The 139,927-nt window shown below is 45.5% G+C and overlaps 9 protein-coding genes, 2 long non-coding RNA genes and 3 pseudogenes across 26 annotated transcripts; 7 read left to right on the forward strand and 7 right to left on the reverse strand.

Moving 5' to 3' along the window:
- The first annotated feature begins 1,503 nt into the window (after positions 1–1,503).
- LOC133931373 (cadmium/zinc-transporting ATPase HMA2-like) lies at positions 1,504–9,336 on the forward strand. Of its 3 annotated transcripts, none has more exons than XM_062378241.1 (10): positions 1,504–1,744; positions 1,839–2,134; positions 3,189–3,452; positions 4,940–5,037; positions 5,584–5,839; positions 5,941–6,078; positions 6,224–6,551; positions 6,639–6,841; positions 7,185–7,381; positions 7,459–9,336. In XM_062378241.1, exons 2-10 carry the CDS (start codon positions 1,933–1,935, stop codon positions 9,037–9,039), a joined length of 3,267 nt encoding a protein of 1,088 aa, XP_062234225.1. In that variant the 5' UTR covers positions 1,504–1,744; positions 1,839–1,932; the 3' UTR covers positions 9,040–9,336. The 3 variants fall into 3 exon arrangements, with proteins under 3 accessions (XP_062234225.1, XP_062234224.1, XP_062234226.1); XM_062378240.1 differs by having other exon boundaries at positions 1,504–1,726; XM_062378242.1 differs by having other exon boundaries at positions 1,504–1,714.
- A 1,356-nt stretch (positions 9,337–10,692) lies between these two features.
- LOC133883347 (glycosyltransferase BC10-like) lies at positions 10,693–15,823 on the forward strand. Of its 7 annotated transcripts, none has more exons than XM_062322648.1 (12): positions 10,696–11,157; positions 12,359–12,435; positions 12,545–12,795; positions 13,138–13,236; positions 13,554–13,654; positions 13,729–13,800; positions 13,958–14,048; positions 14,274–14,354; positions 14,736–14,795; positions 14,902–15,024; positions 15,111–15,149; positions 15,373–15,823. In XM_062322648.1, the coding sequence occupies exons 3-12, from the start codon at positions 12,682–12,684 to the stop codon at positions 15,499–15,501; spliced, it is 909 nt and encodes a 302-aa protein (XP_062178632.1). In that variant the 5' UTR covers positions 10,696–11,157; positions 12,359–12,435; positions 12,545–12,681; the 3' UTR covers positions 15,502–15,823. The 7 variants fall into 7 exon arrangements, with proteins under 7 accessions (XP_062178631.1, XP_062178630.1, XP_062178628.1 ...); XM_062322649.1 differs by having other exon boundaries at positions 12,548–12,795; XM_062322646.1 differs by lacking the exon at positions 12,359–12,435 and having other exon boundaries at positions 10,694–11,157; positions 12,465–12,795.
- An 18,011-nt stretch (positions 15,824–33,834) lies between these two features.
- Positions 33,835–34,854, forward strand: LOC133931145 (uncharacterized). The gene has a single exon (XM_062377950.1). The coding sequence runs from the start codon at positions 33,977–33,979 to the stop codon at positions 34,526–34,528; it is 552 nt and encodes a 183-aa protein (XP_062233934.1). The 5' UTR covers positions 33,835–33,976; the 3' UTR covers positions 34,529–34,854.
- A 793-nt stretch (positions 34,855–35,647) lies between these two features.
- Positions 35,648–39,015, reverse strand: LOC133931377 (pentatricopeptide repeat-containing protein At4g14820-like). Of its 3 annotated transcripts, XM_062378248.1 has the most exons (4): positions 37,422–39,015; positions 36,334–36,618; positions 36,115–36,204; positions 35,648–36,028 (listed from the first exon to the last, which is right to left on the reverse strand). In XM_062378248.1, exon 1 carries the CDS (start codon positions 38,834–38,836, stop codon positions 37,457–37,459), a length of 1,380 nt encoding a protein of 459 aa, XP_062234232.1. In that variant the 5' UTR covers positions 38,837–39,015; the 3' UTR covers positions 35,648–36,028; positions 36,115–36,204; positions 36,334–36,618; positions 37,422–37,456. The 3 variants fall into 3 exon arrangements, with proteins under 3 accessions (XP_062234232.1, XP_062234231.1, XP_062234233.1); XM_062378247.1 differs by having other exon boundaries at positions 36,334–39,015; XM_062378249.1 differs by lacking the exon at positions 36,115–36,204 and having other exon boundaries at positions 36,334–39,015.
- Positions 39,016–39,693: 678 nt separating this feature from the next.
- Positions 39,694–52,480, reverse strand: LOC133931376 (subtilisin-like protease SBT2.6). 2 transcript variants are annotated; one of them, XM_062378245.1, is made up of 11 exons: positions 52,177–52,480; positions 51,454–51,679; positions 50,925–51,069; positions 50,429–50,823; positions 50,117–50,212; positions 49,776–49,848; positions 48,887–49,172; positions 41,646–41,971; positions 40,933–41,200; positions 40,515–40,796; positions 39,694–40,366 (listed from the first exon to the last, which is right to left on the reverse strand). In XM_062378245.1, the coding sequence occupies exons 2-11, from the start codon at positions 51,663–51,665 to the stop codon at positions 39,954–39,956; spliced, it is 2,496 nt and encodes an 831-aa protein (XP_062234229.1). In that variant the 5' UTR covers positions 51,666–51,679; positions 52,177–52,480; the 3' UTR covers positions 39,694–39,953. The 2 variants fall into 2 exon arrangements, with proteins under 2 accessions (XP_062234229.1, XP_062234230.1); XM_062378246.1 differs by having other exon boundaries at positions 51,454–51,691.
- A 782-nt stretch (positions 52,481–53,262) lies between these two features.
- On the forward strand, positions 53,263–60,838 carry LOC133931097 (26S proteasome non-ATPase regulatory subunit 2 homolog A-like; annotated as a pseudogene).
- Positions 60,839–61,441: 603 nt separating this feature from the next.
- Positions 61,442–70,093, reverse strand: LOC133931379 (probable aminodeoxychorismate synthase, chloroplastic). Its single transcript, XM_062378250.1, has 13 exons — positions 69,603–70,093; positions 69,358–69,489; positions 69,197–69,264; positions 69,004–69,068; positions 68,830–68,896; positions 68,435–68,722; positions 68,250–68,357; positions 67,876–68,139; positions 67,412–67,491; positions 67,212–67,305; positions 64,048–64,130; positions 63,106–63,756; positions 61,442–62,517 (listed from the first exon to the last, which is right to left on the reverse strand). The coding sequence occupies exons 1-13, from the start codon at positions 70,003–70,005 to the stop codon at positions 61,986–61,988; spliced, it is 2,835 nt and encodes a 944-aa protein (XP_062234234.1). The 5' UTR covers positions 70,006–70,093; the 3' UTR covers positions 61,442–61,985.
- Positions 70,094–72,067: 1,974 nt separating this feature from the next.
- LOC133931380 (protein CHLOROPLAST IMPORT APPARATUS 2-like) lies at positions 72,068–76,466 on the reverse strand. 3 transcript variants are annotated; one of them, XM_062378251.1, is made up of 3 exons: positions 74,420–76,465; positions 72,566–72,712; positions 72,068–72,452 (listed from the first exon to the last, which is right to left on the reverse strand). In XM_062378251.1, the coding sequence occupies exons 1-3, from the start codon at positions 75,554–75,556 to the stop codon at positions 72,396–72,398; spliced, it is 1,341 nt and encodes a 446-aa protein (XP_062234235.1). In that variant the 5' UTR covers positions 75,557–76,465; the 3' UTR covers positions 72,068–72,395. The 3 variants fall into 3 exon arrangements, 2 of the variants coding, with proteins under 2 accessions (XP_062234235.1, XP_062234237.1); XR_009911888.1 differs by lacking the exons at positions 72,068–72,452; positions 72,566–72,712 and adding exons at positions 73,091–73,618; positions 73,721–73,869 and having other exon boundaries at positions 74,420–76,466; XM_062378253.1 differs by lacking the exons at positions 72,068–72,452; positions 72,566–72,712 and adding an exon at positions 73,090–73,869 and having other exon boundaries at positions 74,420–76,466.
- A 4,999-nt stretch (positions 76,467–81,465) lies between these two features.
- On the reverse strand, positions 81,466–85,824 carry LOC133931381 (mitogen-activated protein kinase 4-like). Of its 2 annotated transcripts, none has more exons than XM_062378255.1 (4): positions 85,501–85,824; positions 85,313–85,394; positions 83,963–84,388; positions 81,466–82,443 (listed from the first exon to the last, which is right to left on the reverse strand). In XM_062378255.1, the coding sequence occupies exons 3-4, from the start codon at positions 84,383–84,385 to the stop codon at positions 81,757–81,759; spliced, it is 1,110 nt and encodes a 369-aa protein (XP_062234239.1). In that variant the 5' UTR covers positions 84,386–84,388; positions 85,313–85,394; positions 85,501–85,824; the 3' UTR covers positions 81,466–81,756. The 2 variants fall into 2 exon arrangements, with proteins under 2 accessions (XP_062234239.1, XP_062234238.1); XM_062378254.1 differs by having other exon boundaries at positions 85,306–85,394.
- An 8,757-nt stretch (positions 85,825–94,581) lies between these two features.
- LOC133883562 (ubiquitin-conjugating enzyme E2 11-like) lies at positions 94,582–95,904 on the reverse strand (annotated as a pseudogene).
- Positions 95,905–96,440: 536 nt separating this feature from the next.
- Positions 96,441–99,689, reverse strand: LOC133883563 (uncharacterized). Its single transcript, XR_009902914.1, has 4 exons — positions 99,038–99,689; positions 98,884–98,950; positions 98,747–98,804; positions 96,441–96,823 (listed from the first exon to the last, which is right to left on the reverse strand). It is a non-coding gene; the product is annotated as an uncharacterized LOC133883563 (long non-coding RNA).
- A 38-nt stretch (positions 99,690–99,727) lies between these two features.
- Positions 99,728–106,789, forward strand: LOC133931382 (ATP-dependent RNA helicase DEAH13-like). 2 transcript variants are annotated; one of them, XR_009911889.1, is made up of 13 exons: positions 99,728–100,110; positions 100,177–100,249; positions 100,346–100,420; positions 100,512–100,561; positions 100,663–100,723; positions 100,811–101,191; positions 101,363–101,575; positions 101,699–101,929; positions 102,359–102,472; positions 102,545–103,753; positions 103,851–105,330; positions 106,520–106,573; positions 106,718–106,789. XR_009911889.1 is itself a non-coding variant. In XM_062378256.1 (12 exons), exons 2-11 carry the CDS (start codon positions 100,184–100,186, stop codon positions 105,288–105,290), a joined length of 3,840 nt encoding a protein of 1,279 aa, XP_062234240.1. In that variant the 5' UTR covers positions 99,728–100,110; positions 100,177–100,183; the 3' UTR covers positions 105,291–105,330; positions 106,021–106,172. The 2 variants fall into 2 exon arrangements, 1 of the variants encoding a protein (XP_062234240.1); XM_062378256.1 differs by lacking the exons at positions 106,520–106,573; positions 106,718–106,789 and adding an exon at positions 106,021–106,172.
- LOC133931383 (fructose-bisphosphate aldolase-lysine N-methyltransferase, chloroplastic-like) lies at positions 105,296–109,625 on the forward strand (annotated as a pseudogene).
- Positions 109,626–132,182: 22,557 nt separating this feature from the next.
- Positions 132,183–132,920, forward strand: LOC133883333 (uncharacterized). The gene is made up of 3 exons (XR_009902856.1): positions 132,183–132,291; positions 132,383–132,534; positions 132,616–132,920. It is a non-coding gene; the product is annotated as an uncharacterized LOC133883333 (long non-coding RNA).
- Positions 132,921–139,927: the final 7,007 nt, after the last annotated feature.

Here is a 139,927-nt window from a genome sequence, read left to right on the forward strand (position 1 = left end):
ATCCTATATCATTTACAAATATATGAACTCATGAATTAGTTATTATAACATGCATGATTGTGTAATGTGTTGCGACTAGATTAATTCATAACTGACCCATCACACCTCAAAAATTAGTGAAACCACTTTCATTAGCTTATTTATATTATGATTTACGTAGAAAAAATAATAGTAGACATGAAAAAGTTAATTACAGTGCTGTTTCTTAACATATTCACTTTATGCTTATGAACTTTGTAAAAATCATAGAGAATTTAATAAAACTCTAAATAAAGTGAAATCAATTTTAAAGATTCTCTTAAAATACGTTTTATACAAGAAAAATATGTGTTTGCATGTTACACTTTTTCTTAACGTGAGTTAATAATTGAGCCGCACGCTTCAATTTTTTTCAAACCTTCTCCTTATAGAATATGATGCAAACGATATTATTTTTGAAAAACAAAATTCACATAAGGCCTTAGAATTGTGTCTAGTTTTTTAAAGAATTTTTTTGAATTTTTTTTGAATTTTTTTGAATTTTTTTATTTTTTCAAATTTTTTTAAATTCAAATTTCGGTTACCGTTCGGTTTCTGAAACCGGACCGGACCGAAAAGGTCGGTAACCGCGATTTTTAAACGGTTACCGACGGTTTTTTAACCCTGGCTGGACCACGGCGGTGCATGGCCGACAGGTGCAGTGCAGCCTGGGCATCGCTCGCGTACGTGGACGATCGATCGGATCGGATTACTGAAAAAGCAATGCAGCTTCGAGTTGGCCATTGAAACGTACCTACGCGTCCTGACTCCTGAAGATGCAGCTCCAAATTCTTCTCTGCCATTCCGCTAGCACACGAGAGGAATGCCGCAGGAACAGACACTGCATGCTCCTCCATGCAAAAGAAAAGTCGATGCAAAAAGAAAAAAAGATACCGCATGCTCCTCCATGCAAAAGAAAAGTCCATGAAGAAAAAAGATACATTGTGTCTGTTCTTTTGTATTGTTAGGATGTGTGTGAATCCTATCTCTTCTGCTTTTGATCGATCACCTTTTGTATTTGCCAAGGAAACACGTATCTCTCTCCCTCCCTCCCTCTACCATTCCAAGCTTTTCCTCTCGATCTAGCATTTATCACTCCTGAGACCATCTCAAGCGATTTTTTTTTACCAGAATCTTTTCATGAAGATATTCTTATTTTTTTTTAGCGTTTCAACAATTTCTTTTTACAATTCATGTCTATTCTCAAAATCATTCTCTTTAGAGTGGAATTTTCTTTTTTTTTTCCTTTACTAACCTCTTTAAAGAGAAGTTGTTAGAGATAAAAAATAAAAAAATAAAATAAAAAGAAATATGGTTAAAAATGGTATGAGGCGTGGCATGTAGTGCCATGTATTGCTCCCAAACTCCAACCCGAATTCCGGGGAGGGGCCAGCCGCCGTCCTTCGCGTCAGCATCCACTGTCCCGCGCACGACCAGTGTTCGCTACTGATCGAGTCCATAAATACTCGCTGCCTCCTCCTCCAGTTCTCCCCCCACTCCGCTGGGATGACAAACATCTTCTCTCTCTTCCCTTCCCCCCCTCTCTCTCTCCCCTGATTGCCTTTCCCCTCGCCTCTGTCCGCGAAAACCGCTTCCACCCGCCCATCTCTCTCCAGTTGTGTTTCTTGGACTCTAGTTCCTGGTGATTGCTGCTGCCGTCTCGTGCTGTATCCTTCTGGATTGATCGGGTCGCGAGGTAGGCGACGGGGCAAGTCGCTGGCTGCAGGCTAGTTTAATCCGTCACCCACCACCAAAACCCCGCGCCCGCCGGCACGCCAAGATTGCTGCTCTGTTCACCACTTGCCATATCGTACACGCAGGTTTGGTTTCGTCTCCACTCGCTAGAGTGAGAGAGAAAGAGGAGGGCACGCAAAGAGAGAGAGGCTGCTGCTGCTGCTGGGAGGAGGAGGAGAAATGGGGGAGGCGGCGGTGGCGGCGCCCGGCAAGTGCCAAAAGAGCTACTTCGACGTGCTGGGGATTTGCTGCCCGTCGGAGGTGCCCCTGGTCGAGAAGCTCCTGCAGCCACTGCCGGGGATCCAGAAGGTGACGGTGATCGTGCCATCCCGGACCGTCATCGTCGTCCACGACACCGACACCACCTCCCCATCTCAAATCGGTAACGAAATTGAACTGGTCCATTTGTTTTCTGATTGATGATTCATCCGGTATTCCGGTGCCTTTCCCCTCCTCCCCCATCTTGCTTTCCCCGCAGAATTCTTCACCTGTTGCTTATCAGAAGAAAAAAGTTTCGAGAAATCTCTCTTTTTTTCTACATCCTCTTGCTGGGAAGATTTGATCCGCTTGTGCGGGTTTAGTGAATGGCCGGCCGCTCGTGAGTGAGTCGTGTTTGTATTGAATTCAACTGGACGGGGACTGTGACTAGACCGGACCGGAGTCCCAACCGCCCCTGGGGGAAATAAAAAACCCATCTTTGGATAGCAACGTGCGGTCATTACCTTATTAAATTTTGACGCCGCCGTGAACCAAACACACAATCTTTCGTACTGCCTGTATATTTGGGTTTTCTCCTAAAATAAGACTCTTTGTTCACGCGTCTCAGCAGCCGTGGAATAATCACGCAAATTTCATTTCTTCCTTTCGTGTTCTTGTTCTTTCCGAACATTTTCAACTTCCCTTCGAACGAACTTTTGGAATTCTGGTGGGCTGACAATCAAAAGTGGAGTTTTTTGTTATTTGATTCTGAGGACCACTAATTGTGTCAGGAAGAGTTGTGAATTCCGGCCTGCAACGGAACTGTTTGGCGTGAGCATAGTGACAAGAGGACTGTCCTGATCTTACCATGCTATGACGCACAATCCGTATCTATTACGATTGTGATATGTGATGATTGAATATCTGAAATCCTGCAACAATACAAAAAAGTTAGGTGGCCCTGACCTCACTTCCCAAAAACCGTAGGTTGGTGGGTTATTTCATTATTTATCTGTTGATTTTCCACTATGATTTTCTGGGCTTCGAGTCCCGTGACTCGTAGATTGTGAGCCTTAAGTTGATTATGCTAGACAATTGTCCCCACTCTATGAAAATAGGTACTATATAAGAATATTTGTTCACTTAAACTGCCAATATTTTCCGCATTTCTTTCAGCAGTCATCGTACTTGTAAGATTAACAACTGTGGAACCTTGATTTAATCTTTGCTGTTTTCAGTTAAGGTTCTGAACCAGGCGAGGCTCGAGGCATCTGTTCGAGCTTATGGTAGTGGCGCAGAGAAGATCACGAACAAATGGCCGAGTCCGTATGTTCTTATCTGTGGGGTTTTTCTGGTCGTGTCGCTGTTCGAGCATTTCTGGCACCCCCTGAAGTGGTCCGCACTGGTAGCAGCAGCTACTGGCTTGCCACCGATCATTCTGAGAAGCATTGCAGCTGCTCGGAGGCTCACTCTGGATGTCAACATACTCATGCTGATTGCAGGTAAAAAACTCCAACTGATGCACAGGTTGACACTAATGATATTTCCTCTGATTGAACTGGTCTTTTTTCAAAGATAAATATATAACACTAGATTCACAAGCATTTAGTGATATCAATTGATAATAGACAAACATGTAGTCCAGGCATATCCTTCACTTGTACCGTGTTAAGATAATAATATATGTCGGTGATGAACCTAGTGAAATCGATCATATTTGTTGTGTCATAATCCTCTGTTGCTCATATAAACCACGACACATTAGCAGCACTTTGGGGTAAATAATGCTGCTGTTAACTGTTCTGCCTGTGTGACAAACGGGTTGTGCTAAAAAGGGGCCATGACAAGTTGTTTTGCCAGGACCAATGTGGTGGCTCCTTAGTGCCAGAACAGAACCGATCCAGCACCTAAAAGTTTATGTCTCATTTGCCCAACCTTTCCCTTCAATTTTTTTTTTTGGAGGAACCTTCACTTTTCATGCCATTAAAGATATATACGGCGAGGCTATTCTGCGCCTATGCGCGCTATTTGCACTGCGCATATCCTTCAGTTACAACCCGAAACACTATGAGTTACAACTTGTTAGATAGATCAGTTACAATTTTACGTTCAGAAATGCATAATTGCAACACGAGAAGCTAACACTATGAGTTACAACTTGTTATTCGCACTGCACACATCTCCTAGTTACAACTCGAAACACTGTGAATTACGACTTGTTAGGTAGACCAGTTACAACTTCACATCTATAAATACATAATTACAACACGAGAAGCTAACACTGTGAGTTACAACTTGTTATTCATACTACGCATATCCCTCAGTTACAACTCGAAACACTGTGAGTTATAACTTGTGGGGTGTGCGCAGACATGAACTACAATGAGCATACCTGCAGAATATACGTACAGTATATATATATACTGTGTGTGTATATATATATATATATATGTGCGCTACATAAATAGAACTCTGCTTGTCTTCAATGCGGTGATGTGACCTCAACAGGGAGTTATATTCCGTCTGGGAGAAGCAACGTATTGTTCGAATCATACTTTCTAGAGATTTCGTTTGTGGTGTCAAGATAACTATATTTCAATACGCATACGCGAATGAAGGAATCAGCGTATGAGACAAAGTGGAAAAATGCATTGCGCTTTGATGTCTCAATCTCCAAGTTTTCTTATTTTCCCGTTCCAAGGGACGGGAATAGCAGTAGGTATATTGTTTAGTTACACGGACATAGGAAGTTGTATCTATGTTTTTTCAGTCTAGATATAAACTCATCAAAACATTTCCTTGTTGGCACTACCTGTTAATCTAGGATGGTCCGTGCAATTGTGTCATCATCGTATTGTTTTACCTGTCATCATATTTACAGCCCTTTATTTTTAGGTTCTTCCATGGCATGCAATCTTGGCAATTTTGGTATGTGATGGATGACATCCCAAAGACAAGAGTTCACATGTTATATTTGGTTTCCTTGCAGTTTCTGGGGCAATTGCTCTTAAGGACTATTCTGAGGCTGGGTTCATCGTCTTCCTCTTCACTACAGCTGAATGGCTTGAAACCAGGGCGAGCCGCAAGGTGTGCATGTCTCTTTCAGCTATTTTATTTGCCTAAGAAATAGGAGTAGACGTAAGATTGAGGCCACACATGGACCCACTAAACAGTAAAGGATCTAATTCTTCTTGACGTGTCAAATTTGTGAGCACATGTTCATACTAACGCAACAATGCATGGCGTATGGATTTGGATGCGCATTAGCCCCCTGATGGACTGATAAGTAGACTTTTGGTCTGCCATTTGGGACATGGATTGGGCCAGCGTCAGCCCCACATCACTGATTGTACCACCATTTTAGCAGGCTGATGAGGTCATGATGTTGACACCCACCCTGAAATTCTCAAGGGACTACAGCTATAATTGTCTAGATGACTCAAACATGCTTGCACACTCATACATGTGTAAATAGTGATTATGAAACCTAAATAAGCAACAACCAGAAGCAATCTCTTCTTAAAAAAATAGCAGTACCAATCCAGACTTATGCACTATATTATGGGCTTTAGTTGCATTTGTTTTGTTACTTAGTCATGCAAAAATCTAACTAAATACTGGTTTGACATGTAGGCGACTGCTGGGATGTCATCACTACTGAGTATGACACCACAAAAGGCTGTTCTAGCTGAGACTGGTCAAGTGGTTGCGGCCCAGGACGTGAATGTCAATACAGTAATAGCTGTCAAGGCGGGTGAAATAGTTCCAATTGATGGTGTTGTTGTCGATGGAAGGAGTGAGGTTGATGAGAGTACCCTCACTGGGGAGTCCTTCCCAGTGGCCAAGCAGCCAGAGTCCCAGGTCTGGGCTGGCACACTCAACATAGATGGTAATAATAATATACGGTGCACCACCATTTGAGTTGGCATATCTGAAATGCCTAGAATGAGCTGCTGATCTTGTGGTGATTCTGTATTGGTGATGTGGCAGGTTACATTGCTGTGAGGACAACTGCAATGTCCGATAACTCTGCAGTGGCTAAAATGGCAAGGCTAGTTGAAGAAGCGCAAAACAGTAGATCCAATACACAGAGGCTTATTGATACATGCGCCAAGTACTACACACCTGGTAAGCTAGATAGATATAGGAGACTAATCCTGCTACGATTTTCTTTTTGAGACGCCTACTCCAAATAATTACCTTACAAAAATTTAGACATTCTTAAAGTTGGATTAAATGGTTTTCTTACTGTTATCTTGGATTGCACTTGCAGCTGTTGTTGTCATGGCTGCGGCAGTAGCAGTGATCCCTGTGGCTGTCAGAGCACACAACCTCAAACACTGGTTCCAATTGGCCCTAGTCCTTCTAGTGAGCGCTTGCCCATGTGCTCTAGTGCTGTCGACTCCGGTTGCCACCTTTTGTGCTCTACTGAGGGCTGCGAGGACAGGGCTCCTCATCAAAGGAGGGGATGTCCTAGAATCCCTGGCCAAGATCAAAGTTGCTGCTTTTGATAAAACCGGTACAATTACTAGAGGGGAGTTCTGTGTCGAGGAATTCCAGGCAGTTGGCAGACGTGTCCCCATGCAACAACTTCTTTACTGGTGAGCGCTGTTTCCTTGTAAATTGCACTGCACAAAGTTTCTTTGGGTGTATAGATATACATATACTGAATTTCATGGCTATTGCAGGGTTTCAAGCATTGAAAGCAGATCAAGCCACCCAATGGCATCTGTGCTTGTTGACTATGCTCAATCAAAGTCAGTGGAACCAAAATCTGATAATGTTACTGAGTTTCAAATCTACCCTGGAGAGGGGATTTACGGTGAAATCGACAGGGAAGGTGTATATATTGGAAACAAAAGAATTCTTTCAAGGGCCTCATGTGAAGCAGGTCAGTAAACTTGTTGTTGACTATATTTTGTTGCTAGTTGCCTGGTTACTATTGAACTTCCTGTTAAATAAGTTAGAGAGCCTAAATATTATGCGCGAAGTCACTTTCACTGTAAACAGAAAAGGTTTTAGCTTAAGTAACAATAGTCATTTTAAAACGAAGTCTTTGTTCATTCTTCATTGTCTGAATAAAACACAGTTTAATTGATCATTTTAAAAAGTTTGTTTTGTGTTTTAATATTATCTAAACAGAACACTGTTTCTATCGAAATATTTTTTGCAATAAATATTATCGTTTTCTTATTGAGCCCTGAACAATTATTCACCCTTTCTTTTGGTTCTAGTTCCGGACATGAAAGACATGAAAGGAGTTACCATTGTATATGTTGCCTGCAAAAAGGAATTGATCGGAGTATTTACTCTATCGGATTCCTGCCGGACTGGATCAGCTGAAGCTATCAAGGAGCTGAGTTCACTGGGCATCAAGTCAGTGATGCTTACTGGGGATAGCGCTGCGGCAGCTGCATATGCACAGAACCAGGTAAAAGTTTTTCTTTAGAGAATATGTTGGTGTTGATATTGTGCTGTCCTAATTTTGCTTCTCCTGTCCTTTGCCAGCTTGGGAACATCCTAGAGGAGGTTCATTCTGAACTTCTTCCAGAGGAAAAAATGAGAATTGTTGATGAACTCAAGGCAAAACATGGCCCTACACTGATGATTGGCGATGGCATGAATGATGCCCCAGCATTGGCAAAGGCTGATGTTGGAGTCTCCATGGGTGTATCTGGTTCAGCTGTTGCGATGGAGACGAGCCACATTACTCTGATGTCCAATGACATCCGCAGGATCCCAAAGGCTGTACAGCTGGCGCGGAGGACACACCGGACTATAATTGTGAACATCATTTTCTCAGTAATTACCAAGCTTGCAATTGTTGGACTTGCACTAGCTGGACATCCGCTTATTTGGGCAGCCGTCCTTGCAGATGTTGGTACATGCTTGCTCGTGATCATGTACAGCATGTTGCTATTGAGAGAGAAAGACGGTCGAAAGGCAAAGAAATGTTGTGCTTCTTCACAGCATGGATCGCACACAAAGAAGCATTGTGTTTCCCGCCACTGCTCAGATGGTCCGTGCATGTCAACAGGCGGTTGCAAAAAATCATGCAGTCCACACTCAGCTGCTGGTAAGCACGCTAGTGATGATCATGGTCATAGCCATAACCGCTGCAAAGAGCCGAGCAACCAGCAGCTAACTGAAAAGCATGCTTGCCATGATCACGGGCATAGCCTTAACCACTGCAAAGAGCCCAGCAACCAGATGCTTACAGAAAAGCATGCTTGCCATGATCATGGCCATACCCATAGCCATTGCAAAGAGCAAGGCAACCAGCTGCTTATAGAGAACCATGCTTGCCACGATCACTGCAAAGAGCTGAGCAGCCCGCGCTTCACCAACAAACATGATTGCCATGACCATGAGCATAACCACTGCAAAGAACCAAACACTTCACATTCTGGCAGTGAGGGAGCGTGCCATGACCATGAGCATAGCCACTGCGAAGAACACAACCATTCACATCCTGCAGGTGAGCATGCTTTCCATGGGCATGAACATAGCCACTGCAAAGAACCGATTGCTTTGCATTCTACTGGTGAGCATGCTTGCCATGACCATGATCATGAGCATCACTGCCATGCTGAACAGCAAACTTTGCACACTGCGTATACGCACCACTGCCATGACCATGACCATGACCACGACCATGTGGAGATTGAGGAATCAAGGAAGGACTGCCATGCTGAGCTACAGCACCACCACAGCCATTGCTGCCATGAACCTCATGATCATGAGAACAGTGCAGCTGCCTCAGTTCAACAACACTCGATATCAATCGATGCTCCATCTGAAGATCACGAACAGCATAGCCACCACGCTGAAGAGCACAAAGAGGAAGACTGTGGGAGCCATCTGAAGGTGAAAGACTGCGCTCCTTCCACTGACTGCGTCAGCAAAACCTGTTGCAGCATAACCAGCAGCAAGGGGTGTGGAAGCAAAGACAAAGACATCTGTTCAAGCTGGCAGGTTGTCTGTGCCAGGGAGGCCAGCCGGTGCTGCAGGAGCTACGTGAAGTGCCCCAGTACGAGCAGCTGCTGCAGCCACAGCATACTGAAACTGCCGGAGATCGTAGTAGAGTAATATAGACGAAGTGCACACACATCTCAGCTACTAAGTTAACTCATCGGCGGAAGCTAGATTGCCGGTGCGAGGTGTTGGATCTGGTTATATAGCACTGCTGAAGAAACATGGTGTAGAGGTCGTCTGAATTTTGACGAAGGGACTCTGCTTGGTTGTTTTTCTTGCTCCGTATGCATCTTCTGTAATGATTCGAGGAGGTGCGATGGAGACTAGTATGTGATGAGGTGCAGTGGAGATTAGTTCACCGTAGTGCTTATACTTAAAGGTGGTGCAATGGAAATCAGTTTTATCTGTGCATTTCTTCTCTTTTCACTGCTTTTTTATATCGTAGTAGATTGCTTCTGCAAGGGGACGAGGATCCTCTGCCTCAGAGAGAACAGTGCCCGCTGCTACAGTAAAGTCACGGCACAGTAGCACGCCTCGCAGATTGCTGTTTCCTCTCTACCTTTACCCTGGAACCGGATCCCTGTAAGGGAGCCCTAGGAAGTTTTAAAGGTTGTCTTCTCAGAGTTTTAGTTCGCCCAGGGAGGATGGCACATGGTGGGATGCTATAAAGTCTGAACTCGAAACTAGCTCCACAGAAGAGCAGTGCTATATTTTTGATAAATTTTGCAGGCCAATATTCAAGTTAATAAATTATGGCTAAACGGCCCAAACTTTGTGTATATAACCCACCCAAGTATTTTTCCTGATAATTTAAAAGAGAAATCTTCGGTGTAAATAAATCATTCAATGCAATGCAAAGTTGCAAACCTTTATTTCCGTCCGTCCAATCATAATCTGAATGCACCTATTCCTTCCACCATCCATAGTTATGGAGGTTATTTTATAAAAAACTAAATGTGTGATTCTATCAAAAATCAATACAGATTAGGTAGGATGGTGGAAGGAAAGTTGTCTTTATATCATAATCGAACAGACAGAAATTAATATTTGCGTCTTTGTATTGAATGACTTGTTTGCACCGAATATTTCCCTAATTTAAAGATCCTTTAAAAGAAAAAACAAAATATAACATTTCACATAAAACGAGACAAATCGTACGCGAATTTCCCGCTTTCCGAACATGGCGTAGACAAAGAAGTAGGACAAGGTTCCAAATGTTCCCGGACACTCACATATAAAAAGGCAATGTCCCCGCACGCTCTAACGAGGGTCGGAGTGTATATACGCACAAACAACTGTCTGGTGTCACAATGCAAAACGCCGAAACCTGTTTGCATAATGGCATAGCCTATGTCCGCACACATGCACGAAAAGATTTTCAAAAGAAAAATTTTAGTGCAAAAATTAAAACAAATAAGCACAAAATATTTTTAAAAAAGAAATCACCTCATTCATTTAAGACTTATTTTACCTCCACCTTATAATATAAATTATAACATCTAATAATATAACTCAACACACACCATCTTGCACGCACCTAATTCACATCTCTAAAACATACTTAAAACTACCCCTATGTACACATATATGTCTAAAAAAGATTCATAAAACCTAAAACTTAAAAAAAACGCTAGAGATCGACCTAAAATTAAACTGAAAACAAATCCCGATGAGACATCCGAGAAACGATCCTGAGAACGAATCCGGGCAGGCAGCGTGCCTCACAGGCACCGCTATGCGCCCGTTCTCATCACCTCATCCATTTAGCCACTCAGATAAAAGAGGACATAAAATTAAGGGATCTCCCAGCATCTAGCACGAGAGTCTCCTCTTTCTTGCGTGTAAAACCTCCTGAGCCTTGCTGATATAGAAAGTCGGACAGCGCTTAAGTGTATAACCTCTCCACTTGAGCCTTGCTAATTGCAAAGTCTCTTGTAGTGTTGTCCCACTCCCGCCCAGCTTTCCACCCAGTCCTTGCTCCCAAGATTCTTCCGTACTTTCTCCCCCCTTGCACATCGTCTGGATCTCTCCGATTCCTCTCCCTGTCTACCGGAGCAATCGCTTCGCTTGTTCTCTCTCCCTGTCCTACCGCCGCCGCCGCAGGTTGCTGTGCCAGCCTCGTCGTCGGCGACCTCCTCTTCCCCGGTCTCTGCTGGTAGCCTGGTACTGGACTGGTGTGGACTGGAGTGGAGGTCCATCCATCCGGACTCGGATCGATCTCTTCTTTCGTTGGTAAGTGACTCGAGCTTTACTTGAAGGGACTGTTCTTGGAGCTCGTTTGTTCTTGAGGATCTTCTCTTCTCCTCTTTGCTGTGGCTACGAGCAGCCAAGTTCGAATCTTTCTTTCTGGCTTGGCTTGTGTGCTGCGTGGTGCCTCTTATCCAAGGTGCCGGTGCAGTTTATTTTTGGTTCAACGCCTCACGCTAAGTCCGCCCCTGCCATTTTTTAGCTCGTCTGGTGGTAATTGGTGGGGTTTGGGGAGGGTTTCTTGTGATGTACGAAGGGAAACGACGAGTCACCGTCTGAACACATGGAAGTAGCGTGAAGAGAATTTACTGGGTGGTAAAAGGTCATGGGAACCAATAAGGAACAAAGCAAAATTGTTGAAGGTAGGGTAAACAGCAGAAGCAGAAAGGACATCATATAAGCTCCAACATGTAGCTACATCCCGTAGATTTCTTAACAAACCTGCAACTATCTCGGGAACATTGTATCAGTAAAATGTTGTTCGTCTCCAAATGCAAGGACCAACTCCTCCATTGATATCGGTCTCTCCTACTCTTAAAGATTATTAGTGTTTGCAAAACCAATGTGAACTGTCTGAGAAACTGGAACTAGCTAGGTTCCAAGTTTCCAACACCCGGTCTGTAAGGGACGGCAGCATCACTCCCTAAACCTCCTCATCTCTTATCTTCGACTATACCAAGATTCATAGAGAACTTGTATTTTATATCCCTAACTTCAAGTATTTTTGTGGACAGAAACTGGCCATTTCCCTGGTGAAAACCTGAACTGGCCAGGTTCTGATTTGTAGCCACAAAACAGTCCGTAGAACCTCCTACCATGTCAACCAGAAGATTAATATATTAGAAATGTATACCATTTTGAATTTTAGGAAGTGTACATTTTCGTCCATTTTGATCTACAAGCACTGACATCAGTATTTTTATTTTGTATTTGTTTTCCTATGATCTATTCTTTAGCATAAGCATATCCTGTTGATTTAAAACTAGTGCAATATTGGGCACTGGGCAGTTTCTGAACTGTTGTACTGCTTAGAAATGGTTTCATCTTCTGTACATGTCCTCTGTTATACAGTCTAGATTGTCATTCAAGATATTTTAACTGTTTTGTACAAAAAAAGATGATATGTCTGTTGACTGAAAGCCTGAAGGCGTTAAACTGAAAACTTCCTTTTCCCCATGTTTTCCAGGTTTTTGGATGTTGGTCAATTTTATCAGAAGAGTGATTTTGGATGATTGCATAGTTGTAGCTTGCTAAATGTAGATTGTGAGGCCCTTCTTTTCCTTCTTATACAGCTACATCATGGCACCACGCAGTAGGTCTTCATCTAGAAGGCCCCTCTGGATCATCGTCTTGATTGCTTTTATCTGTGCAGTAGTCATTGGAGCCTATCTTTATAATCCTCGGCATTACACAGCTTGTTACCTGGTATCATCAGATGCCTGTAGTTCTCAGCCTCCTCCAGAACCTGCTAGGGTATACACTGATGATGAGATTGCTGCCCGTGCTATCATGAGAGACGTTATTCGGGCACGGCCGGTGCAGTCAAAGAATCCAAAAATTGCTTTCATGTTCTTGACACCCAGTTCATTGCCTTTTGAGAAACTTTGGGAAAAGTTCTTCATGGTATGTTTTCTTGTGGAATTTGCAAACTATAGTGAATGCATCTCTTGGCAGTCGACGAGTCTTAGTGGAAAATACCTCAATGATTGAGTTTCATTATGTTTTTTTAACTCCCTACTTCAACTAGTTTGTAGAGTAAGACCCAGATCTAATAATAGTTTCATTATGTGACGCTAATATTTTCTCCTATTAGGAAAATAAATTATTAACTATTATGCATATTTTAATTGGTAAACGAACTTAAAGTTGACATACTATCTCATGAAAGATAGTATATGTTCACTGTTCACTTGCTTAGCTGGGTGTGCATGAGTACCAAATGTAGCCACTTGGGTGTACTTTCAGGGACATGAAGACAGATACACCATATATGTACATGCATCACGAGATAGGCCAATTCATACAAGTCCAATATTCACTGGCAGGGATATTCGAAGTGAAAAGGTATACAACTAGGGATATTCGAAGTGTAAAGCTTTATTCTTTTTTTTAGTCCTTTAGTTGATTTATGCAGAAAAGGTTTGCTAAGTTTCTCTATAATGCATTTGGTACTCATAGGGCCATGTCTATTGATTTTATAACTCGCTACCTCAACTAGTTTGTAGAGTTAGACCCAGATCTAATAACATTGTTGAACCATCTCTTATACGCGTCATGCCCTGTAATATTGGCTTACAGGCTGATAAACATAATCAGATCCAAGATTATTCACAGTTTCCATTATAATTCTTGTAGAATCTAATTGTTCAAATTGCTTGTAGGTGATCTGGGGTACAATTTCTATGGTTGATGCTGAAAAGAGGCTCTTGGCTCATGCACTACATGATTCTGAAAACCAGCATTTTGTCTTGCTTTCTGAAAGGTTAATAATTTTTATTTGTCCCCATCTAAATTTGAGTGCTAGATCCCTATCCTAATACTTTATTCTCATTACAGTTGCGTACCACTGCATAACTTTGATTATATATATAGTTATCTCATGGAAACAAACGTCAGCTTTGTTGACTGGTAAGTGAACATACTGAATGTTGTATAAGGCAACACATTAATTTTATTTCCTATTCATAGTTGAACGGATATTTGATTTAAAATCTGTTTTTTCCTCAAATTTATGATGGATAATAAGCATAATAGTTTCGTCATTGGCATGCCAAATTATTTTCAGTTTTGACGATCCTGGTCCACATGGAGCAGGTAGATATTCTGAACATATGTTACCTGAAATCGTGAAGAGAGATTGGAGAAAAGGTGCACAGGTGACAATTGCATATGCCTGATCTCCCTAGAAAGTGGAATTTTTATAGTTACAGCATATTGCTTTGGGTTCTACTTGTCTTTTGACTTCATTTTGTATAGTAATTTCTATGGCTTCATACAACCCTCTTACAACCCTATATCGTCTAAGTCAAGTAAATATTTAACAGTTGCTGTGGCTTCCCATAGTTTAACCTCCAACACTCTGATGCATTCTTTTCTTACAGTGGTTCACGGTGAAACGGCAGCATGCAGTTCTTATTCTCGCTGACGCCCTTTACTATGGAAAGTTCAAGCACTACTGTAAGGTGATCCCTTTCTCCCCACCTCACACCCCAAGAAAAGAAAGAACTTTCTAGGCCACCTTGTCTTAGCAGCAGTGAGCCATAACACCTCATCAGGAGTTTTCCTCTACTAGGAGTTAGCAAAAGCACTATTGAATTATTTTTCATGTGTAATAGCATTAGATGCAGGGATTCCAATATCCTCAAACAACAGGTAGAGTAGCAATTATGTGCCTTTTCTTTGAGAATCAGCTTTGGTCAGCCTAGATATTTGTGTAACGTGTTAGACCTTAGCGCACACATAGCATTTTGTGTGTTAACAATAGTACATCACATAAATTAGGTACATTGCCCCCTTTTCTTGATGTATATGTCATCACTGTTACTGTGATTGCCACTTTACAGCCAGGAAATGAATGGCATAACTGCTACTCTGATGAGCACTATTTGCCAACTCTCTTTAATGTAAGTACTCAAACTGAATGAAGAGATTTTGTTCTCTTTGACTACCCAATAACATTTTATCTAAATAAACTACACAATAACATTGCATTTGTATTTGTGGCTGCAGATGGCTGATCCAACTGGAATTGCAAATTGGTCGGTGACACATGTAGATTGGTCTGAAGGGAAATGGCATCCTAAAGCCTATAGGGCTGTTGATACAAGTTTTGAGCTGCTCAAGAATATATCAGTAAGCTCTTTGTTGTGTTCCTTTGCTTATGCAGGCAAAAAAATCATAGGTTTGGGATTTATCTAACAAATTCCAAATTCACGCAGTCCATTGACGAGATCATTCACGTTACCAGCAACGCAAAGGTATAGCTATCTGATCCTTTGCTCTATTTGATCTATCGCCAGTCAAGCTTAACTTGAACAGATGAGGTGTCCCTTGTCATTTTAGCTCCACTATGGGCTCCCAAGTGAACCATTAAACCATATTATTTGATATCAATTTCACATTTATCATAACCACCAAAGGTGAAGCTTTATGGCCCCCTTTCCGGATAGGATCAGGATCTAATATGCCATCATCTTGCAGCATGTTGTGATGAGAAGGCCTTGCATGTGGAACGGCATGAAGCGGCCCTGCTACCTGTTTGCTCGGAAGTTTTACCCCGAGGCACTCGACAACCTGATGAACATATTCTCCAACTTCACAATCATCTGAGAAACGGAATGGAAACGCCAGCAGTTTGCCGCGCCACCTGGAACCCGGTGAGCAGTGCAGGGTTTGTAGTTGGTGATGGAATTCAGTAGCTTCAGGACGCATAAAAACAGGGACGCAGAGGACTCGCTCACCTCTGTCAGATGCCACCTGCTGCTGCTCTCCTGTAGATTACTGATGATGAGTAGGTTATTTGCCTGCCCTTGAGGGGCAAATTTTGCTTGTGTAAACATTGGCCAGATGCCATGTATGAACTGCTGTTGTTGATGATGGTGATAGAGTTGTATGACATCTTTTCAGCAGACAAGTTCAGTTAATCAGGACATTTGTCTCACTGCTCCTGCTACTGGATCCGTCGCCGCATCGCCCCTGCCCCTACTCTCCGCGGTGGCGCCCTACCCACCGCCTAGCCAGTCCAATATCGGGGGGAAACCCCTAACCTTAATGTGCCGGAGAAAATAAAATATTGTTTTATTCTTTTCTTCAGTGTCCAGCTCGAACAATAAATACTAGGTGGATTGACGCGACAACCTTGCGCCTCTTTTTTCGCACAGAACATGACAAAAGAAAACATGAAAAATTAGGTTCACCTATTTTGGACATCTCAATATTTATTTATGAATTTATTAATATTTAACACATTCATTTAATTATGAAAAAAATAGTATTATTTTTATGCATACACATAATTTTAATATGTAGATGACAATAATACGAACCTAACAAAATTTGTTTTGTATTTTTTTTAGTTTTAGATATTTTTTGTGTATTTTAGATTATTTTAGCTGATTTATCAATATAACTATTATACATTTTGCTATTTTTTGAAATTTTTCAAAAAAATTATATTATATGTGTAAATATATGGATATATATATATACATACACGTAATATATATAGAGATATATAGGACCACATAAATAGTAGCTACAGTGATCTCCGGAATCGCTCCCGTTCATAGAGTTTTAATATATAGTATTGATTGATACCCATATCGTATACAATGATGTCTTCTGTTGACTTTACATATATCTAGGAACCCTCTACCTTCATGGCGCACTTGCGAGCCCGGAGGAGAAGGAGAAAGAGCAGCCGAGCCTTTTTTGGCCCACGCTTTCTTTTTCCTGGCCCAGGCCGAACTGCCCCTTCCTTTTCTTTTCTCCTCCTCCTTCTTTGCTTCGGCCCAAACCGTCCCAGGCCTCCTTCCCCCTCTCTCTGTTTTTCGGCCCATGTGGCAAGGCTGCGCCAACCCGAGCTGGCCCAGGGCGCCCCTTGTCTTCTCCGAGTTTTTTTTATATATTTTTTTGAGTTTAAATTTAAATAAATAGATTTCCGGCGAAAAGATTTATAAAAGTAGACGTCCACCGCCCTCTCAGATGGCTGCAGCCCTCTCAGAGGGCGGGTACGGGTGCTAACCGCCCCCTGAGAGGGCGGTAGGCCTTCCCGCCCGGGCCCCCCTGCTTACCGCCCCCTCAGGGGGTGGGTAGAGGTCCTTACCACCCCCTGAGAGGGCGGTAAGAGCTCCTCCCGTCTGCCGCCCCGCGCCGGCCCCCCTGCGCCCTGAGTCTATAAAAACCCCGAAAATTAGAGAAAAAACCAGAAAATTCGGAAAAAAAAAGAAAAGTTGAGAAGAGAGAGGAGAAGAGAGGAGAGGAGAGGGGAGGAAGAGAGATCGGCGAAGCCCTGCTGTATTTGGGCTGCGGATTTGGAAAAAAAATTTCAGGTCAATTTTTTATCCTTTTTATTGTTGTTAATTAGTGCAGTAGTAGTATATGACATAGATTTTAGATAGTTAGATCTAGGGTTTAGAAAATTGTAAAATTTAGTTAGAAAATTGCACGATAATAGTTGAATATAGAATATTATTTTTAGTACATTATTTTCAATTTGTTACCTGTAGTATATTATTTGTAGTATATTATTTTCAGTATGTTGTTTGTAGTATATAGTTTATAGTATATTACTTGTACATGCAGACGTATGAGTCAACAGTAGATGATAATTTGCGAACCTAGGGTAGCATTTAAAAACTATTTTATCCGATAATCAGAAATATAGTTTGTTGTCTTAACATGTGTTATGTTTGCGGGTGTTTCCAGGAATGGGAGATAAATTAATTTTTCAAATATATTATGGTGAGGGTGAAATTATGTACGGTCCCAACGGTGTAGATCTCTCTGGATTTCGCCATGTTATGAAGGGGCTTAGTAAGGCTAATGAGAGGACTATTGTGGGGGTGTGCAAATGGCTCATGCGGTTTTTCCAACTGGATCTGCAGCAATATGAGCTGAAGTTGAAAGGTGTTCTGAGCCGTGCTAGTCATGGATACTTTGGTGAGCTGGTTCCCATCGAAGCCACATCAACTTGGAGGCAGTATGTAGATATATGCTGTGAACGTGGCATGCCGCTTGTTTTATTAGCTGCGGCGTACCTGAAAGATCAAAATGAGGTGAACTCTGAAGAAGCAGTAGCAGGACCAAGTGAGGCAGTGGAAGATGAGTCAGAGGCGGCTAATGTAGGGTCCAGAGAGGAGGTTGGTGATGCTCCAGACCTGGAGCCGATGGGTGTAGCTGATGAAGGGGAGCACATCCCTAGCATCATTGAAGATATGGATTTGGAGGATGAAGAGTTGGAGGAAGGCCTTGCCGATGGGGATTCTTCTGATGAGGAGGGTAATGCTGCAGTTCCTGCGGAGTGGCGGGATCAAGAATTTTCGAAGTTGGTGGTTAGCGAGGCTGACCAGACACCGTGGCCATACTATGAGAATGAGGTGTCACAGGGTGCTATGTACCCTACAAAAGAGGCAGTTATTGATGCTGTGAAATTCTGGTCGTTGTCTCTCCGTAGGCAATTCAAGGTTGTTAAATCAAGTAAAAGAGAGTACGATGTGAAGTGCTTGGTTCCTGAGTGCCCTTGGCGGGTGCACGCATTTAGAGGGAAATAGGCAGACTACTAGCAATGCTCAATAGTTAAGGAACATAATTGTCATATTGAGGAAATAGAGTTCGCCCATCGAAACCTGTCTTCTGCTTTCATTGCAAATGTTATGTACGGAGAGATTGTGGACAACCTAAGGTATGAGCCACGATCAATAATCCGTGCTATTGAGCAAAGGTTCCAGTACACAATAAATTATGCGAAGGCATGGAGGGCGAAACAAAAGGCTATTGAAATTAGGTTCGGTACATATGAAGATTCGTATCACAATCTACCTCGTCAATTAGCCACAATTTGTGCAAGAAATCCAGGCAGCTACTATGATATCAAGCATTACCCCTCTACTGATGTGGAGTACAACGGAAAAAGAGTGTTGCAGCGTGCTTTCTTTGCATTCGGTGCAACTATCAAAGCATTTAGATATTGCCGACCCATCATATGCCTAGATGGAATATTCCTAACTGGGAAGTACAAAGGGCAGATATTGTCTGCAATAGGGGTCGATGTTAACAACCAAGTGCTGCCACTAGGGTTTGCGTTCGTGGAAAGTGAGAATGGGGACAACTGGTATTGGTTCCTAGAGCGGGTGAAGCATACAATTGTTCTTGACCGACCAGATATGTGTCTCATTCATGATAGACATACAAGATTGTTGCAGGCTTTGCTGGATATGCAACACGGTAGCGTGCGACGGGGTGTACCAGTACAGTGGCCAGATCTCAAAAGCAGGTGGTGCATGCGCCATATGGGTGCGAACTTCTACAGACAGTTTAAAAACAAAGAGTTAATGAAGCTCTTTAAGAAGTTGTGCAGTCAGAACCAACAACGTAAGTTCAATGCATTATGGGCAAGACTTGATGAACTGACTCTTAAACAAACTGCGGAGGCCGCACCTAACCGTGAGGAACCAATAGCTCTCGGTCGGCTCCCAACCGATACTCCGCAGATTGTACGGAGATCTGGCTCATCTATTAGGAGCTTTTCACAGTGGATACGCAATGAGCCCAATGAAAAATGGGCTTTGCTGTACGATAGTGGTGGTGCCAGGTATGGAGTAATGACTACAAACCTTGCAGAGGTTTATAACTGGGTCATGCGAGGAATGAGGTCCCTACCACTAGTTGGAATTGTAGAAGGCATTTTGCATGGCACCTGCAAGTACTTCATTGATCGGTTTGCAGCTGCTAAGGTTGTAATGGAGGACAATCGTATGCTTTATGGCCGGATGCTATGTGAGTACATGGAGAAGGCAAATACGAAGGCCCACATGCATCGCGCAAATCAAGAGGGCACAGCAGAGCACAGGTTCAGTGTCCTGTGTCGGGATAAGGGTCGGAGGGGGGTAGACGTGAGCGACATGTTCAAGAGTGTGTGCTAAGGAGTGGGACATGCATATGTAGTTGTCAGAAGCCATAATTACTCCACAAACCTTGTACACATATCATAGCTGCGTGCGCGGAGCACCATATGCTTCCAAGGCAATATGTGTCACAATATTTCATGAAAGATCAAGTACTGAACACCTGGAACCAGGAGCTGTATGGTTACGGCATTGTTGACACATTTACAAGTAACCCAGGGCCTTCAAGAATATATGTGCCTGATTTGGGAAAGATGAAGAACGCACCGGGCCGAAGACAATCTCGGCGGATTCGTAACGATATGGATGAATCCGAGGCTGGCCCTAGGATGCAGCGATGCAGTCAGTGCAATGAAGTAGGTCACACTTACAAATATTGTCCCAAAAGTGCAGGCGGTGATGCACCTGTTGTCTAGGTCAGCTAGTTTTGTACTTTGAATTAATATGTGTTAATTTCGCGTACGGTTAATTTGCATTCGAAGTTTGTTGTTCTTGTATTTATTTCTCAATGCACTAATGTACATGTCTTTCAAATGCAGAGATGGCTCAGCCTTCGACCCCAGAGCTTTTGGACCCTGCCGTGGATAAGAAGCATCGCAGCTTCTTATCCGCCGAGCACCAGACGGACCTAGGAGTGTTTCGCCCACGAGGCCCTAGAGAGCTGCTGACGGAAGACGAGCGCTGGACCCACAGGTACTTAGAAAAGCTGATGGTGTTACATATCATTTCGCTGCTGTTGTTACATATTATTGATGTACTGCAATACATATAGGTTGGGAGCGACCGGACTCCTACCGCTTTGCCGGTTGGTCGAGGCCCGAACGACGGAGGACCCCGAGGTTGCGGCCCGTCGTTTCTACTTCGATCGGTCGCTGATAGCAGCACTGGTCGACCGTTGGAGGCCGGAGACACATACGTTCCACCTACCGTGCGGAGAGATGACCCCGACCTTGCAGGACGTCTCCTACCTCTTAGGCCTTCCTCGCGCGGGAGCTGCGATTGGGGTGATCGATATGCAGGCTGACTGGATGAACGACATGCATCAGCGATTTGGGCCGATGGAGCGAAAGGCGGATGCACCTCCGTACGTGCCTGAGTTCTTAGCCGATGCACGAGGGCCAACGAAGAAGTGGATCCTACAGTTCCAGGTATGGTAACATGCAACCTATCGATTTCTAACAAATTATGTCGTAATGATTATTTCTGACACCAGTCATATATGCAGCCGACGTACATCCACCCACAAGCCAACACATACGCGGTCTCGAGACATTTGGAGGCCTACCTCCTTTGGTTGTTTGGGTGGGTGATGTTCACTAGTGGCCAGGGTCACCTGGTTACGAGGACCCTTGTGCCGTACGTCCGGTCGATAGCTGACGCGCATGCAGAGGATGTACCGCAGTTCAGCTGGGCATCAGCTGTTCTTGCTGCGACGTATCGGGCGCTCTGCGACGCATGCATGAAGAAGGAGGCGCTAGCCACTTTTGCCGGGTGTCCACTTCTTCTTCAGCTATGGTCGTACGAGTATTTCGCCATAGGTAGGCCGGTGGTGGATCGCTCCCCGTTCCCAGAGGAGTGGTACGGCGAGATGGAAGAGGACGCGCCGACAATGGCCTCGCTGTGGTGTCGTCGACGGGTACGTAATTTACATTAACAGTTTCGTTCATACTATGTTACTCTCTATATATCTGTATTGATGTTTGTCACTCAGCCACACTGGGCCCACGAGCAGCCTCGCAGCGCGTACGAGCATTTTCGTACCCAGTTTGACAGGCTACGTCCTAACGATGTGGTATGGGAGTCATACAACGTTCGGGCCGTTCATACACGTGCAGGGTCGGGATTGTCACCCTTGTGCACCCGTGACGAGGAGTACTGGCTTACCAAGGCGCCCCTTGTCTTCGACATCTACATCGAAGAGTATTCACCGCAGCGCGTCATGCGGCAGTTTGGTCGTCACCAGACATTCCCGCTCGTCCCCATCCGTACAATCCCCTTGCACGTCCACAGGTACATTTGATAATTTTTAGTTTGAGCAATCTTCGTTTTAGTTTGCCTTACATTTACCGTGGTTTCAATGCAGGTACACGCGGAAAGGCCAGCCAGCTGGCCACCTCTGGGCGGACCGCTTGGCCCCTTACGTGGCAACATGGGCCCAAGCGCTACAGGACGTCGTTGATGAGGCGCGTCCCCACACCGAGGGAAACTTTAGGGAGTACCTACGGTGGTACGTACCTCGTACGCGGACTCGTGTCACCTACACCCCTGATGATGTCCGGGGCCACGTCGCATCGACAACGGAGACATACCCGGTGCATTGGGACAAGGACGCCGCTTTAGCAGTAAGTCATTTTTTGAAGTCTGTACTACATATTGAATGAACATAAACGTATACTTTAATTGTTCACTATTGTTCGTATCCGCAGACAGATATCATTTATGATGTAAATAGGGATGCAGCTGCTACCATGGACCGCGTCCGGCAAGGGCATCACCTAAGTGCGTCTGATGTTGCGAGCTTCATTAGACGGGTTTTCGACAAGACGACGCGCGCCCTGAAAATCACCTCCTGCCGATCTACCACAGATGTAGCAGGGCCACCTCCCAGGACGAGTGGTGCACACGCCGAGTCGTCTCGGCCGTCAGACGTGCACCGCCGATCTTCAGTGTCGGCACCCACACGACCCCTTCTATCACGTCTTGGAGGGTCCGAGCAACATGGTACGAATTATACTTTTGAAAATTATTGATCAATATCCTTTACATATTGTTATTAAACATTCATTAGGTCCGTCTGCACAAGTCCCGACGCAGCCTCGCAGATTGAGCCCTGTACGTCCACAGTCAGGTACTCCGGGAACCCTTCTTCCTAATTTCTAGTACTTTCAGCAAAATAAGTTACAACTTTGCTCAGATTACTTCGGTGACGAGGCCGGTCCGTCTTCGGCGGCCCCACACCCTACCCCCCCCCCCGGCAACGTACTACGGCACGTCAGCGTGGCCTTCTTCTGCTGCACCGTCGTACCACGCAGGTACAATTATACATTTTTTACTACTACTTTCAATACTATATTGTTCGTATCTAACGTGATTATTTGTTCACAGGCCCCTCCAGCCAGTACACATGGACGCCTGCCGAGCCTTCACAGTCCTCCTACCCTAGTCAGGAGGATGAGGCTGGCCCCGACACCGCATACGACATCGTCCGTGACTTCTTCAGGGGCACACCTGACTACGACATCCTTCAGCGGTCCCAGGTTTCCAGTGCACCGCTTTGGACCCAGCCCACGCATGACGAGCCATCGACACCGGTGGTCCCTACTAGGCCTAGCAGACACGTCGGCCCACCTGACCCCCTCACCTACTCCAGGGGTCACGTGAGGGTTAACCAGCGGCATCGGGATCACGATGGGGCGCATGGACGACGGCAACGAGGGAGGCATGAGTAGCATTTTACATTTTTTGTAACTAACATATGCGTATTCGCTTTGTGATGTCCTCATATGTATTAAGACACGTTCACTTTGTATAGTCGACTTACCATTTCGTAAATGCATTTCATATTCAGACACGTTCAATGAACAAGTAACCACACCACTAAACTTTAACCATGACTTGACAACACATGCCTCCTGCCGCAGGCTTTAAACAAGATGTGATAACACTACCCAGCTTTTTCAAATCAGTAAATGACAACACGGGTACCAATAAACGTGGAATCTCTGACCATGGGCAACGACAAAACTGTCCTATTCTTCAATATGGAATCCGATGCTCCTCCCGCCAGCTACGCCCATGCCCTAATTCCTTTCTTTAAGAGCGAATCCAATGCTCCTGCCTCCCCCAACTATAAGTAGCCAAACCTCCTTACGGAGAAGCATCGCTCATTTCTCAAATATCTCAAGTGCAATGTCTTCCTCAGCTCCATCAAGCCCACCAAAGAAACATTGGGGGACTACCGTACCTGAAGGTCTCGAACCACCAATGTGCTTCTGTGGTGACCTTTGTAAGCTCCGCGAGTCGCAGGACATCTCATACACCTATGGACTACGCTTCTTCATGTGTGCCAACTACGAGTATGACAAGCCTCGCAATGCAACAACTGGTTATCGACCGGTACGGTAACAGATGTCCGCCTCATCTCTTCCGATTACGCACCCTCTTTTACTAATCGCTCATCTTGTTCCATTTGTTCAGTCCCCTCCACCGCTCTGTGATTTTATTCAGTGGCTCGACAATAAGCAAAATGACTCACAGAAGCTGTGGGTCGACATGAACATGAGGTAGAGAAGGGAAGCGTACGCACGTCGGGAGTACGAGCAACAGCAAGAGGAACTTCGTCTCAAGCGGGAGGAAGAAGAGCGCATGAGGAAGGTGGCGCACGACCGTACCGTGGCTCAGGCTCGAGAGGCTGAGAGGGAAAGGAAGCGGGAGAGAGCCCGCCGTGCTAAGGCGGCAGGTCTCGATGCCCTCCGAAAGGGAAAGTATCCTAGATGCACGCAGTAGAGAGTACCTAATGTAACCCGACATATTGTCCTTCCCTAAGGCATGTTATGATTAGGATCGGCGCACTAATAAGGTATTAGTGCGAACCGTACATGCCACCTTTGTTTTCTCATCGTGTCGTCGCGGTTACAGTGTATTGTAATGTTTTCACCATGTGTTCAATACTATGTTTGTCCTCGTTCGCACTCCATACCCACGTAAAATGCTGCAACTACTAATTACTGATTTTTCCTCCCGTTATTACATAACCTACTCCAAATTTAATTTCTTAATTTCCTTACACCCTTTCTTTTTTTTCCTTCAATTAAAAAATAATACATTTTTATAGGATAAAATGGAAAAAAATTAATTTTACATGAAAAAAGCCCCTAACCGCTCTCTCAGAGGGCGGCCAGGGCCTAACCGCCCCTCCAGGGCCTAACCGCCCCCTGAGAGGGCGGTTAGCCCCTCTTCGCCGTCTGAGAGGGCGATAGGTGCCTACTTTTGCAAATCTTTTCGTCGAGAATCTATTTATTTAAATTTAAACTCGAAAAAATATTAAAAAAAAACTCTATCTTCTCCTACCTCCAGCCCAACAGCAGAGAGGAGACGCACCTCTATTTCTCCCGAGCATCTCCCCAGCCGATGCTCTATCTCCTCTGCTGCACGCGATGGAGCCCCCAGCTGCACGCGCCGTGTCCTGCTGCGCCGCGCCTAGTCCTGCTGCCGTGCGCACCCGCCAGTCCTGCTGCCACCCGTCGGAACCCCCTTCGCCGTGCCCAGTCCTGCTGCCACCCGCTGGAGAGGAGGGCAAGGCCCTTGCTGCCCACGACGCGTATAGGCCGAAGGCCTTCCCTGCTGCGCCCTTGCTGCCTACAACGGAAAAACTGGAAGCCCTTCCTGCTACCACCCGCGCGCAGAGAGTGGCGTGGGCTTGCCGCTGCCTCTGCCGTGTCATCTTTCTTGTCGCGCCGGCCCTGCTGTCCCTGCGGCCGCGTCGCCTTGCTGTTCCATGCCGCCGAGGCCCTGCCGTGGTTCGTCCCGAGGTGCAGCTACACTTTGCCGGAGGCCCTGCCGTGGTTCGTCCCGGGCACAGCTACACTTTGCCGCCGAGGCCCTGCCGTTGTTCGTCCCGGGCGCAGCTACACTTTGCCGCTGAGGCCCTGCCGTGGTTCGTCTCGGGGCGCAGATGGGAAGCATGGGCTGAGACCCTGCTGCCGCTTCTATCAGACAGAAGAGAGCGGGCGTAGTCCCCTGCCGACAGTGGCGGATCCAGTGTAAGAGCGCTGGGAGGTACCGATTAGGTTTTTTTTTTATTTTAATGAATGTAGGTTAGATCATATACTAAATTAAATTTGGATTAGATCTCAGAGTAGTCTCAGACCCACCTGAACTACCATCTGGGTCCGCCACTGGCTGCTGAGCCTCTGCCGTGCTCGGTCCCTGCGCCGCCCCTGTGTCGTTGCTTCTGTGCTCCAACCTGAGCCTGAGCCCAAATTGAGTCCGGCCGCCCTCTCTTTCTTTCGGCACACGTCGTTGTTCTTGAGCCTGAGCCAAGCCGCCCTCTCTCGCTTTCAGCGTGTGCCGTTGTGCTCAGCTTGATCCTGATTAAACCTGTCCAAATGGACCTACCTACTGGGCCAGCTAGAGATCTATTACTGTTGAAACGATCCGGACACGACATAACCCAAGCATAAGCAGGTTGAGCTAGCATGGTATTATGTGATGGGCCGTGCCTGAGCCAAGAGGGCGGCACGCCAGGCCGGCACAAGTACGATATAGCATGAGCTGACACGGCACGCTAGCAGCCTGTGTGGCACCCCTGGCCTAGCCCAACACGGCACGACACGCTTAACGCTAGCCATTAGGAGCGTGGGGCCGGCATAGCTAGAGCACGGGTGGCACGGTCGGTACACAAAAGCACGTGGGGCACAGCCGGTTAACGGGTTAAATGGGCTATGTTCGGCCTGTTAACCTGATTTTTTTTAATTTTGTAGTTGTTTTTGTCATCATTTGAGCTTTGAAAATTTCAAAAAAATTACAAAAATCAACATTTTCACCTATGAGTAGAGCAACACCCTACCATTTCATTCCACACCAGCAACATCATTTGTTTTTTTGTTTCCTCCTCTCATTCTTGTTTCAAAGTTCTTGCGAATTTACGAAATTTTGCACAATTAGGTTGAATTGTTGCTAAAAATTTGAGAAATTTCAACAATGTCATCATATTGTCTTGAAGAAATCTTGATTATTTTTTTGCATCGTTGTTCTTTGTTGTTTCTTCCAAATTCCAATCTTTATTTTATTATTTGATTATTTCTAACTCTGAATATTTGAATTATTTATAGTGCTATTCGATATTGATTATGGACGCTGGTGATCATGATGATACGTCCATCAATCATAATTTTTTTTCTTCAAGGACTATGAGGGGACTATAGCAACTTTGATACTAGTGAAGAAGGACTGAACTTTCAACTGGTTCACATATAGCAGCACCTCCATCGTGAGGCTCTACAAATACACACATATCAGTAAGTACTGGCTCCAAAAGATCAAGAGCCACTACTTCGAAAGTTTTGCAAGACTTTGAAAAAATCTACAGATAGGAAGATGGGGTAAGTGTCAGGTATGCTAAGTATTATATTTATAAACATGAATTATCTGTAAACCCTCAGGTGGAACAAGACACTTGAAGAGGCACGTCACAATTTGCAAACAAAATAGTGGAGTAGCTATGAAGCAAATGGTGCTGTAGTACAACCACGACAGCTCTGTTCGTCATTGTGAGTATGACTCCGCCAATGCTCAAAAAGAACTTTACCGCTTTATTGCAAGAGCGGATCTATTACTCAACATCAATTAGTTTGCTGCATTAGAAGATTATATTAAGCAAGCTCATAATTATAGGTTCACTTGTGTTTCTAGACAGACAACTACTACAGATATGATAAAATACTATAGTGCGTGTCGTAGCAAGTTTAAAAAAATGTTATAAGCATGTACATTTTTAGTTGCCTTGACCTCGGACATATGGGCAAATAGGACTAGAGAGTATTATCTTAGTGTGATTGCTCATTTTATTAATAATGATTGAGAATTAGAAAACAGAATAATAGGTGATTGTCAATACGCATACCGGGAAAATTTTTGCTAAAAAATATCTCAAATAGTTGAAGACTTTAGGCTCACAAATAAAATATTTTCTATCACTTTAGATAATACCGGTGCAAACTCTAGAGTAATAGATATTCTTACGTCATTATTTAGTACATATGTTGAATCTTTCTTGTTATATCAACGTTGTGCTTGTCATATTATCAATCTTATAGTAAAATCTGGTTTGAAGAGGTTGGAGCAATACTTAAACGATTTTTGTACTGTAATATCTTTTATGAACTCCTCTAACCAATGAATTGCAACATATAAGCAGTATTTTGTTGCAATAGATGTGCGTTCACGTAAGTTGTTGTGGACATGCTGGTAAGGTGGAGCTTTACTTTCTTGATGCTAAAAAATATTCTACCATATAAAAATACATTTTGCATGTTTATTCATACACACTATCATCAGCATGGGGTCAGACTTTACTGACAGAAGTGCATTGGTATGATGCTAAAAGGATACTTGAGTTTTTAAAAAAAATTATGATGCTGAAAGTGCATCTAGCCCCTATGTGTGGTTTTGGTAATTAATGACAATACATATGGACTAACAATGTTGTTGAGATTGTTAGTAGGTTGTTCAATAGGTGATGCATAGAGAAGAGACATGCATGAACTTTAAGTGAATGGGGAGAATGAAAATGCATCAAGATGAATGAGCTCAAAGTGATGCTCGGGTAAGTGATGACAATGCTTATGGACTAACAATCATATTGAGAATTGATATTAGGTTATTCCATAGGAGATGCATAAATGATGAAGCATGGATTCTTTAAGAAATGCCATGAGTTCAAATAATTGCATCAAAAGTCATTGAGATTTTAGTGATGCTCATAAGAAGAAAAAGAAGCTCAATAAGATTAGCAATAAGCTTGGAAGCTAAGTTACTTGTGGAGATCAAGTAACTAAAGGTATGCTTGTCAATAGAGTTTTATAGACTAACCCGTGTGCTATGTGTTTAAGAATGAGTGGGGTTAGGTTCTATATGAAGATTGACAATATGCATGAAGGCTAATAAGTTACTTGTGGAGATCAAGTAACTTAAGGTATAAATGTTGTCATTTAGGTTTTATGGACTAACCCATGTGCTTTGTGCTTGAGAGTGAGTTGGGGTTAGGATCCATAAGAAGGCATAAGTTGAATTGAAATCATATATGCCAAGAGTGAAGAACAAGAATGGACTCCATATTTGATAAAATGAATTCCTTGAAGATGTCGAATACAAAATGGTTTTCTATGGCAAGACGGTGAAGGGAAAGCAAGACTCGGCTGCGATGGACCATCCGTGGTGAAGGGCAAGCAAATGGCTTGGCGCCGAAGGACCAAGGCGGTGGTGAAGAGCGAGTGAAGGCTTTGCGCCGATGGACCGTGCGAGGCTATGGGAAGCTATAGATGATTCACATCAATCATATGAAGAATCAAGAAGAGATGGAGTGAAGAATATATGGAAGTTGGTAACCCTCAAGGTTTGAAAGAAAAAGAAGCGGTACTTGAAAGTTTTCAAATGCTCAAAGTGGTTCAAACGAGTTTTATCTTTGAATTTGAGTATAGGTATGCCGCACTATTAAGAGGGATGCAACGTGAGCTAATTGTCGCGTCTCAGTGCTCAAGAGTTCCCAACCAAACCCAAAGTGAGAGTTGTTGTTAAGAGTCTGGAGCGGAAAGTGCGGAAGTGTCCAAAATGGGTTTTAGAGTGTTCCTAATTTGATCCTATGTGTTTTAGGTCATGAATTCAGTTGGTATGTGTAGCCCTCTGAATAAGCTTTCCATAGAGTCCAAAATCGTCGAAATCGGACTCCGGAATCAAAAGTTATCGCCGTTTTTCGGAGGTCAGCTGTGCTGTACTCGGAGACTCCGGTGAAGACCGGATTCTCCGGTACCTGGAGTGGCCGGAGACTCCGGTGTAGGCCGGATTTTCCGGTAAAGTCCAGAAAAGAGCGTAACGGCTAGTTCTGACACATTCTGTGACCGTTCTGACGCCGTATTTGGATTTAGGGCCGGATACTCCGGTGTTCACCGGATACTCCGGTCAGTTCTGTCAAAAACAGTAACGGCTAGTTGTTTGGAGTGGGCTATTTATACCCCACTCACCCCATCCTTTGGGGCTGCTGGAAGGGCACGAAAAGAACACATTTCTAGAGCCAAAAGAACCTCTCCCACTCCATTCTAGTGTGTGATTTGAGAAGAAAAGAGAGTTGGGTTGAGAGATTGGAAGATTGAGTGCAAGTGAGCAAAATCCAATCTTGAGCACTTGAGTTCTCGGCAAGAAGTTCGTTGTCGTGTTTGTTACTCTTGGAGGTGAAACCTCCTAGGCGGCTAGGCGTCGCCGACGAGCACCCAAGGTTGTGGGTTGCCGCGGAAGTTTGTGGCTCGATTTCGCCTCCGCAAGGGAAGAAATCAAGAGTGGATCGAGGAAAGCGGTTGAAAGAGACCCGGCTCGTTGGAGCTTCCTCAACGGAGACGTAGGATTCACGGTGGTGAATCTGAACTTCGGGAAACAAATCTTTGTGTCTCCTCTCTTGTTTTCTTACTTTTAAGTTCTTGCTCAAATCTTTGTGCATATTGCTCGATCTACTTATTTGTGTGTATTTGAGTGTAGGTTCTTCGTGGATCTACTTGGAATCATCTCCGGGAACACACGACATCACTTAGTTTGAGCTAAAACTCTCTACACATCCATTTCATTCAGTTTCGGGCTCTGTTTTGTACAGAACCCGGAGAATCCGGCCTTTACCGGAGTTTCCGGACCTGTACACACCGGAGTATCCGGAGTACACCGGAGTCTCCGGTGAACAGTAATTTCAGGCATATGAACAGTATTTTCAGCCTTTTTCAATTTAAGTTTTATTGCATATCTCTTGCTAGAATTGAGTAATTTTTGTCACCTTAGGATTGTAATTTCCACACTTATATAGGGTGATTGTGCACTAGTTGAGCCTAGCATATTTAGGTTTTTCTCTTGTGAAAAACTCGTTAGTTTATATTCCGCTGCAAGTTTAGGCCAACGGTAGAAAGGGTTGAATTTTTGTAAAAACGCCTATTCACCCCCCCCCCCCTCTATGCGACACCATTGTCCTTTCAGATGCAACTGTTAGTTTATCAGGAGTTTATTATCCAACATCTTGTTTATTAGTGCATAATATTATTAAAATTGCTACTCATTTAAACAACTATAAAAATGATAATCTTCTAAGAGATTATGTAGTTCCTATGAAATCTAAAATTTTAAAATATTGGAAAGAAATTCTTTTATTATATGTATTTGCCTTATTTTAGATCATAGAGAAAAATTGCAGGTTTCTATAGAGTTCTCATAATTCTAGGTGATACTTTTGACCATAATTATTCTACTTATTATACTAATGTTTGTTCTAAGTTATTCGATGATTTTATTAAATATGAAACAATGTATACCAGAGTTGTCCAGCAAGGACTATGAGGGGACCCACAGCAAGAAGACAACAACGTAGGAAAAAATATTTAGAGAAGATTCTTCATCAAGAAGTTCAAACTGTTCATCACGATCGTCTACGAGGGCCAGAATTCTAGCATCTGGAGGGGAGCTAATAACCTTAATCGACAGCGACGTTATCAGTCATGAACAAGAAAATTTCAATATACTGCAATGCAGTTATGAGCACAAGATAAATTATCTAGTGTTTTCATAGTTAGCACGAGATTTATTAAGGGTCTTCGTATCTACAGTTTCTTCAAGGCTGCCTTCGGTCTTACAGGAAGGATAATTAAAGATAAAAGAACAAGTCTCACGAATGAGATGGTGAAAATACTCATCATAGTAAAAGGCTAAAAACAAGCTAAAGCGCGAATGCAACACACCGCAGAGAACATTGAGCTTGGAGATTCATTCAAAAATTTGTATCTAGAAGTTGATGAGAACGTGTAATTTTTTATTTTTTGAGCTAGGTTATACTCTTTTTTCCTTTGCTACAAAGTTTTCTAATAAGACAACTTATCAGTAAAGCTTATTTTTAAATTTAATTATGTGTCCCTAAAATTTATTATTTCTTTATTTTTTGGAAAGCGACCCGCAACCACTCACAGACTCACCTCTCTGGTTCTCTCCCTATTATTTCTAATTTCTTTTATTTTTTCGAAAGTGACCCGTCACCACTCACCTCTCATCTTAGCCTATAAATAGCGTCCATCCTAATTCCTAAAGTTTCAGAGTTCGAGTGATCACATCGGCCACGCATATCTCTTTTTCTACTTTTTAGCTAAAGACACTTGCCCACTTTAACAAATCAATTCCATATTTTCATTCATAGATCAAGACTTCGAAAACTTGTGTGCATGGTCATTTGTGTGGTAACATTTTGAAAAGGTCTTTAAAAAAATTAACGGGGAACCGATAAGATTTATAAGTGTAATATATGCAACAATGAAATAGGTGCCAGGTCTACACATGGAACAGGACACTTGAGTAGACATATTACATATTGCAAGTAAAATTCTAGGGTTTCTAATGAAACCATATAATTTTCGAAGCATAGATTGTACTCTTTTTTTCTTATAATAGAAATATTTTTAATGAGGCAACCAATCAATAAAGCTCTTTTTTATCTATTTTCACTCCACTCGCGACCCCTCCATCGTGCCCGTGCCTGGCTTCTTGCCTCCACCCGTGACCCCTCTATTGTGCTCGGGCCAGCCATGCCGCGTCGTGCCGTCGGGCCACGTCATGCCTCCTGGCCGCACCATGTCGGCGGGCCTCGCGTGCCTCCAGGACGACTGTGCCATTGGGCCACAATCATGACTAGTTTGATCTGGCACGACACGATGGCTAACGGGTTGTGTCATGGGTCAAGGGTGTGGCACGTGGCCCGATACGACACGACCCATCACACTAACTAGGCCTGTCGGCCTGAGCCATGCCTAGACGGGACCATGCCGGACCGACCCGATAGACCCATTTGGACAGCATTAATCCCGACAGCCATCTCCTGCTTTTGGCGCGTGCCATTGTGCTCGAGTTTGAGCCCGATCGCCCTCTCACTTTCGGCACGTGTCGTTGTGCTCCAAATTGAGCCTGATCGCCCCCTCTCTCTTTCGACATGTGCTGTTGTGCTCGAGCCTGAGCATGGGTGCCCTCTCTCGCTTTCAGCGCGTGCTATCATGCTCGAGCCTAAGCCCAGCCACCATCTCTCGCTTTCAGCGCGCGCTGCCATGCTCAAGCTTGAGCCCAACCACCCTCTCTCGCTTTCAATGCGTGCTATTGTGCTCGAGCCTAAGCTCAGCCACCCTCCCTCGCTTTCAGCACATGCTGTCGTGCAAGAGCCTTAGCCCAGTCGCCCTCTCTCACTTTCGGCGTGTGCCGTTGTGCTCAAGCTTGAGCCCAACCGTCCTCTCTCTCTCTCTCTCTTTAGGCACCGGTTATTGTGCTCGTGAGCCCTTTATTGTTTGTTGCATTTGATTAGCAGTCGATGATGCGATTCTAAGCCTGTTTTTATTCATAACATATTACCAGTTTGCTTGTCTTTTTGTTTGTGCTTTCAACCTTGCGGACTCAGTGACGAACTCGAGAGGACGACCACCAGAACAACTTAATTAGATGTAGCATGAGGACAGGTGTAATTAATCATAGTCGCTTCATAAAGTCCTATGAACCAAGACAAAGCAATCGACAGATTAGTGACAATCAGATTAGCGTGTGCATTGTATGAAGTAGCACGTTGTAATAAGAGAAATGTACTTTATGAATTCTACATAAACAAATAAAGTTCAAACATTTCCATTACATCGTTCTACTATCTTTTGTATACTTCACGTATACTGACACGCCCACATTTTGTTTATTCAAAGTTATATGCATATTCGACACAAGTTTCAAATGAGCGAAATATCAAGTTCTATCTATCCAAACAAACAAAAAATTAAATTACCTTAATCATACTACCAAATAATAAATTAAATCGTTTAACAAAATATGAATGATTATATCCCATTCAACCTTCTGATCTAATCAAACGCATGTAGCCTCTGCTTTTCGGCTGTAGATCGATCGGTTTTGATTGGATATGCATGACCTTTATCTATGGCTCGCGCCCTCTATTCACGTGCTTTTCAGGATTTCAGAACATAACACCCAAATTAACGTGCTTTTCAGGATTTGATTCTAACTGTCATTGTGATCTTTAGTCGAGCATGTGAATTGGATGTTATATTCTGAAATTACTACTACCACCCCGCGCACGTACGCCTCCCTGCCCTGCACGGCCCCGCCGGACCCGGCCCACTCCACCGGTCCACTCCACCGGTCCAGTTGAATTGAGTGGAGTCGACCCCAGCACCATCACCCACGCGCCACGCAGGAGGAGACTCGGACGCCTCACCCACCCGCCTCGCCTCTTCCGTTCATCGATGGATTTATAACCGCCCCACCCGGAGCCACGCCCGAGACTTCTTCTCCTCTGCTCCTCCTCCTCCTCCTCCTTCCAAGCGATCGAGCTCCAGCTCCAGAGTCCATCAGCCTCGATCTCCGCCGTATCTAGGCTTCCGACTGGCCTTGAGTGGATGGGGTGCGGCTTCTCGACCTCGTCGTCGGGGGCGCTGCGCCCGTGCGCGGGGGTGCGCGTCATCCACGCCAACGGCTACGTCGAGGACTTCCACGGCCCCGGCGTCGTCACCGTCGCCCACGTCACCGGCTGCAGCGACAAGGACGAGTCGTCCCCACCGCGCTACGTCCTCTGCTCCTCCGCGCACCTCCTGCAGCCCGGGCGCGGCCCCTTCCGCCCCGACGACCCGCTCCAGCCGGGCACCGTCTACTTCCTCCTCCCGCACTCCATCTTCCAGTCCGAGTCCTCCGCCGTCGACCTCGCCTGCATCATGAACCGCCTCACCGCGCTCGCGCGCAAGGGCTGCGCGGCCTCCGCACCCGGCCCCGGCCCCGTCGAGGCGCTCTTTGCCGCCGCCCAGGTCACCGACCACCGGCAGCAGCAGCCGATGGCGGCCGTGGCGAAGGCAAAGGAGCCCGCCGCGCGGCCGGCGCCGTGGAGGCCGCGGCTGGATCGGATCGACGAGTCCATCGGCCGCGCGTCCAGCCGCAGCACCTGCAGCGAGGCCTGATCCGCTGGCTTGCTTCTTAGCTTCCTTTTTTTTTGGAATTTTCGTGTTGGTTTTGTGTTAATAGCATGCTAGCATCAGATCAAACCGATGGTGTAAAAATAGTTCTGGCGAATTGCTGTACTAGTGCACTCTTCCGTTGGATTGGATTTTTTTGAAGGAAATGTTGGATTGGATTCACCTCCTGCTGCTCTGAGTTGCTAGATTCACTGTATGTCCTGAGGCTCTGACCCCCTTCTCTATCTTCTCTATCGTAACAGGGCAGCAAGTGTGCTTGCTTCCAAGTCGTCTGCCTTCGGATCAGTTTTGCGTGGATTTCACTGAACACACTTCAGTTTTTGCAGGAAAAATCCCCGTGTGTCTGACTGTCTGAGACAGTGCTTACTGCCATCAACCACTTTTATCGATCCCAATATCACAATAACAGTGCTGGTAGGATTTTAGCGCAAGCATAATTTGATCAACGGAAACAATAGGGAGGAACTTCTGTAATCATATCTTGAGAACTTAGACAAGTTAACTGAACCTTGTTAAAAATATCGCATCATCTTATATGTTGATCTTGAATTTAGATTGTTGATGCTGATAATGTTTTCGCTAAAATACTAACATAGGCCTATTTGAAACCGGGGATTTTAAAATACTAACATGACGAGAAACATTTGAATTCACTAAAACAGCTGAAAACAACTCAAACATGGCCTCGATTTGCGAAGGGAAAAGAGGCAGTGAATGGCGTGGAAGCGGTTTGAGACTGAGAGTGGATTTACACTGATGACTGGGTTTCGTCTGACCGCTAGCAATCCGATATATCAAGGGTCTCCATCATGCTAGTCTTGTGTCTACATGTGTTTTAGACCTTACCACCAAGTGGAGCCCAATTGTGTTGACTGTTTTGCACAGGTATCTTTTGGATATTTTACGAACAAGATCATCGGTGTTAAAAAAAAATCTCATACTCTCATCCATTTGTTAAACAGCCTAATTTGGGACCTAAAACGCCAAATCCACGGCCTAGAAAATTCACAAGAAACATCATAATTCCCTTGGAGTCCTTCGAAGTTCCCAACGTCCAAACGGGTCACTAGAAGTCGCAACATGTAAAAAAAGGAACAAAAAAAATGCACCAAAGGTTTTGTTTATTGGTTTCGTTTGAGCATTGCACAATCCATACCCATCTCCAGGTCAACATGATGATGTTCAGCCGGTCTGAACTGAACCATGCTAAATGCCGCACGCCTGCACCATCTACGGCACAGTACCCTGCAAGTGGTGCAAGTGCATACTATATAGTACACTCGTCGGCGTCGCATCTCTGCCTTCTCAATACGGCACCAAACGGTGTGGAACCAGCGACCGACACGCCAAGATTCAGGGCCCTTCGAAGATTATTGATACTGATCAATCGGGTCGGATGGGTGGCCTCTTTCTGTCAGTACCTGCAGCTGTTTATGCAGATATCTGTTCCAAACGCCCACAAGTGGGTTCTTTCAGCACGGGCATCTGTTTTTTTGAGTGAAAAGTAGGATGTCACATACTGGTTATATATTAATAATTATAAAAAAAGAGAGCACAATAACAACAGGCACCTATTTTGAGCCCAGTCCCTGTTCACGGGACCGAGCTTGTTCAGTTGGTAGAGATTGCCGTGGAGCAGCACCTCATCCGTCCAGGCTCATCTATATTGATTTTTTTAATTTTAATATATTATTTTTTTATTTTAATACATTGATATTTAAAGCGAACCAGTCAAATGTTTCAAGATAATTTGGAAGTAAGTACTAGTGCACGGCATGTTTCTTCCATACCTGGTAAGCTACGCGTTCACAGTTCTCCTTGCCATCGTTGTTAGTCGACTGGCCCACAGCCCTGGACTCACGGCGCCTCCGGCGACTAACTTCGGATTTGGCCACCGGTTGCAGCGAACCTTTGAATCTTTCAAACAACTGCAACTAGTTAAGTGAGCGATATCTTTAACTAGAGCATCAGCGTCCAGCCTACACAAATCTTTGTCAAGCAGGGAAGAGCATCATCTGCCATTTGGACCGTGCTGCATCACTTGTCAGTCAGTAGTCACCACCAGTTTACGCAGCCTGCATCATCAGACTCGGCAACGGCATTTGTCATGGCAGAGCTCCCGGTGAATCTATCAGTAGACCCACCCCTAAATCTCGAAGAATCTAAATGTACAATGCCAAGTTTTTTTGTTCGATTCCATCATTCGGTTTGGACACCCAATTTTGATTTCTGGGGCTACAAATGCTGCGGCTGAAGAAAAAGCTAAAGATTCTAGGACCTTTCAGGCACAGTGATGCCTTTTTTTTACTGTTTTCCCCAGCTACAAGTCACCAGATGAACTTATCGAAGAAGCATTTAGACAAAGGTCGTAAAGATAGGAACTAATACTGATTCTTAATTTGTCTGCTAGAAAAATGAGCCTATGTAACCAATATTCACACATAATGTCCACGTACAAAACAAGCATCACTCAGACTACTAAGTAGTAACCATCTGTATGATAGATACGGATACCAAGATGATATTTTTATTTTTTGGAAAATATTCGCATGACATGGCGTTGACACATAACTGACAGAAAGGCTTATCCAGGGTGATTAAAAAATATATCTTTTAAATACAGTGCAAGGATATCCAATTTTACTATATATGAAACTAGTAATACCCAGTTTTGCTGACAACATATTTTCGAAAAGGGTTTTCCTGACAACATATCAGATTACATTTAATCTTCGTCTTACACAAAAGGATAGAGACATGGAATTCAATTGTTTTAGCAGGTTCTTCTGGGAATGTATAAAATATAAACAAATGTACATGCTAATAAACAAATGTACGTGGCAGTGTGTATCTCAAAGTAGTGGAGTTGGAAAAGTACCGGTGATGTGTACGAGAAGACAAGCTTTATGCATTTTATTCATCATTGACTTCAACGTAAGACACAGCACTAGAGCATCTTGAAGCCCTTTTCCTCACTCCCATGTCCAACCTTACATCTACAACACGCCTCCAATCCTCATCCAGAGCATACAAGTTTGACGCTAGCACGTAATTCCCCTCATGGTCAGGCTCCATGTTAATCACATGATCAATCACCTTCCTTGCCAAGCTTGCATTCCCATGATCCCGACAAGCTCGGGCCAGTACACGCCATATTACAGGATCAGGTTTAACAGGCATAGCGAGGACGAACTCAAATGCCTCGTCCAACACCCCGGCTTTGCACAGCAGGTCAACCATGCTTCCATAGTGCTCCATCCATGGTGTGATGTGATACTCCTCGACCATGGACTTGAACAATTGGCGCCCCTCGCTCACTAGCCTGGAGTGACAACAGGCATTGATCACGCTCAAGAAGATAACCTCATCAGGCTGGAACCCTTGTCGGAGCATCTGCGAGAACCGGACAACAGCAGCCACCCCATGTCCATCCATGGCGAGTGCTTGTATCACGGCCGTCCACGAGACCACAGTCCTCACACTCATCGAGTCAAATATCTCACATGACCTCCTCACCCTCCCCATCTTACCATGAATATGTATGAGTGCATTGGCGACACGGGTGTTCTGGAAGAACCCGTTCTCAAAGGCGCGCTCCTCCATCCAGTCCCCTAAACCCGACGCGCAGTCCAGCCTTGTGCACGCCGAGATGACAGCAAGCAGGGTGACCTCGTCGACTTCGACACCAGCAAGCCTCATCTCCTCGAACACTTGGAATGCCTCGGCTGGGAGACCATTATCGGAGCAAGCATTGATCATGGACGTCCAAGAAACAGCATTCTTCATGCCCCCCATGCCAACAAATACCGTCCTCGCGTCCGCCAGCCGCTCGCACTTTCCGTACATGGTCACCAATGCATTGAGCATAGGCAAGTCAGGAACGGGGACGTTCCTCACCGCGTACCCGTGGAGCTCTCTCCCGTGCACCGGACTCCTCATCTGCGCGCACGCGGACAGGAGGCTCGTGACGGACACGCCATTCGGCCGGGACCCCGCCCGCGCCATGGCGGATACGGCTTGCACGGCCTGATGGGGATGGCCGGAGCGCGTGTAGGCGGAGACCAGGGCGTTCCATAGCGGGACGTCCCGGTGGGGAATTTCGTCGAACAGCTGGCGCGCGGCGGCGACGCGGCCAGAGGCTGCGTAGGACTTGAGCAACGCCGAGCAGAGGTGGAGACAGGAGGGGAAGACGCCGAGCTTCAGGGCATGAGCGTGGAGGTGGTCGGCGGGGGCGGGAGCGGCGGAGAGCGCGCGGAGGATGGCCGCGCCGGTGCGCAAGGTGGTGGCGCTCATGGGTCATGGCGGCGGCGTCCGCGGCACGGCGCGGCTTTAGGAGACCCAGCGTTTCGGGGAAGCGGGTCCCACATGAGACCTGCGACCCGCCGCAAACGGGTCGGCGATTATTCTCCACGATCCACCCGAAACAGGTCGCGATGGATCCAAATCTGCAACTGGAACGCGGGCTTCAAACAACCTAGATTATTTCTGGGTCCAGATTGAAGGCCGTTTAATGGGCCTCTACCTGGAATGGGCTTGCTGATAAACTGATGGCATGCACCGTTTTTTTAATAATTTTCTGTGTGCTACGGAATGTTAAAAAAAAATCTTATTTTCCACTGAAAAAATTATAGTACATTATATGTCATCAATTTAGTGTTTTTATTTCCTAAGTGTTATTACTGTTATAACAGAGGTAACGGTAGTGGCACATAGGGGATGAAAAAATTGTATACTACTGTCATCACTCTATTATGGCACGGAAAGGAAAAATTAAAGTAATAACATGGAAAAGATTATAATTTTTTCAGTGGTAAATTGAGAATTTCATTAATATTCAGTGTCACACAAAAAAATTGTCTTTTTTCTGTTATTGTTAATTGCGCCATTTTGAAAATAATTTTTTACATATTTTCTTTTCAATTCTTAGGTTTGAAACATTTTACATTTAAGAGTCCGGCTTAATGTAGGAGTAAAGTTGCTACGTTAAGCCGTCGCAAAAGATATTTTTAACTCGAAAAAAATGTTAGGAGGTCCAGTTCAGTCAGCAGAAAGCCCAATTCGCTTAGGCCGTGCCTCGGTGCCTGCTCTACCATCTTCAGCATATCAACATTCTATCTGTGAGCACTAAACAGTCTCAAGAAACAAGAAAGTAAGATGAGATTCCCTTGCATTAGAATTAGAACAAGGCTGGATACAAGAGGTCCCCTGGTCATGTCCCATAGGCTGAAATACCCCCATATATATTTCACAACCTGGAGGACATGCGTAATACAAAAGTACAGCATTGTGCTAACTCTTATTCTCCCTACAAGCTACAAAAAATTACAACATTCCTCATCAGCTCGAAGCTTCCGACTTCGGAGGCATAACTCGCCCTTCCTATTATCTAGCACCTGTCTCGGATGTCTATCTATTTGAATCCCATAGCTACCACTGGGATTCTGACGAGGTGACCTCGGTCACCTTTCATTGTGATCTCGCCGAAACTGTAGGTGCCTGTCACGGACCTTGTTGTCAAGATCGCTGTTATCTCTCTTGATGCTCCGGGGAGCACCGTGACTGCCGGAGGCGTCACCTCCAGTGCAATCTCTGGTGGCATTCTTGTCATGATGGTGTAGGTTTCGGTCTCATCGACCACGCTTGTGACAGTCCGCTTCACTGTCTGCGTGCCTCTAAGTTGTGATATGGTGATGGAGGGAATGTTGAGATCATAAGGGCGTTGTCCCTTGGAGCTGGAGCTGCAAGCTGAACCAGTTATGTTTGACACTTCACTGTGATCGACATCCGGGGTTGAGCACAGAAATGTGATGTAGTCTTCATGGGCTGCCAACACAAAAGGCAAAATTAGACATGGAATGTGGCATTGCCATCTGAACAAATTGGGATGGCTTATATTACAGAAAGACTAGCATGTGAAAAAGGCAAAACAGCAATTCACAAAAAGACTTGAACCTAAAAAAGTTGAACTTACTTGCATCAAGAACAAGGCCAGGATCAAGGGCAGCTTTAGGGTTAACCGCGCCACTACCACAATCAAATGGTGTGGCCCGTGAAAGTGTCATCATTTCTGATGCAGAGTATTGCTGCGCTCTAAGAGGATGGCTCCCTTTGTCCAGTGTATTGGCAGTAGTCATCAAGGCAGACTTTATTGCTGAGGGGCTCCATTTGGGGTTCTTCTGTTTTATTAGTGCCGCAATGCCAGAGATATGTGGTGCAGCCATGCTAGTTCCAGAAACCATTGCGAATCCTTCTCCTGGGAAACCACAAGACAAATTTGAGTTAGCCCACACACGTCGATCAATGTCCTTATGAATCATTAATCCACAAGAAATACACAGGGAAGACATGCGTGCTTCATTGAGGGAAAAAGATCTACAGCCAAAGCTTACCAGCATAGTTGGCTTCATCTGTTCCATTAGGCGCCCATGCAGCCCATATAAGATTGCCAGGAGCGAGTATATCTGGCTTAAGAACATCAGCATCTTGAAAGCTAAAATCTTTTACATCAGGCCCTCGAGAAGAGAACAATGCAACCTGGGGAGCTGAATTGTATAGCGTCGGTGCCAAACCATCTGCAATACTTGCTGTTGCTTTGAATACTGTAGCCCTTCCAGCCCAGTCTCTTATTGTGGAAGAGTTGTAGTAGTCTATAAGATCCTACAAAGCCAAAATTAATGTCATCTTGCTACACTAGAAAATTTATTATTGGAACCAAACGTGCATGGTTTTTTTAACCCACTTTTCTCTTGTCATGCCACATCCTACAATAGCAGCAGCCATACACAATTCATGTCACTGCTCTGGAAGTATCAACTAGTCAGTTTGTTGAGAACATTTCTATCGCATGTAATTTTGTTTGATTTCTGACTTCTAAGAGCAACGTATGAACATAGATGCCAAAACAAGATTTATGATTGTAGAAGGATCCACAAGAACATCTCCCCCCTTCAATTTTCAGTACATAATTAGGTTGATCTATTTCATGTTTGTGTCAGAGGTTGCACCTTGTCTTTTCCATACTTTTACAGAAGGTTTTATTCGAGGGATGTATGGATATATATCTGCACGGTAAGTCGGTAAGGCTCTATTTGGGATACAATACCTGTGTTTTGCTGACATCTGTAATGAGAATCCCAGGGATACTGACAGGTACAGGATCAAATTTTGTTCCTGGGTAACTATTCTCCACAGCAACAACAAATCCAGCTGCACCAAGACTCCTGGCAGTCTGAGACACTTTCTTGATTGAAGCTGTCCCAGAAATATAATTGAAAGAATAGCCACACAAAAGAATTTTGCCCTGAACTTTCCTCTTACTCAAGAGTTCTGGCCTCTGACAGTCTAAAGCACTGTACTTGGTTTCAGACGAACCCAGTAGAGCATCAGCTGCAGAAATCAGGTCGAATGACTTATTCCCATGTGTCGCCGCTGTATTCAGATGAGAAAATTGTCAACTAACCACAAGCAGAAACTTCCAAGTAATGTCAGAATACCAGGACCACTCAAACATCCCATATCACCTTCAGAGTACTATGAAATAACATCTTTTGACAGTAATTGTAAGCCAAACATAAAAAAATATAAAGCTACAAAAGGACCACCAACGAAGACCTTATAGAACTACAAAGGAAGACAAACTCCGAATATCTCATCCAAGCTAACCGTTGCCAAACAACAACGACAAAACATTTGTCCCAAGCAAGTTAGGATAGGCTAGAGATGAAACTCATAAGATCCAACTAAAAAGATTATGAGAAAATAATAATGATAATAAATGTACTAGTAATAGTAAAAAAATAAAGTAATAACGATACAAGAAGACTAAAGTATAAGTTATGGTTCTGGCATGTGGATTGCTAACTTTCACGCGTTTCTAACGTCGATAGTTCTTTGGGGATATTCTATTCTTTCAAGTCTCTCTTTACAGACTCCTCACATATTAGTTTTGGTCGGCCCCTGTCTCTCTTCACATTATCAGCGTCTTAGTATCCCGCTATGCATAGGTGACTCTAAAGGCTTCCGTTGGATATATCCAAATCATCTCAACGATGTTGGATAAGATTTTATTCAATTGACGCTACCCCTACCATATCACATATATTATCATTTCGGATCATATCCTTTCTTGTATGGCCACAATTCCATCGCAACATACGCATCTCTGCTACACTTAATTGTTGGATATGTCGTCTTTAGGTTGGCTAACATTCAGCGCCATGCAACATCACGGATCGAATCGCTATCCTATAGAACTTACCTTTCATCTTTTGTGACACCCTCTACTCTTGTCACAAAGGATGTCAGAAGCTTGGTGCCATCTCATCCATCCGGCTTTGATTCTATGAGTAACATCTTCATCGATATCACCATCTCTCTGTAGTATCGATCCCAAATATCGAAAGGTATCCTTCTTGGGAACCACCTCTTCACCGAGACTAACACCTTATCCCTCATGCATAGTATCACCAAAATCGCACTTCATATACTCGGTTTTGATCCTACCAAGTCTAAAACCTTTCGATTCTAAAGCCACTACTGTAATACAAGAAGGATTCTAAACCGTTGCCAAAATGATGTAGAAAAGGATGTAATACAAAACTTATCTGCGCTGTATAAATTTTTAAGTTCAGATTTAACCATTACTGTTGTATCATTTCTAGTTTTCTACCCTACACACCAACAACATTTGGTAGCATGTTAGGGTGAAAATTTGGGGTTGTTAGATATATATATATATATATATATATATATATATATACTTGTGTTGTAGTTTCTTGTTTGTATAGGGGTGTTTCTGCATATATACTCGGTTTTGGCCCTACTAAGTCTAAAACCTCTCGATTCTAAAATCACTACTGTAATACAAGAAGGATTCTAAATCATTGCCAAAATGATGTAAAAAAGAAGGATGTAATGCAAAACTTATCTACACTGTATAAGTTTTTAAGTCCGGATTCAGCCATTACTGTTGTATCATTTCTAGTTTTCTACCCTACACACCAACAATATTTGGTAGCATGTTGGGGTGAAAATTTGGGGTTGTTAGAGATATATATACCTGTGTTGTAGTTTCTTGTTTGTATAGGGGTGTTTCTGCATATGTACCACACCAACTCATGTACACTTTGCCCCCTTTGGGCTACAGAATACATGAGCTCATTCTTCTAACATGGTATCCGAGCCTTAGGTTCTTGATCCTTCCATAGTCACCATTGCCATGTCACTGACGAGCTCCCGGTGAACCTTCACCGGCCGCCGGCAAGCAGCTCCCCTTTCTCCTCTTTTCCTTCACACACTCCACCCGGCGCCTCTCCACTCGGCAACGCCACTCAAGTCCCTCTTCCTCGGCGCCTCCCTCCCACTCCACCCACACCGCCAGCCGCTGGTCCTCTCCAGTCCGAGCGAAGGCAGCACTGGTTCGCGCGGCCCGCTTCCCACCGGATACACCTCGGGCTGCTCCTCCCGTCGTCACGCATCTCCAGCTGCCTCTCCACCGACCACCCTAGATCCGTCCCGCTGGGCCGCAATCTTTTGCTCGGCCGACTAAGGGATCGTTGTAGTCGCGGCAGCCACCGTCGTGGGCCTTGAGCTTGAGCCTGCCTCTGTCACTGGGGGCAGTAACACCGATGCGTAGCTCGCCACGGGAGCTTTAATTCGTCTACTTGGTTGAGGTAACGCTCCTAGCATTCATTTTGGTCAGATTTGAAGAGAAAAGGGATGGCTACTTCTCTGTCTCTATAGACCATGTCCATTGTCAAGTTAGATGAGACTAACTATCAAGAATGAGCGGCACATATGAATATCATCCTTAACAGTCACTATCTGTTGGGGCATATCACGAGTGCGAAGCCCTATCCTCCAACTCCCGTTCCTCTTGCTCTTTCACTGCCTCCTCCGGCTATTGTGGGGGCTGATGAGCCTACCACACAGGTAGCCAATGACACCCTTGTTGCTGCCATTGAGGAGGCTCAGGAGGCATATCAGTGCGCGCTTGACGCACTTAAGAGGTGGCGTGCTGATGAGGCTCGTGTCATCGCCATGCCTGTTCAGAGTGTGAGCCGCGACATCGCCATGGAGATTATCAAGCTACCGAGTTCGTGTGAGATATGGACGTATCTCGAAGAGCACTACCAGCAGGGTGGTGAGGCTCTCTACTAATTGTTGTAGCAGCTCGGGAGTTTGCAACAGGGCGACTCCACCGTGGACGCCTTCTACTGGCAGTTCACCTGCCTCTGGCGTCAGCTAGACGAGTTGGATCCTCCACTCTGCTCGACCTGTCAGAGTTGCTCTGATTGTCGACGGACTCAGTGAGCTCAGCGTGACAAGCATCGCCTGTACGACTTTGACATGCGTCTTCGCCCTGAGTTCGAGCCTGTTCCTGCTCACCTCTTGAGCAGGCATGTGACTATTGTAGAGGCCCTCACCGCTCTCTGAGCTGAGAAGACTCAATTTCGCAATCTGCCAGAGCAGTCATCACCTACTGTCCTGGCAGCACCTATGGCTTCAACGACTTCCATTACATCGACTCGAGCCCCTGCTTCTACTCCAGCAGCAGCTCCTGCGCTTACAGATGTTCAGTGCTCCTACTGCGAGAGATGGGGCCATGATATCTCCGAGTGCTTGCGCCTGAAGAAGAAGGCGCTCCAGGCTCACAACAATGCATCCTCAAAGGGGGAGGGGTCCTCTGGTGACTCTTCCTTGAGAGGGGGCGACACACTGACACCAAAGTGACATGGCTCAGCTTGTCACCATTCTCCAAGGCCTCACTTGTCGGGATTTGCTAGTATTGCTCAGTGTTCTCCAGGTACTTGGATTCTTGATTCTAGTGTCTCATTTCATATGACACCAGATTCTACGTCTCTTATCTCCGAGGGACCCCTTGCTCTTCCTATCTCTATTCAGATAGTTGATGGCACGATCATGCCAGTTAGTTGTCAAGGCACTCTTTCAACTCCACAGTTTACAGTTCCTAATGTGTCTCATGTTCCTAAGCTTTCTATGTAGCTTCTCTCTATTGGCCAACTCACTGATCAAGCTATCGTGTTGGTTTTGACACTTCTTCCTGTTTTGTTCAGGATTGTCAGACCAAGGCGATAGTTGGGACTGGCCACCACCGTAGAGATCATCAGGGCATGTACATCCTTGATCGTCTTCATATTCCAACCACTGCTTCACCTTCATCTTTGTTGATGTCGTTCGCCATTGCTTCCGCTAGAACTTCATCGTCTAGTTTTGCTAGATGGCATCATCGTTTAGGTCATCTGTGTCGATCTAGCTTGTCATCTTTAGTGACTCAAGGTGCTCTTGGTCATGTTGTTGTCGACACTTCTATGGTATGTAAGGGTTGTAAGCTTGGCAAGCAGATACAACTCCCCTATAGTTCTAATGAGTCTATTTCTGTTCGCCCTTTTGATCTAGTTCATTCTGATATATGGGGTCTGCTCCCTTTCGTTCAAAGGGTGGTCATTACTATTATGTGATCTTTATTGATGACTACTCTCGTTTCACTTGGATCTATTTTGTCTCATCGTGAGAAGTTTCTTTCTATTTATCGCTCTTTTGCTGCCATGGTTCACACTCAATTTGATTCTCCGATTCGGGTTTTTCGTTGTGACTCTGCTGGGGAGTATCGATTTCTTGCCTTTCGCCATCTCCTTTCTAAGCAGGGTACTCTTTTACAGTACTCTTGTGCTGGCGCCCATGCTCAAAATGGAGTGGCAGAGCGCAAGCATCATCATTTGATTGAGACTGCTCGTACTCTTTTGATTGCCTCGCATGTTCCACCTTAGTTTTGGGCTAAGGCTGCTTCCACGGCTGCTAATCTTGTGAACTTGAAGCCTTCTTCCGCTCTACAGGGTGTCACTCCCTACAAGCGTCTCTACTCTAAGGTTCCCCAGTATCATTATCTTCGTGTCTTTGGGTGCACCTGCTATATTCTTTTACATCCTAGAGAACGCACTAAACTGACATCTCAGTTAGTGGAGTGTGTCTTTCTTGCCTATGACCCTGAGCATAAGGGCTATCGCTGCTATGATTCTTCTGCTCAAAAGATTCGGGTGTCCCGTGATGTTTCTTTTGATGAGTTCCGACCTTCTATTATACCACCTCCTCGCGCCCTACTACCTTTGTCGACGACATTGCTTTTTCACCATTCCATCATCATCCCCCTTGCCTCACCGTCTCCACCACGACATCATCATCATCATCCCCATCACCATCCTCACCTTCGCCGTCTCCACCACCACCTTCCGTTCCATCGAGGATGCATCCCCCCATTCGTTTTCACTATTCTCATCATCCTCGTGCTCCTTTGGATCTTGCATCTGGCCAGCCTTCTCTTTTGCCCACACCTCCACTTGTGCCGAACTCTTCTCCAGTGCCTCACGTGGAGTCTTCCATTTCGGGTCATACTGACTTTTCTCCGCCCCTGCGCTATCACTTTTGTGATCGTGCCTCTAGGGCCTGTCAGCCTCCCAATCGTCTTGGTTTTTCCCATCCTCGGCAGCCTCCTCGTCTTCGAGCTGATCCTCCCTCTTTGGATCCTGAGCCGCTTGCTCAAGCTCTCCTTGCAGTAGAGCCTACCTCGTATCGTGAGGGTACTTCTCATCCTGAGTGACAGGTTGCTATGGCCAAGGAACTTGACGCTCTCCAACGTATCGGCACTTGGGATCTTGTCCCCTTGCCTCCTCATGCTCGAGCTATCACTTGCAAGTGGGTTTAGAAGATCAAGACTCGGTCCAATGGCACCGTTGAGCGATACAAGGTTCGCCTTGTCGCTCGTGGTTTCCAGCAGGAGCACGATCGTGATTACAATGAGACTTTTGCTCTCATCGCTCACATGACCAATGTTTGCACCCTCATTGTTGTTGCTTCCGTCCGTCAGTGCTTTATCTCCTAACTTGATGTCAAGAATGCCTTCCTCAATGGGGATCTACTTGAGGAGGTCTATATGCAGCCCCCTCCAGGGTATTCTGCTCCAACTGGTCATGTGTGTCGCCTTCGTCGTGCTCTCTATGGTCTCAAACAAACACCTCGTGTTTGGTTTGAGCGTTTTGGGTTCTCTATTAGTGCTCACGATCCGGCCCTTTTCGTCCACACTTCCTCTCATGGCCAGACGCTTCTTCTCTATGTTGATGACATGCTTATCACTAGCGATGATCCCGAGCACATTGTCTTTGTGAAGAAGCATCTTAGTGAGCAGTTCCTGATGTCTGACATTGGTCCTCTTCGCTACTTCTTGGGGATTGAGGTTTCCTCTACTCCTAATGGCTACTACCTCTTCCAGCAGAAGTACATACAAGATCTTTTGGATCGTTCCGGTCTCACTTGCTGAGACTCCTATGGAGCTTAATCTCCAACTATGTGCTTCGGATGGTGAGCCTCTTCCTGATCCCACTCGTTATCGTCATCTTGTTGGTAGTGTTGTCTACCTTGGTATCACTCGTCCTGACATTTTTCATGTTGTTCACATTCTCAGCCAATGTGTGTGTTCTCCCACCCAGATTCACTACAGTCTTCTTTGTGTCCTTCCCTATTTGCGAGGCACCATCTCCTGTCGCCTCTTTTTTCCTCTCTCTAATTAACTGCAGCTTCAGGCGAATTCTGATACAACCTGGGCTAGTGATCCCTTTGATTGTCGATCTCTTTCTGCCTATTGTGTCTTCCTTGGTTCCTCTCTCATTGCCTGAAAGACTAAAAAGCAGATTGCAGTATCCCGATCGAGTGCCGAGGGTGAATTATGGCGTCAGTGACAGCTGAGATCACTTGGCTGAGGTAGCTCCTTGCTGATTTTGGTGTTTCTGATATGAGTCCTACTTCTGTGTTGTCGGATAGCACATGTGCTATTAGCATTGCCCGTGATCCGGTGAAGCATGAGCTCACCAAGCACATTGGCGTGGATGCTTCATACACATACTCTCAAGTGCAAGAGCGTGTTATCACGCTTCAATATGTTCCTTCTGATCTGCAGCTTGCTGATTTCTTCACCAAGCCGCAAACTCGAGCTCGCCATATGTTTTGTCTCTCCAAACTCAGTTTGTGTGGTCCACCTTGAGTTTGAGGGGGGGGGGGGGGGGGTTAGAGATATATATACATGTGTTGTAGTTTCTTGTTTGTATAGGGGTGTTTCTGCATATGTACCACACCAACTCCTGTATACTATGCCCCCTTTGGGCTACAGAATACATGAGCTCATTCTTCTAACAGGGGTAGCCTCCTAGAATAGCTCACTCTATTTCATTTTGCACTATTCTGTAACCCATGATTGGCATACTGAAAACAATACTGAGTTACTGACAAGTCAACATCTTTTTTGCGCTAAAGATATGTACCAAAAGAACTTACGTGATACACCAAGTCCGGGAAGAAGTTTTCCATTTCCCAGTGTCAAATGATTTTTGTATCTGCGGTCATCAACTCCAGCAGCAACAGTAGTTATCCATGGGCTGAAAGACACCAGTGTTTTTGGAAATGGTCCTCCATTTCCTGCAGCTTGGGCAACAAACACCCCAGCTTTCACAGCAGAAAGAAGCGCTGCATCAAAAGGATTCATAAACGTAGTTCGCGTAGCTGTTGGTGGGCTATTTGGTCCAACAGAAAGGTTGAGAATGTCAACCCCATCCTGAACAGCCTACAGATAACCATCCGCGCATTAGCTTCCACACATTTGAGGTTTACAATGATGACAGTGACATGTGCTACAGTTATGTGGCAGGTACTCTTTATTCATTGTACATACAGATTAAGAAGAAAAGAATACAAAAGTAGTAGGTCCTAGAACTAGTGCTCGAGTCCGTGTTATCAGATATTTCTTTTTACTTCTGGCACAGAAATGAACTATTATATTCTACCTCATGCTAATTGATGCACAATACTGTTATACTTGAGAGTATACAAGGGACAAAACATGATAGCTTCCATCGTTATTTCGAAGAATTTGAAAGAATGGTAAAATTCATATCCGTGTCACTTTAATGATATCTGCAACCAAATACTAAGTGATTTATTTTGTTCGAATAACCATGCCTTTCATGTTGCTATGTATCCATCAACTTTAAGCAAACATTGTCAAGCACTTTTATGCAATGTTGCATATGCAGAACAATCACAAACTTCCCTAAGTATACACTTAATATCAAGCACAGTGAAAATTGCTAGTTGTTGAAAGTAACTGTACTCAAATAGAGAAAATTGTAATAGTGAGAAATTCAGGTAAACTGCTCATTTGTCATACCTGATCAATGGCTGCCACAACATCAGATACATAACCACCGAAAAGTCTGTAAAGAACCTTGTACACAGCTATCCTAACAAGCACAACTCAAGAAAGTGAGACACTGAGAAGTATGCAAAAGCAAAATGGCTTTCTCTAAGTATCTACTAAATGATACTGAATTACCGATCATTGATAAGTGCTTATATGCTATTCCTAAATAAATTACACATACCATCATTTTGAATTTTTTGGGTAAGGAAAGAAAAGCACTCATCAAGAGAGATAGGAGGAAGCAAACCCACTAGTTCACGTTCTTTGAGGCTATTTATGCATTGCTCTTGGTTGTTTAAGGAACTTACCTAGCACGTGGAGCCATGCCACTTGCTTTGCCAAATTCATGGCCATGCATCCGCACCGGAATTCCATTGTTTCCAGCAGCAATTGCTGCTGTATGACTGTTGAAGAGGAAAAAAAAAGGTACAAGTCTTATACTGGTACATCAAAGATGAAAATCATGCAAAGCAACTAATTACAGGCCAATCATTATGATATCAAGATGATGCACACAGGTTTGAAAGATATAAACAAGCATACAATTTTCGCATAAAGCTTTAGTGAGCGATCAGAGCAACACATATACTAAAAGCTAAGAGAATTGTTAGGAGCATGACCTTCCATGACCATCACCATCTAACGGAGATGCAAAGTCGACATCGGGATTAAATGCTCCAGAAGCAATTGCAGCTTTAGCAAAATGCTGGGCCCCAACTATCTTCCCATTACAGAAGCTTCTTCGTGTTACTGGATCCATCTCGCATTTTCCTTTATAATGAGGAACAGGTTCATAAGGATCAGTTTTGTGTGCAGAGAAGCTTGGGTGTTGGGGATAAATTCCAGAATCCACAAAGCCGATCACAACGCCTTCACCGGCTCTATCAAATCCACCTCCTGTGGACCATACCCCTGTTGGCAATCCAAGAAACTGCGGAGTGTGTATAGTCAATTTCTGTATCTTCATATCTCTTTCGACATGCTTAACTCCTGGGGCTTTCCTCAAGAATTCAGCCTATCACAGGGAAACATTAAGGTGTTCAGCCAAGATAAAAACCAAAAACTGGAAAGAAGAAAAGCATATGTGCCTCCCAGCAAAATTGGGGTGCCAAATACCTGCAAGGATGACATGTGGACTGCAAAACCATTGATAAGATGATGGTAACTATAAAGCTTCTCGTAAGTTCCTTCTACAAAAAGTGAGTCCAGGAGCTTGTCATGGTGCCTTCGGAGGTGGAGCGAGTATGATGTGACAGCCTCACTGCAAATTGTAAGTTCGAAGTGAAGACAAATTATCAAGTTCACACCATAAGCAGAAGCAGGCTGCAATGCAAATTGTATAGACTAAATTTCAAGATTGATACCAAGGAGCCTAAAGGTAAAAATATTAACCGGCGAGCATACTCTTTAAGGCTTCCAAATTAGACAATCTGAAAATGTGTTATTCAGTGAGTCTGGGCATACAGCTCAGAACCCATCCATTAAATCTATCATAAGATGTATACTAGTAGGAGAAAGGGAACCAAGCTCCTTTGTCAAGGAGCTAGCTTCCTCAATTGCAAGTGCAAACTGGAAAGGAACTTGAACAACAATCGGTCCTATGCTCAGGAGCGTGCTGAAAAAAGCAACAACATGAATACAATACCTGGTAACTTCCATCTCATCGTCCACATCCACCGCAGTCACAGGGAATCCTTCAACGCCACCTCTGTAGCTCACAACTGGATCGCCTTCCATAGTCACAATGTACACGTCATGTGTTCCAAGGACCACTTGTTGCACAAAGATAAGAAGCAAGCAGGCAAGCCCAATCCCCTTCATCTTCACCAATGCCCGAACAGCACCACCGCAGAACATTCCAAAGAGAGAAACTGAGAAACAACCTTCCGAAGAGAGAAACTGAAACTATCAGGTTATGGACTCAACACAGACTAAAACATATGCAGTCCTCGCCTTCTCATGCCAGGCATTAGTCAAATTGAGGACTTAGCAGTGCGGTGACTACATGCCTACACTGACTGCTCCTTCAGTAAAACACACTATCATAGTGACACCACTCCACTGGTCCCGTCCATACCGGCGGTGCCAGAGTTTGCGCACCTCACAGGTCTCCCATGGAGTGTGCGTTTATGGAACCTCTTAAATTAGGCTGCTCGGTGATATTAAATGGCTCAAATGATGCTAGTAGTAACATGAACGGCTACCTTCAATGCATGCATTTCTCCCTCTTGAGAACAGATTAATCTTTAGATGAACTAACATATTTTGTTACTTCACTTGGGGATGAAGAGAAAGAAAGATTTCTATTGGAGAACAAAACTAAATGCAGGCTTCGAACAATCCATCGGAACAACCTCGGATTACTCACTTGCAAAAGAAGAAACCAGTCCTCTATGTTCGGACGGATCCCCACTCCAGTACTCCACCCCAGTGGACACCGAGAGAGGAGCGGCGGCGGACTGAAGGAGCGACTCCGGAAGGCAGGCGGATCAGTCGACCTCGACCGCGCTGCCAAATGGCGGCATGCCTGGGAGCGGCGGCACCGGCTAGGAGATCGCGGGGGGTTAGGGTTTGGGAAAGCGGGAGTGGGGAGGGAGTGGCCGAGCAGTGAGGCGAGGAGGAGGAGGAGGCAAAGCTGCGTTGCCTTTTTTGGCTGCTTTGTCTTTAATGGAGGGAGGGAACACGCAAGCAATCTCAAATCCTTCGCTCTTTTTCTTCCCTCCCATTTGCCACGTCTCCTCCCACTCCCAGACTGGTCTCGTGGGCCCTGCCATGTCAGTGAAACAAGCGTGACGGAGGCGATGTACGGAAATGTTTTACCAGCGACGACGCGTACTTGTTTAAAAATAATCTTTAATATATAAAACATGATTTGGTCTCATGTTTTTTTCTTACTCTTCACTTATTTAATATAAAAGTTTTGAATAACTTATCTACTTTTGTTATTCGATGTTCCTATCTTTTAGATTCCATTTAAAATAAAATTAGGTTCCGACGTATTCATTTGACAACGTTCTAATAGCAGATTCATATTTTTATACTTGGATTTGTATTTAAATATTTTATTATAAAGTATGGGCACTTCCATAGTACTATTATTTAAAAAAAGTTCGTCCATGGGCCGGGAGAGCGAGTGCAGCCCCCCGCGCGCGCACCAGGTCTTGCGGATTCTCTCAGTGCGAGCCCACCAGTCAGTAGGTTCTGGTGTATGGACCGAGTCTTCCGTAGCTCGTTTCTGCAGGTGAATTGGAGGGGGTGTTCTCCTCGTGTGCGCTAGTGACTGACTGCCCAGACGCGGCCGTGGGTCCCCGCGACGGAGCGGCCGCTCCGCTGCGTGCGCCTGGTCGTTGCAGTCCAAGCTCGCGGGCCCCGGATGTCAGTGAATTGGATCCATGGACCCCGTCCAGCAACCGACTGGTCGTGTCGACCTGATCACACGACATGCCGTCCCAACATGTCTCTGGCTGATCACAGCTCGCAGGTACAAAACGGCATGGTGGATTGTATCAGCGGCGCGTGAGGCGATGAAGAGTTCAACATGCGCTAATTTTAATTGAAAATAACACAATGTTCAAATCAGCACCCAATTTAGGAGATACATGTTTTTTAAGAACTAAGATATGCTTTTAAAGTTTGAAATATGAAAACCATTCCTTCCACCCTATTCCAACCAATAAATCTTTTATTTTTATATTTTTAAATAAAAAATTGCAAAAGTAAATATTTATTTTGAAAATTCGTACATCTAAACTATTGTCGACCATTAGAAATCCACCGTTCATTCACCCTAAATTGTACAGTAAGTTGAATTTTTTCAGAGCTAGATTATAACACCGTCTACACCATATTTTTTTGAGTTTTTTATAATTATTTCGATAGTATTGAATTTCAAGAGCATTGAAACGTTGTATTTTTTAACTTGGAAGGGCCGACAGGCATAATGGGTGACAATAGTCTAGATATGCGATTTTTGAATTTCAAAGCATTGAAATGTTGTATCTTTTTACTTAGAAGGGCGGCAGTATAACGGGTGGCAATAGTGTAGATATGCGATTTTTTGAAATGAGCGTTTATTTTTGCTACTTTTCTATTTAAGTTGCTATTTTTTTAGGTTCATCTGATTGATGGCCGTGGTGCTACAAGCTCCAATCTTGATTCTGCAAGACAGAATTTGGCCGCGACATTTGTTAATGCATTTGTGAATGCTGGATTTGGCCAGTTTTGTTTTAATAAATATTCTCACCATTTATGACGAAAGGCAGATACTGAAGATGATCATATTTTTATTGCAGGACAAACTCATGGCTGCCCCGCCAGGTTCTTCTGGTAGTGGTTCTTCTGGAAACTGGCTATTCAAGAACAAGGAACACGGAAAAGCTAGTGCAGCTGCTAGTCTGTTACTGCAACAGTTTGGGTTTTATGTCTAGAAACACAGCCTTCGAATTATCAGGTGATCGTAGTGGTAACAAAGTCATCTTTTTTCTAGGAACGGTTCTTCTGTAGGATTCTGATTCAGGACTTGCCCAACTTGACAAGTACGTGCACAGTAATGATACTCATATTGTCGCTGGAGCTTTGATAGGTATTGGAATTGTCTCTTGTGGTGTGAAGAATGATTGTGATCCTGTAAGTACCAGTCTAACCATATTTCATCTTCTCGCAGTTGTAACTGTCTAAGTTTTCCATTCTAATAACTTGGTATCTTTTCCAGACACTTGCTCTTATTTCTGAGTATATCAGCAAGGATGGGTCAATTATACGAATCGGCGCGATCTTGGGTCTTGGTATTGCTTATGCTGGCTCCCAGAAAGACGAGGTCTAATTACATGCTCTCATTCCTTACCAAACCCAAAACATACCATTATTCTTTTTTCATTAACATAGTTTCTTAATTTTTCAGCTTAGAGCGTTTCTCTCAGCTATATTAGTTGAGTCACAAACTCCTCTGGAGCTTTTAGTCTTCTCCGCCATCTCCTTGGGATTGGTATTTGTCGGTTCCTGCAATAAAGATATTGCAAAATCAATCATATTTGTTTTGATGGATCGTAGTGAAGCAGAACTTGCAGAGCTCATTATACGCCTGCTACCTGTTGCACTTGGCCTTTTATATCTTGGAAAACAGGTATGTTCATTCCCTTCATGACTTGCCCGTCTCCTACAACAATAACAATAACGACAAAACCTTTGTCTAGATATGCTAGGATAAAACTCACAAGATCCGACTAAAAAGATGATAAAAAAATAATAATGATAATAATTGTACTAGTAATATTAAAAAATAAAGTAATAACAATACGATGAGATTGAAGTATAAGTTATATTTCTGGCATGTGGATTACTAACTTACGCGCGCTTCTATCTATGGATAGTTTTTTTGATAATCTATTCCTTCAAACCTCTCTTTATAGACTCCTCCTATGTTAGGTTTGGTTGTCTCTCTTCGCATTATCAGCGTCTTAGTATTCTGCTATCCATACGTGACTCTGGAGACTTTCGTTGGATATGTCCAAACCATCTCAACCAATGTTGGATAAGCTTTTATTCAATTGGTGCTACCCCTATTCTATCACATATATTATCATTTCGGATTCGATCCTTTCTTATATGGCCACAAATATATCACAATATACGCATCTCTGCTACACTTAACTGCTAGGCATGTCGTATTTTAGTTGACCAATATTCGGCACCATATAATATCACAGGTCGAATCGTCGTCCTCTAGAACTTACCTTCAGCTTTTGTTGCACTCTCTTGTCAAAAAGAGGCCAGAAGCTTGGCACTATTTTATTCATCCGACTTTGATTCTATGACTAACATTTTCATCGATATCACCATCCCTCTATAGCATTATCCCAAATATCAAAAAATATCCTTCTTATGAACCACCTCTCCACCGAGACTAACACCTTCTCCTCCATGCCTAATATCACTGAAATCACACTTCATATACTCGGTTTTTATCCTACTAAGCCTAAAACCTTTCAATTCTAAAGTATATCTCCACAACTCCAATTTACTATTAATCTCTATCATTCTCTCGTCAACTAGCATCACAGTCAGCAAATGGCATACACCAAGGGATATCTCCATGAATGACCCTTGTGACCTCATCCATCATCAAAGCAAATAAATAAGGGCTCAAAACTGATCCTTGATGTAGTTCTATTTTAAACAGAAAGTCATCAGTAACACCTTCACTTGTCCAAACACTTGTCACAACATTATTGTATATATCCTTGACGAGAGTAATGTACTTTGTTGGGACTTTGTGTTTCTCCCAAGCCCACCACATAACATTTCTCGATATTTTGTTGTAAGAAGTCAATGACTATCATGTGCAAGTTCTATTTTTGTTCTCAATATCTCTCCATAAGTTACCTTATCAAGAAAATCGCTTCCATGGTCGACCTCCCAGGCATGAAACCAAATTGGTTTTTGGTAATGCACCTCATTCTTCGTAGGCGATGCTCAATAACTCTCTCTCGTAGCTTCCTTGTATGAGTCATCAACTTAATTCCACAATAATTAGTACAACTTTGAATATATCCCTTATTCTTGAAGATTGGTACTAATATACTTCTCTATTTTTCGGGTATCTTGTTTGACCGAAAAATTAGGTTGAAGAGCTTAGTTAGCCATGATATCGCTATGTCTCCAAAAGATCTCCACATGTCAATGGGGATACTATCAAGGCCTATCGTCTTGCCTCCTTTCATCCTTTATAAAGTTTCTTTGACCTTAGCTTCATGAATCTTTCGTACAAATCTCTTGTTGGTATCATCAAAAGATTCGTCTAGCTTAATAGTAGAGCTCTCACTCTCCTCGTTGAACAGTTCGTCGAAGTATTCTCGTATCTAGTCTTGATCTCATCATCTCTCACTGGAAGTCAATCGGTCCCATCCTTGATGCATTTGACTTGGTTGACGTCCCTTGTCTCCTTTCACGGATCTTGGTCATCTTGTAGATATCTTTTTCTCCTCATTTTGTGCCCAACCACTAATAAAGGTCCTTATAAACCTGACCCCTTGCTTCGCTCATAGCTCGCTTTGCGGTCTTCTTTGTCACTTTATACTTCTCTATGTTGTCCGCACTCCTATCAAAGTATAAGCGTCTGAAACATTCTTTCTTCTTGATAACCTTCTGAGCATTCTCGTTCTACCACTAAGTGTCTTTAGTTTTGCACCTGCTTCCTTTGGTCACCCCAAACACCTATGAAGCCACCTTCCTAATGCAAGTTGCTATCTTCTTCCACATGTCATTTCCATTATCTCCTTCCTTCCAAGAGCCCTCGTTAATAACCCTCTCCTTAAAGTTCTGTGCCGCCTCTCCTTTGAGCTTCCACTACTTCATTCTTGCTATTTTAGCACCCTTGTCCCGTCGAACACGTATGCAAATGCGAAAGTCAGCCACCACAAGATTATATTGAGGGACAACACACGGGTTGTCTCTTTCTACAGAAGGTGTTAACTATTATTAGATCATAGGCCACAACAAAAAGTTCAAGATATCCTCTCCCTCTTGGTTCCTACGGCCAAACCCAAAGCCCCCGTGCACTCCTTAACCCTGCATTAGATGTACCTACATGGTCATTAAGGTCTCCTCCTATGAAGAGCTTCTCGCTAATAGGCACATTACTAACCATGTCATTCAGGTCTTCCAGAATTGCCTCTTGATGTCTCATTGTGACTACTTGAGGAGCATATGCGCTAATAATGTTCACAACCAAATCCCCAACAACTAGCTTAACAAGGATAATCCTATCTATGTGCCTCATGATGTCCACCACTCCGTTCTTTAGGCTCTTGTCGATCAAGATGCCAACTCCATCTCTACTCGCAGTCCCCGTGTACCATAGCTTAAAGCCGGTATTCTCCACTTCCTTCGCCTTATGTCCCTTCCATTTAGTTTCCTGGACGTATAAAATATTTACATGTGTCCTAACTGCTGTATCAACTAACTCTCGCAACTTACCTGTCAGAGACCCCACGTTCTAACTACCTAAACGGATCCTACTTGGCTCGACTAGCTTCTTTATCCTTCGCACCTATCGAGACAAATGCGAAGACCCGTGCTCATTTTTCACTACACCAGACCCCGATGTAGCACGCTACTAAGGATGTGACAACCCGATCCTTGCCCACTTATCACCATATCCGGATCAAAATACAACGCGTCACCAAGGGGGTGATGGCCCGGCCCTTGCCTATTTAACACCACATCCGGATTCAGATATAACGCGCCACTAAGAGGGTTACACCCTAATAGATTTCTTTTAGATTTCATCTCTATAAAAATGACTGGATTTTTTTATGTTGGCTAGTCAAACCTATCACAACCCTCCTTCTTAATCCGGACTGCCCATCTCCTAGGTTTGTACTTTGTTGTGGAGGGTCAGAGTAACTATAGCACGTCACTGTAATTTCTCGTATAATTTTGTGGGTATCCATTTATGATCATTCGTCACACCCAAGCTCATGTAGGTTTATCTCCGTTATTTTGTCTTCAATCAGTGGAACTATGCACAGATATGATTTATGTTAACATCTGTCTTGTTTGTGCTCGCTGTGCTTGTGTTTTGCCTAGTCCAGTTTTTTTTTCTTATCTTAACAGCATCATTGATGTTTTTGGTTTTGATCATTGCTATATTTTGTTGATTGTCTACCATTAAGTGTGACCATTTCTTGATCCACCGTTATGTTTTTTTTTTCCTTTACTCATTAGTATTGGGTGCCATTGTTTCAGGAGAGTGTTGAGGCTACTGCAGAGGTTTGTAAAACATTTGATGAAAAGATAAGGAAGTATTGTGACGTGACTCTTATGTCACTGGCATACGCTGGAACAGGGAATGTTCTTAAGGTACCTTGCCTTAGAAATATATAGCAGTTAAAGGCTGGAGTAGGGATACAAATTTACAGTGCATGGTTTGTTTTGACGAACTTTCCCATTTTTTGTTTTGCATGTTCAGAAACTCTTTGGTATTTGCTCACATCTCGAGAAAGGTGAAACCCACCAAGGGCCAGCAGTCCTTGGGATTGCTCCCATTGCTCTGGCCGAAGAATTAGGAGCTGAAATGGCAGTACGCTCCCTTGAGCGTCTTTTACAGTATGGGGAGCAGAATATTAGACGAGCAGTCCCTCTTGCTCCTGGCGTGCTTGCATATCCAACCCAAAGGTATGTTTGTGTAAGTTTTTACCTTATGTATCATGTTTTTTCTGAAGCAATAAATAGGTATAAATCTAGTCTAAGCTATATTCGGTGTCTTTGAAATGCACCATTAAATGAAGGGAAACATTTCTTGGGTTGTCTGATGGGACAGCAGATGGAGCATTTGACATCTTTGCACTGCTGGACAAAGTATGCACACATACATGCAAAATATTGATTGCTGTCAATGAACTAGACAGTTAACTTGCCACTAGATAAAAAATATGTCAAAATATGTCACAATGGTTAGTCTTTGGCTCAATTTCATCTCCAATCTCACTTTAACACTCTTGAAGAACATGCTTTGTTTGACGGTAGTTTGGTCTTACCTGGTTCTTGCGGACAAGTAATATGCTTCTGCTTTCTTATTTGATTCTAGCTCACATGTGTGTTAGCGAGCCATGTATAGTTAAAATAAGTAGATATTAGCTCATATGTGTGTTAGCGAGCCATGTATAGTTACAAATGTAAGTCGTTTTAGCTTTCCTAACTATTCTCTAAATATAAATCATTTTCGAATTTCTATGTATTTTTTTTTTCTCTTTTGTTCTCGTCTTATTCTTGTTTAATAAATACTACCACTCTCACAATTGAATGTGTTATCTTTTACGATGCAGAATAAATAAAAGGTAATAAAGTCATTTGATCTATTTTCTTAATCTTTGTATACAAGTCTAAAACGATCTATATTTGCGAGAAAGTATGTGCTGTGTTGCTACAGAGTTCAATCATCTAGTTTTCTGATTTGGTTATCTCCCTGTCATTTAGGTCAATGTTATGGACACACTGAGCAGACTGAGCCATGACGCGGATGCTGAAGTGTCAATGGTACGCAACTTTACCTTTCAGAACCTAGCATATTGCCACTTGTGAGCATAAATTAACATTTCATCAAACTGGTACCTGCAGGCTGCAATCATCTCTCTAGGCTTGATAGGTGCTGGTACAAACAACGCTCGTATAGCTGGGATGCTTCGTAATCTCTCAAGCTATTATTACAAAGAAGCTGGGCATCTGTTCTCTGTACGTAGAATTATGAAATATGCATTGGCTATATTTTTTTTAAGATAATGGAAACAAGTTTCGGTCTTTTTCATCTTTCAATGCATACAACCTAAATTTATTATTACATCGTTACAAAATGATGAAAACAAAAGAGACAGATTATAGAACATTAAACACGTAGTCTATAATTATACGGCCACCCATTTATGACCACCGCCTCCAAGTAGTGACAAGCCTTCAGAATATCCTCTTTTTTTTATTCCTTTTGCAGCAGTCTACATAAGCCCTCTCTGATTCCTTTTACAGCAGTCTCCACAAGTGCATTCAAAAAGTACCTCTAAAAATTTTCTACTGTAAGGTGGTTGGTGTAGCAGGCCAAAAAGTTGATCTTTGCCCGAAATTAGGAACAGACATTGGGTGTAACAACTGCATAGCATAGCCTAAAACGTTGCTTTTTTGTGGACTTTTTGACCCGCTAGACCAGAATGTAAACGACCGAGATCATTGTCACGTGTATATCCTTCTGTGCCTTACTGTCATGATACTCGGTTGTCTGGTGGTGGTGGGTTACAGTTCATGGTTGTTTTGACTTAATCAGTGACTATTGGTTTCTGTAGCTCCGTGCAGGCACCCTGGATGCAGAAGAATTTTGGCTAGGAAAATATCAGAACGCAATCAACGTTTTGAAGACACCGTTTCATGAGGAACACACAGATGCGTTTCAACTTTCAACTATCCAGCGTCAGAGTTTACTACACGGCAAACATAACGAAGGAATGCACTTCATAGGCTCTGATCAGCACACAGGTGAAGCGTGAAGAGGCGCAATCATCTAGAGAAGAAAAAAAAGCTAGGAACTGACCGTAGGTCAGTTGGCAAAGCTCCAAGGATGGAGCGAGCCACCGCCCGGCTGATCACCGTCGGCGCAGACAACAGACGCGCCGGCCGGCTCGTTCTCTCTCCGCTGTTGCTGGTTCGCGCGCCAAGTCGTAGTCGTGGCTCGCGAGTGGTCAGATTTTCCTTTTAAAATTAGAATTTACAATGGCGCGACGTGCGCCGCTGTTCCATGCAACGCGAGCATGGCCAAATCAATCAAAACGACGGTGCCCCTGCCGGCCGGCGACCGGGCGCAGCTGAAAGACGCAATCTTTTTTACGTCTTCTTCTCTGGTTGCCGCTCAGCAAGCCCCAAATGGGGTTTAGTGGCTTGTTGCTCTGGCAAACGGTCATCTTGGCATCTTGCTCTGAAACGATTCCCCTTTCACTAGCAAGGAATCCGATATGATACATGCTCCTCATGGCCACTCGACATGCGATTAAACGCTCAGTACAAGGAGGTATTTTGAATTCTGAATAATGGCCCCTTCGACAGAATATTCAGTAGAATGAGAATTGACAAGCTATACGTGATGGATTCAGAAATGGCAGAAGAAATGTGATATTACACCCAGTAAAGAATATGGCCATGATGGCAATTAGTACAGCAAATATATGTCCTTGTTTTTAAGGGCAACAAATCTATGTCCTTTTGTTTTGTGATAGAGTTTGATTGTTTTTCGTTGATCTGTAACATAATGCAATTCTTAAGCTACGGGGAAAAAATTACACAAACCGTGTGCATTCTGCGGAAAACAAAATATCTGTAATGACCGATTGAGGTACGCATTGAGCTGATATGGGTTTCTTCTGTAGCAGTAGCCTGCAGGTGACAGCACTGTATATGCCACCGTAAATTTGACTTCGACATCATCCTCCACCACATCCCTCTATTCTTTGCTTTCAGTTAAGGGGTTGGAATTTTAAGGCAAGAGATATTCCCCAGTTTTCCTCTAACAAAGACTGTCAACATGCAGACCAACAGCAGAGATCAAATTTGTCAGAATGAATATATGGTTTATCTACTTATGTCTGAACCTTGTTGCGTTCTTGGTGTTTCAATAAAATAGAGGTCCTTTGGCTATCTGATCTAACTTATGGTTGTCTGCATTGAATCTGATCGATCTGAATTGTACATTATTTGACTGCAATCTTCAACCACCTTTGTTGGTGCTTTTGCTTTAAGCATCATTTCATTGTATTCTGCTTCTGGGTCTGACAATGCAACAATCGCCCCACCTGCCCCAACTGAAGCCTCTCCATCGTGCAGGATAACCGTTCGAATCACAATGTTCAGATCGAATGTGTGGTTATAGGAAAAGAACCCAATCGATCCTGAGTAGACACCTCTCGGACTGTTTTCAAGTGAATCAAGAATCTCCATTGATCTAACTTTTGGGGCCCCGGTCATCGAACCTCCTGGAAAGGCAGCTTTCACACAATCAATAGGGCTTAGATTCGACTTCTTCGTTCCACGGATGGTACTCACCATAGTGTGAACAGTTTTATACGATTCTACATCCATGAGGCGAGGAACATGCACGCTCCCAGGTTCACAAACCTTGCCAAGATCGTTTCTTAGGAGATCAACAATCATCAAATTCTCAGCCTGATCCTTTTCACTGTTGAAGTTGAGAACATGCAAAAGAAAACAGTCCAGCATTGTAATTACTGTGACAACCAAATCCATGATCTTGCAGGAAAATAATTAGCATATTTAGATAAAAATGAAACTGAACAGCCAAGAAAGAAAGACATGAATGGAAGACATCGATAAACAACGTATACACGTAATTAAGACTAGAAATCTCCACTTATACACAGAAAAGAAAGGAAATTCCAATGGTCTTTTGTGACAACTGCAGTGGGCAAAAAATACTTATGCAAGCATTTCATTTTCTATTGTGATAACGGTGATGTCCAGCACTGAATGAGTTTGAGCAGGCTTATTGCCGCAGCAGGACTACTGAACCAAGCTTAATATAGAAGACTGTAAAAATTTCTCACTTCTTACTCCAAATATGCAATCATTTATAGCAACTTCTTTCAAAGATCATTTGCAAAACAACTTAGTTCAAAAAACCAATTGCAAAGCTTAATGGATAGAATATAAAATAAATCTGGAAACGCAAAGAAACAACACCTCCAAAGTTCAACATTTCCTGAGAGATACCAGAGCCAAGATATCTTAACAAATTTCATATACTTGCCTGTATTTCAACTGCAACCGTAAGCATTCATCTTCCTCTGGTGTTCTGCCACGTGCTATAGTACCTTTGATTGGTTTTGCTTCTAGAATTCCATTTCGATCCAGTCGTAGGAACCTTTCAGGAGAAGAGCAGCATATACTCAAGTCTTCTGAGGAGAAGTTAAGCCAGGCTGCATATGGGGCAGGATTTTGTTTTCTCAATTTAAGGTAGAGTTGGAGCGCATCTATATAGCCTATTCTTCTCTTCATCTGAGTAGTTAAGCACAACTCATAGCTTTCTCCATCTCTGATATAATCCAGGCAACTCTGAACATCTCTAATATATTGATCCTTAGATTTCTCTACAATGAAACTTTGCTTATTCAAATTGGATGATCTAACTAATGCATTCCCGTTAATCGGCAATGCTGAGGCAATAGCACCCAGCCTGAGAAGCCTCTTCTCAGCCTCCACTAACCATGAAGCATGTGTTGAATTTCTGCAGATCCCATCTCCATTACTTGAAGATAATTCATCATGCAACGATAAAATATATACATCACCGTTACTGTGATCGACCACCGCAACATTATCAGCAAAGAAGAAGCATGCATCAGGAGTACTTGATTTAGCTTTGTTAGATGATGCGTCACATTCAACTTTAAGACCATACCTGGTATAAGAGGAAAACTATAGAGGTTATAAAGGAGCTAACAGAACTTAAAAAAAAAAATAGATGATAGAAAGGAAATTCATTAAAGTACAAAAAGCTCCAGAAGAATCCATTATCCATATAAGACAAATACGGGATTGATGGACACAATTGAGAAAAATGTTTGTAGCATGAAACTAATCCAACTGCAGGCATGGGAGAAAACATCAATATATAGTATCTCATATGCAAGCAGATATGTATGATTCAAGTAAAAGAAAAGCATTAATTCATGAAAACAAATCTGCATACCCTAGATATCCAACAAATCCGCCATGGAAGTCAAAGGGCAGTCCTTCATAATCCTTTTCATTGTATTGAATGGACTGAATCTCCTGCGAAGTATGAAAGAGAGAATAAGAACTCTCAGACAAATGCACGTCACAGCGTATATTGCACTTTGCTCATAAACCCAAGGATTGACTGAATGATAATGTGCAGAATATAAACATTGTGATGGTAAGTTGCAATGTTTCATGCTGAGACACCTCAGATAAAAAGAAATTTTTGTTTGACACTTTATATAATAACAGTCAACACCATAACTTGCTGGCAAATTTGTACATAATGTAGTGATGCACTTAATTCATTCCCCTGTAGTTGTACTGGCTAAGAACGTTCATGTAGGCATGCAGTAGTAAGTGATGTATGCTAAGTGTAATAGTGTATTGTGGTGATGTAATTGTAATACCCTGAAAATTCATGAAAAAAAAATGACTGCAGGACCCGCAGAAGTGGCGATTTTTTTACCTTTTATTCTCTTAGATCTCGCCGAGACGATTCTGTTTTGCTATCTAACATCCCATTTGAACACTCGGCTAAGCCATAGCAAGCCTAATAAATTTAGACCATTGGATGGGAGAAAAAATTAAAAAAAGAGAGATAAGGCCGAGTGGGATCGGTCACCACCCTGATCCCCACCCATCTCGCTCGACTGACCAGGTGCCACACTGCCCAACCCTGGGCGCCTGGCCCGCCGCCGGTGCCGCCTTGACTGAGCCCGCCGCCATCATCACCACCGTCACCCCGGCCGAGCCCAACGAACCGCCACGCCGTGCCGCGTGCACCCGCCATCGCTCGATCAAAGCACCGCTAGCCAGAGAGTGCAGGGGGTGGGAAGAGCAAAGAGGAGGGGGCCGACCGAAGGCAAGAGAAAGAAAAAAGAAAGAAGAAAAGAAAAAGAGGAAGGAGAAGGAAGAGAGGAAGGGAGAGGAGAAGAAGGAAGAGGAAGGAGGAGGAAGAAGAAGAAGAAAGAGGGAAGGAGGATTTTGAGAGTTTCACTGATGTCATCATCGATCCGACTTCCTCGTTGCAAAGGTGACTTCTAATCAGTCTTTAGATGCTTGTGGTTAGTGGAGAGCGATCGATCTTGTCATGTTGGTAATTAGATGATGCGTTTTTCCTACAGTGATATAATTTCAAAGTTTAGACCTAACCGATGTCGAATTTGATTGTATGGTTAAAAGGAAGGTTGTAGGCCCCGTCGTTAGTTTTCCGTTGGCTTTGGTCTTGGTCTTTTTAGTTAACGATTTAGGAGTTTTTGTTAAATTAGTGTTGTTGTCTGACAAGGGTTAGTCCGTGTGTCGTTGTCTTGTTCTTCAGTCTTCGACCTCGCTAGAGGAGGTTCTCGCTCGGTGTCTTGCAAGCAAAGAGGTAGATGGCTTTCCGTAGCCGTCAAATGTCGTGTATGCGGGGTTTTCAGGTGGAGGAGTATCTCCTTTTTCTTTCGTTGTTGCGGCGTTTTGGTGCTAATGTATGCACTTGTTCAGGTGTTGCCGGTTCAGGACACATCTAGTTCCCGCTTTCGTCGCCGGTGAAGCAAGTGAATATAGCGGATGGCTACACTTTAACTTATTATTTAGTTATCTCTATCTTTTAATTGCCACACTTACTAATAATTTATTAAATGAAATGTGAGCGTGTTACTTACTTTCCGCCTTCAAAAGATTGAATGATATCTCTGGATCAGGTAAAGGAAGTGAGATGTCTTCTTTCTTGCAATTGTTCATATTTCTCGTATGTGTAGCATGACGTACATATTTATGTTGGAAATTATTTTTTTGATTATGCATGAGCTTGTTGCCGTAATGTCTACTTTTCCGAAGTATTGGAATCTTGAATTAAGAAGTGAAGTGAGCTAGATACATCGCTTTGTAGTTGTTCTTTATTGTAATATGCAATTCTTGAAGTATTATGCATATTTTGGAGATTATGTTGTTGGCTATGTATGAAGCATATCATAAACATGGCATCTTGCATTGGAAGTTTTGTCACCGTCTTATGGCCACGACCGTACTAATACAACACCGTATGTTACCCGAGAAGGGGTACTGTGCACACTCTTACATTACTCGAGGAGGGGTAAGGGTGAGGAAGAGCATGACATATGCATTCATATTGATGTCTTTACTTTAATCGTTTCGATGTCATTCTTATGTTGCAAGGAAGTTTTTAATACTATTTTGGTTAATACTGCTATGGTGAAACATAGCTAGCGGATGATAGCATGTGGTCGTTGTTGTATTGTCAAGCTTAATCATGTTTTTCAGATAATGTTAACATGTTCAGCTTAATCTTTGTTAAAAATGAATGTTTAATCAACTATAGATAAATAGCTTGTTAAAACAATTCACTTGCTGAGATTTTCGAACATTACCCTTTCTATCTTTCCAGGTACGCTTTGAGGTGACGTCGAGCATACGGGATGGGTAGCAGCACGACCTACATGACCACCTTCACTCTTTTGTCCTTTTGGTTGTAAATGTTAGTTTGATGTCTCTTAGTCGTTTTGATGTCAATTTGTCCCGTTGTGGTATAGTTGTATGTTTGAGGCATGTTCATCTTGCTAGGATGCTTATTACTGTTAATGTGATGATATTTTTTTATCTCTCATTCTGTGGTGGTTGGTCAGATATACCTCTAATTACGGGGGAGATGCTGCCGAATTTTTCTTTAGGGTTTTGCGATCTTGTATGCTAGTTTGGTGGCCACTACGAGCTTGTGGTGGTCCCTAGGGTGTTACAATAATGTGTCAAGGGTACAAGTGTAGATTGTGCAGTTCCATGTGTGAGTCAAGGATAGTTTAGGTTTATCACTCTAGTCTTGAGTCCCCCTTGTGTGTCCTCTTGTACTATATGCATCCCTTTTGGAGGCTGCTCAATACAATTGTACAGTTCAGAGTTTATTTCTCTCCTCCTCCACTTAAGTTAACATGCTAAACCTTATATACCCCTTTCTTTTAACACAACAGTTGGGTTAATGCACCTTTTCAATCAACATACACTTAATTTATGCTTGAGAAAAAGTATTTTGAACTTAAATTTTGTGTAGTTAAAAAAAGACAAGGTTATGATTGCACAAACCTAAAGAGGGATTCGATAGTTAGCATACACATCAAATGTAGTCTTTCAATATACCTTGTTAAGGAACTCCAAGAAGCCCTCTTTGATAAAGTTTTTAGCAATAGATCCATAAGCATCCTGGATAACAAGGGTTCCTCCACAATTGGCTCTGGAGCAGAATTTGATAATTTTATAAAATTAAGGCCTATCACAATGCTGACATGCAAAATGAATTAAAATATGTTTACTTCTGTTTGGTGAAAGTAACTACTTACCTTTGACCGGAGAGGTGAAATGTCATTTGCTTCCATAGAGACCCACCTTTACCACCCATGAATGAAAAACGTGCCCTATTCTGCAAGCAGCAACAGTTCAAACAAAGACGAAAATGATCATTAGCTCACAAAAGTTAACACACTATTTCCATGAGAAAAGAAAATAAGCTGTATCTGATAACTTGACACATCTCCAACTTTCTTCACTGATTGCATCTCAATTCATGTAGATGAAAACAAATATATTACTCAGATCTTTTTTGTCGTAATTATTTTCTACTCAGTCAATCTTTTTTGTCTCGTTTATTTTTTGCTCACTTAAATTCCTTACATCTATGAACGTCCAATATTCCAATGATTTGTTCACAGCATCAAATCATAGTCCCATCAAGCTTCAACAGCAGATGGTAGTCTATACAGTAAAATTATATGGATGATCAATCAAGTGTAAGCTAACTGAGCACCTGATCAACTGATGAGCTATCCAGCCAAAATGTGTCTTCACTATTTTGATGACCAAAAACCACTGCAAATATGTCTTCAGAGCCAACTGTGGGACAGAGGAAGTTATCAATCTTCTTCCATCGCAACCGTAAATACTTCTTCTCACTGGATCTCTTTGCAAGCATGCAGAATCGACCTTCAGCCCCAACAAGATCCCGAAATTCCAGTCTTTCAGTATGTAACAAGTTCTTCAGAACAGAATTGCGTTGTTCTGCAGAATCGACCTGAGGAACAATAGGGATGTCAACTATGATGGATTGTAAAGGAGATAATGCGCGAAATACTTCATCATAGATAGTAATTGAGATTTTTCCAGTTTACCAATAGTGTGAACCTTTCTTTCATGAAGCCACGATGAGCGCAATCCAGAATCACTTGTCATCTTCTTAAAGTTTTGAAAAATCTGTCTTCCATAGTGAGTAGCAACGCTCTCTGGATGAAACTGGGTCAAAAAGGCAATCCTGAGTAAGAACAATTAACAACAATCAAGAAAACATCTCATAGGAGAAACAAGGATACCTGCACTCCATAGTGAGGCCTGCTAGAGTGCCTGATGCCCATGATAACCTTGCTGCTATCTGACTCACTAGCATTGCTTCTATTGGATAGTTGCCCACCACTGTTACTGCACTCTGGAGGGTCTTCCATGAAGAAATCGTCCAATGATCCCAAGATGGTACTAGTACTAACATTAGTCATATCACTTTCCAGGAAGGAGAGCATTTTTGGAGAAGCAGTCCATGCGATTGATATAAGATCATCAGGTAGAGAGCCTGCTTCTATTACTAGTGAATGATAGCGCACTACCTGAAAGTAACACCAGTAAGTACAGGGTCCTTTGCATTGCTTATGGAAGCAAAGGCTGAAACCCAAATGTCAAGGCATGGGACTAGTGATATGAGAGGTACACTAACCTTGAACCCAGAGTTTCTACCTGACGGGACACGATTAAAGAGGTAGCATCCATCGTGCTCAATTTCACTGATACGACAAAGAGGATTGTCAAATCATTCGTAAACTGTAAGGATAGCAAGAATTTACCACTCCTAAGAAAAAAATTGTCCGTGTAATAGAGTTCAAGGTCTTGCCTAAGTCGCCCGTGTATAGCTTCAGGAGCGTGAACAATCTTAGCACCATGTACAAATCCCAGGGCCTGCAATGATCAAACACAAAGGTCATTCCAGCGAAGTTCCTGCCACATGATCCATATATATTTCTTTCTCAAGACTGATCCAAAATAAGTCCACAAGGAGAACACTAGAATGGGAATGTGGAAACCACCTGGTGGCCAAGGCAGACACCCAGGATGGGTATATCTCCACACTCCAAAAGTATCCGCAGACATACACCTGAAACGCAAACATACACCAGATTAGTATTAAAATGCACAAACACCGCTCTTTGCTACGATACAACTGAACCGAAGAATGATTTGCGCTCGCCTATGTCCCCGGGGCATGCCGGAGATCCAGGGCCAGGCGAAATGACGATGTTGTCGAAGGCCCTCTCCTTGTACACCCGGTTGAACACGTCCCTCCACGTCCATTCGTCGTTGCGCGCGACCACGGGCGGCACTGGAGACACGAGCCCTCGTCAGTCTCGCCAAACCAATCCGCCGAAATGAGCACCACGCCGCCGCTCACGCAGCGCAGCAACTGGCTTACAGATAGATTTTTTTTTTACTCACCGCCGTTGACGACGGAGAGCTCCTGGAAGATGTTGTAGGTGTAGCTGTCATAGTTGTCGATCAGGAGCGTCCTCACCAGCGGCGCCTCCTCCACCTCCGGCGTCCCCTCCCCCTTCGCCAGCCGCGCCGCGAGTCGGCGCGGGGGACGGAGCCGACGTGCGGAGGCAGAGGCGGAGGGAGGCAGCGGGGCCCACCTCGCCGCCGGCGGGGCAGGGAGGCGGAGGGTGGCCATCGCGGCGGCGGGCGCGGAGGATCCGGGAGGGAAAAGAAGAGAAAAGGCGCCTCCTTTTTTCTGAGGTGGTGGTTTGTTCGGTGAGGAGAGGAGGGCTTCGTTTTTTATTGGGTGATCGGAGTGCGCTTTTTTGTCGACCTCAATTCCTATCGTCTCGGCGGGCGTGCCCATCGCCGTTACCGTCGGCGACTCCAGCCGCTGCGGCGGCGACCAGATTCCAAACACGAGGAAACGATGACATGGTTGCTACTCTCCACATAGAAAATTAGGAAGGGTAGTAGCAGATTCGACTTCAAAAATATATTTTTTGCAGTGTAATTTACAATGTTCTAGAAATACGGTACATTGGAACTTAAAGTTAGGTTACGTTCGGGATATGATATCGCCGTTCAAACCCTGAACTACCTGTAACTAGGGGGTCTGAAAAAGAACTGGAGGCAATTATTTGAGTGTCAAACCTGTCACGGTAGACGGTTCACCCTGTTTTTTGCATTTCTTTCGTCTATTATCTTATTATTTAAGTGTTAAAAGTAACATTTATGTTCACCAACCAGATCAAAAAATTAACATATTAATAAAAAAAGAAAAATATCTAGATCACTTATTATTATAAACATTTAATTGTCTAGATTAAACAAAGAGCACATATCAAATACAATTGATACACAGCCAAAATCGAAATTAAAAATTATGAAAAATTCTATCCGATTTCCATACGGTTTAGAAAGCAAAATATCTAAATAAAAAGTTAAAAAATAAAATAAAATAATAATTGAAATTGCTGCTAAATAGAAAAAAAAAGATCCATATCAAATGTTTGTTTTAGTTTTAGATTATGAGAATTTAGTTCAGGCTATAGAATTCATAGAACTCCTTCCCACCAGATTGTGGATGGTAGAATTTCGTAATACAATTTGACTTTGTGGATTATGAGAATCAACTTTTATATTATGACTGTTTGTTTTTGCTTTTACTTTTAGGTAGAACAATAATCAAAATAAAAAACAAAAGAGTCATAGTCCTAGAAAAAATCAAATACCTAAATAAAGAATCCATGATATCGAATACAATTTATAAATAACTAAATTTGAAATTAAAAATTATAAAAAATTAACAATTCGATTTCCATTGGGATGCAAAATATCTAAATAAAGAGTTCAAATAAAGTAAAATAAATAAAATTGAAATTGGGGTTAGAATAGAAAAAAGAATGATCCATATCAAATATAGTTTTAGAAAAAAAAAATCAAATTATTATAAAAATCGAGTACTTAAATAAAGAGTCTATATAAAATACAAGTAATCAATAGAGCGTAGCACAAGATCATTATATCAGGTAAGCGTCAAGGCAAGCCACAAGTCGTAGAATATAATTAGTCAATAAGGGACACTGGAGCTAAGCTTAGGACGCGTACCTCGCAATTGCAGCCATAAGAAGATGAGGAGCTACATTTGACTTAATTTATTGGGAAAGTTAAAAAATTAACAATAAATTTGTTGCACAGAACGATATAATAATGTAAGTAAACGACATAAGAAGTCACAACCACAAATTAAAGATAGTGGAGCCCACATCTACAAATGATACCTACAAGATTAATATGATATAATGCAACCGGTAAGAGCTAGACTTAAGCTAGACAACTTGCAGTCACAGCGGCAAGCGAGCAAATAGTATGATTTATGTCATTGTATGATCGAGGCATGCCTTTACAACTATATTTAACTGAAATGTTATATAAATTTAGTAATTAGATAATAGATTTATATAAATATGAATTTACAATCAAAGTGAGTACATAAAACTAACGAGTACACATAACTAGCCGAGTAAATACACTAATTATAAATAATTTTCTCTTTCTCTAACATAATTTTATCTCTTTTTTCAATCTTATGTGTCTTGTAACTAAATGACACTAACATCGTTAAACAAAGCTAAAGAGATTAAATTTTAATAAAAAATTATCATAATAAAATATTATAACGAAGCTAAGCATATTATTATTAACGTGATTATCTTGCTAGTTTGAAGTGAAGCAAAGGGAAGTTTGGTGCTCCAACCTGCTATGCTTATACATGGGCCCATGGCAAATTGGCAACTAATCTTGTTTGTTGCTTTATGCACCTACCGATATCACACCAACTCCCTGACGACAAATTGCTTACCAAATGATTTGATTCTGTGATTACATCAGCTTCTGTTCTATGGCTGGTCCATAGGACAACATGATTTGGAGCTTCCAGGTCAGCCATTTGCACTTCTTATTTTCGTTTCCAGAGCTCAGATAACGAAACCGCAGAGGGGTACAGAAGAAGAGTAACACTGCACCAATAATTGGCTGTAATACTACTACATATTCTTCTTTACATCAGCACTTTAAGCTGGAGAAGTTGCAAGCAAACCACCATCTGATACCCATGACAAGAAGTCCCTCTACAGGCATATCTACCCTCGATAAAGTATAAAACTGCAGATACGAAAATGGAGAAGTTCTTTTGCTTCTCTTCGAGGGGGAGAGAAACCCCAGAAATGCCCCTAGGAGTAGGATTTATCTTCTCTAGCTCTCTTTCTCTGATGCTTGCTGAAGAAGAGAAGCCTTGCTGACAAATCTCCCCTGCGAAAACAAAAACACAAACACCTTTAGAAACTGGCATATGGTATTTGGCGGAACAATGTGGTTTTGCTGCTGCAAAAATCATCTCCTCAGGAGTTAGTTCTGGTACTTGCCTTGACCCGAGGTCGATAGTATCGACTCTTATTCGAGAGGAGGGGAGTGCACTGCTTCTGCTTGTGCTGCATTTTTAGGATGTCGCCTTCCCTGATAACACCACTAGCACCATTCTCTTGAAACAGATCATTGTCTGCATGTTTAACCTGCAATGGAAGTTAAACACTTGTCAGTAAGAAAAATATTTTCTTCAGGTAAAAGTGAACGTAAGAGATGAATGGAATGCTAACAATGTTGTGGCGTAAGTGGGCTTCAGCATGTTGATGTAATCCACAAGGCTAGAACATGGTGGTTAGTATTAATGATTAGGGAAAATTACAAAAACCCACTTGCATGTCAGGGAGGTTTCATTTACACTCACAAGAACTTTCAGTTCAGTTTTACACCTGCAATTTAAAGCGTTTTTAGATACGCCCTTAGATCCATATGTCACTTTGACTATCACACGTGTGCGCCATGACCGTGGATCCTGCCGTGTGGCCTCCGTTGGCTCGTCCAATGTGGCCTCTACTGCATCGCTCCCCTCCCAACTCCCGACCTCATCGCCCCAACGCCACTTTGCCCAGCGTCGATCATTTGCCAAGCGCTGAACTGGCCAATGCCGATCATCAACCCAGCGCAGAGGATCTGATCGCGCTGATCGGGTCAGCTCGGGCTGATCGCCGAGAGCTATGGAGATGAGCCAATCCGCACGACCGCCACGCTGGATGAGCCAACGGAGGCCACGCAACAAGACCCGCGGTCATGTGGCGCACGCGTGTGACAGTCAAAGCGACATATGGATCCAAGCGGGTATCTGAAAACACTTTAAATTTGCAAGTGTAAGACTAAACTAAAAATTCTTGTAGGTGGGTAAATGAAAACCCCCCTGTCATGCAAATGGGGCTTTTGCAATTTTCCCTAATAATTATATGGAACAACACTAGAGTCATATACCATTTGGCAGTACAAGAATCATCCAAAAATGGACAGTTTAAGGTAAATCTAAAGCAGTTGATCATTAACCTGAGATATTTGGTGCTCCTAGAAACTAGAAGGCAGCTCGATAAAACCTGAAGTCATGTATTTCCCGAAAATACAACAGCTGAAATATTTTTGCCATTTGCTAGGGAAATTTGCAGAAAGGTCAAGTTGGCTAGAGTGCGTTGCGGTACCTCTGCCTGTGACCCCAAGACCACCAATTCAAGCCCAACCACTCTTCAAAACGGAACTGGGCATGCATACATGCCTTAAGGTATCTAATGGACCATTGTTGCAACATTGGGATTAGCTATCTATCACTGATTAAAATGGTTCCAATAAACTGCAATTGTTAGGAAAGCTCAGTCACTCACATGAGAGTTTACTTAAATTAGGAACATTTCCACAAATAATACATAAAAATCTGAAAGTTAGTTGTTGGATGATCATTTTTCTTCTACTTCTTCCATTGAATTGGAAACTGCAAATAAGAGCTAACAAGGGCTAAATTTGGTATAAAGATTCAATTGAAAGAAAAGGTCCATTTGGAATTTTCTTCTACTTCTTCCATTCACTCGGTAGAATCAGGTATCGGGGAAGGTAAATCCTGGGGTATTCTACTTGTCATATTCACAAATTTCGCAGAAATAAATTTTCTCCTGGAGGAGACTTGATACTGACTAGAAATATAAATGGGCTAAAATTAAGCAGTAATATAGGCCCCAAAGCTTCTGATCACTACTGCTATGAAGTCTTCAACTGAAATGAAACAAAATATCTTTATCTAAAGATATGAACTAGGCGGCATAATTCAGAGTTTTAACAGCTCATATCATCGTTTTCTCTACGACTGGATAGAAATCCTTTTATCTACAAACTCTGGAGATACTTACTAGCACATCAGCAGAGGACCGCGGCAAGTCAGGATCATTGCCGTCAGAGAACACAGAGCCTCTGCCACACCACGCCTTGAGCACCTCCTCTGTGTTCAATCTCAGCCCCAATCCCGTCACTGGCAGTGCTAAAATTCCGGCATCACCATTGGCAGAGTCAGGAATCCCCTCCTCATCTTTCTTGCACTGCCCAACAGCCACGTCCTTCTCCCTTGCCGCCACCTTCTTCTTACTCTTTTTCTTCTCTGAGAGCGCCGGCATTGCCACAGATGGTGGTGGTGCCGGGGTAATGTCTTTCACTGGTATGGCAGGGCACATCCACCACTCGGGATCGACGTTATGCCGCTTCAGTGCTTGGTTGATGTTGCCCTGATCGTGCCGGAACCCGAGCCCGAGCACCATGAGGCTTCGGAGGTAAGGGTGTAAGCTGCTGGAACTGGCTAGGCCAGAGTTGATGCTGGCCGCGGTTGCCACTTTGCTCTCCATGGTGAGCTTGCCCATGATGGCATCGATGCCCTCGGCCGCGCCCCCGTCGACACCGAGAATGGAGCCGGCGTCGAAGCTGTCGTCATCATCGAAGTCGAGCTCCCCGGGCTCGTCGGCGGCCGCGGCGTAGGGGGTTGAGGGGAATGGCGCCTGGTCGCGGAACTCGTTAAACACGCTGCTCACGGCCGCCGGCGACGGGCAGCTCTTGGTGGAAACGGGGCTTCGCGGCGTCGGCGGCGGCTGCGCCTGCGGCGAGTCGCGGAGGAGGAACGCGGCGTGGCCGAGGACGGGGAACGGCGGGAGGAGGTCGGAGCAGGTGGGGTTGTCGGCGAGGGCGGAGGCGAGGCCGAGGAGCCGGGGCGGCGCCGTCTCGGGGCCCTTCGTGACGGTGAAGACGGAGGGGTACATGGACGCGAGCAGCGCCGCCGCCACATTGGACGTCTGGTTGGGCCGCTTCCGCGGCGTGCGCGCCCGCTTCAGCGACAGCGACGCCACCGACGACGTCGACGACGACGAGGACGCGTTCGACGCCTCCGAGAGCGTCGAGGACGCCACCAAGTGCGCCGGCCGCGGCGGCGCTGCACCCGCCGCCGCCGCCTTGACCATCTCGAGGTCCAGCCGAAGGCCAGCCGGGATGCACGACGACGCCATCGATCGATCCAACAAACACTTCACAGAAAGATCACAACTTCTCTCCCAAGACCAATCAAAGATTCCAGCTTGGTGGATCAAATCGGGAAACCTCAATCAAAGATCACGAATGGAAGGGGGGAATTAGGCGAGATGCCGTCATAAACCCAAACCCAAACGCAAAATCCCCAACCCCCAGACTCCCACCAGAAAACCAGCGGAAAGGAAAGAAAGGGCCAAAACGCGAAAGGGGCGCGTGGAACCCGAGGAATTTCTTGTTCACAACGGCACTGGCTGCCGCCCTGCTCGGCTGCTCTGCAGCCTCTGCTGCCTTGAAGACAAGGTAAAAGCTCGCCGACAAATAAAAATGCAATCTTGGGAAAAGGCGATCACTAAAAGAAAAAGAAGCGATTAAGCAACCCAAGAAACAGCGATCAAAGCAGCATCACCACCACCACACCAACCTCGAACAATGGGCGAACCCAAAAAGTAATCACAAGCCCACGCTTTTGTTCAGGAGCTACTCGTGCTGTAGCAACTTCAGCAAGAAATGAAGAACAGGGCAGGGACAGCGGAGGCGTAGTTGGACTGATTGAAGCGGAGAAAACAGAGCAGCTGGTACAAGGCGTTCGAATAGGAATTCGACGCCGGCAGCAGTAAGATCTTTCTGTTTGGATCCTTATATTCGTTAACGATGACGAAAAAGGAAAAGATTTGAGGAATTATCACGAGGAACTGGAAGGGTTTTAGAGCCTTGTAGACAAGAGAGAGGGCCGAAAAAGGTTCCTCAGCCAGAGGAAGAGACGAACCTCCCTCCCTTTCAGTTGTCCCTGCCACTCTCTCGCTCTTCCAGGGGACCCCACACGCATCATTTCTTTTGTGCAGGCCCTTCCTCACTCTTCCTCCTCTGCTCCCTTCCTCTCTCACCATAGTCCTCGTGTGTGTTTTGACAGGGGTGCACCTTGTCACTTGCGCTCTTCACCTCCTACTCGAGCTACACGTGTGAGCACCCCAACCGTGTGACCTACCAGTCCAACTCACGTGTCGCCTGCGGAGCGATACTTGTGACTTGAGAGTGCCCCACTACCCTAGGATGCTTGTGTGCTCCCGTCAGCTGCAGTGCAATTTTTACTCTAGGTAGGTTTGTTTCAGTTTAACTTATAATCTATAAGTTAAAATAAATAAATAATTTATAAGATTGTACCATCTAATTTTTAGAATTTTAAGATTATAAAAATACAACAATTAGTCTTCTACCCTTTTTACACTTTAGTTTTTAATAATTTATTATTTATAAGCTGTTTTTCACTGTCCACAACTAAAATAAACCTGCCCTAAAATTCTACTAGTACCTGTTTCATTATTTCACGGAGAAGAATTTGCCACCAGGAGGAAGGTGAAGCAGAACGTTGTGGTTTTGCTGGCGGCGCGTCGTGATTAGTATTTTTTTTTCATGGTTAGAGTAATGGACGACGAGTGCGGTGTGCTTCGGTTGTTGGGTTCTTGTTGGTTGGCGACGTGGCGCCTTCCTCTCTGATTAATCGTGTCCCGATTCAATTGATCTTGCTCGTCGTCGTCGGCGGCGGCGGCGGCCAATGGTCACGCAGCGGGGTGGTTTTCTGGTCAGTGGCTGCTGTCGAACGTCCTTGATTAACAGCTCCAAAAGGCATTGACGTTGTAGCGTCGTTGATCCTCTTGTCCTGGAAGAGTCTCCCTGCGTTTTCACCGCGAAATCCGCAGCGGCGCTAAAATTGACCGTCGACGGTGGCAAGGTCAGGGCCCGTCCCAACTTCGCCGTCGAGGCGGGGTTCGTTGTTAAAAGCGGTCGGCATGGGGAGCGAGCGATGGCGGGAAGGAGGCGCCAGCGTGGACGGTGAGCGAGGGCAAAAGGAGGCGGCGACTGCTTGGTGCAGAACGGACTAAGGCAAAGATCTTTTTAATTCGATAATAAAAAAAATAAAATAGGCATCCGTTTGAAAAAAATATATAAAAACAGGCTATTGTCAGCAGTTGAAAGTGTGATGGACACCACCTGTCGTATATTTAACAAACGATAAGTTTAAAAAAAATAAACATATCAGCCTTCAGACGAGTGACAGGTTAAATAATAAAAAAATTATGTTATATGGCCCTCAAAATTTAAAATATTATCAAAATAATCATGAAAAAATTAGTAGGGTAAAAGATATTGTGATCTAGCTCTTCAAAATAATCAGATAAAAATATGACTTGTACAATGAGAAACAAAAATACAAAATATAAAAGTAATTGTTTGATTTGAAATTTTGAAGAACTATATTATAATACCTTCTACACTATATACATATTTTAGATTTTTTTTCATAACTTTTTATAGTGTTTTATTTTTTTTAAAAAAGAGCATCGAGGGGAGGACGTCCTCTAGGATTTTATTAAGGGTATGTCATGCCTCGAACCCGGGCAGGCTTAGTGATACCGTGTTCGACTGACTGTTAGCACCGTGAGAGACTTGACATATTGTTTTAAATTTTGACAACATTGAAATATTGTATTTTTTTTACCTGCCGCATGTTGGTAGGAGGATATTTCCAACGGAAGACAGTACCGTATTTCTATATATATTTTTAAACGGGTACCTATTTTACAATATTTTGATCTTTGAAATATAAAAATAAAAAATCACGGCAAAGACGACCGTTCGGAGCTTCACCTTGTCAACCCAATCACGGGCGACCAGATCGCTCTACCGTCGACCCGATCACAAGTGTTTCTGCTGTGTCCGGGCTTTGACACGGCCGCGGCATCGCCAATTCCGTCCTTCCTTGCCTTTGCCGCCGGAAGCAAGACGCACCTGATCGATCCTTCGCCCCGCAGGTCGTCTCGATCGCCGCCGGTCGGCGCATGCAGGCTGGTTTTGGCATCTAGAACGGCCGCGCGACGCACGCTGGGTGCCGCCCGCCCGGGAAACACCCGACGGCGGACGCCGGTTAGCCGCCGACAGCGACTCATCTCCTCCCTCCGTGGCTGCCGCCATCGCACCAAACCAAGCGAGCGCCGGTTTGGTCCAACTGGCCAGCCTCGCTGTGGATAACGCCAAACCTGCGACCTGCGAAGGATGCATTCGGCATTGCACGGTTCGGTGCGAGATGCCGAGATTTCTTTTTCCTTTTTTTCAAGTATCAATTTCGTAACTCTTTTGCATGGTTCTAATATACTGTATACTGCGTGCTAATGGGTACTTATGCTCTTTTGTTGACTACTTTTGGACAAGATAACTCGTAGGTTATGGGGATGATGTCAAGGAACCAATAATTTGGCATCTACTGGTTTTTAAGTACAAGTGAGAGGTACATACATATTCACTCACATATACATGCTCACATCTAAATAAAAATTGAAACTATTTAACGTGGACACGTCTTTTGATCACAAAATACACCTCTCTTTATATATTATTTCTCTTGTGATTTAATTTAAAAAAAATACAAGTACCTATACCAAATATAGCACTTGAGTCTAGATGGACAAACTCTACCACAAGAATCCTAGCTAACTGAACAATGCTCAGTTTGACGCCGTAGTTCTGGGTTGATGGTTGTTATTTTTGGGATTTTTGTTTCTGTGACACTGATAAAGTATGGTTTGGTCTTTGAAACACTTTACTCGTCGATTTTGCTTGATGGACACTACAATTTTGTGGTTTGGTCTGCAGGACACCGTATCATATAAAATAGTCATTTAGGAGAGAGAGGGTGAGCGAAAAGACTTTTTTGCCTATGTCTTTCTTCTTGCTCTGACTAACTCCCTCCGGCTTAGCCGAGGAGCATCGCGACAAGCTCCTCCACCACTTGCCCATGCCCATACACCGTCGGCGTATGGCGTAGTTGGCCCTCATGGATCTCTTTGGGCGCGAGCAGCATAGACACCGTGATGCTGGCGAGCCGAACCCGCCATAGCTCCAGGGCGTCACTCGCATGTGGCGTTCCCGCGTGCAGCTGCCACTCGCGTGCGTGCTGCCAATGAGCATGCCGCACGTGTCGCCCGTCGTACTCAAGCAATCGTCCGTTCCATTTTGCAGATCTAGAATTACCTTGAGCATCCCATCATGTCGGTCATATATAATGCACATATTCGGACGATCACAAATAATTATAATTCTCACATAATACAGAAACCAATACCAACTGTTGCTGTTCTCACCATCCACAAATACAAAGGTCAACGTTAGAACTTGATTGTTCCCATAGATCCCAATAGCAGTTAGGATTTATCCCATAAACTTATCAATAAGAAAAATATTATCGATGCAAAAGATAGACCGACAATATTTGAAAGCTTTAATACATGCTCTTATTGTGAAGAAATATTGCTTCAAGACGTACTTGACAGGTTAGACAGCAACGAGTACTTATTAATGTCGTAATATGTCCTCGAATTCCTTCGAGCAATGGTCTATAGTAAATATGGTAGATTCTCATATGACGCTTCGTAGGTCTCGAACCTCATATCGATTCCCTTCCCCTTCGGCCTCTAAGCCTTGTTGTACCTGATAGTGTACTTGTACTTCTCTTCGATTTGCCTGATTATGGACTCTAGTCGTAGTTCAAGTTGTTCACAATATAAGCGTACATCACATTGATGACAAAGAATGAGGTTATATTCCTGTGGTTAGGCTTAAGTTTTTCCATCATACAAGTATTCTCGACCACAATCGATATATTCCAATAGTCAACTCATTTCCCCTTAAAGTCGTATGCCCACCACGAGCTACCACTTGATATCATATTTTTTCTTGCTTAATTTGACAACATAAAACTATTATCGAAGCAATATCGCATATTAAGTCATAGCATCCTTTACGGCCTCACTAATAAGATACCTAGCACATTGAGTCACCTCATTCTACGTATACTTCCAGACCACTTGATTCTCTTGATTCACTGCAAAATCGTTGGAGTTAAAATTATCCTAGTTTGCAGAAACCAGAACACCGTCCTCATCATCATTTGAAAGATCATACTCAGATAATTCGTTAACATCACGATCATTGTGCTCCATCTGTTCCATACAAGCCCGAATCACGATCATTGTGCTCCATCTGTTCCACACAAGCCCGAATCCGTACGTAGTGCGTGCACCCCACCCGTTGGACGCAATGCCTCCGTTCCATAGCCCGCTTGTCCTCATACGAATTGCACGGTTCACTGTTCAGATTTTTTTTTCTTTTTCTGCGCCGCAGTATGTCATGGTGTCGATCAACGGGCCCGTGCCCATGTCATTCGCCGCGAGCGAAGAACCAACGGCGTATGGCGAGCTCGTGTCCATCGGCGGGATCGGCCCAAGCGTAAACGAGAAGCTGAGCGCAGCTCTTGCTGAGATCCTGGAGCCCAAGCTCTCGGTCAGCACTCAGCACTCAGCAGGTCCAGATTCTACATCAATAATCTTCTTTTTCTTCGTGCAACAGGGATGCAACCTGGGGTTCAACGGATCGACGTTCTAGTTCAACTCCATCAGAAGATGACGATTTCTGCGTCCAAACCACCAGCTCAGCTAGCCCGTACTACATACCATCAATAAATCGTAGGCTGAATGTGCCATTGTATCACCTGCACCTTCGGTATCGCCCATGTTGGCATTGTGAGGCAGCACTAGTACTTACTATGATTTATTTCAAGTGATAGGAGCACCAGCATGCCCCTGATTGCTTGTTTCGTCAAACTTCATTCTTGAATTCAAACAATTATCTTGTTCTGACATTGGAGAGCTTGAAAATAACTTTGTAAAACTTTTCTAGAAGTAGGACTTATTTCCACCGCAATACACCACTGCAGTGCCACTCACAGGAAGCCAAACAAACAGTATCCAAAATACAATTCTAGTGCCGTAAAAAAGTGTATACATATTTAACTGGAAATCACAGTGATTATCACATCTCAGAAAGCAAATAGATGGAACAAAGGCCACGAGATTTCCATATAACAGATCAGCGTCTAAAATTACAAGTCTTAAATACTGAGTTCCGCTTCAATTACTCATACAACAACGTAGTCCGTGTACTAAAAAAACAAGAAAAAATCATACGACGTCTTATTGCGTGCATATTTACATTAAGATATCACCTGAAAGTCTGATACACGTAGTGATAACTTGATAGGTGCTATAATCGCAGTTAGCTTACACAAAAGACGAACATGTGAAGATCCTGACATAGCAGACCTCTGTCACATGTTCATTGCTGCCTGTCACACGCTCATTCCTGCGATGACCTCCGGGTGGTAGTAGAGCATCTCCTGCCACATCATTTCGCGGATCATCTCTACGCCGAGATTCTCATCTATATCAAGATCGATGGGCACTTGAGCAGGAGGGTTTGCGCTTGGATCATACAGTGGAGACATGTAAGGGTGCTCCAGAGCCTCAGTGACGCTAATCCTTTTTGAGGGGTCAAAGACAAGCATCTTCTGCAACAGATCAATGGCAAAAGGGTGTGCTTGTGGGTACATACTAGTGAGGGGAATGCCGGGGGTGTATGGAAGGGTCTTGATATACTTGCGGGCTTTTGGGTTGTCAATGAACTCGAGGTCAGCTTCACTCATGGTTCCAAGAACATTGACTATGAGCTTGAGTTGGTTGAGGCACTCAGTTCCTGGGAAAATCGGTTTGCGGCCAAGTAGCTCCGCAAAGATGCAGCCAACAGACCAGACATCTATTGAGGTACCATAATTGTCGCAGCAGAGCAGCAGCTCAGGGGCCCTGTACCAGCGGGTGACGACATATTCTGTCATAAACTGACCTTTGGTATTGTTTGTGCGGGCAAGACCAAAATCACAGATCTTCAGATCACAGTTTGCATTAACCAAGAGGTTCCCTGGCTTTAGGTCTCTGTGGAGTATCCCTGCTGAATGAAGGTACTTCAGACCTCGGAGCAGCTACAATCAAGAAGAAAGGTGGCAACTTAAATATTAGTTGATAGACAAAAAGGAATCCAGAAACTGTAATATGAATCAACACTTCAAATTTGAAGATCTCACAGCAACAAACTAAAAGAATCTGAAGACAGAATGAACAGGAAGGTTTTGGTCCACTAGATGCTTAAGTTACAATTCACCTATAGAAACTTTTTCATATTGAGGAGCTTAAGGTATTGACTTGTCTGAATCTATTTGCCCTGTATTGAATTGCTTCCAAGAAAAACAATTCCTAAGCAAAAAACAACAACATTTGGAAGTAGTTAATATAAGCTTCTACTAGCCATGCTGAAAGACTGTTTTGATGAACCATGCAACTTCAGAGGGAAAAACAAGAGCCTGTCAAGTACATTCCAAATCAGAACCAACTAATTAATATTATTTCCAAGTTTCTCATTGTTTCTGGTTTTCTAATCTAAGGTCCAAGTTGTCCTTGATCTCTTGAGAACAACTTGTTTGGGGTGTCAAGAAATCATATCTGCTCTTATCCACTCCCCTAAGATCTGAGTTTAGTTTTAAGCCTGGGAAGTTTCCTATATTTTCTCATATGATATATTATGTTAGGACAGTACAATCTAAGTATCAATGTATCATTGTCCAACTGCACCATTAATGCTGTCCTATCCAACTCGGTCCAAACTTCAGAGATGCTGACCTGTGGTTGCAAATTTCGATTATTAATTGTAAGAAAATGTAAATGGATGCTGAGTTGTGGGTCCAAACTTCCAAATGATGTGTGAAGCTTTACACATAAGGAAGACAACGACTAAGAAATAACAGAACAATAGGAAACCAGTAAGATTTACATTAGAGCATGGTTGATGCACTAAGAAGACAACAGCTCAACAAGTTAATCATTATATCTCAAATTCAAAACGCAAAAGTGTTCCAACAGCTGTGCTCTCAAAATGGATGTGGAGTTAACCAACCAAATGACTACTATATGGAGTTCAAAAGCCAATGTGACTTATTCTCACTTAGCACCTAACGACTTGGAACTCAACAAGAACGTCATATCAACCAAAGTATAACAAAGAAAGAGATGCCTGAGCCGTGAAGTGGCTGCAGACTTGTATAAAACTAACAAAATCAATACTGCATCACAACAAATGCACTTTTGCAAAACCAGTCAAACAGAATAAATCAACTAAACAAGATATTGCCAATGACAACACTAGGCGTAGTTTATGGTAGGACTACAAAATTCTCAACTCTATTCTGATCGGTATAGGGACAAGCATCTCATATTCTAATAGGACAGGTCAGCAAATCCTGGCAATGGCAACCAGATAGAGCATAAGGTGCAAATGAACAAATTACGGTGCAAGCATATAAACTTAGCGGCTAAAACTTATAAGAAATATCATGTCAAGGTGGAAAATTATTTTACCATATTTATGCTGGAATGATAAAAATATATATAGCTCATGTCATGGAGCGATGAACAAGAGTGAGGACTGGAAAGAGATCCAAAAGTTACCTGAAAAAGAAAATACTGGCAGTGATCATTGGAAAGTGGTTGAGATGACTTAATTATTTGATGCAGATCAGTGTCCATGAGTTCAGAAACTAAGTAGACATCCTTGAAGCTCCTTCTATGCACTGGCATCATTATGTCCTTCAAAGCAATCACATTCTCGTGGCGTAAGTGTCGAAGAAGTTTCAGCTCCCGCAGTGTCCGTAGTGCATCCACACGGTTGTCAAAGACATTGTTTATCTTTTTTATTGCGACTTTCTCATTGGTCTCACGATTTATAGATGAGCAAACTATTCCGTAAGCTCCTCTTCCAATGGGCTTGATAGGCACATACTTGGTGTCAATCTCAAATAGAGTTTGCCACATAGTGTAGTAATGCTTCCCTTGGTTTCCCGTGCCATTGGGAGGATCCACCATCATCGCCATTTTCTTGAAAAGCACATGTCAGTACGATAGGAGATAAACTTTTAAAAATCAATAAGGGATACTTATGAATGGATAGAACACCGGTAATTTTCTTATGATTGCACACAGGAGAGACCTGAGTGATACACACTGGTTTCATATGAACTGATCAGCCAAGTATTATTCTATATGTGTCTTATATATAGTTAGCGTGAATGTGACCTTTACAACACAGGCTCCATACATCTTTTGTGGATCGGACGCTCGGCATACCGAGCAGAGTTTACATAGGACAGATACAATTGATGCAGAGAAAAGGCATCGGTTTGCCTCAAAGAAGAAAACGAAAAGGCATCGGCATAGCAGGCTTTCAACGATTTGCATCGATGACCCTTTGGAACTCGAGACTTTGACTATGCATGGTAGGAAAACTTCCCTAAGACAACCCCAACTTTCATCCCACATTCAATCGCCACTCGTTTTAGCACAACTCAACATCAAAATCAACACGATATTCTGTAGCCTATCGAGTTTACTTTGAATCTCCAGGCAATTCACATCTCAAATAGCGTTTCTGTTTGGGGTGCATGTGGGAATATGCATTTGACCATAACTGGCGCACCCCAATTCAGTTCCAACGTTGCCGGAGCGCAAATTCCGAAACCGGACATAATAATCCCAAGCCAAAATTGGATTCGATTCGCTGCAGTCGAACACAGCTCCTGCTCCCCCTTCACTCCCCTAGCTAAGATCGTCCGGTGGAGCAGCACGCGACACAGAAAAGGAAGCTTGATTTCCACCCGGCCAATCCTTCCCCTCATCAATCGCACGCTTTGCCGCGCAGAAGGCCATGAGCTGTTCAATTCTTCAGGAAAGCGAGCAGTGGAACGGCAGATCGACCGAAACGAATACTCCACGCAGAACAGGAAGGAGATTCGCACCTGATACCTTAGAAGCAGGGCGCGTGCACTCGTGCGCCGGCCGCCTAAGCTCTCATCACCAACGACCCGGCAGGATCCTCTCCTCCTCGCTGCACGCACAGAAAGGGAACGAGAAAAAGCTCCGATTAGCTGCGATTGGATGCTACGGCGGCGTGCAGAGGTCAGAGCAACCGAGGGAGGGGAGCGCCACCCCACCAGCACACGCGGCGTCGATCGGCGCCGCCGCAGATCTGGGCCGCGGGGTAAGCGGAGAGGGAGAGGGGAGGGGAGGGCACGCGCAGGCGAGTCGGAGCGAACGAGAGCACTGGCTTGCTATTTTTATTGCGGAGGCGGGGAGAGACGGGGGAAAGAGGCCGCGAGGAGCGGAGCGGAGCGGAGGGCAACACGCGGCAACGAGGCGAGCGAGGGAGGCAGCGACGGGACGACCAAAGCACGCGGGCGAGCAGACGAGCACCCTGCGCAGCGGTGAGCCGTGAGCCAGCGAGCGCCTGCGCGGTCGGCGTCGCTCTCGCCCCCGCCCGACCCCCCCCCCCCCCCGGCGGAGAAATTTGAGTATTTGCCCCCAAATCCGTGTGCCTCTTTAAAATTACCATCTAATTTGCGTGCCTTTAGAATATAATTTAGAATGTGACATCCACGCCAACTAATTTGGCGCGACGGTGCCAATTTCTCAATTTCGTTTTTTCTCTCCATTAGGTCGGAATATTGTGTCCCTGTGTACTGTTCATTATAAATTATATGTTCAGGCCGGACTATCCGGGTTCACCCGGAGTATCCGAGTTCTGTATAACTCGGAGTCTCCAGATTGACCTGGAGTATCCGACCAGTTTAATCCGCTGTGAAGTTTTTAAATTTCAAGAAACGTCTATTCACCCTCCTCTAAGCGACATCAAGTACTTTCAGGAGGAACCTCCATGTTACCGTAGGTAGTGAGGAACTTATCCACCACTATTCATTGAGCTCATGTAGCCTCATCTTCGGCCGTTCAACATCTACGCTCCTCATTACCTCAGTCTTATCGTAACCGTAGTTGATGTTCGCGTACTCTTCTTCGTCCGCGTACCGTTCGAACTTGCACCTAGGCTTGCCATACTATTGGAGGGAAGCATGTGAATTAGATGAAATTCATAGCACGGTAGGATGTCATGCACACTTACCCCACAACGGTACCAAGCAACCATGGTAAGCGAGAACAGTTTCATGCTTGCTATTCTACTGCAGTCACACCGTGGCATGTGTGGCTCGTGCATTTCTATATCCAATTTCAGTTCCCTCTTCTTCTGCTCTGGGTCTTCATTTCTCCTTCCCTCTTCGTCCTCACGCTTGCATCTGTCATGGATGTCGCGCCATAGCTCGTAAGGGCCCATCTTGCCCTTACACTTGTCGGACCCAGAGCCGGGCCCAGAAGCCATAGAAGGGATTGTGTTGGACTGTGTTGGAGATGAAGTAGCCATGGATGGGTTACCCTTATATACACAAGGGGGAATATTGCCAGGAACCGTTGAGTGTGTTGGAGGGAGACTTATTACGATGCCAGGGTGGGTCTCAGGGATTCTTGACGTGCGTATGTCGAAAGCATCCGCCGACAGGGAGAGAAAGAGGCGTGGTACTATAGAAGAAGGGATAATGTTGTGGTGGATATAGTGCATGCATTGGATGCCTTCCTGTAGCGAGCGGTCACTGGACTCTAGAAGTTGGCAGCGTGCGGTCACACCGCTTTGAAAAGGTGGCAGCGAGAGGTGCCTTTCCTTTAATCTTGTAACTACTGAGTTTGGTATTCTTCAGCTATGCAATGTCTTTGAACAAACTTTCTATGAGGAAGTTGATCTTAATTCAAAGTCAAAGTCTGTTTTAAACATTCATCTTAGAGCAAGGAATCATTGTGTTTTGAACGGTTCAAACAATCACATGGTTGATGATAGAGCTGCAATTAATGTTATTCCTCGAGGTGCTGGTGCTACAACCCAAGTCTATGTCACTCCCCAAGGTGCTCATGCTACAACATTAGTCATAAGAGGACAGTAGCACAAGCATGACATATGTAGGGGTACCTCCGGAACCCCACTCTCCTACACCTCCTCATGGACAATATTTTCACCAATAGCTTCTACGGTGCTAGGTTCAGCTTCAGTCGACCCAACATGGCTCACTTCTACAAGGATACAGTGGGAAAATTCCCGTCTCAACCCCAGTGACACAAATTGCTACCATTGCTTCGAACACGTAACCTCCAAAAGCTCCCACTGCCACCCAATTTCTCGACATCTAGGAATCAGAACCTTCATCGTCAACCGCTGATGTGCTGAACTAAGTTGCAGCAAATTATACAGCCAACCTATCACTTGGGCCCGCCGCAACTCTCCCAAACTATGCAATTATGTATCCACATACTAGAAGTTACTCAAATTCACCCTATTGTCACACTGCATGACATAACTAGGGCTGTAAAAAACCATAAACCCTACTACAGTCGACATCCCTGATTCAACAAACAATATCAATATTCCATCAGCTAAAATAACTCTAATAACCTTACAAATTATTCTAATTTCACTATACCACGCTAAATATTCTTCTGTCATCATTCTAAATATTCTAACCGACATGTCCAGTTTTAAATATACTGCAGATTTCTATATATTCTTTAAAGTCTGTACATATAATTTGTCATATACATATAATTACTACTATAATCATCATCCTCTAATTTTCTAAAATCCTCTAAATACTGTACTCTTATATTTTTAATTAATCGAATTCAACTATTGTACTCCAAACATTATAAATAACCAATTTCAAATGTACCGTGAAAATCATATTCTAAACTTATTATTTCCGAGTAATTTTCTACCTAAAATTTTAAAATTACCTAATTTAGTTTCCGAACTAGTTTTCTACCTACATTCTACACACTAAATAATTTTTTAATTTTTTTTAAATATTGTGTCTGACAAGTCCGTTTCTAAATATACTGCATATTCCTACATATTCTCTAAATTCTGTATCGATAATATGGCATATCAATCTAAATTCTACTCTAAACATAATACTCTACTTTTTCAATATTTATCCATTTTCAAATGAAACTATTCTACATTCCTTCTAAATTTCTAATCTAATTTCTATGTTTATATTCTTATATCTCTAAAATTCCCTAAATTTCTTCTAAATTTCTATGTTTCTACATTCCTTCTAAATTTCTACTCTAAGTCCCTATGTCTCTATTCCTATAGGTCTACTAAAATTTCTACAACTAGTTTCTATCTAAAATTTCTAATTTAATCCTATGTATCTCTAGTATTCCTATTTTTTTAACCTAAATTTCTGTACTCCTAATTTACTATATCGAAGATTTTTTTTTGAAGAAAAAACCTCACCTCCAAGCTGCCGCCGCGCCACCCGTTGTCGCTGCTCCACCGCCCGCCGCTGCCCGTTGTCGCTGCTCCACCGCCCATCGCCGCTTGCGGACGAGCCGCAGCCACGCTTCGTCGCCTCGCTGCCGCTGCGCTCTGCTCCGCCGCCTCTGCAAGTCGCCACGTGCGCGTGTGTGCAAGACCAATGGCCAAGAGGGAAATCGACGACCGGCCAATTATTATAGGCCTGTTGGCATTCCGCGTGCTGACAGGCCTGAGTTGGCGTCTGTCAGCACGCAGAAAGCTGACACGCCTAACGTGGCACCTGTCGGCATTCCGCGTGCCAACATGTTATGACTTATAACCTGTTGGCATGCAGAATGCTGACAGGCCAGTACACTGTACCAAAAGCCTACGTGGCACCCTCCTTTAGTCGGGCTCACCACCTGTCGGTATTCTGCGTGCCGATAGACCTTCGGGCCTAGTGCCACATAGGATGTCGGCATGCAGAGTATCGATAGGTCCCTTGTCGGTACTCCGCGTGCCGACATATACCTATTCTTGCAATCTCATGAATTTGACTATTATTTTTATAATTTTTCAATAAAATAATATTATTAAAAAAATCCTTACCTTTCGCGGTGGTTAGATATCTCCAACGGTTTCCCTTCGCGAGTCTCGTTACCTTCATAAAGGGATTCTTGTTCCCTTCAGCGCTCCAACAGTTTTTCTTCACGGTTCCTTTCACGAATAAATTCCCAAAGTCATTCTCTTCAACCCAGGATTCTCTCTCCTTTCCCTTCGCGAATCCCTTCGAATGGAAGCTGTTGGAGATAAGAGAAAATAAAGGGAATGTAAATGGAGAGGGGAATCAGGAAGGGAATGAAATGAAAGGAAAATAATTGGATATGGTCTTACTCACGGTTTCGCTTCGCTTCGTTGCGTGCGTCCTTGGACGAATCAAAGGCCTCGGGAAGTCGACAAAGTGTTTTTAAGAAGCCCCTAGTACAACAACCACACGCACACACTCATATTATCGCACGCACGCATGTACCCACTTAGTGGCTACTAAGAACTGGAGATGCGGAACTTGAAGATTGGCGAAGTTATCACATATACATCGTTGTCGACAGATATATCACCTATAAAAAAAAAATCGTCTTGATAAGACACATAAAAATAAACTTTGAGTTTAAACTGGTGAGTAGAAGATGCAACCACCTTCGCTAGCCACCAAAACAAGGCTTGGTTTTGGGCAAGTCGGCGAAGTTGTACTCTCTACTCTCCCTGGCTGCCAGGTCGACACGTCTCAAATTGCCAACCCGGCCGTGCTACGTACCGCCCCAGCCATCGTGCGTCCAAGCACAGTCAGCCTTGCTCGGTTATCACTGAGCGAGCTCCAACTCCGGTTTTGTCTAGTTGTCCATGGAGCTACCTGAATGGAAGTATCGTACTGATCAGCTACAAAAGCACATATGTCATACGCACTTGCACGTTGGGCAAGGGCTTGTTCCTTTTGCCACTCATGCCACTAGGTCCTCTGAATCTTTTAGGCATCTAGGCATCTGGGACGGATCAGGTCTCTGTCACCAACTCAGCGTTATCCTTGTCATGTTGTCATCCGGCGAGCAAGCACTAAAACATTTTGAGATCACTCGTATTAGTAGTAAGCAACGAACTCTTTCCTTTTCCCTTGGAAGGAACTCTTTTCTTTCAATGCATATGCGTGACATGCTTTATGTATAATTAATAATATAACTTTTAGGATATGCTTAAGATTTTAAGAATTGCATAATTACGATACAGAACAACTGCAAAGCGACGAAACTAGCTACATCCATTTCTTAATTCAAGATTCAAGTAAACTTTAAAAAATTAAATATTAAGGTAACTAACTTATGCATAAACGATAGATATACTTCCAACATATGAATATACTTTAAGTATTGTATATGAAGAGTATGAACATATGCAAGTAAATGACATATCCAGCTACTTTTATCTCGTAATCCATGAAATCATCAAATCTTCAGAAGGTAGACAGAAGTAATATGCTTACATTTAATTTAAAAGATTATTAGAGAGTACGGCAATTAAAAGATGGAGGCAATCAAATAATAAACTATAGCATAATGCAACTACTATATTCACTTGCCTTCACCAACGACGAGGACAGGAATATAACTGCGACTCAAAGCGGCACCACCTGAACAAGTGCATAAATTAGCACCAAAACGCCGCAATAACAAAAGCAAAAAGGAGACACGCTCCTACACCCAAAACCCCACATGGGCCGCATAGAAGGCGATAGCGAAAATGACGGAGCAACATCTACCACTTGACTAGCATGACGATGGGCGAGATCTTCCTTTAGATAGGTCGAGGTCTGAAGACCCGAAACAAAAGCCTGAGCTAAAGCACATCGGACAACAACATTATTTATCAATTACTCCTAACCCGCTCAACCAACATGAACAAGACCAACGCCATCGGAAAGATGTCGACAAGACCTACGACCTTCATTTTTGTCTTATGGTTCAACTCGACACCAGTTAAACCTCAATTTCCAATTTAAGTCACTGCACGTACTAGATCGACCAACACACTAAACCGACGACGAAAAATGATCGATCCCCACTAACCACGGGCATCTAAGGACTACGAAGAGATCACCTTTGCAGCGAGATCACGAATCAACGGCAAAAATCCGATGAACTCGAGGAAATTCCCGTTCTTCCCCTGTTCTTCCTCTTCTTTCTTCTTCCTCTTCTTTCCTTTTCTTTTCTCTTTCTTTCCTCTTTCTCTTCTCCTTTCTTTCTTCTTCTTTCTTCTTTCTTTTCTTTCCTTCCTCTTTCTTTCATCCTTTTCTTCTTTGCTCGGCCGACCCTTGCCTTCAACCGGCCACTCTTCCTCTCTGTTCCTCCCCGGTCCGACCCCCTCCCCAACTGGTCTCCCCCGGCTGGTCTCCCCCGGCCTTAGCCTCCTCCAGCCACGGCTGGCCGGCAGCACGCGGTTGCGGTCGGGCGTTGCAATTGGGCGGCGGCCGACAGAGGGAAGCGACGGCGACCGGGGTGGTGATGGGCGACGACAGCTAGAGGTGGCGATGGGAAACGGTGGGCCGGCTGTTCGGCGGCAGCGCTGTGTGGCCGGGGCAGTGACGACGCAGCAGTGCGCGACAGGGACGACGGTTGACGGCGACGGCGGCACAGAGGCGAGAGGCGGCGACCTGGTAGGGCAGCGGCGCCAGGACGGCGAAGGGCTAGGGTTGGGAGGGGCGACAACGTCGAGGCGGTCTGGGTTAGGATCGGGGTGGTGACCGATCCCACCTGCTCCTTATCCCTTTTTTATTTTTTTCATCCAATGGTTTAGATTTATTGGGCTCGCTACAGATTCACCGAGCGTCCAAAAAAGACGTTAAAAAGGTCAAATTTTGCACCTCTCACGGGTCCCACGATCAACTTCTGAATTTCGTATTTTACGGGTACTACAGGAGGCCACAGGTGCACTACTACAGAACATGTCATAAATAGCAACTCATCAGTGTCGGTTGTGCAAAATCTGCCACTGAAAATATATCACTGCCGGTTCTTAATCTTCCGCGCCCGAACAGTGATCGAGCCGTTAAGAATCGACACTGAAACTGACTATCAGTGCCAGTTCGTGTTACAAACCGGCACTGATAGTCAATATCAGTGCCGGTTCCAACCACGAACCGCCACTTAAGGTCCCGGACCCTTGTATTCAATCGGCATTTTTTCTCGCAACTCTCTCTCTCGATCCGGCATAAGAGATAAAGTAAGAGATCATAGTCCTCTCGATCCAGCGCAACTCTCTCTTTCGATCCCCTCTCTCTCTCTCGATCTCCTTGCCCCCTCTCTCTCTTCTTCTCCTCCCTCTCGGTCCCAACCACACCACCCACCGCCGCCACTCGGTCCCTCACAAGATCCTCCTTCTACTCAGTCTCCCCACCAGCCTCGTCCTCGGCAACCTCCTCACGGCCGCTGCCCGCTCTTTCTCTGTGATGGCGGTGTGTGGAGGTCGAGGAGCACTGCGATCCAGCGAGGCTTCCACGGGAGGTCGGATCCGCCGCCGCTGCCGTGACTCGAGATCGTGTGGCATACGGGATGGCGTCAAGGAGGCCGTGCGATGGCGGGGTCGCGATATCAGGGCGGCGGTGCCTCCATGCGGCGGGAGCACGTGCCCGAGGGGTGCTCCGGCCGTTCGGTGGCCGGAGGCAACGAAGGTGGTTCGGCGGTAAGCTCGCCGGTTCGCTGTGGTGAGGAAGGCGACATGGTGTTGTGTGGAGGCGACCACTCGGAGGCGGGATGGTGGTCGGTGGAGCGGCGGACGAGCGGTGGGGCGCAGCTACGCCGGAGGCGAGGGGCGTGGCGACGGCGAGGCGAGGGGCACAGCGGATCTGTGGCGGCGGCCTTCGTGCCGCCGTATTTTTCTCTGCAGGGCGCGAGCGGCGGAGCGGCCGTGGCGAGGAGTGGGTGCGGCGGCTCGGCGGATCTTTTTCTCTTTTTTTGTTTTTCGAAAATACCATCACTGCCGGTTCGTGGCTGGAACTGGTAATCAGTGGTGGTTCAAAACCCGTCACTGATGTCGATTTTGAACCGCCATTAATAACATATTTTGTAGTAGTGGTGGAACGAGATGACTTTCAGTAGGCCAACCGTAGTTGTAAGTTCTAGCTAGCACTGCGTACTTGGTGAGATACCGTGAACCCGTGGTTGGCCGAGGTTACTCTATTTATCGACAACTAGTTGTGTATGGTATACCATCGATGTGAAAAGGTATATCTCTATTCTCTACATGGAAACAAGTTGGGTTAAAGGTACCGCAATAAAATTTATATCACAGGGATATTAAATCTGAGATAAATACATAATCCTAGAAATACTCTCACTGATCGATCAAGAGTTCGAGACGGCAGTGCGGTGTTGACTCAATATAACAACTTAGATTAGCTAAAACTATTGTTGTTGCAAAAAAAGTACTACTGCATTTTCAAGCATAGGTATTAGGGCTGTCAAAGCACCGCATATAAAAAAGCTAGTTTTTTTTATTAAAAAACACAGAATAAATGCACCTAAATATTGAGGAAATTTCACATGAATGACTGAATCTGATTAAGCCGGACAAGGCAAGGACATCATGATCGATATCATACACCCTCAAACTTATATAGATAGCAATATCCTGCATCAGCTTTAGATTGTGCGTGCCAACCAACTTTAACAACCAAAATGCTAAAAAGGAGCTTAATTTGTCCTTTTTATCTTTTTGCAGCCTCTTGCATAACCAGTAATTCAGTAGGAGTAATACAAAGTACTCCATGTCTCCACCACTTCAATGATATCTCATCCTCGAATGTAAGCAATCAGCCTTTTATAACTTTGATCACTAGTATACACAAATGTATATACATTTGTAATATGAAAATGATATTGTTTTTTTTTATCAAACGTTTTCCTAGCATTATATTTGTAGTATCTTGCTAACATATAATTGGAAAAGGCAATCTTCAATTCATCAGTGTCAACATCCAAAATGACAAGATAACCGTGGGAGTGAAAATGAATTATCATGAGTTCATGACAACAACTGTCACCAATCAGAACTATCATCCAAACGAGACAGAGTTGATGTGGAATACAGTTTACAATCACATACTCCCTCCATTTAAGAATACAAGACACATTTTGTTTTGAAAAAAGCCTTCAAAGTTAGATCTTGATCATTGTTTTTTCACAAAATATATAGTATATAGCTAGAAAATCAAAATAATGTGAAAGCATTTTAAAATATGAATCTAATTGTATAATTTTTATACACTAAACATACTTATAATTTGACTAATTGTTGATCAAAATATATAAAGTTTGATTTTTTTAAAATAAAATACGTCTTGGATTCTTTAACAGAGGGAGTACCGCTGAGCATCAAGAGCTAATGTGGAATAGAACTACTCGATCGTCCTTCTAAACATTAACTGCATATATGCTATTGAGGTGCATTAGAGAGAATTCTTCCTGTGCTAATTTGCTACGGCCTGCGCAGTAGATGGCAACACGATGGACCGGCCCTGAAGAAACGACACTGCCCTTCTCCACAGGAGGCTCACGGAGAGACGCGGCGTTGCGGCCGGTCGACGACGCAGCCGCGCGGCGCCTCTCTGCCACTCGGCGCTTCTCTTCCTTTTCCTTCTTTGCGTAGCGAGCAGCGATGGCGTCGCAGTACTCTCTGCCAGTGCTCGTCTCCCTTCTCCGGGTAGTAGGAGACGACCGGCGTCGAGGCGTACGTCCGGGTCCAGGCCCGCCCAGGCCTTCTTCTCGTACAGTACAGCTTGATGTTGCTCTTGTACAGATGGGCGATGTGGCTGTTGATCGGGTAGTCGAGCATGGGGTCGTAGAGGACAGAGACGATGGAGAGGAGGAGCTTGTCGATCGTCAGGACCGGGCTCCAGTCCTTCTTGAAGATGTCCTGCAGGACCATGTGCCCGTCCGAGTCGATGTTCGGGTGGTACAGCTGCGGATGGCACAAGGGATTAATTGATCGATTGAAATTAAACGAAGCGGAAAAAAGATAGATCAATCCGTGTTTGATCGTGTAGGTTGTATTATTGAGGTGAACATGAGAATGCTGATTATGGCTAACAAGCTAGGCACAACGATCGATTTCATGCAAGCACGCACGCATCGATCGGCCAAGAAAAATCAAGAACTCCTACCTTGGTTTTGAAGGTGATCTTTGGGGGCCTCAAGGGATGATCGCCCATGAACTGGACGTCAACGGGGAATGTCCCTCCGGCGTAGGGGCTGCCTTCGGGACCGTCGATGACCACCTCCCAGTGGAGGAGGTCCGTCACCGCCGACGCGCCGGGACGGCGGCGGGTCCACCCACAGCTTGTGCAACTCCTTCCGGATCCGGATCCGCCTCCTGCTTGGCTCCGCCTTGGCCGGCGACGACGGTGAGGCACCCATCCGAGCTCAGGCTCCCGTCCCTCCGGGTGTGCTCTGTTTTGCCGTGGCGTTGTCGATTGTGTGCCGAGGGAAGGGAACCCTACGACTTGCTCAGGAGTAACTAATCGAGAGATTTACAGAAATGCACTCCAGTTGATTACGCTTCGATAAAATATCATCTTAGCTCACATGTCATTGACACATATGGTCCCATATGTTAGTGAGAGAGGAGTGATATTTTATCAAAGCACCAATCAACTGGAGTGCATTTCGGCAATTTTTCCATACGGCGCTCAAAGGATGGACTCGAGAATGAGGTGGAGGCTGCGGGGCATCGATATATAGCTGTTGTCTCTGGCCGACATGTGGGGTCACATTCTTGGCAATTGAGTTGCGGTGGTAGTTGAGAGTGGTACCGGATTTAGGGTCTGTTTATTTTTGTGGTGGATTATCACAATTTAAATTCTATAGAGAAGCTCATTCTAATTTTGTAGTATAAATTGACTTGTGGATTGAAAAAATTAGCTTTTAGATTGAGATCATTTGTTTTTGCTTTTAGGGCTAGAATATGTAATAAGAATAAAAAACAAACATGGCCTTAAGATGAAGTGTTCAGAGCTTATGGCCTTTTGACCCGTCGCTGGCACGCCATTTTGACTTGTCATACAAATAGATATGCAAGAGTTTTATATACAAATGAAACAATGGCAAGGGAGCACAAATCGTTTTGGAAGGAGGACAGTGATATTACACAGCATATCAGGTGCAAAATACTGTCACACATACATTGCACATAATAGTAGATTAAGTACTTAGATAGATAAAGTGTATAAGTTGTTATATACTTAATAGTACAGTACAGTGGAAGATAAATTGCTAGATACATATAAGACCACATTTGCACACCACTACCCCACACTTTGGAGTAGCATTGATATATATACATCAAAATGACAGTAGCTGCTGCATAAAACTTTTTGTTACAAAAGGTAAAGGCTGTTATGCACCAGAATCGTCGAGACCGGTGCGTGAGTGCTAAATATATCAGCTGAAAATAAGTAGCATTGCTATATATACATCAAAATAACAGTAGCTGCTGCCTAAAGCTTTTTGTTACAAAAGGTAAAGGCTCTAACACACCAAAAGTTGTTAAAGCTTCAATTGTTGAGACCGGTGCTTGAGTGTTAGATGCATCAGGCCCTGCAAGGCACAGATTTGCATAAAGATCAGTGTTAACACCAAAAGGCATTTGATAGTGATTAAGATCTATAATGTACTTATGCTTTCTCCGGTTTGTTTTATAAAATCCTAATTGTTGTATTATGCATAACCAGGTTAGGAAATTTTCAGTAAGTACTACGCAGTAGAGAAAATATGTACTACTTACTGATCAAGTTGTAATAAAAAAAACCGAAATTCTTATGACATTCTTATATGAAAATTTGGAGCAAGCTTATTGTCGTAAAGTTGTAGGTGTGTATGTGAAGGTACAGCAGCATGTTTTTAGGCAATTGTCCAATACAATTATACAATATTTAATGTGTCAGTTATCACAAAATTCTACAGCAGAACAAAGTTGTTCATTAAACCTTACTCCTTCTTTTAGGCTTTAGCGTGCTGCACAAGCCAGATATTGCAGCCTCTGTAGTATACGGTTCCTTATCAAAAGTGTTACAAAGCAACACTGCACGGGACAGTTCTATAGAAAGCTATGCCAAACAGAGAACGCCACAAACGAAGATAACCTCCCGTTCCCTAGCATTACCTATGAAATCATTTTGTAATATGAACCATGATTTGTTCTTCCAGCATGTACACACCTCATTTTCAGTTAATGGATTGGGTGCTATGGATATGTGGGAGAAGCACTGCACACTGATATTGCAGCCGGTCATATGACAAGCACCTAAGAGAGTACAACTTGTGTAGACATTTTCCCTTGCTTGATTAATATAACAGGAAGCTCTATTACCAGTTTCATAGCAGTTCAGAAGTGCGCAGTTAATCAATCAATAATCGTGTTCTATCAGGTTAATTATGCAGGCTTGATGTCTTTATGCCTTTACCTTTTACATGTGTAGACAATTATGTCCTGCCCCTGAAGTGCACTAAATTCAGGCTACTTAGGTTCTATCACACAATACTGTCCCTTGGTCTGGACTAATTGCTAAACCAGGGAAGAGAAGGCTGCATACTTATCAAATATAATTATAACCATTGTCATAGTAAGAGTGTAAAATTGCTGCCCCATGAACCATATGATCAAGCAAGGTAGCATATATTGCCGAACTGTTGTTATTAAATGCCGCATATAACTACAATTTGGCATAACCATTCCGACTACAAATTAGCATAATAGGAAATGTAGATACCATGTTTTTTTACAAACTGTTTAACAGATCGTATAAGAACTTCTATTACATATGCAATGTTAGAGACAACTACATATAGAGCTAGGTAGTTTATAAGTTATAGCAAATTCAGAAAGGAAATGTCGATACTTGTTCGTACATTCTTTGTTGTTGGTGATCAATTTCATATTGAAATTGAGCGCATATATCGAGACATTGATGATTGATTGGCTGATTTTTCTGTCTAACAACATTTGATGGTAACTATAGTCAACAATGCCGGAGCCTTGTTTATGAGGTGAAAGTGTAGCATGGTGATTCATTGACCATAGGAAATATGTTTTTTTCTGTAGAATGTAGTACCGTTTTTGGAATATAGATTTGCAAACCTATCATTACACAATCATGCTCTGTTAATTCATTTATGAATGATACATAATTTATCTTATAACTATCAATGACACGTTTTAATAATTCAATGAAAGATATATTAATTGGACACAGATGCAGTTCTGAAACTATACATTTGCCAATGAATAAAGATGTCAATAAGTCTAGACAAATATTGAAAGCACTTTAAGGGGGTAAATAGAGGTACGACACTCCTCTTTCCCACCCTCCCTCTCTCTGTCAACTTAAGCATGGAAAAAAAAAAAAATAAGAATAGAAGGCTCTAAACAAAAGGAGAAGGTACAAATAGTACACTAAAATAGAGGCTGATGGTATTAAATATACATGACAAGAACGCAATGTGTGTGGAAATTCAAATTACCTTGAGTTTGTTAGTGTTTGGTCTTTTTGCCATTAGTAGGAAGGGCAGCATCATCATCCTGTTAGTTATTGTTTTGCCAAATTTTTAAAACACATGAAATAGAAAAAAGTAAATGACTTATGTATTTGAATACTTACTTCTGAATCTTTCATAGTAGAATCATATGACCTTTTGGAGCGTGTAACGTTTGTTTCAGCTTGTTTTCTATACATAGTACAATATGTTTTAGTATTGTTAAAAAAGAAATGAAGAGAGCTGAGCAATTATAAAAATTTGAACTGTAGTTTGTACCCTGTTGGTTCAATATCCATTCTGCTATCTTCAAGTTGCAATTGAGCTAGTTGCTTTGAGCTTTCCTGCATTATTTTTATATGACTATATATTAGTTATATAATTTGGAATAATATATATTTTGAATGTAGTCTAGTAAACGAAATATAATTACATGTATGCAAGAGTTATTTGATTTAGCAGCAAATGATTTGAATGAAACCATTGGGCGTTGACTTTTTGATATTGGCATTTGTATTTCTGCTGCTAGTGTAGCTATAATTGTATGCATATCTTGTCGAATAGTAGGAATTCTTGTTTGCTTGCTAAATTGTTCTTTGATGTACAGTACCTCGAAAGATGGAACCTTTCGCTCCACACTTTTTACAGGCATTTTGACTATGAATGTATGTTTTTGGCCAATTAAGAATAAGATTTCAGGAGGTGTATCAGATTTGTCAAAGAACATCTGCAATTGCTTGCATGGTTTCCCAATTAGCTGTTGTGCCCTTGCATCGAAGAGAATGAATTCAAGTTCAAAGGAGTCGTCACTGCCCATCAAACTCAATTTGTATTTACAGGTGTTTTACATGTGTATATTTAGTATCTTTGAGAACTTAAAGTTAATATTGAAAAATACAGTGTGAAAAAAGCTACTCACTCCGGTTTTAAATACTTGCTTTGATCAAAATCCGGTGGTCATAGATCAGAACAAGAAATTTCTGCACTAAGAGCAGCATTCGCACACGAGCGCCGCCGGTTCTCTCCGTTCCCCTGCCCCACGCCCTCTCAGATCCGGATCAGCCGCCGCGCCGCGTCCCCCTCCCTCTTCCGTCCGCCGCCAGCCACCCCCGTTCCTCTCCCAGATTGACCCAGCCACGGCGCCGTCCTCTCCTCCCCCGCGCCCGTGTCTTCCCCTGAACCCTCGCCGTCGTCCGCGGCGTCCGCCCCAGCCCCAAGCCAGGCGCCGCGCTAGCCGCTGCTGTCGCAACATCACGCGCCATCCTCACCCCGGGAGCGCTCCCCAGCCGCCGCGCCGCCTTGCTTCCCTCCCCCACACACACCCCGTGGACGCCGGCAGCCACAGTAACGAGGTGAGTTCAGCCTTAATCCGCTCCGCTTCTTTATGTGAGCTTTGTTTGAGATTGTGTCATTTGCAGATCAAGCATGGAAGATAGCAACGCTCTGATTTTGCCCTGCAAGAGGAAGAACAAAGCGCAGGGGAAAGCCAAGGTAAGGTCGATTTTATTTGGACCCATTCCTTGAGTTTTCTATGCAACGCAATGGTTGGGATGTGACTCTGTGAGCTTGTAACCTCTGAATTGTCAGGATGGTAAGAAAGACAAGAAAAAGGAGAACCCGAAGATGAGCAAGAGTAAGCTAAAAAGGCTGCACAAATTGGAGGTGCGCCTACTTTTCGTTGCCAGTTAATACGCTTTGTTTCCCCCCTTTCTGGTTCGATGTTTACAGCTATGCCGGTTCTCGTTGTTCCCAGGAAGAAAAGAAAAAGAAGTTGCTGCAAGCTGAATGCATCGAGATTTTGCAGTATGCCCTCTTAGCTTATTCTGCATAGAATGATATATGTTCACTACGATGCTTTTGTTGTTTTTCTGACTGTTGTGTACAACACTGGTCCCGTACAATAGGAAGCACAAGATCTCAGATGATGCATATTCACTGCTGCATGCTTCAGGGACTATCAATCAAGTATGGTAGATCTAGCTGTGGCACTCAGAATTTAGTTGTTTTTTATTATACAAGTGCATTTGCTCAAAGAGCTCTATTATACCGCAGGCTGAGACTTTGAAAGAAAAACGTAGGCGTGCCGTGCAGTTCTCCAAGGCTGGTTTGGATGTTCCTGAAGAACTCTCGCTATTCAAGAAAAATGGCGATCGAAAAGTTTATGAAAACAGCGACACTCGGGAGCAAGATTGCCCAGCCAAGTTTGTTGAGCTTGAGCCTGCAAAAAGTGAGGATCCTGGTAGAGAACATAAGAATAACAATAACATGAAGAACGGTTTTGTGAAAACTGTGGAACGCCAACTAATGATGGATGTTGGAGTAAGCATTCCAGAGCCAATAGCTGAAGAACCTAGTGATGATGCTCATATGTTGGAAAATCAGAAATTTCAGTCGTCAAGTCCAAATTGCTCGGGAGCAGAGCTGGATTTGCAGGTGATTAGTCTACATCCGAACTATGTTTAGCTCAGTTTTCGCATGCTCATCAATATTTAGATGATTTGAAGGCATACTGGTTTTGCCTATTCCTTAAGTGGTGCTATGATCAGAACCTGTTGTACTCATTTTAACAGTTACCTGGTCATATTCTTTCATTTTGTTTGGTAGGATAAAGAACCAGGACAAGGGGAAGCTACTGTACAGGAGTGCATAAATCCTCCAATTGTTGTGCCTGTGACAAGACCACATGAGGTTGAGAAGGCCAGGAGGGATCTCCCAATAATAATGATGGAGCAGGAAATAATGGAAGCTATCTACGAAAATTCTGTAGTAATTCTGTGTGGAGAAACAGGCTGCGGTAAAACTACTCAGGTTCCTCAGGTGAGTAACATGGTGCTTCTTGGACATGCATTCAAACTAAGAATTTTGGTATTACCTGCTTCTGTTAATTGTTAAATAGTTGTCAAATTTGTCATTTCTCCTTATGCTATTTGTGTTCTCCAGTTCCTATATGAAGCTGGCTTTGGCACAAGTGATCGAGCTGACAGAAAAGGGATAATTGGTATCACCCAACCACGACGTGTTGCTGTTCTTGCCACAGCTAGGAGGGTGTCCTATGAGTTAGGACTTAAGCTGGGAAGAGAAGTCGGTTTTCAAGTTAGGCATGATAAAATGATAGGAAGTAAATGCTCCATCAAGTTCATGACAGATGGTATTTTGCTGCGAGAGCTCCAGGTTGTGTATCTGTCTACTTATCTTGGTTGGTTTTACCAATTTATTTATTTAAGAGACATATTTTCTATCTTCACTCAAGTTCTTGTAATAAAAAAATGTAGCTGAGTGATGTGTTTACAGTTTTCAAGATCGCCACTGTAGTTGCTGCAAAATTTAAAGTGCCTACTGGTCCACATAAACAATTACATTAAGGTTTATTCATGCTGTCAGCGGTTTACTCTGATCGCTCAGTTTTAGTTCTATAATTGTGTAATCACATAATCGGTTGTCTTTCGTAATTGTAGAGTTTATGTGTTTAAGTGATACAAGAGATGATGATTGGCCATCGTGAAATGTATATGTGACAATTTTCTGTTCCATTTAATTGATTTTTTGCTAGACATAATCAAAGTCATGTTCATCATCACATGATTTACTAACCTTCTGCAGAGTGACTTTCCATTGAGGCGCTATTCAGTGATCATCTTGGATGAGGCACATGAAAGGAGCTTGAACACAGATATACTTATCGGGATGCTATCCAGAATCATAAAGATCCGCAAGGTTGAAACTTCAGACTTTATTTCATTTAATGAATGGAAAATAATACATTGCTAACCTTTGTGCTCATTGCAGACTTTGTATTCAGAGCAGCAGGAAAAAATACGGTCTGGGTTGAACATCAAACCAGAGCATATGATTAGTCAGCTGAAAGTGGTGCTCATGAGTGCTACTCTGCAGGTGAAGGACTTTATTTCAAACAGAAGATTGTTTCATGTGATCCCGCCAGCTGTTAAGGTACCTGTCCGGCAATTTCCGGTAACAGTTCACTTCTCAAAGAGGACACATGATGATCATTTAGGACAAGCTTATAAAAAGGTTATGTCAATCCACAAGAGGCTTCCACCAGGTGGAATCCTTGTCTTTGTCACTGGACAACGGGAAGTGGATTACTTATGTAAGAAATTGCGAAGAGCATCCAAGGCGCAAACTGCTAAGAAGCCTGAAAAAGTTGATGGTGATGATAATGGTCCATGCCCAGAAGTAGACGAGAAGGAAATATTTGAAGCATATGATATTGATAGGAGTAAATCTAAGCACCAAGATGAGATGTTTTCATCATTCGATCAAGATGATATGAATGCTGGGTCGAATGTCGATTCTTCTGACAATGAAACGGAGAGCGAGATGGACTCTGACAATGACGATGAAGGGTCTGTTGCTTATGAAACCGTAGAAGAGGATTCTCCCGTATTAGCATTTTTGAAAGATGCTGAGAGCTCATCTGCGCTGAAGGCGTCATTTGGAGCTCTATCAGGAATATCAGGAGCTCAAGAAAGTGTTGAGAAATCGAGTGATACTACAAGTGAACAAAAGTTCAGTCCTTCTGTTCCTTCTTTCAGTAAACATACAGAACATATGCCTGTTTCGCATGGTAGACTTCGTGTCTTGCCACTTTATGCAATGTTACCAGCTTCACAGCAGCTTCAAGTGTTTGAGGATATCCCTGAGGGGGAAAGATTAATTGTGGTGGCAACTAATGTTGCAGAAACCTCTTTAACAATCCCTGGCATAAAATATGTAGTCGATACTGGGAAAGAAAAGGTTAAGAATTACGACCATGCTACTGGGATGTCAAGTTACGAAGTCCAGCGGATAAGCAAGGCATCAGCATCCCAGCGTGCTGGGAGAGCTGGAAGAACAGGGCCTGGGCACTGTTATCGTCTCTACTCAGCTGCAGCATATGGTAAAGATGATTTATTTCCTGAATTCGCTGAACCTGAGATCAAGAAAATTCCAGTCGAAGGCATTGTGCTTATGCTCAAGTTTATGGCTATTGATAAGGTGATGAGCTTAAAATTTTCTCATCTCTATCAGATAATCCTCTTTTCTGATGTATCACATTTTTTTGCTCTAATATGTAACGTATGATAAATTCCAGGTTGCAAACTTTCCTTTCCCGACGCCTCCTAACCAGGAAAGTTTGGTTGAAGCTGAGCGTTGCTTAAGGACATTGGAAGCACTTGATAGCCTGGGAAAACTCACACCAATGGGAAAGGCTATGGCGCAATACCCCATGAGCCCACGACATTCCCGTCTTCTTCTGACAGTGATTAAGATTCTGAAGAGCCAGCGAGGCGTTGCTAGATCTAACTTCATATTGGGATACGCCGCCGCCGTTGCATCAGCATTGAGTTTTACTAATCCTTTTCTCAAGCAGTTGGAAGAATGTGATACTAATGGTGAATCAAAAGAACATAACACTGATCCGAAAGTTTATGATCCACAGGAAAGGGAGAGACAAAAGAAGCTCAAGGTCATGGTTAGAGAGGCCCAGGAAATTTTTTCCAACCCGAGTAGTGATGCTTTAACTGTCGCTCGTGCCTTACAGTTATTTGAGTTGTCAGAAAACCCAGTGGAATTCTGCAGAGTCAATTCACTTCATCTCAAAACAATGGAAGAGATGTCAAAATTGAGAAAGCAACTTCTCCGGTTAATTTTTCACCATAGCAAAGTTTGTGAGGAATTTGCATGGAATTTTGGAGATTCTGAGGATGTTGAACAGGCCTGGAGGAGTGAGTCCGGTAAAAGACCGTTGCAAATGAATGAAGAGGAACTTCTTGGGCAAGGAATTTGTGCTGGGTGGGCTGATAGCGTTGCAAGGAGGATTCACACCTATTCCAGGTTATCAGAAGATGATCGAAAGGTTCGAGCTGTTTGTTATCAATCTTGCGCGCTTAATGATACGATATATCTCCACCGATCATCTTCTGTTGCTCAGATTGCCCCAGAACTTGTAGTTTACGCAGAGCTACTAAATACAAAGAGGTCATACATGCATTGTGTAACCACTGTAAAGCCATGGTGGCTTTTAAAGTATGCTAGTTCTCTCTGCATCTTCTCTGCGCCGTTGGAAGATCCGAAACCCTATTATGACCCCCTGTATGACCAAGTCTACTGCTATGTTAGTCCACTCTTTTCTCGGCATAATTGGCAGCTTCCCTTGCATAGTTTACCTATCAAAGACCACACCAGGCGGCGGCAGGTATTTGCATACGCTTTGCTTAAAGGGGATGTCTTGCCATGTCTAAGGGATGTTGAGAAGTACCTGGCACTGTCACCATCTGTTGTCCTGGGGCCTGCCAACCAAACAAGAGTTGGAGATCTTCTTAGCAGGATGAAGAAAAAGTTTATCGACAGCCGGGCAGCACTAAGAGATGCATGGAATGTTGATCCAGATTTTCTCTGTCCTGAGATCAAGGTGTGGTTCCAGGATAAATTCCATAGCCGGTTTGGCGAAACATGGGAGAAGATGCACCAAGAGGTTCTTCTCGAGGGGCGTGAACTTTTCCCAAAGAGGTCCAAGAAAGTTGTTCGATGAAATAGCCATGATAGTTATCAGTAGCTTCGATCCCAAAGAGGTCCTTTGAGTTTAATACAGCATATACATCTATGCAAATTTCCTGAAATTTCATTCATGCTATATTTCTAATACCCATAATTCTTGATTTGTCTGTACTAATGTTTAGAGTTCTGAATTACTTTTACTAAGAATCACACATTCTGAATCCTGATTAGAATAGTTGATAAGACATCAACAATGATAAATTAGAAAGTGGAAATATGTGAAAGATACAAAGCAGGTTATATCTGCAAATTTTCACATTCCTCGTGCCTTCTCTAGCATATGCTCAAACTGAGGTAAAATTAAGTCTAGCACTACAAATCCCTAAAGAAAGTAGCGAAGGAGCAAAGAGCAATTTTTGAGTGCAATTCAGTCTAGCACATAGAAACCTGCTTATAAACTGAAATGAAAAAGCCCTTCCTACACTGCTGCAATGCAATTTCTTATGAGAGCATAGGTTCATAGCCAGAATATATTCATGTTTAACATGAATATAGTAACTTTGTTCTTGGAGATAAAAAATGGTTAATCTAAACACTCAATGAAAACAAGCTGACATATGTTAGATTTACTGGTGTGATTATTCTGTATTAGATCATGCTACTGAAAGTATCCATGAAATACTAAAACTTCCAATTATCAGACAATTGTAATACTTTCTCTTCAAAACCCATCTGCTAACTTGCGATGTTTCCTTTTTCTGAAGCAAACATCAATTCTTCATCAATAGCGGCAGCTGCTGCTTTGGTGAAATGCATGTGCTATGTGTATGACTCTTTTACTATAGCTCTGTATGAACTCTATGTGTATGACTCTGTCCACTATGGCTCTGTCTGAATGTGTATGACTCTGTATGAATGAACTCTGTTAAAACTCTGTATGGTGGAAGGTGGTTGTGAACAATGAGCTGTGTATGAACTCTGTGTATGAATCTGTATGAAGTCAGTATGAGATCTGTTAAAACAATGAGCTGTGTATGCAATGTTTTGACTTAGAAACTATGTGACTCTGCTGCTGCTGTGCTGCTGCCAGGATTCGGTGTGTCAGTGTTTGGCTTTGAGTATCGAAACAAGGCCATGGGAGTGGGTCACATATTAGCAACTATATATATTGATCTGGTTACACCATGGATGTCGATTATCATCTTTTATTAGTTCTTAATTTACAGTTTAAACCTGATTGATATACCACAATTTTTATTTCAGGTGTATAACATAGAGACATTTCTATGGTCCTTCGGCATTCTCTTCTCACACCTGGTAAGATTGGATCTAGACATCTAGTAAATATGTTGCAAACCTAGTTCTGATTCTCTAATAGCCTCTTCATTACGACTGCAAATTCTTTTGCTTCATATTGCTGTCATTTTCTGCTAAAAAATGTGCATTTGGGCTATTTTGCAGGTTCGTTTGCCATCAATGGATGGAAGAGTTGCACTAGTTCCTTGGGCAGATATGCTTAATCATAGCCCTGAGGTATCACATTCTATACTTTTACAAAGAATCATTCTCAATAATGCTTAAAATTCCTTAATCACCTTTATTCTCAGACGTCTTCCTAACATTATAGTGTTGTCGAAATTTACTTCTTGATTATTAAATTTTCCAGGTGGAAGCATTCTTGGATTTTGATAAGTCATCACAAGGAATAGTTTTCACCACTGACCGCTTATATCAACCAGGTGAGCAGGTAACAGTTTTCATTCATGCTGTTTGTTCTATTCTTGGTTATCTATCAATCAAATTAATTATGAAGAGGCTATTGGTAATGGTGATAATTACATCAGGTCTAGTGCAGTCTCAAAAGCACAGTCAGCATATTCATTCTTGATTAGCTGAAATATAATTAATGTTTCATTAGCACATTGGCCACCTTGTTTTCTGGCAATGGACTGGTGTTTTAAGAATTGAGTCATCTTGGGTCTTGATAATAAGTTCGGGCTGTGTGAACTGAAGATCAGCACTCTGTCCATTTTATTTATTTTCTTTAGTACATAAATCACATAGTTGGCTCCAGCTGGGCTACATGGACCAAACTGGATTTGTTAGAAACCCTTCTTTATTTGGAAATGCAGTTAAATGAAAATTTGTTTGGTTTGGCCTTATCACTTTTTGTATGTTTTAAGTCTGGGGGTAACTTGTATTGTTCCATGCATACATCGTTTATTAAACTGTCAGTTTATATTTATCCTCTTCAGGTATTTATATCTTACGGGAAGAAATCCAGTGGTGAGCTATTGCTTTCATATGGTTTTGTTCCAAAAGAGGGAACAAACCCAAATGATTTAGTTGAGTTGCTGGTGTCTCTTAACAAGACTGATAAGTGCTACAAAGAGAAATTACAAGCACTAAAGAGAAACGGTTTGTCAGAGTAAGTTCTCATGTACTTATAGGCTGTGACTAATAGAATGAGTCGAAAGTTTACCTCATCTCTATGTGGAACTTCACATGCAACGATCGTTTTGTCAAGACAAGAACCATTTTCTTGAACTGTCGCATCCCTTTTGTATGTTGTCATCTTGCTAAATGAGCATTGATTAGATTAGAACATTCCTTGGCATCACTGATCTCTTATTGTTACTTCAATATAGTACTATGTACAAAGTACGAAAACACAGCACTTTGATTGCATAATGGGTGTGAAATGCATCTTATTGAGAAGGAGACTAGTTCTTTTACCAGAATAAATAAGTTCAGAGTCAAGTACAACTCTCGATAGATTTGGACATGATTCACTATTCATGCCACATTTTTCATCAGCTCAGCATCATGTGCAGCGCTCTTTTCCGTTTATTTAACTCCCATGTGATTTGTACCTTTATTTATTATTGTTTAATTATCATCTTTTTAGTTGGATCTTGTGGGTTTCATCTCTAGCCTACCCCAACTTGCTTGGGACAAAGGTTTTGTTGTTGTTGTTGTTGTTTTTGATGTTGTTGTATATTTCTGATACTATCAGATTTGTATACATGGTATTAACAAAAGTGGATCTGATCACCATGAACAGATCTGAAAGTTTCCCCTTGCGGGTCACAGGGTGGCCAGTTGAGCTGATGGCTTATGCCTTCCTTGTGGTCAGTCCTCCCGATATGAGTCAACGCTTTGAGGAGGTTTGTTGCTGTTATTTTACACCGAATGTTTACAATTTTGTCAGCAGAGCTATAACTAGGGGGGGTGTTCAAGATAACTTGAGCTTATGGTACTTACTCAAAATGATCTCTTGCCAAATTATGTTTGCAGATGGCTGTTGCCGCATCGAATAAAAGCTAATCAAAACCTGGATTTAGTTATCCTGAACTGGAAGAACAGGCTCTTCAGTTTATCTTGGACTGCTGTGAATCTAATATAGCAAAATACACAAAGTACCTAGAGGTGATGTCCTTTCGATGTCATTTCTTGCAGAACACATTAGTTAACCTCTCACGAGATTTAAACACTGTGGCATCCTATTAATGTTAGGATCTATCATCCTGTGCTGAATGCTTTTATAACAAATCACAATGATTAGTTTTAACGAAAAGTGTTGTTCTTCGTGAGTATATTAAACCTATAATGTTTCAGGGCGGCGATGGCCTCAACAAGTTTCAATGAATGCAAAGCAGGTCAACAGGACGTTACTGCTTAAACAGATAGCAAGAGATCTGTGTATAAGTGAACAGAGAATCCTGTATCGCGCACAATAAGTAAGTCAGCAAAGCTTGTGCTGTTGCTTTTGTTTGTGCATTATGTTGCGATGCTTAACCTCTTACATTTACTCAAATTGATATCATGCAGATATTGCGTAGAAGACTGAGGGACATGAGAGGCGGCGAACTTAGAGCTCTGTCATTGTTCAATGGACTCAGAAAGCTCTTCAAATAATTGGACCGGCTATATTATTTTGGCGGAAGATCTTAGTGGACAGTTTTGAGTTCTGCAATAACATGGTAATTCTTAACCCGCTCTCTATTTCAAACCACTTACAGCTGTTGATTGCTGCATTTTTGACTAGCCACTTGATGCGTCAGTTTCAGGTCCTTCGCTCGTCAGTTTCAGCTTGAGCTCCAATATTTTTACATACCAAATCAGATTGCAGTATCAGACATGTTTCTTATTTGGAGAAGCAACTGGGTGCTGGAAAGGAGTTGAAGTTCAGGAATGGATAGTTGTACATTGTAACTGAGCAGCCAGAGCTTGGCATATACGCATGTGCTTCTGAAGCGCGTTGTGAATCGCTTTGCTTGCAACAAGCCAACAATGTACCACTCCACCATTGAGTTGTTTTTACGCGAGGAAGGAGCCTGGCATTCTGGTCGCCACTGTGTTGTGCTCCTCCATATATCTATCAGTTGTTTGTTGTTTTCCTCTATGCATTGCAGGTGATAAGAAAGAAGTATGTGCGTTCAACTCCAAACGTTAGTAGACAGAGCGGCATGTGCGCGCAACTCCAAACATTTATGCTTCGTGCTCTAACGAGGAATCAGCTTGTTTTTTTTAGAGGAATCCAGCACCAGAAGCTTTTTTTTTTTGAGAGGAAGCACCAGCAGCTTGCTGGATGAACTAAAAAATAAGGCCGAGGAAGGCGGAACGGCCCAATCTGATCCGTTGTTTACGCCGAGACCTGTCCAAGTTCTCCTGGTCGAATCGGCCCGATCGCGGACTGAGGGGCTGTATCCGATTCAGATTTTTTATATATATTTATTTGTTTAATATTTGCAAAAATGCATGCCCGTTTCAAATTTTTGCAACACTAGGTGACCGTTGCCCGCTGAACGGGCGAGAACAAGGTCTCACTCGTTCAACGGGTGAGATCTTGTGGGCCCGGGCAGAGAGAGTAAGGTCTCGCCCGATGAGCGGGCGAGATCTTCCCTGGTGCGTAGCCGGGCGGGTCCATCCAAAAGGTCTCGCCCGTTGAGTGGGCGAGATCTTTTGGGTATTAAATCCGGCTGCGCCGGCCTTGCCGACGTCACCTGTCATTTCTTCCCAATCCACCCGAGAGAAGAGAAGAGAAGAGGAGAGGAAGGGAGAGGAGGGGAGGAGAGGGGAGGGGAGAGGAGAAAATTGTACGGCGAGGCCCTACTGGAGAAAAGAGGTATGTTTTTTCCTCAATTTTTTTTTACAAACCCGATAGGATAGTCACTAGTGTTAGATTTTGACCTAGGTTAGATGGTAGATCTAGAATTTATTTACAAACCTGGTAGGATAGCCACATGATCTAGGTTAGAATGTAGATCTAGTTTTAGAATTAGGGTTAGATATAGTTTTGCGATTAGATCTTTTTACGTATTTTTTTGCAATTAGATGTAGTATTTACACATATTTTAGGTATTAGATGTATGATTTGGATATAGTGTAGTCATAATTGATGTGATACATGTATGATTTAGAGTTGTTTGATGTAGCGATCTGGGGATATTTTGGTGCAGTAAAGATTACATGTTGGGTTATGTCTGTAATGAACTTTTCATTGTAGATGTAGTTTTACAAAATGATTTCTGTTCTCTCGCAATAATGTTAGGATTTTTGTCGATGGTTGCCAGATATTTCGGATATGTGGCAGTTTAGGATTTTTTATGGGGACAGTGAAATATTATATGGTCCGGAGGGGTAGTACTGTCCGTATTTTAGTCAATGGACAAGGGTATCTCCAGACCTATGCACAAAAGCGTCGGACACTTGTACGTCTGGTTGATGCGGGGTTTCGAAATAGACCCTGAGGTTCAAGAGATGACCATTAGCATTGTGGGCAACCGAGTGAAAGATGGTGTGTACTGGGAGGTGTACCCGCTATGGGAAGATCACGTGTGGAAGAGGTACCTGCAGGATGTTGTGCAGAGAGGTTGACCTCCTATGTTGCTTGTGCAATAGAAGAATAAGGTGGCAGTTGGGGAGATGCAGGGTGGAGGGTACGCGGATGAGGACGAGGATGAGGAGGAGTATGATAAGGATGTCGATCGGGTTGGTGCACAATCTTCAGATTATCCGACTAAACCGATCGGCGAGGTAGATGAAGGGGAACAAATCCCTTCTCTAATTGAACAGATGCAACAGGATGATCTTGAGTCTGGTGAATCTCTTGAGTATGACATGTAAGATGACGAGGACGATGCTCCTGTTCCCGCGGACTGGAACAATCCCAACTTTAACAACCTTGTGGTGAATGAGAGGAACTAGGTACCCTGGGAGTATACGCAGAATGAGGTGACCTAGGGTGCTAGGTACGCTACCAGTTAGGCTATGAAGGATGCTGTGACTCAATGAGCGACATCCTTTCGGCGGCAGTTTTATGTTGTCAAGTCAAGTAAGAAGGAATATGATGTGAAGTGCATGAAGGATGGTTGCCCGTGGCGGGTGCACGGCTTCAAGGGGAAGTGGGTTGAATATTGGAGGTGTCGATTGTGGTGGACCACACGTGCACGATGGACGAACTTGAGCCCATCCACAGGAATATCACCTCAGCATTTGTCGTGAATGTGATGTACGCCCAGATTGTGAACAACCTGAACTACGAACCAGGGTCCATAATCAAGCAAATTGAGGAGGAGTACAAGTACACTACAGCTACAACAAGGTACGGAGGGCGAAGAAGAAGGCAATTGTAAGGACCCGTCCAAACGGTATTTGAATTAATCATCAGGAGGATCATTATTTCTAATCCAACCTCAACGATTAATCAAAATACCGCCCCGGCAGTCCCGGCACGTGTTTTGTGCCCAAAGATCGGAACACATGCCTTACAACATAACCATCACAACACAGTTTAATAAAGAGCGAGTAATTAAACATTTATATTACAAGTCTTTAAACATGCAGCTGTTTCCACAATTTACAACAAAAGGAAACAACAAACTACGCAGCGGAAGAAAACTATACAACAAAGCGTATGGAGCCACATGCCCTTAGGCTCCATACCAAAGCACCGAGTTTGGAGTAGAGTGTGCTACTCCTGCCCGCCACCCTGATCGGCAGGCACAAAGTAGCCGAACACCGCCTCTTCCTCTCCAACCTGAGAAGTACCTGCATCAACTTAAGGGCAGCACCTTGAGTACGAAGGTACTCGTAAGTCTCACATAATATGGGTATATATATTCTCGACTCCAAGGATCATGCATTAAGCTGTAGCAAGAATTAAACACATGGTTAAGTTAATTAAGCGGTAAGCAACCTAGACATAGGTGTGAGCAACTAACTTAACCAACAAGTATGAAGCTACCCTGCACTAACCAAACTGATCATATGAATCTGTAACCAACAATGTATCAAAGTATAACAAGTACCACCTCGATCATCACCCCAAGCCACCATGCCTCAAACCACAACCACATACTCGAACCACCATCCACAAACCATCACGAAACTCTACGACCGATACAAATGAAACCATAGCATGCTCATGACCGAGAGCGCGGCAGTTCGAACTGTTTATACACCCTACAGGGGGATACTCCTGGACCCACACAACTCGAGGACCATACGGCTTGTGCCACTGGCGAAGTGCACACAAGGGGGTACTCGTGTCAACCTTTCCCAACCAGCCCCAACCGTGTGCGGCATGCATCACTCGGCGAGGCGGTACTAGAACTACTCCCGGAGCAAACTAATACCACTTATAAGTCCGCCCGCTCACACCGTCGATGGACAGGCCCCACAAAGCCACAGCTGCGAAGGTATTCGGCTCGCCTTACCATTAGATCGGCATGTGGTGAGCAAGGTAAGTGCTAAAGCCGACTACACCGACAATCGGTGCTTAACCGGTGCAAAGTGGTCTATGGTGTTTGGTTTCCTCTACCGACCTACCCAGGGGAACTCCACATCCGGGCAGGGAAAAACCCCTAACACCGCCCACACCTCGTCTCATACTCACCACTCATACCACCATCTCAACCTCAACAAGTTTGTGTAATCATAAGTAGGTCCTATGCTTGCGAACAACGGGACGCGCCGTCGTTCGACTTCTACCGAATGACCTAAGCATGGCTAAGCATATAAGTCGAACTCATACCTAGACATTGACAACATCTCAAGGCTACAAGGAATGTAAATACACAAGTATTCAAAGTAGAAGAATGCAATCGGCATAGGCCCTACCCATTGGTACCCGACACTAACTCACTAAACATGCATACATATATAAGCATATTTCATCAATTTTAGACTTAACCAATTACACAAGAGGGATCAATATGCTTAGTTTCTTGCCTTGATGCACTGGCTCACAAAGGTGGGGCGCGTCGAGATCGACCTTGGTCTTCGGGATCGACAGATCGGCGTTCACTATAAGAAATACACACGTGCAATGCAATGAATATGAATGAAGTGCAAATATATACCACAATATGCATATCAACAAGTTAAAGGTGCAAACATACGGAGGAACAACAAGAGTCGCGATCGAAATAGTTTCTGAAAAATTCCAGGAGTCTGGAGACTCCGGACTGACCCGGACACTCCGGGCACCGGACCCTCCGGGTGAACCTTCGGGAAGGGCTCTCTGTTAGCTGGTTTCTACCCATTTCGGCCCGAAGACTCCGGCCAAGTCCGGATACTCCAAACAGTAGGACACTCTGAGCGATACTCCGCGGGGGAGTCTCGGTTAATTCTACTCGATCCAGCTTGGATACTCCGGGCGGGTCCGAACTATCCGGGCTATACAGGCTAGAGTGCAAATTGATTTTTTTCTTCGGCCGATTTGACTTGCATTTTAAATCTAGCCTACCTAAACATGTATAGGAACTAGCCCAAGGGTTCTAGACTCAAATTACACTCAAAACCCACACGGATTTTGAGGATAATTCAATGGGGATTTTCAGGTTAACCCAGAGTATCCGGGCGGATCCGGATACTCTGGACCCTGGTAAACCCGGAGTATCCGGGTGAGTCCGGATACTCCGGACAGTTCCAAAACAACCGGTTTTCGAGTGGATTTTGGGCCAAATCGAATTGCGAGCTTCCTAAACCAAAAAGGAAACATGTTTGGGGGTAGTTCAAGGGTTTTAGAACTCACTTAATAACCTAGCAACTCAATTCCTAACTCAATTTCATTCAATTCTTCAATTTAGGGCTAAACTCACAAAAACTCATGAACTTCACTCTTTTGCGAAATCGACCAACCAAATCACGAATTCATGCCATAGGGAGCCTAAGGGACTTACGCACGGTGCTTGTGAAGGTTGGTGACCACCGGGAAATGGAGGAAACGCTCGGGAGACAATGAATTCCAGTGTTTTTCACGTTTCGATCTAGAACACCAAAAGACACCAAAATTGGCTCGAATCCTCCGGGAAAATGAAAATGAATTGGAGGAATGTGTAGCTTACGAGCTTGTGATCATGTAGGTACCACATACTCACCTCGATTCGGCTCCTAGAGTGCGGATTTGAGGGAGAAAAGGGAGTGTGGGTGAGAGAGGGAAGGAGTGGGGGCCTCTCCTGTGCTTGCTCACGATGGGGAGCTCGGGAGAGGAGGGAGAGGGCAGGTGGGGCTGCTGGTGGGGGCAGCCAAGTGAGAGGGAGAGAGGTAAGGTGCGGGACCAGCCGGTGGGTCCCACGTATAAGAGAGAGAGGTCCGTTTTAACTGCAAATTCCATTCTTTTCTCTCCCGAATTTGACTCTCTCATCCGATTGACATGAAACGAATTGTGCTAGAGTTATAAAACAAAATTACACAAAATTAAACATAATACTTAAGAAGCATAATTATGCTTAATTATGTGATTATGGAATTTGGGACGTGACAAACCTCCCCCCTTAAAAGAATCTCGTCCTGAGGTTCGGTACAAGTCGGGGAAGAGCGCGATGAGCACGATGTGAGTAGACATCATGCTAAGAAAGATGGAATCCAATGCACATTTTCATTCAATAAGGCCATTAACACATACATGCAAAAGGTTCCAATCGTGCAAAATTTACAACGACCTTTACAAGCCTTCAAAGAGCTCGGGATACTCAAAGCGGATTTTATCCTCCCGCTCCCACGTAACTTCGTCTTCCGAGTGATTGCTCCATTGGACTTTCAGAAACTTGATTGAACTCCGCCGTGTCTTGCGTTCGACTTCGTCCAAGATACCGATTGGTCGCTCACAATATGACAAGTCTGGTTGCAACTCTTGGGGTGCAACATCAACGACTTCGGTCGGGAGTCGGAGACACTTCTTCAATTGTGATATGTGGAACACGTTATGAACAGCGGAAAGAGACGGTGGCAATTCCAATTGATAGGCCACCTCTCCACGCCGAGCAACAATCTGAAAAGGCCCCACATAGCGAGGTGCTAGTTTTCCTCGGACTTGAAATCGGCGAACGCCTTTGAGAGGCGACACCTTCAGGTATACATGATCTCCAACTTCAAATGTGAGTTCTCGGCGGTGGCGATCCGCATAGCTCTTTTGCCGGGACTGAGTTGTGAGAAGACTCTTGCGGATATTCTGAACATGATCTTCTGCCTCCTTGACCAAATTCGGGCCTAGAAAAGCCCGTTCGCCGTATTCGGACCAATTCAACGGTGTTCGGCACCTCCGGCCATAGAGAGCTTCGAACGGCGCCATCTCAATACTCGCTTGGAAGCTATTGTTGTATGAGAATTCTGCGAAAGGCAAGCATATGTCCCACCTCTTCCCATAAGTGAGAACACACGTGCGAAGCATATCTTCCAAAATTTGATTCACCCACTCAGTTTGACCATCGGTCTGAGGGTGATACACAGTGCTATGGAAGAGCTCGGTCTCCATGGCCTCTTGGAAGCTCTTCCAGAAGTGAGATATGAATTGAGTGCCCCGATCAGAAACGATCTTCTTTGGAACCCCATGAAGGCACACAATCCTTGTGAGATACAACTCCGCGTATTGCTTCACCGAGAACATGGTCTTGACGGGCAAGAAATGAGCGGACTTCGTCAATCGATCCACAATCACCCATATGGAATCACACCCATTCGAGGTCTTCGGCAAACCGGTAATGAAATCCATTCTGATCTCCTCCCACTTCCAGGAGGGAATAGGCAAAGGCTGGAGCGTACCAGCTGGCTTGAGGTTTTCGGCCTTCACCCTTCGGTAGACATCACACTCAGCTCCATATCGAGCGATCTCTCGCTTCATGCAAGTCCACCAGAATCTGGACTTCAAGTCTTGGTACATTTTTGTGCTTCCCGGATGAATAGATAGCAATGAATCATGAGCCTCATCTAGAATCTTCTTCCTCAATGTTTCGACCCTCAGAACCACTAGACGGTTCTCAAACCACAGAATGCCCTGCTCATCTTTAGAAAAGCATAGGGCCTTGCCCATCTTTATTTTCTCCCGGATTCTGGCCATGCCCTTATCATTCTTCTGAGCGGCTTTGATCTCATCCAGGAGAGTGGACTTGATCTCCAAATTAGCAAGAAAACCATCTGGAACCATTTTGAGTCCAAGCCGGTTAAAATCATCACAAAGTGTGGAATTCCTGGGTTCGACTCTAAGGCAATGACAATGAGCCTTTCGGCTTAAGGCGTCTGTCGGTGAATCAGGAACCAGGGGTCCCCGAGTTCCGAGGCCAGATCAGCAGATTGCCACGTGGTGACCTCCCGCGGGGATGATCTCCCCGAAGCGCGAGAAGACTAAGTCCCGGGAGAGGGCACTCGGGCCATGAACGGTGGTCCCCGGGCGCCCAAGTTCCCCGATGATCCGCGACGACCAAGTGTCGGGAAGGGAGTGCTCGGGGTCATGAACAGTGGCCCCCGAGTACCAGAGTCCCCCGACGACCAGAAGGACTGAGTACCGAGAAGGGTGTGCTTGGGGCTGCGAACAGTGGCCCCCGAGCACCCTAGTACCCCGAGGATCCGAACAGTCAATTCCGGGAGAGAGTGCTTGGGGCCGTGAACAGTGGCCCCCGGGCACTCGGTTCCCCGAGGACCAAGAGAGGGCGTTCCCAGGAGAGAGTGCTCGGGGATATGAACAGTGACCCCTGAGCACTTAGTTCCCCGACGGCCCAAGAAGACCTTCATCGGTGGCCCCCACAGGGGTCCAGTGGTAAGGTGTCAGCCATTGAAAGGCCCGATGCTGCATTTAAGAGGGCACGTGGCCTGTCACCTCCAACTGCTCCTGCCACGCTCGGTGTCAGTCCCTGCCACATTCTGGCAGAAGGGCGTGGGGACATTCAATGCACGGGTCCCATCCCGCGTCATCCGGTGCTCCTCGGGAGAACATCGCAAGGCCCGAGGTGCTCCGCCTGCCGCCGTGCTGCGTTAGACGAACAAGACCGGGCGGGCACGCCGGGCGGCTCTGCGGCTGCTCGGTGGGCCCTCTCCACGGCGCCTGTTGCCAGCGCCATCATGACGACCGAACACAGGGCGGGGGGGGGGGCATTTTCAACCCCCCGTCACCTCGCGCAGCGGCCCATGATGACTGCTTTTCCATTTATGGTTCCTTGGAACTCGTGCCCTCCCGTTCGGGGCACGCCACCGCCGGCGTGTATTTAAGAGAGCCGGCGGGCGCGGACAAAAAAACACAGAAGCTGAGACCACCGAAGAATAAGGAGCCCAGAGCTCTAGGATAGACAAACATTCTTGTAACCGGCAATATTCCTAAGAGACATTCTCAGGGCATTTATAGCATCCACACAGGAGTAGGGTATTACGCTCAGTGCGACCAGAACCTATCTAAATCCCTCCAGTGCATTTACTTCATTCTGCATTCGATCATTCCACCCCACCTGCCATCGCATTTACACCCATTTATTTCTCCCGCAAACATATTCAGAATCATCCCCCCCGGCCGAATTTCAGAAAGGGGTCCCTCCGGATCCCTGCGATAGGAGTTCACCCTCCGACAGCTGGCGCGCCAGGTAGGGGGGTTGCATCCCTGAATATTTTTGTTTGTTTTTTCCTGCAGAAAAAATGGCAGGTGGCCATCGTCTCCGGTGCACCAGCTCCAGCTCCAGTGAGGAAATAAAGCCCCTCGCACAGGAGGCTCCAGTCGCTGCTGCTCCGCAGCAGCAACCACTGTCCGCACGCACGGCGCTCCTCTCTCAGGGGGACCATGGCGCTGTGCCCAGAAGGGCCGCCGCCGCTGTCACTAGCGCACTGCCTAACCCACAACAGGCGACAGAAACTCTTGGCGCCAGATCCACATCTGGACAGCGTCGGGCGCCGTTGCGACGTAGGCTCGCCTTCGGCGAGGCCAGTCCTGGGAGTGCGTTGCTTGCGGCGCAGGCTCTCCTCAGGCACCTGCCGGTCCAGGCGGCGGGGGAAACCAAAGAAGGCCGCTGGCTCCAGGAGGTGGCTGCCCTGGTGGGCACGGCTCACCGTCAGGTGTTGACCGAGAGTTCCCGGGCTACCTCCCACCGCGGCGCAGCTAAGACTGGCCCATCGTCAGGTGGCGGCCGAACCGGTCGGGGGGCCTCCAAGCTGAGTGCCGCCCCCTGGCCACTACCGGGGCTCATGACCTCCGCTTGCACCTCAATGAGCGGAGGGCCGTCGAAGACGTGCGCGTTATCCTCGAGCGCCAGCGGGAGACCCGGCATGAGGCCGAAGCCGAGGACCAGGCCTCCTCCTTGCCGGCCCATGACCGCTGGGGCTCCCCGGCTCGCCGGCGTTCACCGCCCAAAGGCGCTGCCCGCGCTGCAGGGTATGGCACAGGCTGCCGTGCCTTCACCAACGAGCTCCATTGGGTCAAATGGTCCACCAAGTTCCGCCAGAACTGTCGGAGAAGTACAACGGGTCCATCGACCCTGTCGAGTTCCTCCAAATCTTCACAACCGCCGTCCAAGCGGCAGGCGGTAGTGAAAAGGTGGTGACCAATTATTTCCATGTCGCCTTGAGGGGCTCTGCCCGCTCTTGGCTTATGAACTTACCCCTAGGATCCATCGGCTCCTGTGATGATCTCTGCCACCAGTTTGTGGCAAACTTTCAGGGCACGTTCGCACGCCCTAGCCTGGAGTGCGACCTCCACGCCGTCAAACAGCAGGAGGGGGAGACACTGCGGTGCTTCATACAGCGCTTCAGCCAGGTCCGCAACACCATCCCGCGGATAACCCCACACGCTATTATTGTCGCGTTCTGGCAGGGTGTCCGCGACGAACGGATGCTCGAGAAGCTAGGCACGCACGAAATCGAAACCACTGCAAAACTCTTCGCGCTGGCAGACAAGTGCGCCAAGGCGGCGGAGGCTCGGGCATGGCATGTTCCGCGCCCTGAGCATCCCTGTTCCGCGCCCTGAGCATCCCGCCACCGATCAACTAGGTCCTTCCTGCTCCGACAGGCGGGAAAAGAAAAAGAGAAAGAGGTGCGAGGCTGTCCCCGTCGAGCCGACCCAAGGCTCTGCCCATGGGCTGGCCCAGGAACCCGACCACCGGCCAACTCGCCGGGCGGCCACCGACAGACGGCTCGTGCCCGCGAGGGCTCCCGCTCCCGCAAGGGCCCCCGCTCCTGCGAGGCCCGAACCGGGGCAGTGGTGCCAGATCCACCAGACCAAGTCTCATGACCTTACGGAGTGCCGCACGGTCAAAGGTCTCATCGAGCAGCGCCAGAGGGACCGCGAGGAGCCCCGCAGGGGCGGCGACGATGGAGCCGTTCTCGACAACCAAGAGCTCGGCTTCCAGGAGCCTGAGCACACAGTCGTCTTCATCGACGGAGGTGCGTACACGCCCTCCTCCCGCTGCAGTGTCAAGACCATACGGCGCGAGGTATGCTCGGCGACCCCGAGCACTGAGGCCGCAAGGCCCCTGAAATGGTAGGACGCTCCGATCACGTTCAGCCTGACCGATCACCCCGCCAGTACTGCACGCATGGGGCGACTACCCCTGGTAGTGTCTCCCACCATCTGCAACGTAATGGTCAGACGGGGGCGCAGGCCTAAACCTCCTTTCCTGGGAGGCCTTCGAGAAGCTGCAGGTGCCCTCCAAGCGCCTGAAGCCGTCGCTCCCCTTCTACGGGGTCACGCCCACGCACTCCCTGCCCCTCGGGCAGGTCGAGCTGCCGTGACATTCGGGAACCGGGATAACTTCCGAATGGAGAACGTCATCTTCGATGTCGTGGAGCTTTCCCTCCCCTACAACGCCATCCTCGGGCGCCCAGCGCTTGCTCGGTTCATGGTGGTCACCCACTACGTGTACCTCACGGTCAAGATGCCGGGCCATGCGGGCCCCATCTCCATGTCCGCCGAGACTGGCAGCGCCGTCTCCTGCGCCGAGCAGTTATACTCGGCCTTGGTCTCGGCTTGGGCCAAGGTCGAAGGTCGTCCAGGGGGTCCGGGACCCTCTTCATCCAAACCCCGACTCGCTGCCGACGCCTCCGTTCCTACGAAGGTGGTCATGGTGGGCGAAGACGCTTCCTTGGTCGTCCGAATCGGCGGTGACTTGGGCGGCAAATAGGAAAGCATGCTCGTCGGCTTCCTCCGGGCTAACGTTGACGTGTTTGCATGGCAGCCATCCGATATGCCCGGGATCCCTAGGGAGGTGATCGAGCACCACTTGGCTGTGCGCCCGGACGCACGACCGGTGAGGCAAAAAGTCCGGCGGCAAGCACCCGAGCACCAGGAGTTCATCCGGGAGCAAGTAAGTAACCTCCTTGACGCCAGCTTTATCGAAGAAGTCCTCCACCCCGAGTGGCTGGCGAACCCAGTCATCGTCTCGAAGGCCAACGGCAAGCTCCGCATGTGCGTCGACTACACCGACCTAAACAAGTCTTGCCCAAAAGATCCTTTTCCTTTACCCCGCATAGATCAGATTGTAGATGCGACCGTGGGGTGCGATCTTTTATATTTTCTAGATGCAAACTCTGGTTATCACCAAATTCGCATGGCCATAGAGGATGAAGAAAAAACTTCTTTTACCACTCCGGTGGGGACTTATTGCTATGTATCAATGCCATTCAGTTTGCGCAACGCTGGGTCATCTTTCTAGCGCGCTGTGTGCATTACCCTTGACTCATAGGTCGGCCGCAACATCGAGGCTTACATCGACGATCTTGTGGTCAAGTCCTGAGACCGCGCCACCCTGCTCGATGATCTGGCCGAGACTTTCACCAGTCTCCGCACTACCCGCTTGAAGCTCAACCCTGAGAAGTGTGTTTTCGGGGTCCCGGCGGGCAAGCTCCTCGGTTTCTTGGTCTCTAGCCGAGGGATTGAGGCCAACCCAGAGAAGATCCGGGCCATCAAGCAGATGCGACCCCCGGATCGACTCAAGGAAGTTCAGTGCCTCGCTGGCTGCATGGCGGCCCTCGGGCGCTTCATCTCCAAGCTCGGGGAGCGAGGACTCCCCCTCTTCAAACTCCTCAAGAAGACCGGTCGTTTTGACTGGACGCCGGAGGCCGAGCAGGCCTTCCGCGATTTGAAGAAATATCTCACCTCGCCGCTCGTACTGGTGGCCCCCTCCGAGGGCGAGCCACTACTGCTCTACGTCTTGGCCACTTCTCAGGTTGTGAGCATAGTACTAGTGGTGGAGCGTGATGAGTGCTCAGGGCAAGGTGCTGGGTCCCAGGTCCCGGGTGCCCCCGAGCACTCCACAGTCCTCCAGGCTCCTCCCGACCAGGGAGTCGAGCCCGAGCACTCGGTGAGCCCCGACCACTCCGCTGAGCTCAGGGGCTGTGACAAGCCCTCGGGCGAGGCCGCAGTCCGGGCCCACCGTCTGCAGTGACCGGTGTACTTCATCAGTGAAGTCCTCCGAGACGCCAAAACGAGATATCCCCAAGCCCAGAAGCTGCTCTATGCCATGCTCGTTGCTTCCCGGAAACTGCGCCACTACTTCCAGGCGCACAATGTCTCGGTGGTTACCACGTACCCACAGGGGCCGATCCTCCGGAACCGAGAAGGCACCGGTCGCATCGTCAAGTGGGCGGTGGAGCTGGCGGAGTTTGATCTGCACTTTGTCAGCCGCCAAGCGATCAAAAGCCAAGCGCTCTCTGACTTTGTGGCGGAGTGGACGCCAGTCCCCGAGATCGGCCAAGATGAGATTCCCGCATATCCTGGGCACGATGCGCCCCGGTACTGAATTATGCACTTCAACGGTTCCCTCACGCTGAAAGGCGCGGGGGGCCAGAATGGTTCTCACCTCCCCAACGGGTGAAGAACTCTGGTACGTCGTGCAGCTGCAGTTCCGAGCAACCAACAACATAGCGGAATATGAGGGTCTCATCGCCGTCCTCCGGGCCGCGGTGGGCCTCAGGATTCATCGCCTCCTAGTCAAGAGAGGCTCCCAGCTGGTGGTCAACCAGGTGTTGAAAGAGTACAAGTGCACGGATTCTCAAATGGCGGCGTACGTGGCGGAAGTCAGGAAGCTGGAGAGGCACTTCGACGGCCTGGAGCTGCGGTAAATATCTCGCCGCAACAACGCTCTGGCCGATGACCTTTCTCGCCTGGCCTCTTCCCGTGCGCGCGTCCCTACCGGAGTCTTTGAAGAAAGGCTCACAGGGCCTTCTGTCCTGCCTGCCGACCAGGACGAAGGGGAACCCTCGAGCCTAGTTCAGGGAACCCAGGCAGTGCCCTCAATGGGAAGCCCCATCAGGGTGCCGCCACCCGGCGAGTGCGTTGCGCTTGCTGGTAGTTCTCAAGATGCCTCGTGGATGGACGAGATCTGAGGGTACTTGAAAGAAAAGTTCCTCCCCGGGGATGATGCCTCTGCCGAAAGAATTGTTCGGCAGTCCAAACGCTATGCCATAGTAGACGAGGGTCTCTACCGGCGCGGCACAGGCGCCTGAAATGCATCACCTGGGCAGAAGGCGGCGAGCTTCTCGCTGAGATCCACGAGGGCAAGTGCGGTGGCCATGCATCGTTCCGCACGCTGGTCGGGAAGACCTTTCGGCAAGGTTTCTACTGGCCTACATCTCTCCAGGATGCTTCCGAGTTGGTTCGGCGCTGCAGGGCATGCCAGTTCCATGCAAAGCAGATTCACCAGCCAGCTCAGGCTCTTCAATCCATCCCCCTGTCATGGCCCTTCGTGGTTTAGGGGCTGAACATTCTCGGTGCATTTCCCCGAGCAATCGGGGGCTTTGAGTACCTCTACGTCGCCATAGCCAAGTTTACCAAGTGGCCGGAGGCGGTTCCAGTTGTTAAGATAACCAAGAACACGGCACTTCAGTTCATCCGCGGTATCACAAGTTGCTTCGGTGTCCCGAATAGGATCATCACCGACAATGGCACTCAGTTCACAAGTGCCCTGTTCGGGGACTACTGCGAGGACCTCAGCATCAAGCTCTGCTTCGCCTCTATCGCTCATCTTCGGAGCAAAGGGCAGGTCGAGCGTGCCAATGCTGAGATACTGAAGGGCCTCAAAACCCGGACCTATGACGTGCTCGCAAAGCACGGGAAAGGGTGGATCGACGAGCTACCTGCTGTGTTATGGGCCAATCAGACCATGCCAAGTCGCGCCACCGGGGAGACTCCTTTCTTCCTCGTGTACAGCGCTGAGGCGGTCCTCCCCTCCGAGCTCACTCTGGGCTCCCCTCGGGTGCATGCCTACTCCGAAGGCGAACAGGAACAACGAAGGCGCGACGACGTCAACTACTTGGAAGAGCACCGGCGGCTTGCCGCCGTCCGAGCAGCCCACTACCAGCAAAGCCTGTGGCACTACCATCAGTGTCACATCCGGGCCCAGTCTCTTGAGGTGGGGGATCTAGTCTTCGATGCGTCCAATCGCGCGAAGGAAGGAATAAACTGTCCCCTATGTGGGAAGGCCCCTTTACCGTGATCGGTGTTCCGCGAGAAGACTCTTTTCGGCTGGTTGCAGAGGACGGGCAGCTACTCCCCAATGCGTGGAACATCGAGCATCTGCGCAAGTTCTATCCGTAGGTGGCATGTATGTGCTCGGGCCAACCAGGCCGAGGCTACCACTAACCATGCAAGTCACCCAGTCTTGTACAGAATTGTCAATATATGTTATCAATGTCCAGTTCTTATTTCAAATTTCAAATTTTATTCTGGAATCCATATGTTTAACCTGTCTGGTGAGATGCTCGACTGTGTGACAAAATCATGCTCTCATTTTCCCTGTTGATAAAAGAATCCTGATCGGTATGCGCGTAGGCAGTTGCCGCCTGACCTAAGTCCGTTGTGGTAGGCTGTGGTGTTCAGTGTCATGGTAGTACCCCGAGCATCACCGAGCCTCTAGGGTTCTTGGGTAATCCTACCGCTCGAGCAAAGAGTGGTTGGGAGCCAAGACCCCAGGGGCGGGCTGTCGGTGCTCGGCCTGGTCAGTCCTTCCCGGGCACCACCAAGCCATAGGACCTCTGAGCTATGCCTCTGTTTGCATAGTTCATCGATCCAGGTATTCAAGAGGTCTCGGGTCGAAAATGAGAGCAGTCTAATGAGTACCGCACTAGCAGAGCGCACCAAACAAAGAATCTTTTCCATTTTTCTTAAGTTACAGATCAACAACCGAGAATAAAAGCAGCTCGACCGCAAGGGCCTCAGTACCCAGGTCCCTGCTCAGGCCCAGGGGGTCCTCGGGTGGCCCTACCACTCGGGCATGAGTGCTCGGAATCGCCTGGCCCCGGGCTCCCCCTCACGCTTTTCGGTGCTTGGGCGCTCCAACCGAAGGAACCAAGTTCCCGGGCACCCCGAGCTCGGAGCGCATACCTCTCCTGGATCGGTCAGCTGAAAAGCTGATAGCTGTCCAATGAGTGGTTAAAGTGATACGAATTTACATTCAGCAATCTATTGTTCCCGAGTTATCCTTAGGACCCTCGTATTCTAATCTGTTCGGCGAGGTGGTCTCCTCGCACACAAAACCCTACCCACATGTTCGCTTTTCCCGGAACGACAGAACGGACAGTAGAAGGGTGTACCGTACGAACGGCAATGTCTGACCGAAGTCCTTCATGGTGGTCGTAGTGTCCGGCCCGCTTAAAAGTACCCCGGGCACTACCGAGCCTCTGGGGTTCTCGGGTAATCCTACCGCTCGAGCAAAGAGCGGTCGGGAGCCTAGACCTTGGGGGCGGGCTGTCGGTGCACGGTCCGGTCCGTCCTAGCCCGGGCAGGGCACCACCAAACCATGGGGACTCTTGGTCACATTTCCGCCCGCCCGCGTCTCCAGTCTGCTTATTTGAGTAGTCGCAAAATGGGAAAGCGTTCACTGGTCATGGCGTGCTCCGTGCTGGATCGACCTATCTCCCGAGCAAGGAAGTTCGTGCCTTTGTCTCTTGACTTAGCCGCTGCGGACTCGTGAGGGCTCGAGGGCTGGACGCACGAAGAGGCCTCACTACTCTGGCGATGAGTGGTCGGGGCGACTTCTTTCTCGGGGGGGGGGGGGAGGTCGGGCTCGGTCCGACTAAGTACTCCTCGGGACATCAAGTGAAAAGAGCAGAGACTTCATCAAAGCATCAAGAGAACACTGGAGTTGTGATCCCAAGGAAAGGCTTCCATTATATTAAAAAAGGACAGCTATTCTGAGGGATCACTCCCATATTTACATCAAGTCAAAGAAAAAGAAAAATACAAAAGCCTAATCTAAGTCGGCGGGCTCAGGAGGCGGCGAAGATTCCTCGCTGCTGCTGCCACTGCTCAGCAACGGCGGTGGCTCACGCATGAAGCAAGCCGCCACCTCGGTGGCGACGCCCCGGACAGCCTCCTGGGCGGCCTCCTCCTCGGCCTCGACCACCCCTTCCCGAGCAGGCTCCAGCGAGAAGTTTAGGTCCCGGCTCCGGTAACTGGCCAGGACGTGCTCAACCACCGCTTGGGCCAGACAACGCCCTTCCCGGGCGGCTAACTCCTGCACGGCCCGGGAAAGTGCCTTGAGTCGCCGGCTGATCTCCTCGAAGCTGAGGGCGATGTGGCCGATGGTCGCTCGCTCCATCCCCTTCTCACCCACGTAGACTCGCCGAGCCCAGCCACCCTCACGGACCTCCGTGTCTGCCGAAGGATGTCTCGCATCATCAGCTTCACGTTGGCCCGCTCGGTGGCAACAGTCTCGAGCTCGTCCTTCGACATTTGCAGCCGCTCCTCAAAGCTTAGCTCCTCGGCTGCGCTAGTCGGGACAATGCTGGGCGCCGGGACTTCGGCTTGATTCTGCTTCACCTGCTCGGCGAGGGTAGAGAGGGCCTGCTCCCGGGCAGTCAGCTCTGACTCCCACTTGGCGGCCTGCTCCTCCCGAGCAGTTAAAGCCGCCGACGCCGTGGCAGCCTCCGCTTCCCGGTGAGTCAGCTGCTCCTCCCGGGCATCCAGAGCCGTCGCCGTAATGCCAACGTCGGTCTCACGGATCGCGACGTCCTCCTCCCGACGGTGGACTTCAGCGTAGCTCCGCTCGAGCTCGTCCTTCTAGTGGGCTAAGTCTGCCTGGGAGGCCTCCACCGCCTTCTCACGCGGCAGGATGGCATCCTCCCGAGCCTGCACCAGCCGCTCCCTGGCGAGCAACTCTGCGGCCTGCCGCCGCGATATCTCACCCAGGCGGGTGGCTTCCTCTTAACCGGTGATGGCCTCCTCGCGTACTTCATCCAGGGTCTCCCGCTTCGCGTCCATCGCGCGCCTCTCCCTCTCATGGGCGGCACGGGCCGCGGCGACGCGGGCCTCCACAAGCCGGCTGACCTCCGCCAGACGCTCCCTCTCCTCTACGAGGGCGGCACGGTCCACCTCAAGCTACGTCCGCTCCCGCGCCAGGCTGCCTCCAGCCGCTCGATCACCTCCCGGGCGCTCCCTAGCATGTCCGGGAGGGGTTCTGCGGCTCGGCTGGACAACGGCTGGGCGCTGGGTCCCCTCCGAGCCCTCTCTGTCGAGGCGCTATGGGTCCCTGATTGCTGCCCCATCGGCACCACCCTCGCCGAGGCCATCCGCCTCGTCCTTGAAGTGCTCGGGGCGGGCTCGGCCGACGCCGGCTGCTCGGGCGCAGCATCTGCCCTCGGCTCGGGGCAGGGCGGCGCCTGCGGCTCCGGTTCGGTTGGCGCGCTTTGCGGCTTCGACTCGGCCGGCGCGCTCGGCTCGGGGGCAGGAGCCAGCCTCGTCGCCTCCGGTCGTCCCTGGTCTCCGGCGGCGTCCCTCGGCGGCCTAAAAGCAAACACAGGTTAGTCCCCAACTCACTCCGGGCGAAACATGCTCGGGGAAAAGAAGAAACTTATGCAGCCTTTGGTCTTCGGTACTGCCATCGCGATTCCGGGATCTTAAACTCTGGGCCCGAAAGCTCTAGAACGCAACAAGGAAGAAGGCGAAGGCTTGATTGCAAAGATGGCGTAAAGAGGGGGGCGGTTCACTCCCCTCTCCCCTTTTATATCTTTTGGATTTCAAACGTCGCCTGCCGTGGCGTGCTCGGCGAGACAAACTTCCTTGGCCGGCGCAACCGCCAGGCGAATCTGCCTCGGCTTGCGCGGTTGTCAGCGGTTGCCAGGCGCACTATCCTCGGTCTGCTCGGTTGCCACGTGCGTCGCCCGCCTCTTTATCACGCATGCCGCCCGCCTCGTTATCACGACCCTCGGAAGTTGGGCGAGCGCTCACCTGTTCAGCTCCCCGCTGGGCCGTACGGAAGGCCCAGGCCAGAGAAAACCGACGCGTGTGAATCGGCCACGTGGCACCGGTGCTGGGTTCGACCTCGATGAAGACAAGGGCCCCATTCGCAGTCTCTGAGCCATCGCCTGCCAATGGGCTCGGGAGCTGCTATCGGTGAATCAGGAACCAGGGGTCCCCGAGTTCCGAGGCTAGATCTGCAGATTGCCACGTGGCGACCTCCCGCGGGATGATCTCCCCGAAGCGCGAGAAGACTAAGTCCCGGGAGAGGGTGCTCGGGGCCATGAACGGTGGTCCCCGGGCGCCCAAGTTCCCCGATGATCCGCGAAGACCAAGTGTCGGGAAGGGAGTGCTCGGGGTCATGAACAGTGGCCCCCGAGTACCAGAGTCCCCCGACGACCAGAAGGACTGAGTACCGAGAAGGGTGTGCTCGGGGCTGCGAACAGTGGTCCCCGAGCACCCTAGTACCCCGAGGATCCGAACAGTCAATTCCGGGAGAGAGTGCTCGAGGCCGTGAACAGTGGCCCCTGGGCACTCGGTTCCTTGAGGACCAAGAGAGGGCGTTCCCGGGAAAGAGTGCTCGGGGATATGAACAGTGACCCCCGAGCACTCGGTTCCCCGATGGCCCAAGAAGACCTTCGTCGGTGGCCCCCACAGGGGTCCAGTGGTAAGGTGTCAGTTAGTGAAAGGCCCGATGCTGCATTTAAGAGGGCATGTGGCCTGTCACCTCCAACTGCTCCTGCCACGCTCGGTGTCAGTCCCTGCCACATTCTGGCAGAAGGGCGTGGGGACATTCAATGCACGGGTCCCATCCCGTGTCATCTGGTGCGCCTCGGGATAACATCGGAAGGCCCGAGGCGCTCCGCCTGCCGCCCTGCTGCGTCAGACGAACAAGACCGGGTGGGCACGCCGGGCTGCTCTGCGGCTGCCCGGTGGGCCCTCTCCACGGCGCCCGTTGCCAGCGCCATCATGACGACTGAAGACAGGGCAGGGGGCGCGTTTTCAACCCCCCGTCACCTCGCGCAGCGGCCCATGATGACCACTTTTCCATTTATGGTGCCTTGGAACTCGTGCCCTCCCGTTCGGGGCACGCCACCGCCGCCAGGTATTTAAGAGAGCCGGCGGGCGCGGACAAAAAAACCCCCGGAGACAACTTTCGGAGGACTCTCAAAGGCAAAAAATACTCGAAGAACTCTCAGTACAAGCACAGAAGCTGAGACCACCGAAGAACAAGGAGCCCAGAGCTCTAGGATAGACAAACATTCTTGTAACCGGCAACATTCCTGAGATACATTCTCAGGGCATTTAAAGCATCCACACAAGAGTAGGGTATTACGCTCAGTGCGGCCCGAACCTGTCTAAATCCCTCCAGTGCATTTACTTCATCCTGCATTCGATCATTCCACCCCACCTGCCATCGCATTTACATCCATTTATTTCTCCCGCAAACATATTCAGAATCATCCCCCCGGCCGAATCTCAAATAGGGGTCCCTCCGGATCCCTGCGATAGGAGTTCACCCTTCGAGAGCGTCGATGACCACATTCGCCTTACCGAGATGATAATGAACCTCTAGCTCATAGTCTTTGATCAATTCGAGCCACCTTCGCTGCCTCATATTCAAATCCGCCTGAGTGAAGATATATTTGAGGCTTTTGTGATCCGTGAAAATACGACACAAATTCCCCATCAGATAATGACACCGGATCTTTAGAGCATGCACCACTGCGGCAAGTTCTAAGTCATGCGTTGGGTAATTCTCCTCATGGCGCTTCAACTGTCGTGAAGCATATGCAACAACACGACCTTCTTGCATAAGAACGCAACCGAGACCCATGCCACAAGCGTCGCAATAGACATCAAAACCCTTGTTCATTTCTGGCTGAGCGAGAACTGGAGCGGTCGTGAGCAACGTCTTCAAAGTCTGGAAAGCTGTCTCACAGTCACTCGACCACTCAAACGCGTTGTCTTGCTTCAATAACTCAGTCATGGGCTTGGCAATCTTGGAGAAGTTCTCGATTAACTGGCGGTAATAACCCGCGAGTCCGAGAAAACTTCGGATATCAGTGACATTCTTGGGCTGAACCCAATTGAGCACATCCTGCACCTTGCTCGGGTCAACTGCAACGTCGTTCTCTAACAGAACGTGACCCAGAAAAGCTACCTCCCTGAGCCAGAACTCGCACTTGCTGAACTTGGCATAGAGTTGATGATCTCTGAGCCGACCAAGGTCAATACGGAGGTGGTCAACATGCTCCTCATCAGTCTTGGAGTATACGAGAATGTCGTCAATGAAAACCACGACAAACTTATCCAAATCTTCCATGAACACTGTGTTCATCAAATACATGAAAAATGCCGGCGCATTCGTCAATCCGAAGGACATGACGGTGAATTCATATAGCCCGTAGCGGGTCGAGAAAGCCGTCTTTGGGATATCCTCTGGTCGAACCTTGATCTGATGATAGCCCAGTCTCAAGTCAATCTTCGAGAAGACTCGGGCTCCTGGTCAGTTGATCAAACAAAATATCAATCCTTTGGAGCGGATATTTGTTCTTGATAATGACATCATTCAACGGACAGTAATCAACACACATCCTCAGAGTGTCATCCTTCTTCTTCACAAAGAGTGCTGAGCATCCCCAAGGTGAGGAGCTCGGGCGAATGAAACCCTTCTCTAGCAACTCCCTTAACTGCTTCTTCAGTTCAACTAGCTCAACTGACGACATCTTGTACGCCTTCTTCGAAATTAGGGCCACACCGGGCACGAGATCAATAGAGAACTCCACTGCTCAGTCGGGCGGCATTCCTGGCAACTCATCCGGAAAGACATTCGGGAATTCCCACACCACAGGAATACTCAACAGGTCTATGGTGGGGACAACTTTCAAAGCGAAAAGACAAGAATTGCCACCCTCAAGCATCAACTGAACACGAGTGTCGGACAGACCATTTAGAGTAACTGTCCGCTAAGCACAATCCATGATAGCCTTATTCTTGGTGAGCCAATTCATCCCCAATATAATGTCTATCCCCTTCGCGTTCATCACCAACAGATTCACAATGAAAGGCACCTCATTGATGATTATGGACGCCTTGGTCACACACTGGTTAACCATAACCTTAGCTCCGGGGACGTCTATGATATACGGTGTACGAGTAGTACTGACTTTTAGCCCATGCCACCAAGCATAACTTATGGATATGAAGGAGTGAGAGGCCCAGAATCAAATAGAACCACTGCAAGAACGACGACAGAATCAAAGCTCATATTCAACGTACCCATCAGGATTGTGTTGCCCTCCTAAACATCCTCGGCGGTGGTGTGGCGCGCTCGGCCACACTTGGGAACGTGGGTCACCTGAGAAGAATGCGGTGCAGACTGAGCCGATGGTAGCCTTGGAGCGGTCACCACGGCTCCCGGTCTCGGGTACGGGCAGTCTCGAGCGTAGTGGCCGACACGGATACAGTTGTAGCACGGGACGCCGGGGCCACCAGTCACGCTCACGTGAGAGCCAGCAGGTCTCGCAGGGCTGTATGGTGCACAATCCACATCGGTCGTGGGGTACTTGACACCGGCACGCAAGATGGTGGAGGTAGACTCTCTGTGCGGGCGTGCTATGAGCTCCCGCCCACAGAAGGCGAGGGACCCCTCTTGCGCTTCTTCTCCTCCTGGTGGTTCTTAAGCTTGAACTCCACCGTGAGGGACGTGCTCACCAACTTGTTGAAGTCAGCGAACTCGTGTGCAAACAGTCGGTCCTGCATCTTCGTGTTGAGGCTATTGACAAAGCGGTATTGCTTCTGCTGGTCAGTGTTGACCTCATTAGGAGCGTACTGTGCAAGATGGTTGAACACCTGCACGTACTCCATCACTGATTTACCTCCTTGCTTGAGGTCCACGAATTCTCGCATCTTGATCTCCATGGGGCCCTTCGGAATGTGGAAATCACAGAATGCCTGGCGGAACTCCGCCCAGGACACTCGGTGATTGGCGGGGTGCATGGCCAAGTAGTTGAACCACCACGCACCTGCCGGGCCCTGAAGCTGATGGGAGGCATAGAGCACCTTCTCGTGATCCTCGCATCAGAAAGGGCAAGCTTTTGCTCGATCGTCCGGAGCCAGTGGACGGCGTCCAGAGGATCCTCAGCCCGCGTGAAGGTCGGCGGCTGAGTCCGCAAGAAATCCGAGAAATCATCTCGGCGCCCAGCCCCACCTCCTCCATGAGGGTTTTGTTCGATTTGCATAAGCACTTCCGCCATTGTTGGTGGCGGGGGAGGGTTATTCTCATTCGAGCCCTCGGGAAGATCACCCAAACTGCCGCGGGTTCTCATCCTGTTGATGACGGCAAGACGAAAAGGAAAGGTCAAACCCTGACCTAGCAAAAATCGCGCCAAATGGAACCAAACTTGTGATGCATACTACGACATCGTATATCAAAGAATATGCATGCTCAAAGGTATGGTGCAAAATGAACAATAGAGTATGCATACTGTATCAACAAGTTTCAATGAATGCAAAGCAGGTCAACAGGACGTTACTGCTTAAACAGATAGCAAGAGATCTGTGTATAAGTGAACAGAGAATCCTGTATCGCGCACAATAAGTAAGTCAGCAAAGCTTGTGCTGTTGCTTTTGTTTGTGCATTATGTTGCGATGCTTAACCTCTTACATTTACTCAAATTGATATCATGCAGATATTGCGTAGAAGACTGAGGGACATGAGAGGCGGCGAACTTAGAGCTCTGTCATTGTTCAATGGACTCAGAAAGCTCTTCAAATAATTGGACCGGCTATATTATTTTGGCGGAAGATCTTAGTGGACAGTTTTGAGTTCTGCAATAACATGGTAATTCTTAACCCGCTCTCTATTTCAAACCACTTACAGCTGTTGATTGCTGCATTTTTCACTAGCCACTTGATGCGTCAGTTTCAGGTCCTTCGCTCGTCAGTTTCAGCTTGAGCTCCAATATTTTTACATACCAAATCAGATTGCAGTATCAGACATGTTTCTTATTTGGAGAAGCAACTGGGTGCTGGAAAGGAGTTGAAGTTCAGGAATGGATAGTTGTACATTGTAACTGAGCAGCCAGAGCTTGGCATATACGCATGTGCTTCTGAAGCGCGTTGTGAATCGCTTTGCTTGCAACAAGCCAACAATGTACCACTCCACCATTGAGTTGTTTTTACGCGAGGAAGGAGCCTGGCATTCTGGTCGCCACTGTGTTGTGCTCCTCCATATATCTATCAGTTGTTTGTTGTTTTCCTCTATGCATTGCAGGTGATAAGAAAGAAGTATGTGCGTTCAACTCCAAACGTTAGTAGACAGAGCGGCATGTGCGCGCAACTCCAAACATTTATGCTTCGTGCTCTAACGAGGAATCAGCTTGTTTTTTTTAGAGGAATCCAGCACCAGAAGCTTTTTTTTTTTGAGAGGAAGCACCAGCAGCTTGCTGGATGAACTAAAAAATAAGGCCGAGGAAGGCGGAACGGCCCAATCTGATCCGTTGTTTACGCCGAGACCTGTCCAAGTTCTCCTGGTCGAATCGGCCCGATCGCGGACTGAGGGGCTGTATCCGATTCAGATTTTTTATATATATTTATTTGTTTAATATTTGCAAAAATGCATGCCCGTTTCAAATTTTTGCAACACTAGGTGACCGTTGCCCGCTGAACGGGCGAGAACAAGGTCTCACTCGTTCAACGGGTGAGATCTTGTGGGCCCGGGCAGAGAGAGTAAGGTCTCGCCCGATGAGCGGGCGAGATCTTCCCTGGTGCGTAGCCGGGCGGGTCCATCCAAAAGGTCTCGCCCGTTGAGTGGGCGAGATCTTTTGGGTATTAAATCCGGCTGCGCCGGCCTTGCCGACGTCACCTGTCATTTCTTCCCAATCCACCCGAGAGAAGAGAAGAGAAGAGGAGAGGAAGGGAGAGGAGGGGAGGAGAGGGGAGGGGAGAGGAGAAAATTGTACGGCGAGGCCCTACTGGAGAAAAGAGGTATGTTTTTTCCTCAATTTTTTTTTACAAACCCGATAGGATAGTCACTAGTGCTAGATTTTGACCTAGGTTAGATGGTAGATCTAGAATTTATTTACAAACCTGGTAGGATAGCCACATGATCTAGGTTAGAATGTAGATCTAGTTTTAGAATTAGGGTTAGATATAGTTTTGCGATTAGATCTTTTTACGTATTTTTTTGCAATTAGATGTAGTATTTACACATATTTTAGGTATTAGATGTATGATTTGGATATAGTGTAGTCATAATTGATGTGATACATGTATGATTTAGAGTTGTTTGATGTAGCGATCTGGGGATATTTTGGTGCAGTAAAGATTACATGTTGGGTTATGTCTGTAATGAACTTTTCATTGTAGATGTAGTTTTACAAAATGATTTCTGTTCTCTCGCAATAATGTTAGGGTTTTTGTCGATGGTTGCCAGATATTTCGGATATGTGGCAGTTTAGGATTTTTTATGGGGACAGTGAAATATTATATGGTCCGGAGGGGTAGTACTGTCCGTATTTTAGTCAATGGACAAGGGTATCTCCAGACCTATGCACAAAAGCGTCGGACACTTGTACGTCTGGTTGATGCGGGGTTTCGAAATAGACCCTGAGGTTCAAGAGATGACCATTAGCATTGTGGGCAACCGAGTGAAAGATGGTGTGTACTGGGAGGTGTACCTGCTATGGGAAGATCACGTGTGGAAGAGGTACCTGCAGGATGTTGTGCAGAGAGGTTGACCTCCTATGTTGCTTGTGCAATGGAAGAATAAGGTGGCAGTTGGGGAGATGCAGGGTGGAGGGTACGCGGATGAGGACGAGGATGAGGAGGAGTATGATAAGGATGTCGATCGGGTTGGTGCACAATCTTCAGATTATCCGACTAAACCGATCGGCGAGGTAGATGAAGGGGAACAAATCCCTTCTCTAATTGAACAGATGCAACAGGATGATCTTGAGTCTGGTGAATCTCTTGAGTATGACATGTAAGATGACGAGGACGATGCTCCTGTTCCCGCGGACTGGAACAATCCCAACTTTAACAACCTTGTGGTGAATGAGAGGAACTAGGTACCCTGGGAGTATACGCAGAATGAGGTGACCTAGGGTGCTAGGTACGCTACCAGTTAGGCTATGAAGGATGCTGTGACTCAATGAGCGACATCCTTTCGGCGGCAGTTTTATGTTGTCAAGTCAAGTAAGAAGGAATATGATGTGAAGTGCATGAAGGATGGTTGCCCGTGGCGGGTGCACGGCTTCAAGGGGAAGTGGGTTGAATATTGGAGGTGTCGATTGTGGTGGACCACACGTGCACGATGGACGAACTTGAGCCCATCCACAGGAATATCACCTCAGCATTTGTCGTGAATGTGATGTACGCCCAGATTGTGAACAACCTGAACTACGAACCAGGGTCCATAATCAAGCAAATTGAGGAGGAGTACAAGTACACTACAGCTACAACAAGGTACGGAGGGCGAAGAAGAAGGCAATTGTAAGGACCCGTCCAAACGGTATTTGAATTAATCATCAGGAGGATCATTATTTCTAATCCAACCTCAACGATTAATCAAAATACCGCCCCGGCAGTCCCGGCACGTGTTTTGTGCCCAAAGATCGGAACACATGCCTTACAACATAACCATCACAACACAGTTTAATAAAGAGCGAGTAATTAAACATTTATATTACAAGTCTTTAAACATGCAGCTGTTTCCACAATTTACAACAAAAGGAAACAACAAACTACGCAGCGGAAGAAAACTATACAACAAAGCGTATGGAGCCACATGCCCTTAGGCTCCATACCAAAGCACCGAGTTTGGAGTAGAGTGTGCTACTCCTGCCCGCCACCCTGATCGGCAGGCACAAAGTAGCCGAACACCGCCTCTTCCTCTCCAACCTGAGAAGTACCTGCATCAACTTAAGGGCAGCACCTTGAGTACGAAGGTACTCGTAAGTCTCACATAATATGGGTATATATATTCTCGACTCCAAGGATCATGCATTAAGCTGTAGCAAGAATTAAACACATGGTTAAGTTAATTAAGCGGTAAGCAACCTAGACATAGGTGTGAGCAACTAACTTAACCAACAAGTATGAAGCTACCCTGCACTAACCAAACTGATCATATGAATCTGTAACCAACAATGTATCAAAGTATAACAAGTACCACCTCGATCATCACCCCAAGCCACCATGCCTCAAACCACAACCACATACTCGAACCACCATCCACAAACCATCACGAAACTCTACGACCGATACAAATGAAACCATAGCATGCTCATGACCGAGAGCGCGGCAGTTCGAACTGTTTATACACCCTACAGGGGGATACTCCTGGACCCACACAACTCGAGGACCATACGGCTTGTGCCACTGGCGAAGTGCACACAAGGGGGTACTCGTGTCAACCTTTCCCAACCAGCCCCAACCGTGTGCGGCATGCATCACTCGGCGAGGCGGTACTAGAACTACTCCCGGAGCAAACTAATACCACTTATAAGTCCGCCCGCTCACACCGTCGATGGACAGGCCCCACAAAGCCACAGCTGCGAAGGTATTCGGCTCGCCTTACCATTAGATCGGCATGTGGTGAGCAAGGTAAGTGCTAAAGCTGACTACACCGACGATCGGTGCTTAACCGGTGCAAAGCGGTCTATGGTGTTTGGTTTCCTCTACCGACCTACCCAGGGGAACTCCACATCCGGGCAGGGAAAAACCCCTAACACCGCCCACACCTCGTCTCATACTCACCACTCATACCACCATCTCAACCTCAACAAGATTCACGATCGAAACAGTTTCTAAAAAATTCCAGGAGTCCGGAGACTCCGGACTGACCCGGACACTCCGGGCACCGGACCCTCCGGGTGAACCTCTAGGAAGGGCTCTCTGTTAGCCGGTTTCTACCCAGTTCAGCCCGGAGACTCCGGCCAAGTCCGGATACTCCGGACAGCTGGACACTCCGAACGATTCTCCGCGGGGGAGTCTCAGTTAATTCTACTCGATCCAGCTCGGATACTCCGGCCAAGTCCGGATACTCCGGACAGCTGGACACTCCGAACGATACTCCGCGGGGGAGTCTCAGTTAATTCTACTCGATCCAACTCGGATACTCTGGGCGGGTCCGGACTATCCGGGCTATAAAGGCTAGAGTTCAAATTGATTTTTTTCTTCGGTCGATTTGACTTGCATTTTAAATCTAGCCTACCTAAACATGTATAGGAACTAGCCCAAGGGTTCTAGACTCAAATTACACTCAAAACCCACATGGATTTTGAGGATAATTTAATGGGGATTTTTTGGTTAACTCGGAGTATCCGGACGGATCCAGATACTCCAGACCCTGGTAAACCCAGAATATCCAGGTGAGTCCGGATACTCCGGACAGTTCCAGAACAGCCAGTTTTTGAGTGGATTTTGAGCCAAATCGAATTAAGAGCTTTGTAAACCAAAAAGGAAACATATTTGGGGTAGTTCAAGGGTTCTAGAACTCACTTAATAACCTAGCAACTCAATACCTAACTCAATTTCATCCAATTCTTCAATTTAGGGCTAAACTCACAAAAACTCATGAACTTCACTCTTTTGCGAAATCGACCAACCAAATCACGAATTCATGCCATGAGGAGCCTAAAGAACTTACCCACGGTGCTTGTGAAGGTTGGTGACCACCGGGAAATGGACGAAATGTTTGGGAGGCGATGAATTCCGGTGTTCTTCACGTTTCGACCTAGAACACCAAAAGACACCAAAATTGGCTCGAATCCTCCGGGAAAACAAAAATGAATTGGAGGAATGGGTAGCTTACATGCTTGTGATCGCGTAGGTACCACATACTTACCTCGATTCAGCTCTTGGAGCACAGATTTGAGGGAGAAAAGGGAGTGTGGGTGAGAGAGGGAAGGAGAGGGGGCCTCTCCTGTGCTTGCTCACGGTGGGGAGCTCGGGAGAGGGCAGGCGAGGCTGCTGACGAGGGCAGCCAAGTGAGAGGGAGAGAGGTAAGGTGCAGGACCAGCCGGTGGGTCCCACGTATAAGTGAGAGAGGTCCGATTGAACCGCGAATTCCATTCTTTTCTCTCCCGAATTCGACTCTCTCATCCGATTGACATGAAACGAATTGCGCTAGAGTTATAAAACAAAATTACACAAAATTAAACATAATGCTTAAGAAGCATAATAATGCTTAATTATGTGATTATGGAATTTGGGACGTGACAGCAATTGAGATGAGGTTTGGGACCTACGAAGCGTCATATGACAATCTGCCACATTTGCTGCATACCATTGCCCTAAGGAATCTGGGGACGTATTACGACCTTGGTAAGTACACATTGTTGTCCAAACCTGGCAAGTTTGTCCTGAAGCGATGTTTCTTCACATTAGGAGCATGTATCAAAGCTTTCAAGCATTGTCGGCCTATCCTGTGCATCGACAGCACATTCCTTACTGGAAAGTACACGGGACAAATCCTGACTGCTATTGGGGTTGATGGGAATAACCAAGTTCTATCATTGGCCTTTGCATTTGTGGAGAGTGGGAACATCGACAGTTGGTATTGGTTCCTGTATCGTGTGAGGATGATAATTGTTGGTGCTCGGCCAAACGTTTGCCTCATACATGATCGGCATGCTGGGATGCTCGAGGCAATTCTGAAACTATAGAATGGAACGGACAATGGCTTGATTGGACCTGTGTGGCTAGATCTGCAAAGTAGGTGGTGCTTGAGGCATTTGGGTGCAAACTTCTTCTGCCAATTCAAGAACAAGAACCTCATGAACATGTTCAAGAGGCCGTGCGGTCAGAACCAGCAGCGGAAGTTTGATGCTCTTTGGAAGATATTGGATGACCTGACGATGAAGCAAACACATGAGTGTTCAAGGAGGCCCGTGGGTGGACCGGAGGATGAACCAGTACCTCTTGAGTCTTTGCCAACAGACAATGAAGCTGGCATCACGCGGAGGAACGAGTCATCTACCAGGTCATTTAGTCAGTGGATTGAGAATGAGCCGAAGGAGAAGTGGGCTCTTTTCTACGACACAAATGGTGCTAGGTACGGCACTATAACTACAAATATAGCAGAGGTTTATAACTGTGTCATGAAAGGTATGAGGGGGTTGCCACTGGTGGGGATTGTAGAGTTCATACTTCAAGGGACCTGCAAGTATTTCAGGAACCGTTATGCAGTGGCGCACAAGGAGCTAAATGATGCTCGTCTAATTTATGGGACGAAGATGACCAAGTACATGGAAGAGAAAACGGAGAATGCAAAGATGCACCGGGTGAAGATCATGGGTACAGCACAGCACAGATACGAAATTCTATGCAGGGACAAAGGAAGGAGGGGGGGGCAAACGTGAGAGAGTTATCCAAGAGTGCACCATCTTCGATAATAGGTGTGTTTGCACCTGCTACAAGCCAATGCTACTGCACAAGCCATGCTCCCATGTGATTGCCGCGTGTGCTGTGAAGGGGATGAGGACTCGAAGGTACGTCTCTGACTACTTCAAAAAGGAAGCTCTGTTTGACACGTGGAACCATGAGGTATATGGTTTCGAGATTTTTGGTTCTTTCACGAAGGAACCTGAGCCCGATTCTATGTTCATATCTGATCCAGACAAGATGAAGCAGAAGAAGGGACGGCGCAGGACTACAAGGCTTTGTAATGACATGGATGAAGCAGAAACTAGGCGTTGCGTGAAATGGTGCAGCGAGTGCAATGGCACAAGGCACACTTACAAGAAATGCACCGTTGGTGTCCCAAGTGTGAACCCTGCGGAAGCAGGTCCCTCCGGGTCTGGTAAAGATGGGAGACGTCCTCGTGGTCGTCGATCGTTGGCTTCGTCCGCTCATTGAGATCGAGTAATGTTGTAATTCATGGTTTGATGAATATTCTTATTATTTACATTGTACGTTATTGTTTTAGTAATTAGGTTATGCGCGAGGTTGTAACCTATTGTGAGTTGTTGTTATATTTGTGTACAATTTGAACAATCTATTATGTTATGATATATGTTGGACGCTTACTTGTTCAGTTCCCAAAAATAATGACCAATCTATACTAGGTCTAGACTGGTCGACACTTTTTACTCTGTGTTTGTTTTGTATATACAAATGTTAATAACATGTCAACATGTAGGTATGGCGCAGCTGGAGCTACTTGACCCTTAGATTGACGTTAGACACCATTAGTACCACATCGTGGTGCAGGGTGAGGAGCTCCTGGTACT

This window comes from Phragmites australis, chromosome 10 (genome assembly GCF_958298935.1).
Source record: "Phragmites australis chromosome 10, lpPhrAust1.1, whole genome shotgun sequence".
NCBI classification, from domain to species: domain Eukaryota; kingdom Viridiplantae; phylum Streptophyta; class Magnoliopsida; order Poales; family Poaceae; genus Phragmites; species Phragmites australis.

Excerpts from the sequence above, each read along its gene's own strand:
- LOC133931373 (XM_062378241.1), top strand. The coding sequence starts at position 1,933 with ATGGGGGAGGCGGCGGTGGCGGCGCCCGGCAAGTGCCAAAAGAGCTAC. Across the intron at positions 3,453-4,939 it reads CATACTCATGCTGATTGCAG|TTTCTGGGGCAATTGCTCTT; the intron begins GTAAAAAACTCC and ends GTTTCCTTGCAG. Across the intron at positions 5,038-5,583 it reads AAACCAGGGCGAGCCGCAAG|GCGACTGCTGGGATGTCATC; the intron begins GTGTGCATGTCT and ends TTTGACATGTAG.
- LOC133883347 (XM_062322646.1), top strand. The coding sequence starts at position 12,472 with ATGGCACCACGCAGTAGGTCTTCATCTAGAAGGCCCCTCTGGATCATC. Across the intron at positions 13,801-13,957 it reads AACGTCAGCTTTGTTGACTG|TTTTGACGATCCTGGTCCAC; the intron begins GTAAGTGAACAT and ends AATTATTTTCAG. Across the intron at positions 14,796-14,901 it reads ATTTGCCAACTCTCTTTAAT|ATGGCTGATCCAACTGGAAT; the intron begins GTAAGTACTCAA and ends TTGTGGCTGCAG.
- LOC133931145 (XM_062377950.1), top strand. The coding sequence starts at position 33,977 with ATGGGGTGCGGCTTCTCGACCTCGTCGTCGGGGGCGCTGCGCCCGTGC.
- LOC133931377 (XM_062378248.1), bottom strand. The coding sequence starts at position 38,836 with ATGAGCGCCACCACCTTGCGCACCGGCGCGGCCATCCTCCGCGCGCTC.
- LOC133931376 (XM_062378245.1), bottom strand. The coding sequence starts at position 51,665 with ATGTTCTGCGGTGGTGCTGTTCGGGCATTGGTGAAGATGAAGGGGATT. Across the intron at positions 51,070-51,453 it reads GATGAGATGGAAGTTACCAG|TGAGGCTGTCACATCATACT; the intron begins GTATTGTATTCA and ends TACAATTTGCAG. Across the intron at positions 50,213-50,428 it reads GATGGTGATGGTCATGGAAG|TCATACAGCAGCAATTGCTG; the intron begins GTCATGCTCCTA and ends CCTCTTCAACAG.
- LOC133931379 (XM_062378250.1), bottom strand. The coding sequence starts at position 70,005 with ATGGGCACGCCCGCCGAGACGATAGGAATTGAGGTCGACAAAAAAGCG. Across the intron at positions 69,069-69,196 it reads GTGTCTGCCTTGGCCACCAG|GCCCTGGGATTTGTACATGG; the intron begins GTGGTTTCCACA and ends TGATCATTGCAG. Across the intron at positions 62,518-63,105 it reads CGGTTGCAGTTGAAATACAG|TGAAAAGGATCAGGCTGAGA; the intron begins GCAAGTATATGA and ends CAACTTCAACAG.
- LOC133931380 (XM_062378251.1), bottom strand. The coding sequence starts at position 75,556 with ATGGCGTCGTCGTGCATCCCGGCTGGCCTTCGGCTGGACCTCGAGATG. Across the intron at positions 72,713-74,419 it reads GGTCCTCTGCTGATGTGCTA|GTTAAACATGCAGACAATGA; the intron begins GTAAGTATCTCC and ends CTTCCATTGCAG. Across the intron at positions 72,453-72,565 it reads ACTATCGACCTCGGGTCAAG|GGGAGATTTGTCAGCAAGGC; the intron begins GCAAGTACCAGA and ends TTGTTTTCGCAG.
- LOC133931381 (XM_062378255.1), bottom strand. The coding sequence starts at position 84,385 with ATGGCGATGATGGTGGATCCTCCCAATGGCACGGGAAACCAAGGGAAG. Across the intron at positions 82,444-83,962 it reads GCCAGTATTTTCTTTTTCAG|CTGCTCCGAGGTCTGAAGTA; the intron begins GTAACTTTTGGA and ends TCTTGATTGTAG.
- LOC133931382 (XM_062378256.1), top strand. The coding sequence starts at position 100,184 with ATGGAAGATAGCAACGCTCTGATTTTGCCCTGCAAGAGGAAGAACAAA. Across the intron at positions 100,250-100,345 it reads AAGCGCAGGGGAAAGCCAAG|GATGGTAAGAAAGACAAGAA; the intron begins GTAAGGTCGATT and ends CTGAATTGTCAG. Across the intron at positions 101,576-101,698 it reads AAACTACTCAGGTTCCTCAG|TTCCTATATGAAGCTGGCTT; the intron begins GTGAGTAACATG and ends TGTGTTCTCCAG.